General features: G+C 44.0%; 1 protein-coding gene across 1 annotated transcript; it reads left to right on the plus strand.

Annotated features, from left to right (window-relative positions):
• The first annotated feature begins 1,132 nt into the window (after positions 1–1,132).
• On the plus strand, positions 1,133–112,151 carry SPPL3 (signal peptide peptidase like 3). Its single transcript, XM_081339141.1, has 11 exons — positions 1,133–1,438; positions 59,974–60,051; positions 78,319–78,407; positions 80,402–80,521; positions 82,316–82,394; positions 84,417–84,529; positions 97,993–98,099; positions 99,375–99,538; positions 99,744–99,943; positions 100,840–100,949; positions 110,872–112,151. Exons 1-11 carry the CDS (start codon positions 1,416–1,418, stop codon positions 110,941–110,943), a joined length of 1,155 nt encoding a protein of 384 aa, XP_081195267.1. The 5' UTR covers positions 1,133–1,415; the 3' UTR covers positions 110,944–112,151.
• Positions 112,152–117,288: the final 5,137 nt, after the last annotated feature.

Below are 117,288 nucleotides of genomic sequence, written 5' to 3' on the forward strand. Positions count from 1 at the left end.
GATGACTTCAAAGGAAAATATTTGGTTAGATAAATCGTATTTCCTAACTCCTCCTCCAAGTCATTTATTAATATGTTACATTGCAGACCTACAACAGATCCGTGGCATGCCGCTTGACACTTCCTTCCAGCCTGATACAGAGCCATTGATGTTAGGCAAATAATTTATTAAATTTATATGCTGTCCAACTCTCAACGACTTTATAAATGGTTTACCAACGGTTAAAAACATTTAATCAAGAAAACATTTTTCAAAAATGCCATGAGCCATTGCCTACTTCCTGGGGCTAAGGGAGAGTGACTGGCCCAAGATCTCCCAGCTGGCTCTGTGCTTAAAGGAGTGCTAGAACTTGCTGTTTCCTAGTTCCTAGCCTGCTGCCTTAACCATTGCGCTCTCCACACTGGCTGCCCCTTAGGCGGAGTCGGAGCACTCCAGCAACGTTTTGCCACAGAGCAAATCCGGGGAGAGCCACCTTAGCGCAGCGGTGAAGGCATCGAACTAGAGACTGGGAGGCTGCGAGTTCTAGTGTTCCCTGAGGCGCAAAGCCAGCTGGGAGATCTTGGGCCAGTCACTCCCCCTTAGCCCCGGGAAGTAGGCAATGGCTCTTCCTCAGCTTCCCGGCCGGGCTCCAAGCGGCCAACAGCCATCTGGGCGGCCTCTGCAGGTCGGCGTTTCTCCACCTCCTCGGCCCCCTTCAGGTGAGTGGACTTCAACTCCCAGAATGCCCCGGCCAGCAGGGAGAGAAACGCGGCCTGGTTTCGTTTGGACACAGGAAGGACGATGCCAGAGGGATTCTGCTGTCCGGAAAGCGAGAGATATCGGCGTCCGCTGCTCCCGGCGCGGAAGCCCACGCTCCCCTCCGGCGCTCCCGGCAAAGAATCCTGGCCAGCGCTGGAAGTCGCCAAGCCGACTCCGCGAGGGGCGCAGGCGCGGCCGGGTGGGCGGGGCCTCCTCGCTCGTCCCTTTCTCCGCCGACGCGCTGCGCCGAGGCACGTGAGCCTGTTTGGGCCACGTGACGCGCCGCCGCCGGCTCGCGCAGGCTGCGTGCGTGCGTGCGTGCGTAGGCGACGCGCCTCCGGCCCGCCGAGCCCCGCCCCCTCGGCGCGAGAGCGAGCAAGCCAGCGGCCTCCCCTCCGCCGCTCTCCCGGCCCGCTCCGCTCCCGCCGCCGCCGCCGCCCGCCCGCTCGGTTATGAGGCGCGCCCGCCGGCGCTGGGGCGCGGCTGGGTCTGTGCGGCGCGGCCGCCGCTGAGGCATCGCCGCCTCCGCCTGGGCGGGGACCGTCTTCCCAGCCGCCGCCGCCGCCGCCATCGCCGCCAGGATGGGCCGGGAGCCGCAGCCGGGCCGCCGCTGAGCGCGAGAGGCGGAGGGAGCCGAGCGCGGGAGGACGAGAGCAGGAGGGAGCACGGCCGGCGCCATGGCGGAGCAGACCTACTCCTGGTGAGCCTCCCCTGCTCGGGCGCCGCGCTCCGGGTGCCGGGAGCTTTTGTCCCCCCCGGGGGAAGCGGGGCCGAGCGAGACCCCCCCCGGCGCTGGGCCGGGCCTCGAGCGGTCGCGGCGCGGGGCCGGTTCGTGGCCGAGTGGGGGGCGCGGAGTCGGGGCGGGGGGGGGGGCGGCGCGCGAATGTGTGAACGCGTGTGCGCGCGTCAGGTTGCCAGACAGGCTCGGGTCAAGCCGCCGATCTCTCCGGGCTCGGAGCAGCCCGGCATCCATCCCACCTGCAGGGCGCAGCGGCTGAGGCGGCGGCCGCCTCTTTGTGAGCTCATCCCTTTCGCCCCTTTCACGGCCGCCTCCCGGAGAAGAGAGGGGCGGAGAAGCCCCTTTCCGACGGGGGGAAGCGGGGCCGAGAGGAGAAGAGCAGGCGGGGTTGCCCCAGTGCAGGGGTCGGCAACCTTGGCTCTTTTATGACTCGCGGACTTCAACTCCCAGAATTCCCGAGCCAGCTATGCTGGCTCGGGAATTCTGGGAGTTGAAGTCCGCGAGTCATAAAAGAGCCAAGGTTGCCGACCCCTGCCCCAGTGGCTTCCTGACGGTCGGGCTGATGCGGGCTCCCAGCAAGTGGCCCGCTCGTGGGAATAAAAGGGGGCTCCAGCTTTGCGCGCGTCTCACAATGGCCGTTGGCCTGATATCTCCCTGACATGGCAATTCTGAGGAGAGGCAGCACCGTCCTTTCGGTTAATGCCTTCTGAGGCACGCGATTCATACCACATTAAGCCATAATGTAGCTTAATTTTATTCTTTATTTACTAAATGTACAGACTACTGTAGTCCAAGAAATTCCCAGCAGTTTAGAATATTCCTGTTAAAAGATCAAAACTGGATAAATGGTACAACTGGTGTAACAGTAGGTATGTATTTTGATCATTGGATGCTGCAAACCCAAGCATTGTACTTTGTAAATGAGTGCAATGTGTGAAAACAGCTAAGATCTAGTGGGTGTCACTTGTAAGTGAATGGACATAATATTACACCATGTTTTTAAGCGTGATTGGGAATTTAGTATTCATAAGATTCCCACATAAAGCAGTAAATGGACACTTGGATGGCTTTTGTGTTAAGTGGTGCTCTTTCATATTCCTTTGGTGATCTTTTTGTAAGGTTGGGACCAGTTGGTTAGAGCCATCCATTTTGGTCTAGTGGTTAAGGCTAGAAACATGGAGATTGGGAGTTGTAGTCCCGCCTTAGGCATGGAAGTCAATTGAGTGACTTGGGGCCAGTTACTCTTAGCCCAACTCGCATCACAGAGATGTTGTGGGGACAATAGGTGGAGGAAAGATTGTTAGGTATGTTTGCTGCTTTGAGTTACTTAGAAAAGCAATAAAGACAGGATAAAAATAAATAAATTTGGCTGATGTCACATGGCTGAAAATTAATGGAATGTAGATTTAATTCCAAAGCTGGATGCTTGTGAGGCAGTGATACATAAATTGAGGTGACTAAATACTTAGAATAGAGGAGGATATTTGTAGCTCAGGGTTGAAACGAGGGATCCTTAGGGCTGTCTGAGCTTAATTCTTGCAGGAGTTTCATTACCAACTAGCTAACATCATCATCATCAAACGATGCAAGAAAACAACCAAGCTCAGAGAGCACCAAGGTCCCCTTTATTTGTTCTTCTATTCAATTGTATCTGATTCTTGTCTCTGTGGTTTTCTTAGCATGTTTTTCAGAAGTGTTTTGCCATTGCCTCCTTCCTAGGGCTGAAAGAAGGTGACTGGTCAAAGGTCACCCAGGTGACTTTGTGTCCAAGGCAGGACTAGGAATTATGGTCTCCTGGTTTCTTGCCTGATGCTTTCACCAGTTCCCCAAACTGGCTGTCAATCGATAAATTAAAAAAAAATTTAGTCACAACAATATCCACTTGGAAGTTCTTAAAGAATTAGTCTGTCAGAAATATATCTGTTTAAAGTTGTCATCGATTCCTGAAAACTAGAAAATTATTAACTCCAGGTTTTAAAAGGATGTAGGGAGGAGGCAGGATTGACTGGCCTTTCTAAGTAAATGATAAAAAGCATTATTAAAGAGACAATAATTAAATATACATACAGAAGAACAAACTTGTTCTAAAGAACCAACATGGCTTCTGCAAAGAGATCAGCAAGCATCTGGGCTGGTTATATTCAACAAACTGTATATTTGATATTTCAAAAAACTTTTGTTGGACTCCCTCATCCAAAGCTCTTATAAAATCTGAAAACCCTACAATAAAAGAGCAGGTCCTGCCCTAGATGTTCAAAATGGACACAAATGAATGCTCAGACAGTTAATTTTAATTTATTTGGACTTAAAATTGAGTAGTGAATTGGCCAGTTTGCAAGTGGTATCAGTTGTAACATCACAAAAAGACTCTGGGAACTTCAAAAGGATCTCTCCAAAGTGGGTGAATAATTGAAAGTTGTGATTTGCAATTGCAAAAAATATCTGGCACATTTTTTCTTAAAAATTTCACATGTACGTTGATGAGATCCGAGCTGGTGACAGGGAAGAGATTCTTGGATAACTCAAGGTAATTATCAGCTAGAGTATGGATACTGTGAAAAAGTTAAGTTCCAACCAATAGATTCTTAAAGGAACCAAAAATGAACTAGCACTATAGTATAAGTGGACCACACTTGAAATATTATGTGCAGTCCTGGTTGCCATAATACCTGAAAAATGGGATATTGTGTCACGGGAAACGACACAACAAAGGCGTCCAAAATGATTAAGGGACTATAAAATTATTAAAATTATAGAAGATGTGAGCATACATTTTTTCTTCCCCTCGCAGTATTAAAGCCTAGGTTTTTTTATTAAAGTTAAATATAGGGAAATTCAACAATATTTAAAAGAAGGATTTGTTTACATAATCCATGGTAAAAGTATAGAAGCTGTTATATTCTGATGTAATGGCTTGTGGTCAGTTTAGGTGGTTGGACCTCTACATCACAGAGAATCGATTATTAATGACACTATTCTATGTTCTGTTTCCATAAACCATGGCTAGCTGGTCTTAAATACCAGATTGACCACTGTGTAATCCAGAATGCGGAATTAGATGATCGTCAGCCTGGTCTAGTGGTCGCTTTAATTTTTGTATCAGTGTGCTTAGGACTACAATCTGAATTTTATAATGATATGCTTGATCGAAGAGGTAAGAATTCCCAAGCATAATATAGAACTAATGTGGTAGTTTGGGTAGAGAAAATGGGGTTCAAATTGCTCTTTTAATTAGAAATTGCATTTGGAGGCTGTGGGCATATCGCAGTGTTCAGGTTCAGATTTTAAGTGTTCACAATGTTGTTTCTCTCATTTCCTTGTAGAATCTTGTTGCTTCTGGTTTGTTTTTTTATTGTATCCAAATTAGAAAAATGCTTGCTTCCAAATCAGAAAATGTGGACTTCGTCGTTTTGATTCTAGATTGCCAAAAAACCTGTAACTCTTGTAGAAAACATCTAAATAGACTTTTGTTTGTGCTTGCTTAGTGTGGACGTTTCATTGTTGAAACACTGCATTTTGGTACATTGTTTTACAATTGCGTTGTACTTCAAAATTATTATTTGACTGAAAATGACCACAAAAGCAGATTCAAACAGGAGCAGCTGAATGTCATCAACTTACTCTCAGTATTGAGCTGTAATACAGGTAATCCTTGTCTTGTGATGAAATTGGGCCCAAAATTTCTGTTTCTAAGCAAGACAGTTGTTAAGTGACTTTTGCCCCATTTTGCAACCTTTCTTGCCACACTTGTTTAGTGAATCACTGCAGTTGTTTAGTAACACAGTTATAAAATAAATCTGGCTTTCCCATTGGTTTTGATTGTCAGATCACCAAGGGATACTGCAACCGTCATAAATATGAGTTGTCAAACCTTTGAATTTTGATCACATGACCATGGGTTTCTGCAGTGGTCATGAATGTGAACAAATGGCCATAAGTCACTTTTCTCAGTGCTGTTGTAACTTCTAACAGTCACTAAATGAACCGTTGTAAGTCGAGGACTGTACTTCAGGCAAAACATTTATTTATTTACTTCCAGTCTGTATCTCCCAGTCGGGGATTCTGGGCAAATTATTGAGTACAGATATGAAAGAATACAAAACATTTTATAAAAACTAAACGCCTCCCCCAAATGTTTTTGTAAACGAATGTAAAAGGCTGAGTGGAATAGGACCAGTGTGGGAGGGGGCTGGGAGTTGAGATTTCCGAAGGGCGGGGGCCACAACAGGAAAGGCCTGCACTCTGGTACTTCTCCACCAAACTCCGTTGGGAGGGTGAGTCGTAGTGGGTCTTCTGAAGTTCACATCCGGCTAAGGAGGTGCTGAATCTATCCCGGTTCTTTATGATCTATAAGTAATAATGGCATTTTGACTTGGACCCCAAATTCTACTGATGGCCAGTACAGTGATTTTAGGAAAGAGCTTACCCTACAGTTAACTCGGCAGTGGGTCCCCTTTTGGATCAGCTGCCAGTCAGGGCTGCCTTATGTAGTGTACATTAAGCAATCAGCTGGATGGTGACAGAAGGTTCCTGTTGTTAAGGCCTCCTGGCCCAGTTGGGTCACAGCTGACACACCTGAGGAATCTGGGCAAAAGACCCCTTTAACAGGGCTCCCAAGAGCGCTCCCAAATTGCAAACCAGTTCTTTCGGAGGGAGCATGTCTCCATTCAGACAGACTAGTGGAGCCGATATTTCTGGACACTGATTGAGATACAGCAACTCAGCCTTGAGTTAATGCCTTACTTAAAACATCAAAGCTTTCCTCGAAACTTTTATTGGCACATTATTATAGATAAGGCTTATGTGTAACTACTGTTCAGTGCCCAGTTGGAATCATATTTCTTTTCTTCTTTTCTAAATTACTAAGGGTTATGTTCCAGGGAGCATCTTGTGTTCCAGGTATATTAAACAGGGAGGCAGCATTGACTAAAGTTGAAATGGACGTGTGAACATGCATTGTAGCACATTGGCTGAAAAAACTCATAGATTTTGATGAGTTCTTTCCCTAGTCCATCCTTGGTCACATCAATTCATCCCATTAGATCTGGCAGAGAAGACCTCTGCCTACATTTGGTGGGTCCCAGGGGCACCTGCCTCCTGGAACATGCTTCCCCTCAAAACTAGATTAGTTCCATCCCTTTTGCCATTTCAGAAATCCCTCAAGACCTGGTTATGTTCCCAGGGAACCAGAGACATACTTACATGGCTCCGTTGTTGAGAAGGCCGTTCGTATCTTCTCTCCGCCCAGGATTTGTCTATATTTTTTATAATGCAGATCTTTATATTTTTACATCTGTTGGTTTACTTCATTGTTCTATGCTGCTCAGAGTCAGTTTTGGTGAGATGAGTGGCTATACGTGTTTGATAAATAAATAAATGAATATTGAGGACAGTTGAGAATCAGGACAGAGTGAGACAGTTTTGCAGGTACTCCTCGAGTTATGATTGTAAAGAAGTGTGCCTATCATGGTCATACGTGTGAGGGTCATAATGACCTTTTTTGGTCATAACAATGATTGTGGCAGTCATTAAGCAAACACCAACCACCTCAGTTGTTAAGTGAATCCATGGTTCTCTATGGGCAGTTTCACCATAAACCAGAGGTAAATCCGGTTTTCAGCAAAATTGTCATAAAACGTGGTGGGTGACGTGACTGTGGGATACTCCAGACAGTCCTAATTTGTGGCCTGGATGTCAAGGCTTGAAGTGCAGAACATGACTTGAGGGAGAGCAACCTGAAAAATTCCCTGAGGGTGGGCTCCAGCATGATTCTGAAAGCTCGGAAGAGTAAATCTCTGGTCCCGGTGACAGGCCCAAATTCAATTTTGCCTCATTATTTGCCTTCATTCAGGAGAGCAACCATTGGAATCCAGATGGTAAGTATCCCCCAGGCAAGTCAGTCATAACTTTGAATGGTTGCTACGTGACTGGTCTTACATAACTCAAGGAGTACCTGTATAAAACTCAAAAATCTCAGTTTTTCTAGGAGGACAGCCTTTGTTGTTGTTAGCTGCGAAGTCATGTCCGACCCATTGCGACCCTATGGACAACGTTCCTCCAGGCCTTCCTGTCCTCCACCATCTTCTGGAGTTCATTTAGGCTCACGCCTCCTGCTTCAGGGACTCCATCCAGCCACCTCATTCTCTGTCGTCCCCTTCTTCTATTGCCCTCAATCTTTCCCACCATTAGGCTCTTCTCCAGTGAGTCCTTCCTTCTCATTAGGTGGCCAAAGTCTTTGAGTTTCAACTTCAGGATCTGGCCTTCTAAAGAGCAGTCAGAGTTGATCTCCTCTAGGACTGACCGGTTTGATCACCTTGCAGTCCAAGGGACTCGCAGGAGTCTTCTCCAGCACCATAGCTCAAAGGCCTCAATTCTTTGGCGCTCGGCCTTTCTTATGGTCCAACTTTCACTGCCATACATTGCAACTGGGAAGACCATAGCCTTGACTATACGCACTTTTGTTGACAGGGTGATGTCTCTGCTTTTTAGTGTGCTGTCTAGATTTGCCATGGCTTTCCTCCCCAGGAGCAAGCGTCTTTAAGCCAAGAAATTAAAAGGACAGCCTTATGACTATGCAGTTAGTGCAAATACAGGTTCCATTCAGTGACCGCCTTATTTATTTATTTATTTATTTATTTATTTATTTATTTATTTATTTATTTATTTAATAATATTTCTATACCGCCCTTCTCCCGAAGGACTCAGGGCGGTGAACAGGGCAAGAATAAAAATACAGAATTACAAAAATTAAAAAAGGATTAAATACATGCCCACTAAAAACAGTCAATACAATATTAAAATCCCGATAAAACAACAGTAAAAAACCCCACCAATCCCCCATCAGGCCAGGCCGGCTTGTTCGAATAAGAATGTTTTTAGATCGCGGCGAAAGGAGCGAAGATCGGGCGCCATCCGGAGCTCAACCAGTAACTGATTCCATAGCTCCGGGGCGCCCACAGAGAAGGATCTCCCCCTGGGGGCCACCAATCGACATTCTCTGATCGGTGGCACCCTGAGGAGGCCCTCTCTGTGGGAACGCACAGGGCGAAGGGAGGTTGATGCCGGCAGCAGGTGTTCCCTAAGGTACTCCGGACCCCTGCCATGTAGGGCTTTAAACACCATTACTAGTACCTTGAATCTCACCCGGAAGACAACTGGTAACCAATGCAGCTCACGGAGCAGAGGTGTAACATGGGAGTATTGGGAGACTCCCAACACAACTCTCGCGGCTGCATTCTGTACCAGTTGGAGCCTCCGGGTGGTCCTCAAGGGCAGCCCCATGTAGAGAGCGTTGCAGTAGTCCAGACGAGAGGTCACGAGCGCGTGAGTGACCGTGCATAAGTCATCCCGGCCTAGATAGGGCCGCAACTGGCGCACCAGGCGAACCTGGGCGAAAGCCCCCCTAGTCACAGCCACTATGTGATCTTCCAAGGTGAGCCGTGAATCTAGGAGGACTCCCAAGTTGCGAGCCCTATCTACGGGGGGTAATAGTTCACCCCCCATAGAGAGAGATGGAATATCCGAATTGACCCGGGATGAAGGTATGCAAAGCCACTCAGTCTTGTCGGGGTTGAGTTGAAGTCTGTTCCTCCCCATCCAGACCCGAACCGCCTCCAGGCAACGGGACATCACGTTGAGGGCATCACTGGGGTGGTTTGGGGTCGAAAGAAAAAGCTGGGTATCATCAGCGTATGATACCCAACGCTGATGATACCCAACTCCAAAACCACGAATGATCTCACCCAGCGGTTTCATATAGATGTTGAACGGGAGAGGCGAGAGGACCGACCCCTGACGAACTCCACAAACGAGAGACCTCGAGGTCGACCTCTGCCCTCCTGTCAACACCGACTGCGAACGTCCCTGGAGATAGGAGGAGAACCACTGTAAAACCGTGCCTTCCACTCCCAATCCCCTGAGACGCCGCAGCAAGATACCATGGTCGATGGTATCGAAAGCCGCTGAGAGGTCTAATAGGACTAGAACAGAGGAATGTCCCCTGTCCCGAGCCCTCCAGAGATCATTCACCAGCGCGACCAATGCCGTCTCCGTGCTGTACCCGGGCCTGAAACCCGATTGGTACGGGTCTAGATAATCCGCTTCATCCAGGACCAGAGGGAGCTGATGCGCCACCACACTCTCAACAACCTTCGCAAGAAAGCGAAGGTTGGAGACCGGATGAAAGTTGTTCAACACCGCTCGGTCCGAGGCAGGCTTCTTGAGGAGAGGCCTCACCACCGCCTCTTTCAAGATGGCGGGGAAGCTACCCTCACTCAAAGAAGCCGATATAACTGCCTGGAACCAGCTTCGTGTCCTCTCCCGGGCTGCATAGACCAGCCAGGAAGGGCACGGGTCCAATAAACATGTGGTGGAGCTCAGCCTCCCCATAATCCTGTCCACTTCCTCCGGAGTCACAGAATCAAGCTCCTCCCAGGTAATATCGACAAGGCCGCCCGTGTCCTGATCGTCAGACTCTGCCCAGTCAGAGTCCAGACCGGTCCAAATCTGAGCGATTTTGTCCGACAGATGTTGGTTAAACTCCTCGGCACGACCCTGCAAGGGTTCCTCTCTCACCTCTTGATTAAGGAGGGAGCGAGTCACCCTAAACAGGGCGGCCGGGCAATTATCTGCGGACGTGATAAGGGTAGCAAAGTGATTAGACCTCGCCACCCTTATCGCAGCGAGATAAGACCTAATATAGGCAATTAAGGTGGGGATGAAAAAGTAACTTGATCACCAATCTTCGCTTTTTCAGCCAGAGACGAGGAAGCTGAAATCCAAGCAGGGTTTTTAATCCCTGAGCTGAGAGGCAGTGTGATAAGGTAAGGGGCGCGGGGTCTCTTGGGGGTGGGGAGGCCCACAGGCTGCTTGCATCTCTCCACTTAGGGGCTAAAACCCTCAATTTAGCCCCTAAAACCCTTAGGGGCTAAATTTTGGCAGGGAGGATTTTCAGCTCCTGAATGGGGAGACACTCGTGTGAGGCTGTCTCCTCCATTCCCCTGAGGCACCTCGTGCTCCTTGCTTGGCACTCCATTCTCTTAACAACCGGTGAGATTTTTTTAACAACTGCAACTGGGAGTGCTGTCATTGAGAGAATCAGTTGTGTGACATCTCACTATAAGACCGCTTCACTCAACAACGGAGATTCCCGTCCCAATTATGGTCATGCCAAGGATCACCTATATGTCTCCAGCTTCCAAAGAGCACTAATTTCAGCCTGCTTTAACATGCCTCCCACAACAGTTTTGGAGGGCTATAAAAATATAACTCAAGTAAAATAAAAATATTAAAAAGTTACCAATGAATTAAGACTATGTCCACGTGGAAAAGGGATTATTGCAACTATAGCTGTGCTCCTGTTACGCTCTCAACCATGGCAACTTTAAGATATGTGGACTTCAAGTCCTGGAAATATTGTACTATGCCTGGGGTCTCCAAACTTGTCCACTTTTAAGACTTGTGGACCTCAACTCCCAGAATTCTTTAGCCAGCATGCAATTCTGGGAGTTGAAGTCCACAAGTCTTAAAACTGGACAAGTTTGGAGACCCCTGTACTATATCAGGGCTTTTCAACCTTTTCACCCATTGTACCACTTTTAGGATAAGGCAATATCTGAGTACCACCAGTCACCCAGCAAGGTGTAAAACACTTGACCCAAAAAAGGGGAAAAATGATAAAGTTCAGGTAATCCTCGACTTACAACAATTCGCTTAGTGACTGAAGCTGCAACGGCACTGAAAAAAGTGACTTATGACCATTTTTCGCACTTATGACTTGCAGCATCCCCAGGGTCATGTGATTTACATTCGGATGCTTGACAACTGATTCATACTTATGACGTTCATAGTGTCCCAGGGTCATGTGATCAATGGCCAGGGGAGTGTGGCCAGCTCATTACTCAGGTTGCGGGGTGCCTTTTGGGGGGAATCCATGCGTCTCTGGAGGAGGGGGATGGGATTGGGGTGGGTGCCTTCCTTCCTTCCCTTTCTCCCATTGTCCCTTCCTTCTTTCCTTCCCTGTACCTTCCTTCCCTCCCTCCCTCCCTTCCATTGTCCTGCACTACACCGCCCAGACACCAGCCTGGTTTTGGAAGGCAGTAGCGCATTCTCACTACACGGACTGGCCGGTGAGGTGAACCGGCGACATCTTGGCCCTGCCTGTGTGTGTGCAGAGGCAGAGGAGAGCACATGCACCTCAGCCTCTGCGCGCGCACAGGCAGGGCCAAGATGTCGCCAGTTCACCTCACTGGCTGCTCTGTGTGGTGAGGAGAATGCGCTGTTGCCTGCCAAAACCAGGCTCTGTGTGGGCAGCTACAGCTGGGCTGCCCTCAGAAGCCGCTCGGCGCTCAGAAGCTGCCCGCACTCAGAAGCTGCTTTGCGCTCAGAAGCCACCCGCGCTCAGAAGCCGCGCTCTGGGCGCAGAAGCATGGCTCAACTGTAGCTGCACATGCCGATCCTGGGCTCCTACCCAGCTCACTTGCTTGCAGAAAACATGCTGCTTCCTAAGTGAAGCCCCAGGATCAGCGGGCTACAGCTGATACAGCCGAAGCGTGGATCAGCCGTAGCTTGCTGATCCTGGGGCTTCACTTAGCAAGCAGCATGCTTTCTGCAAGTGAGCTGGGCAGGAGTCGTTCGCTTGCCAGCCCTTCTCCCCAAAACGTGCCACTTGCTCACTCGCTCTTCCTCGCTCGCTGTTCCTCCGAAAGCAGGCCGGTTTGCCCCTTTTATACCTTTTCTTCTCTCTGCCCTCTTCCTCCTCCTCTTCTCTTCGGGTGCACCGGAAGCTCCAATTAGTATGTCGCAACGTGGCAGATCCTGGGGATTCAGGCAAGCTCTGCGGCTCCAGCTGATCTCCTCCAGGTCTGTGCGGCTCCGTTTTAACTGGTTCCCTCCCCCACTCCAATTAGCTAGGGCTCGCGTACCACCAGCCAGGTGCTCACGTACCACTGGTGGTACGCGTACCACCGGTTGAAAAGCCCTGTACTATACCCTCTGTGAGTATTCTAAGGACAGCCTTATAACTCCTTTCCTGATAACACACCTCAGGAATTCTGATCATCTTTATGTGTGATTACTAGTAGGAGATGAGTATGATTTAGTTTCCTTGTATGTAATCAAATTGTGTTATATGGCCTGTAAAATTAGCACACTGTCCACCAATCAATCTGCTGTCAATTGTTTTGTATTTGTATTTTGTATTTTTCTTATTTTTAAAGTGTTTTGTTTTAAACTCTGCTTTGTAATAAATTCTATCTTATTGCAGAGATCGGGGAATGGAATGGGATGGAAATGGCCTTGAAGGGAATATTCAGAAGCCATTACAGAAACCACAAGGGCAGAATTGAGGAGTTAGCGTTAGGAAGCGGCTCTGATTGGTTCCTCCCTGACTCAGTTAAGTGTAAGAAGGACAGAAATTCTGTTACTGTAGCCTGTCTCAATATAGTATATTCTAGAACTGGGGTCCCCAACTCCTGGGCCGCAGCCCACTACTGGGCTGCGTGAGCAGCGGTCGCTTGCACACGAAGCTCAATTTGTGCGAGCAGTGCACATGCGCCACTGTGTGCGCAAATGGAGTTGTGCAAAAAAGTGAAGGCGCTTTAGTTTATAACATACCCCACAAGATGCACACAAAATACATGCTCCTGATTTTGTGCCTGTACTGCGAGCACCCCATGAGGGAGATTATGCTGAGCGGCTGAGTCCTAAGGTCCACCGGAGAGCTGCTGTGCGAGCTTGAATCTGGTTCTCGTAGTTGGGGTCCAACTTTGGAACATCTCACAGGCATGAATAGAATACTGTAAGTATTGTATTTCTCACATTTGACTTGTATCACATTCATTACATTGCTGCTTAATGCCTTTGCCTGCAAACGTCCCTGGTGATGCCATTGGGTGTTTGCCAAGCACTCTGCCTCACCTGAGTGTAAGATTCCTAGTGGAAAGTAGTACACTGCAAAGCAAAACCTAAGCTTAACGCATCATGTCAGGCTCCAAGAATTCCTCTGGGCCTGTAGCAGCTGCAAATAAAAAGGATAAGCTGCCTAGAGTTTTGTTTGGGAGTGTGCCCACCTGCCCAGAAAAACAGCGGCTGGAGAAGGAGAGAAGCTATAGACATTGGTGAGGAGCAACTTCAATAGCTTGCTCTTGATTAAATGGCAGTTTTGTGGCTGGCAGTGATTGATTACATCAGGGCTCTTCAAACTTGGCCCTTTTATGACTTGTGGACTTCAACTCCCAGAATTCCTCAGCCAGGCACGTTTAAAGACCCCTGGCTTACATCATCTGTGCAAGTTCTTATAAATTCTTGCCTCCCCGAACCATTTTTTATAATGGGCAAAATTAAATAAGATGCTTCGAAAATTCCAGATCTGCCCACTAGCCTGTAAAGGTTGGGGACTCCTGGAGTTGGTGATTAGATGCATTGTTGCTTCACTTTCCCTAAATGCACTTTAATTATACTTACTTTGCCATCAAAACAAATTTATAGTTGGCAGTCGCCATAGTAATCCCAATTTACATGTCATCAAGCTGTTAAAAGTCTGTTACTGCAAAAAAAAAAACCCGCACCTTAAAAGTTACTCATGTATTTAGATCTTAAGCATTTACTTCATCCGATGGGAAATTTGGGTTGATGAAGGAGGAAAAAACAAACAACCACAATAGGCAAAATAGTTTGTTAGGTTACTTTTCAATTTAACATACTTAGAGAGAGGACTTTGTGGATTATTGTATCTTTAGGTAAGCCAGTATATTAAACTGCAGAATGTCTCACAGCTTGAAACATTTGGCTTCCAGATTATTGTTTCAGGCATTTGTGGGCAGAGATGTTTCCTTCAGTCCTCCTCCTCCTCCTCCTCCTCCTCCTCCTCCTCCCTCTTATGGAAGGAACTCATTGGATTTGTCCTTGCAAAAAATCACCATCAGTTGAAGTAGATACTAAAAGTTTGACATGTATGGTATGTATGGGTGTATTTCATTTATTAAATAAATTTATATAGCCACCCAACTTGCACATAGTGACTGTTGAAATACGTAAGCAATTTTTTAAAGATCTTCTGGGAAACTAACTGGCTTATGTTTCATACTAGAATCTTCAGAGGTAGCATGCAGAGACTTGCCATCTTCTTTTTTGAGATTTAAATCACCATCAGTATTTGCAGAAGTGGGAACTTGTATGTAAATTTGCCATGTTCTAATCTAAGCCAATTTGGGATTTCACTTTTAATTTTTTATCCATAACAAGGTTTAGTAAGCCAGAATTGCTTGTTTTCCTACGTAATGCTGATCCATAGACTCTGTCTGCAAATCTCACTGAACTGAGTTTAAACATCATGCTAAGCTAAAACAAGACAATCCACGTTCCCACCTAGTATATGTATGAACTTATAAATCATTCGTTCTCAGGGTGGAAGTAGTCTTATGTCTTACATGGAGGAACATTTTCTGTGTGGCCAGTAATGAGCCATATTGTTGCAATCCATTGTTCCAGGACTGTATACCGTAGTTTGCTTTCTGTTCTGTCTCACATGAGATTAGCTATGTGCAAAAGCCTAATTGTAGCTTTAAATTAATCACAGTTCCTTGAGTTTGGAATGTTACTGAGATGTATTTAATTTTAAAATTAGAAGCAGATGCTTCCAGTTTACATGAGATATAAAAGAATGAGAGCATTTGGGATTGTTGCTATATATTGTTTTATTCCTTTATTATGAAAGACCAAGAGTTCAACACCTCAAAATATTCCAGCCTAATAAGGGCTTTTTTCTGTATTATGAGTTATAAATAGAACGTGGTTTCAAAGCCTAGCTGTTTTGAAGAGCGTTATTCCAACAGCCTTGATAATAGGAAATATCTTAAAAATTGAACTGTTTTGAGCTTGAAATAAATAGATAGTCCTTGATTTGTGACTGGACGTTAATGGCCGCTTGCAAGCATTTTATGGCTGGCTGTCATAAAACATCGTCCCCCCAGGTCACATGATCACATTTGGGTTGGCAACCTGTTAGCATTGACGACTGATTGTCAAGTGCCATTCAATCGTACCTTTGCCATTTGCAGTCTTCTCTGCTAGCTTCCCCAGAAAGTCAGTGGGGAAGTTTGCAAGCTGAGCTCTGTTCCCCCGGCAAGGGATATCCTCCCGCCTGCTGGAGGAATGGACCTAAAATCTGACAAAAACACTAGTGAACCCCAACATTCTGGAAGCCTGAGGATGTTGGTGCTTGCTATTGGTTCTCCCTTCAGAGAGGTGGAGACAATGGTATTCGCTAAAATGCTTAGCAAATGCTTGCGTTCTGAGCCATCCAGAGTGATGGTTTTCATGGCTGTTCTCCCCAACATGCTCACTCCAGCCCAGGAGGCCCGGGCCCTCTCTCTGGTACTTCGCTTAATCACCCACGTGATTGCTTAGGGGTGCAACTGAAAGAGCTGGGATTGTGGTCATTGAGCGCAGTGGTCACACGGTTTCTCACTTAGCACCCGCTTTGCTCAGTGACCGAGATTCTGGACCCAGGGGTGGTCATAAGTGGAAGACTGCCTGTACTCAAAAAAATATTTTTCACGAGACTTTGTTCCGATGGAGCATATTGAAGGAGCCTGCATTATTTCAGGCTTGAAATAAATCAGACTTGTTATTTTTATGTACCAGTAATGAATTCCTAATGTTTAAACCAAGTTTTATGTATGATACATACATACTTTATATAGACGTGTTGATAACTGACTTAAATGTTTAATTGTGATGGGTTTATATTTGGCTGTGCTGTTCAGCTTCTTTTCTTGAGAGTTTAAAAGCTGCCCAATAATCTGCTTACAGCATAGGCTGGCTTTGTGATGGTGTAGTTGCTAAAGTAAATGAAGAATGGATTAGCCTGACACAGTTGGATTCTGTCTCTGTGTGCTTGTATATATCTCCAGGCATATTAAACGTTTTATTATGTTTAAATGTGCCTGAGAAGAATTTGGATGTCGCTTTTACTTGTGTTTCCTGAATTGATCAGGAAATCAATGTTCCTCGAGTTCAATATTGATTTTTTTTAATATAGCTATTGTTTTGAAGTTTTTTTATTGCAATCATGTCCATTATATTTTTATTAAATTGTGCTGCATTTCAACATGCCATGAGGGAGATGTGCTCGGTGAGAAGGTGTTCTAAACATCCAATTAGTAGTAGTAATAATATTAGCTGCTGTTAGTGTTTGTATGTCACAAGGGGGGCAGTAGAGCTGGTCTCCATTTACAGCATATCCAGCAGAAGAGTGAGAAGCTTATGTAGGAACCATAACCGCTGCTATGTTTTTGTATGTTTCTGAGGAGCAAAGGAACGATTGGCAAGCTCTCCTTTCACCTAAAATGCAAAAAATGTCCTTCAGAAACCATATGAAACAATGGGATAAGTTCATTGTACACATGGATTATTCAGAACACTAGATGTAGCTGAAATTGCTGAAACAGCTCTTTAGTGTCTAAAATCAGATTATGGCAACATGGCTCCCAAATACAAATAAGATAGTTCTGTACTTGCTTCCTTTGCAGTTCCCCTTTTTGAAAATTTAACACGATCAACACTGCAGCTATAAGTAATGTGGCACCCTCTGAAATGAAAAACACAACTTTGTTTGCACAGTGATTTTTAACCCTTTTTGTAATGCTGGAACATAGGTAGCATAGGAGCTTTTTCATTATAGATATTTATCTTCTGTATCAAGAGAAACACAGGAGGAGAATAAAGGAAAACCATATCAGTACTCCCAAGGATATCTTTCCCAGTTTTACTGACAGAACTGCATTAATCTCCTGGAGAATTGCATATTTACACGTTGCTGTGGGACTTACTACACAGTAATGCAGAGCCTCATGTTTGCTTGCACAGTGTCTGTAGTTGTCGGTTCGTGAACTTCTGTATTCATAAGAGAGATTGAATATAAGACAATCAAAATAGAGCTGGAAGGGATCTTGGAGGTCTTCTAGTCGTCCAACCCTCTGCTTAAGCAGGAGATCCTATATCCTTTCAGACAGGTGGCAGTCCAGTCTTCTCTTAAAAACCTCCAGTGATGAAGCGCATACAACTTCTGAAGACAAACTGTGCCGCTGGTTAATTGTCCTCATTGTTAGGAAGTTTCTCTCCTTGATCAGTTTGCATCCCTTGCTCCTTATCCTGCCTTCTGGTGCTTTGGAGAATAACGTGACTGCCTCTTCTTTATGGCAGCCTCTCGTATACTGGAATACTGGTATCATGTCATTCCTAGTCCTTCTTTTCTCTAGACTGGTCAAACCCAATTCCTGCAACCGTTCTTCATATGTTTTTGTCTCCAGGCCTTTAATCATCTTAGTTGCTCTTTTTTGTACTTTTCCCCAAAGTCTCACCATATGTAACATGGTGACCAAAACTGGATGCAGTATTCCAGGTGTGGTCTTATTAAGAATTTATAAAGCAGTGTTAATACTTCATGCGGTTTTGATTCTATGCCTCTATTTATACAACCAAGGATTGTATTAGCTTTTTTGGCTGCTGCCACTCATTACTGGCTCATGTTTAAGTGATTGTCCACTAGGACTCCAAGGTCCCTCTCGTAGTTACTGTTTTTGAGCCAGGTTTCGCCTAATCTCTATTTGTACCTTTGGTTTTTCTTGCCTAAGTATAAAATCTTGCTTTTCTCCACATTAAATTTCATGTCGTTGGTTAGGGCCCGTTGTTCAAGTCTGTCAAGGTCTTTTTGGATCCTGACTTTGTCTTCTGGGGTGTTGGCTGTTCCTGCCAGCTTAGTGCCATCTGCAAATTTGATGAGTTCCCCTTCAATTCCCTCATCTAAGTCACTTATGAAGATATTGAAGAATACTGGGACTAAGATGGAGCCTTGTGGTACCCCACTGCTCCCTTTCTCCCTATAGATGTAGTACCATTAAGGACTACTCATTGAGTACAGTTTGTCAGCCAGTTACAAATCCATCTGGTGGTGATGCTGTCCATCTCACATTTTTCTAGCTTACCAAGAAGTAGGTTGTGGTCTACTTCGTTGAATGCTTTACTGAAATCTTAAGTATATTATGTCCACAGCATTTTGCTGGTCTACTAATTTAGTCACTTAGTCAAAGAATAAAGTAATATTGATTTGGCATGATTTGTTTTTAACAAATCCATGCTGACTTCTAGTTATAAATTTGTTTCTAGATGTTCACATATCTGTTTTTTATTATTTTTTCCAATATCTTCCCAGGTATTGATGTTAGGGTGATTGGTCTGTAGTTTACTGGGTCTGTTTTTTTCCCCTTTTTTGAGGGTGGGAACCACATCAGCTCTTTTCCAGTCCTCAGGTACTTCCCAGGTGCTCCAGGATTTATGAAAGATGTGGTGCAGTGGTCCTGAGATAACATCTGCCAGATCCTTCAGAACTCTGGGATGTAATCTGTTGGGTCCCGGTGAATTATATTCATCAAGGCCGGATAGGTGTTCTCTTACCATTTTCTTGCTTATTTTATTTTTTTATTTCTAGTCGTGTCTTTTGCAGTTATGTTTTTGGTCGGTTGGGTTATAGTATTTTTGTGTGTGATGCAAAGTTAAGCAGTTCTGCTTTCTCTCTACTGCCTGTTGTGGACCAACTGTTTCCTTGACTTTTTTCTTGTTATATGTTGAAAGAAGCTTTTTTAATATTCTCTTTTGACTTTTGTTGCAAGTCTTTGTTCATTCTGAGCCTATGCTTTCCTGACTTCATCTTTGCTATCCGCTTTAGTTATGTGTCCCTCTTTCCATTTTTTGTACTTGTCCTTTTTGTCTTTCAGTTCATCAGAGAGATCTTTGTGCAACCACGCTGGTTTCTTGGATTTCTTATTTTTATTTTTCAGTGGTATTGTGTTAGACTAGGCTTTTATGATCCTATTTTTCAGTGTTCCCCATGCTTCTTCCCCTTTAGGATTTTTATATATGAAATTTTGCTTAGGCTTTCTCTGAGTTTGTTAAAATCAGCTCTTTTAAAATTTAAGACACTGGTTGGATTATATTCTATTGCTTGTGTTTGCATTATATTGATTTCCAATATGGCATGGTCACTCTCGTCCAAAATTCCAGCAACCTCAACTCCCTCTATCATTTCTCTATTGATAGGAATTAGGTCCAGTATAGCTTTTCCTCTAGTTCCCTCCTCTACCTTTTGGATGACCAAGTTGTCAGCTAAGTTGGTTAAGAATCTGTTCGATCTCCCACTTGTTGCAGAGTTTGTCTCCTAGTTGATATCAGACTAGTTAAAGTCTCCCATTGTACTGTGGTGTATTTCCTACATACATTTGTTAACTGATTAGCAAAGAGTTCATCTATTTCTTCTGCTTGGTTGGCTGGCCTATTGTATACGCCTATAGCAATGTCATTTTCCCCTTTTTATATTGACCCATATGGATTCTAGGAGATTTTCATCCTTGGTTTTGTGTATTTCTGTAGAGATGTAGTGATCTTTTATATATAATGCAATGCCACCTCCTCTTTCGTTAGGTCTGTTTCTTTTGAATAGTTTGTATCCTCCCATCAGTATATTCCAGTCACGAGTTTCATCCCACCAAGTTTCAGTAATAGTAACTATATCATATCTGCCTTCATGTATTATTTATTTATTTATTTATTGATGGGATTTATATCCCGCCCTATCTCCCGAAGGACTCAGGGCGGCTAACAACAAAACATATAATAAGTACAGCAAATTAAGATAAAAATAAAATTAAAATAATCTGTGCAATAAATTAAAATTAAAAACTAAAAATAAATTAAAAATTGTAAATATAATTAATTAAAATGCCTGTCAGTCCAGGTCAGCCTGGTGGAAAAAGGAGTGTTTTGAGGCCGCGGCAAAAGGATTGGAGATTTTGGGCCATCTGAAGCTCAGGGGGGAGCTGATTCCATAGGGCTGGCGCTCCCACAGAGAAGGCCCTCCCCCTGGGGGTCACCAGCCGACATTGCCTAGCTGATGGTACCCTGAGGAGGCCTTCCCTGTGTGAGCGTACTGGGCGATGGGAATTTGTTCCCGGCAGCAGATGGTCCTGCAAGTATCCCGGGCCTAAGCCATGTAGGGCTTTAAAGGTAAGTACCAGCACCTTAAATCTCACCCGGAGGGCAACCGGTAGCCAATGCAGGAGGGGTGTAATATGGGAGTATCGGGGTGCTCCCATCACAACCCGTGCAGCTGCACTCTGCACCAGCTGAAGCCTCCGGGTGGTCTTCAAGGGCAGCCCCATGTAGAGAGCATTACAGTAGTCTATACGGGAGGTAACGAGTGCGTGGGTGACTGTACGTAGGGCATCTCGGTCCAGAAAGGGGCGCAATTGGTATATTAGGCGAATCTGGGCAAATGCCCCCCTAGCCACGACTCCAATATGATCTTCAAAATTGAGTCGTGAATCTAGGAGGACGCCCAGATTGCGTGCTCTATCAATGGGAGGTAACATCTCTCCTCCTATAGTCAGAGAAGGAACCTCTTGGACTAAACGAGATGACGGTATGTGGAGCCACTCAGTCTTGGCCGGGTTGAGTCGAAGCCTGTTTTTTCCCATCCAAATCTGTACCGCTTCCAGGCAATGGGACATCACATCGAGGGCATCACTGGGTTGGTTCGGGGTGGAGATGAATAGCTGGGTATCATCAGCATATTGATGATATTTCACCCTGAAGCCACGGATGATCTCTCCCATGTGTATAGGCATTTGAGTCCTTTATGGATCTCGGGTATGTTTCTTGTATCTCCCACTTTGTAACTGGGATTTCCATCCTTTCCATCACTCTGTTTCATTATGTTTTCCTTTTTTATTTGTTCTTTCTCTTTACTCCCCACCTCCTTATGTGGTTATCTAGTGGTTTTTGCTTGAAACCAGGCTCTAAAGGTCCCTCCCTTATTTTTAATTTAAAGCCCTTTTGATAAGATGAGCCAGTCATTTTTCCGAATATATTCTTTCCACTTCTTGTGAGGTGCAGTCCATCCCTTGCCAGTAGCCCTTCATGTAGGTAATGTAGACCATGGTTTAGGAAGCCGAAGTTCTGTTGACGACACCAGTTTTTAAGCCAGTGGTTTATTTCTAAATTCCTTTGCTCCCTCCTGTTGGCCTTTTGTTGGAAGTATAGATAAACTTGTGCTCCTACTTCTTTAACTTTCTTCCCTGGCTTGATTGTTAAAAGCTGGTTGCAGCCTCATTTAAGAAGCAGCTCTAACCCACGTTCCCTTTGCTGGAAACAACATCTTGTTTCTGGCTCTTGCATGGCATCCCTATTTGTGTAACAAACCCTGAACTGCTAGCTCAGGAGTTGCCTAGATTGAGAACCCCTGTTCTGACCCATAGATGACTGGCAGACAACTCTGACCCAGCTCTCGGAACATTCATTTGATTCTGGACTATTTTTTGTTGTGCTTCTGTTTGAAAGCAATTCATTCAGGCAAGCACCTAAGACTCTGAGTTGGTTTGCGTCCTATAAACTCTTGACTTTGAACAAGCAAAAATAGCATACCAACTGAGTCCATAATTGAAAGAAGCATTGGAACAATTCAATTCAAACAATTGAACTGAAGCAGGACTCCTTTAAAAGCCTCTGCAGTGGTTGTGAGCAAGATGGCTAATCCCGTTGTCTCCTGGCACTCAAGTCCACAGAAGACTGAGGCCCTGTGGTTTCCTCAGGAGGAGGAGCAGCTACCCAGAGCGGTTATCTACTGCTCGCTCGCTCTGACCTGGAGAGATTCCCCAAAACTGGCCTACTTACGGTACTGGGTCTTTGGACTTTGCCTCAGTTGTCGGCTCTGCTTTCCCAGAGACATCGAATCTAGTTCACCGGTGCCGTCTCTCTGGATGTCTGTAATATATTCATGATCATTGAGGTTTAAAATGAATACAATAAATAAAATTTTAACATCATAGAAATAGCATCAGATTATTATCCTCAGCCTATTTATTTTGTGAAAGAAAATAATACTATTTAGAGAATCTGTTGGGAGAACAAACTTGATGCTCTTCCATCAAAATGATTAACGTGTATATCTTTTGAGAGAAATACACATTTTTAAAGATATTTTAATATTCCAAAGCCATGTTCTTCTCTTATTATTTATGTCAAATTTCTTTCCTCGTTTTACTTGAAAATATGAACTTGTCAGTATCAAATCCAGATTATCCCAGAAAATTCTGATTTTTAAAGACGTGTTCCAAAATGAGGACAGGTACAGAATCTCTTCAATTGCTTATGAACAAATTATTGGAAAAAATGTGCCAAGTTTTAGGGCAAAAATTGTGGCTTGACTGAAATGATTCTTCTCATGTCTCTTACAATACTTTGCTTTCCTTTAAAAAAACAATTTGTTCTTTAATAAAAAGTACGTATTATAATGAAACACATTATGTGTGCAGAATGCAAGTCCATTCTGTGTTAGCATTTAGGAGAAAATGTATTTATCATGATTTGTATTACTGTTTGTGCAACATCCTTGGTTACCTCCAGTCTGGGGTATACAATTTGTCCTGGCCTTCCAGTTTTGCAACCATTGTAAATTGTGAGTGCTTTCTCACTTAATTTGCAAAAACTGGCTATTAACAATGAATCACGCACAGGATTCCTGGCAGCAAACTGGATCCAAAGGGGAAGCTGGTGAGTGAAGCAGAGATCCAGATTCCCAGAGATAGACTTTGCATTGTAGTCAAGTATTGTGTGACAACACAGAGATTGTGGCCAAAACCACGTACTGTACTATAAAGACGAACAATTTCAGTAGTCAGACTCACCATGAACCAAGGCGCATGAGAGCAAGCTCTAGATGGGAGGTTTTTCCAGCACCTAATTGCAGTTGGGCAAGGCCTTAAATCTTTGTCTAGCCACATCTGATGCCCTCCTCTTTTTCCTAATTATTACGCAGCCTGGCATTTTCACACACACTCCATTTCTTCTGACTAGTAATATTTCAGTGGATTACGTGATCTGATAGCTAATTTAAGGTCTGATCTAGTGGCAGGGCTCCCTTGCTCTCGAAAGCAAACTTTTGAGCTAGCAGTCTTCAACTTATGACCACAACTGAGCCCAAAATTTCTGTTGTTAAGTGAGCCCTTGGTTAAGTCAGATTTTCCCCATTTTGACCTTTCTTGCCACTGTTGTTAAGTGAGTCCCTGCAGTTGGTAAGTTTGTTAAGTGAATCTGGCTTCACCCTGGACTTTGCTTGTCAGAAGGTTGCAGAAGGGGATCGCGTGTCCTGGGGAAACAGCAACGGTCATAAGTAGGAGCCCGCTGCCAAAGAGACTGAATTTTGGTCACGTGACCACGCAAAGGCCGTAACGGTGAAAAGTGGTCATAAGTCACATTTTTCAGTGCTGTTGTAACTTTAAACGGTCACTGAACAAAAAGTCGAGGACTGCCTGTAATTCCTTTCTTTCCCTTGTTCAAAAAGGAACTATTAGCCGAGTCAGGGGTGAAGTGGGATCGTTGAATCTGCTGGCATTTGTATTTATGCCTTCATGAAACGCCCAGGTACTATTTCTGGGGAGACTAGCTACGCTAATTCTGTGGTTAATAGGTAGGGATCGCCTTCTTGGCAGCTGTTTTTTGAGCAGGCCGTGACATTTTCTCACGATTCCAAGTATTCATCTGCTGACAATGCCCTTTGTTGGGCAAATGCCATGGTTTCAAGCGAGTGGCCAAGTATTAAAATAAAATTTCATTGAAATACTTTGCTGTTTGTGCTAAAAGGTAGAAGATCTCCCACAGAAAGCCAATTAATTGGGAATGAGGCATATTTTGTGAAACTGACTGACTGGGGAGGAGCGGAACAGTCCTTTCACGCGACACGTGCATGTTATCAGTGCCACAACAGGGCTCAAGGGTTTTTAAACCACTGCTGCAGTTTGCATAAAAAAACGGGGAGGAAAGAGTTTATGTAAAACCCCAGTCTCCCAGTGCAGTAGACCTTGACTTACAACCATTCAGTTGACCGCTATGACAGTGCTGAGAAAAAAAGGCTTATGACCTGACCTCCCCGTTACGACTGTTGCCCCGTTTCTGCGGTCATGTGATCACCTTTCAGGCACTTGCGGAGTAACGTTTCTTTACACGATTGCAGCGTCCCGAGGTCAGATGATTATTTATTTATTTAATTGTTTGTTTATATTTATTTTTAAATTTATTGGCTGCCCACCTTACCACAGGGTAACTCTAGACGACTTACATTTACCGTTTGAGACTTTCCCAGTCATCTTCTGACAAGCAAGGTCAAGGGGGCAAGCTGGATTTGCTTAATGACCATGGTGATTCACTTAGTGACTATGTCATTAAGGTTGTAAAATTGGGCTCAGTCGCATGATGATTCATTTAATGACCAGATCACTTAATAATGGAAGTTCCAGCCCCAATTGTGGAGGGTGAATAGAGAGCTGCTGGTAAAGTGTATATTAAAAGAGATGAAGGATCTAAGGGAGAGGAAAGTCTTTGCATTTTACTGTGGGAAATAAGAATTTTAGGACAAGGTCAGATCCAATCAAAGAATTAAGCCAGGATTGAATGGCAGAATGGAACATTAAATCTTTAGAATATAAAATTTTAGTACTTGGAGAAGATAGCTGATAAAAAAAACAGTAAAAGAAACAGTGAATCAGAAGCCAGCAAGGCAGGTGTCCAGAGCTCATTGCTTTCCCTGCTCATGGAACGCATTCATACCTCTGCATATCTAAAAACTAATCATGATCTCTCAGGTTTACCTCTTCAGCTCTTTGTCCAGGCAGTAAGTAGCCTAGAGCAGGGCTCCCCAACCCCCGGTCCGTGGACTGGCACCAGTGCGCAGCATGCCAGCAAGCAGGCCGCGTAAACAAGCCAAGCTCCATCCTCGGGATGCAGGAACCACACCGTCTCTGGTCTGCGGGAAAACCTTTCCCCATGGCACCGGTCCCTGGTGCCCAAAAGGTTGGGGGCCTCTGGCCTAGAGAAGCGAAGCTTAGCTAATGCCAAAGCCAATTGGGGGAGGAAGAAGATGGGTTTTTAAAAGGAGGCAGGGAGAGCCGGTGGTGTGTAGCAGTCAACACACCCGGCTAGAAACAGGGGGATGGTGAGTCTCAGTCCTACCTTAGGCGTGAGGGCTAGCTGGGTGACCGTGGCCAGTCCTTCTCTCGGCCTCAGGAAGGAGGAAGGGTGAGTCCCTTTGGAGGCCTTGCCAAGAAAACTGCAGGGACTGGTCCAGGCTATGGTCAGGAGTCGAGACTTGGAGGGACCAAAAAAGGGGGGAGCCCCCCCTCTATTCTCTCCTTGTTTTTTCTCTTCCATGGGAGGAAAGGGTCCATCTTTTGCAAGCTGGCTTAGGGCCAGGTAAGCAGAAGCCCTAAAGCCAGGAATCTCTGGAGAGTCAGGAAAAATAATACAGCTGCTGTATTTAAGGACAAGTAGAAGCGCGGTGGCTCAGTGGGTTAAGACGCTGAGCTTGTCGATCAGAAGGTCGGCAGCTTGGCGGGTCGAATCCCGAGTGCCGCGTAACAGAGTGAGCGCCTGCTACTCGTCCCAATTTCTGCCAACCTAGCAGTTCAAAAGCACGTAAAAATGCAAGTAGAAAAATAGGGACCACTACGGTGGGAAGGGAACAGCGTTCCGTGCGGCTTTGGCGTCTAGTCATGCCGGCCACATGACCACGGAGACGTCCTCGAACAAGCGCTGGCTCTACGGCTTTGAAAGGGAGATGAGCACCGGCCCCTAGAGTTGAAAACAACTAGCACGCCTGTGCGGGGGAACCTTTACCTTTACCTTAGAAGCTGGGTGCAGGTCGGCATTTTGATTGTTGGGGGGGGGAATGGTTTCAGCTGTTGCCCTTTTGTTCTGCCTGGGGGGGGTTTGCAGGTGAGCAGGGCCTGCCTCTTCCTGGCCAAAGGAGAAAGAAAGAACAGAAAAAACCGCGTAGGTGTTTTTGTTATTTTCTTGGTATGTGTAATAAAGACTTGAATTGTACTGAGTCGGCACTTTCCTTCTGACTTTCTCGCATCTTCCTCTGCTCAGCTGAGTTACAAAGTAGGAGATAAAAAGGGGAGGAAGCAGCTGCTTCACTTCTTTCTGAATGATTTGGCTTCAGAGAAGACTCCTCCGGGGTTGTTGAAGATCAGGAAAGATGATGGGGGTGAGATCTAGAGTTAGGTGCCCCCTCATGGGACCCTAAGGTAAAAAGGTAAAGTTTCCCCCGCACATGCGTGCTAGTCGTTTCCGACTCTAGGGGCCGGTGCTCATCTCCGTTTCAAAGCCGAAGAGCCAGCGCTTGTCCGAGGACGTCTCCGTGGTCATGTGGCCGGCATGACTGGACGCCAAAGGCGCACGGAACGCTGTTACCTTCCCACCGTAGTGGTCCCTATTTTTCTACTTGCATTTTTACGTGCTTTCGAACTGCTAGGTTGGCAGAAGCTGGGACGAGTAACAGGCGCTCACTCTGTTACACGGCACTCGGGATTCGACCCACCAAACTGCCGACCTTCTGATCGACAGGCTCAGCGTCCTAACCCACTGAGCCACCGCGTCCCTCATGGGACCCTATTACATCCCAAATATTTGCATTTGCCCCGTTACAACTCCCACTCAAAACACTGGCATAGAATAATGTTGTTGGCAAGAAAAAGTTTATAACACCCAATTTTCCATGCTTTGAAATGGAGATCTCCGAACAGGCAACTTTAAGACTTGTGGACTTCAAGTCCCAAGATTCTCCAGCCAGTGCATGCTGGCTGGGGAATTCTGGGGATTGAAGTCCACAGGTCTTAAAAGTGGCCACGTTTGGAGAACCCTGCTTTAAAAAATGCAATGCGTAGAAGTACAAAACAATGTAAAGATATCGTGTTTACATGGAGTTTGTTTATTTAGTGTATGAGAACATGACAAGAGTTTATTTAATAGAACATTTCATTTAAAACTAAGGAAATCAATCATATGATAGGAGAATTGATAAAAGAAAGTTGGGAGATACTAAAGCAAATTACCAAACTAGGTAACCTCATCATTGCTATTAAGGGATGATCTCATTTTATATATTAGTGCCCTGTTAGGGTGGGAGGTTCCTTGATTCAGTATTGTTCCATCCATCCCAACATCCACAGTTACAGGATTGCAATCTAGATGAATGGCAACCTGTTCATGCTTATTTATTTATGTAATTTAGCAGATGGGAAAAATGTTAAAAAGCGCATCACAATTTCATTCTCAACGAGTAAACGTGAAACTATTCTATTTACAAATTCAAATAGTCAATACACAATGGAGTTGTGATCAAAAAATATCTCTGGAGTTTCCCTGATATGCACTCGGAGGGCACACTCTGTCTGCTTTGGACTTTTGACCAGTTGCCCAGCACACGCTAATCACCATTCTCCAACCTTCCCCACTGGCTTGCTCAGAAAGTCAACAGGGAAGCTGGCAGGGAAGGTCACAAGTCCCTGGGTAGGTCTCCCCAACTTGCACACCCTTCCCCAACAGGGCCTTCTGTGCTGGTGCCATTCTAGCCATCCATTCACACATCCTGATCCCCCATGCACCTGAGCCTCCTCTGAACACTCCCAACCTACCTGGTGCTTCTTGTTCACCCCCTTGTACCCTCCCCAACCTGTGCCTCTTGCGCACTTACCTGCACTGTCTGCAACCTATACGGTGCTCCTTGCACATGCTGGTAAACCCCTGTGCCTTCACCACCACCCTCTTGCTTCCTTCCCCAACTGATGTCAGCCATGCACCTGCCAGGGGGCCTGGGACTTGTGACTTCCTGCTGGCTTCCCCATGGCTTCCTGCTGGCTTCCCCATGGCTTGCCCAATGACTGGAATTCAGTTAATGACAGCCATTGGGATTGCAGTGATGCCTATCGTTAAGTGATGTGGTCAGTCTTTATGACCGCATCACTTAGCAATGGAAATTCTGGTCCCAGTTGCCATTGTAAGTCAAGGACTACCTATATTTATTTATGAGCCAGTTTGGTCTAGTGGTGAAGGCACCAGCTAGAAAGCGGAGACCATGAGTTCAAGTCCCACCTTAGCCATGAAAGCCAACTTGGGTGACTTTGGGCCAGTCACTCTCTCAGCCCAGCCAATCTCAGAGGGTGGTGGTTGTGAGGAAAATAACAGGAGAAACATATATTAGATACGTTTGCTGCCTTGAATTATTTGTAAAAATAATGACGGATACAAATAATAACAACTATAATAACAATAAATATTATATGGTGTTCTACTCCAAATCACTTATATAGGGTTGCTGAAGTGTGAAATTAAATCATAGGATTTTAAAGGTTGTCAAGTCCAGCCTCCTGTTTAAAGCAGGAATTTACTAAGATAATTAATTGTCTTCGGGCTGGCAGTAGGTGGGTTGTTTTTTTTTAAGGAAATGAAGCTTATGGTCACCAGTCATGAGTCATTTTGGTCTAGTGGTTAAAGGTCTCAGGCTAGAAAATGAGAGATTGTGACCCTAGTCCTGCACAAGCACAAAGCTAACTGGGTGACAATGGGCAGGTCCCCTTTCTCAGCCATTGGAAGCAACCAGGGGCAAAAGGCTTTGGAAAACCTTGCCCAGAAAACTCTGTGGACATGGAGGCAAGACTAAAGGTGCGGTTGGGTGCATGCACACAAACAAAACTACTTATTTGTAACTTAAAAGAACACAGTTTTCCTTGCTTCCTTGTTTGTAAAAATGTGCTATCATTTTATTAATATCTGGTGCATTGCATTTAGTGCTGTTTATATTTGATGATGGGTAAATAGATTATTGACATCACTAACTTCAGAGTTTATGAACCAAGCACATATTTTAATTTTGCTTTTCATTGATGTAGCAATCAGAATTAAGTTTACTTAATTTTTGTGCATTTATTCATTTGCTGTGATTATTATAAAGTGTTTTTTAAATCACAACTGTCCCTGATTATGAAACTATGCCTCCATGTTGTGATTCCTCAAACTACCAGGAGCTTGGACTCAAGTCCTTTACTTACTGATAAGAATCAGTTAAACAGACTTTTTCAAATAAAGCTATGAAACCATTTCATGTTTCTCATCTCCTCAAAAAGAGAAAGGCTTGGCATATTTGAAACATTTTTATGGATTATTTAATTGTAGAGGAATACAGTGATGAACTTAGCCTGGAAATGACAAATAGGAGGCAAGTCGTTCCACTGATTAATTGTTCTCACCATTAGGAAAGTTCTCCTTAATGGCAGGTTGCTCTTCTCCTTAGTTAGTTTCCATCTGTTGCTTCTTGTCCTGCCTTCAGGTGCTTTGGAGAATAGGTGGGACTCCCCTCTTCTTTGTGGCAGCCCCTCAAATACTGCTACCATGTCAACCCTGGTCCTCCTTTTCACTAGACTAACAGGAAGCTTTGAGAAACCCAGGACCACCTTGATTTTCTTTGGCATAAGAGGGAGGGAAGGAGAGACACTGCCAGCTATTCTATTATAGCCTATATCAGGGGTCTTCAAACGTGGCCCTTTTGTGACTTCAACTTCAACTCCCAGAATTCCTCAGCCAGGCATGCTGGCTGTGGAATTCTGGGAGTTGAAGTCCACAAGTCCTAAAAGGGCCACATTTGAAGACTGCTGGCCTATATCAATAAAATACAACTTCAGTTCTCTTTGTGGTGTTATGTTTCCTGATATGGTTTACCTTGAAAAGCTAATCAACATCTAGCAGCACTATTTACAAAGATACTGAAAGGGCCATGAATGAATGCGTTGCATCTTACTGTATTTCAGGAATGGTTGGCAAATGTGGTAAACTACACAGTAGAGGGTATTTTAAGCCTTGCTGGAATATTTCATAGTAATGCATTAAGATCAAACAGACATTTTGAAATGCCAGCCAATTAATGGTACAGAGATAAATTGATAAAAAGAGTAATTGATATCCAGGAACAGCTTCTTTAAACACCGCAAACCAATCTTTCTGCAGTTGAACAAATCCATGATGATGAATGCTGCATACCTACCTCTGCAAGAAGACTTGTTAATTGATTAAATGCCATCCAATCTGGGTCAGTTCTTAGTGACCGCATGATAGACTCTCTCCAGGGTGATCTGTCTGCAGTTTGGTCTTCAAGGTTTCTCAGCTGGATGTCCATTGACAACACAATTTAATCTGTCCAACTTGATCATTCTTTTCTTCATATTTTCCTAGCAACTTAACAAGGAAGCTGCGCCTTCATGTAATAGGTCTAAAATATAATGATTTAAATCTGGTCATTTCTGCCTCCAATGAAAGTTCTGTGTCGATTCATTCTGTGATGGACATGTTAATTTTCCTGGCTGCTTTAAATGTCTTTTCCAGCATCGGAGTCTGAATGCATCAATTCTCTCTCTCTCTCTCATGCCCAGCTTCCCCATAGTGTGGCATGGGAAAGATCGTTGTTTAAACCACCGTTCTCCAAACCTGAGAGAAGTATCTAAGTAGCTTAATAACATTAATTTCATATTTTGTTTCCCTTGACAGAAGTATCTAAGTAGCTTAATAACATTAATTTCATATTTAGTTACACCTGTTGATTTTTTATCTCGTATTTATTGACTATTCAGGCAAAAAAACCTTTATCAACTCTTCTCAAGCAGCTTAAAACTGTTGACGTAGAGAAATTTAGAAACCACTTAATGTGCTCTGAGAATTGACAGGATGACGGAGTTCAGTGGCTAAAACATTTGAAGGGTGATGGTAAATGTGGAAAATGTGTCAAGAGATAACTTTGCAACTGTGCCACAATGACAAATGAAAACCTATTGTGTTCAAGGTGGAAATGTACACTTTCAGCAGAAGCTGATGCTCTTTATCCACAATTGTGGAGCAAACTTTCATTAAAGGTACCGGTTTTACAACTTTGTATCTAGTTGAATCAGGTTCCAGAGCAATCAGTAGTTTTTTTAACAAAAGAAACTATTTTGGACGTATATTTTTTTTAAATAAACAATATATTTATGGGAATAATGAAAAAATGTTAATGTGAAAATCTATTGGATAGCCTCTAAAGAGGACCTCTTTAAATTAAATCACACTTAAAATGATTTACAAAACTGAAATGTAACAGGTGAATGACATTAACAATTTATAAAGAGGTATAAAAACCAGAAATGTTATATGGGTGGGTGATAAAATCTATTGCAAGAATATTGAAAAACTGGCTGCTGACTGAAAAAGGTTGAATATTAGTGCGCTAAAGCATCCAGGCAGGCATCGCCTGTTGATGGGAGTCGGGTGGCATATAAATTTAATACATTGCAGGTAGTCCCCGACTTACGACCACAGCTGAGCCCAAAATGTCCGTTGCAAAGCAAGGCATCTGTTTTCCCCATTTTACCATCTTTTTTGCCACATTTGTTTAGCGAATCACTGCAGTTCTTAAGTGAATCTGGCTTCCCCATTGACTTTGCTCATGGGGAGTTGGCTGGGAAGGTTAAAGATGGTGGTCACATGACCCCAGGACAGCGCAACTGCCGTAAATACAATAAATGCCAATTGCCAGGGCCCAGATTTTGATCACACGATCAAGGGGATGCTTCAGTGATTGTTAAGTGTGAGAAACAGCTACAAGTAATTTTTTCCAGTGCTGTTTATAACTTTGAATGGTCACTAAATGAATGGTTGTAAGTCCAGGAATACCTGCATAATTTTATTACAGCCTCTCTTGTATTCAGCTGGGATTCCGTTAATTTTAATACCGTTCCTGTTTTGCTCTTCCTTTGGTAAGGTGGCATATGGTAGCCTTTTAGATAACTGTACTGTAGACCAGGGCTTTGTACCACTTTTAGGATATGGCAATATTCGAGTACCACCTAGCAAGGTGTCAAAAACTTGATGACACCCCCTCCCAAAAAAACCTGTTCAAGGTTGCAATTGCACCGAAATGACTTAATGACTATTTTTCACACTTACGACCATTTCAGCATGCCCAGGGTCATGTGATTTATATTTGTATGCTTGGCAACTCATTCATATTTACGATGGTCCAAGGGTCATGTGACCCCCTTTTGCAACCTTTTGACAAGCAAAGTCAATGGCAGGGCTGATGGTGGCTAAGGTGGGACTTCCCTTCCTCCTTCCCTGCCTCCCTCTTTCTCATTCCCATCTCCTTCTAAAGCAGACATGTCAAACTCGTGACATCATGTGATGTCGGGAGAGTTTTGCCATTGCCGGCAATGGGATGGGTGTGGCTTCCGGATGACATGTCCGGCCCGTGGGCCGGCAGTTTGACACCCCTGTTCTAAAGGAAGAATTTGAAACCCCCCCCATATTTTCTCTCTTCCATATATTTATCAAACAAGGAAAAGCCTCTAGAGACAGGAAGACAAGCCGCTGAGGGAACTAGCTTAAAAAGGCGCATTCCCCTTTAAGAATTAGCTACTGGCTAGAAAGGAAAGTTAAGGAGCTGGCAGCTGGCACTTAAGAAAGAAAAAAAATGTAGTAAGTACTGGCTGCTGGCTAAGGCAGGCTCCCCAAATGGCTCCATTCATAACTAAAGGAATGCTACGGGCAAAATCCATTCAGGAGAAAAATACTTCAAAATCCCTTGCAGCAAAACGTACAGCTAACAATATTTATTTATTTATTTATTTAATTAAATTTTTATACCGCCCTATTCCCGAAGGACTCAGGGCGGTTTACAGGGCAACATAAAATATGATATAAAAATAGTATAAATTAAAATAGATTAAATTACATAAGCCCAACAATTAAAACAATATTAAAAGCTAAAACCCCTTCAGTCCAGGCCTGATAGATCAAAAAACCAAGTTTTCAGATCCCGGCGAAATGTACGCAGATCGGGGGCGGTCCGAAGCTCCACCGGTAAATCATTCCAAAGGGCAGGCACGCCCACAGAGAATGCCCTCCCCCTGGGGATCACCCGCCGGCACTCCTTAACCGTCGGCACCCTGAGAAGGCCCTCCCTGTGGGAGCGCACAGGACGATGGGAAGTTGATGCCGGCAGCAGGTGTTCCCTTAGATAACAGAGCAATAGAAGCTAACACGAGCCATCAGCCAAATAGAAATTGCCAAACACTCCTTAAGAACACAAAGCCCACATTGCACAAATCCCAGAACTTCAAAGTCACAAAAGCACATAAGAATCCTTCCACTCTCCATCTCCCTCTCTCCCTGCAGTTAAATTTTGCATTGTGTTCAAGCGTGTGGGATATGATCCAGTTCCCCTAGCTTGGCCATTGATAAGCAACACTTCCATTGCATTGTCTGTTACTTGTAAATGCGTTTTATTAGGGGACCCTCGGAACTACCTTACAGCATGCTGAAGAAGCATTTATAAACCGGCTTTGGGTGCAGTGATACAAACCGGTCGCAAATCCATGTGACCGTGATTCTCCATAGGAGACTTTGGTCTGGCATTGCGTCTGTACCAATCCCTTGCACGTTTGTTATAGAAAGATACAGATTTAGGCTCGCATGTTTTTTTGTTGAAAAACACGGGCTGGTTCCCGGCTCACGGACGTATCACTGATAGTGTGTTCTGGTATTCCATCTGGCGCAGCTGCTACCGGTCAGTAGTTTCTCAGGCCGCCACTGTTCATTTTGAATCGTGTGTTTGCTCTTCTCCAGTCTTCTGGCACCTCACCAAATCTCCAAGACTTTTCAGAAATGGTTCTTCCATCATTTCTGGTAGCTTCTTCAACGTCCTGGGATGTATAGTTTGTCTGGTCCAGGATACCAACCTGTTGAGGGTAAAAATTCACCTTGCTACTTGAATCAGTTCTGAGTTGGATTCCCTTCCTTTGTACGAGGAAGTTGGAAAGAGCTCTCCTTTTCCGAGAGAAGAGAAATGCAAGGAAAGTACTGTGCCTTGTCCACTCCCAATTGCCACTTCCTCACCTTTTCTGCCGACAGATCAGCAGCTTCCTTGGCTCTTACGCCCCTTGCTTCTTATGTTTATATTTCTATTGTAATTGTTGTTATCTTCAGCTCATTTTAAATTTTAGCTTCCCAACTTCATCCCTACAGCATCAACTCTCAGTTTGGCTTCTTGGGCCTGTCACTTGCTGCTTGTTGTGCCTGAAAACGCCAATGTGGGCCTGCTGCTTGGTGGCCCTTGTCTCTGGCAGCTAAAATGTTTGTCTTTCAGGGCGTCTCTAATAGTATATTATCGACTGAACCGCTCCAGATATTAATTAATGCTGTAATGCTTGTAAGAAGTGATTATACTTTAAAAGAGGCACTTGAGTGATTGCGTGAAGAGCTCTGTGATCTGGAATGAGATCAGTTCATCTGTGTTTTGCTACTTGCACTTGAAATATCCTGGGTTGATTTGGGAAATGATTATACTACCCCTTAAAAGTGCAAACTTGTTTTTTAGAAGTTGCTCCAAGGGATTGCTACTTGATCGGTTTGACTTTTTATGCAGCTTTGTTATCTTCTAACATTTGATGTTATGTTTTTCAGTTGAATTGTACAATTTATACGCTATGTTAAAAGTGGAAAAAATTTCTGAAGTGCGTTCTGTTTTATACTCAAAAAAACTGGCCTTTTAAAAGGGGTTTGTAGACTTTTCATATCCACTGTATTATGTTGCTTTTTGACAATCCTAAAACTATACTTAATAAAAATATGATTGTGGAATTAAACAGAAATTATTGTTCATTGGAGCAACCATGTTATGTTTAGGTTTCTTCACTGGCTGCCTGTCCCTATTCCTGCCGGGTTCTGGGAGCCAATGCTGACAAGACGTAGTGAAGGCCTTGTCATCTGCCAAATAGTAAACTTGTTGACTGAGTTAAAGTCACTTAGTAGATGATGCTTTTGCTTCTGGTGCTCCTGCTCCTTAAGATGAAACTAATGGAGCCAAAAAAGGAATGTTTTTGGCTGCTAAATTATTTCACTAAAATCTTGAGTTTCTGCTTTGTTATCTTTCAGGTAATGAGTAGATGTGTGTGTTTTTTCCAATCGTTTAAGTGCAATAATGTTTCTGTGCTTTGTTGTGTGCTGTCTGTTGTTTTGGTATAAACCAGCTTAGAGTTAATTGATGGGCAATATACACATTTCTAAAGTAATAGCTTTTCTGAGATACAGTTGACTGAGATTTCTCCTTACCCAGAGAAGTAGATTGAGCATCTTTTTTACACCTTCATTTTTTCTAGTAGAAAGAAAGCTTTTAGCAGGATTTTAATCTGTTCGTGGTTTTAAAAATTGTTTCAAATTGCCACCTCATTATTTTAACTGTTTTTCAGCTTCTCTACTTTCATTGTTTTTATTTGTTTGTTAGTATCACACCTCAGTAGTGTCAGAAATAAATCAAGTGATTTTTACAGAACAATACAAAAAGACGCTTCTTGTCTATAGGTTTATAATCTGAAAAGACACAAGATGGGAGGAATAGGAAAAAGACAAAAAAACGATACCAGTTCTTGGCCTGCCGCACCTGAGCGGAGAGCTCATTGAGGCCCACTGAGAAGGAGGCAAGTGAGTTAGGAAGTTTGGAATTGGACAACTTAACAAAAGCTCATCGGATGAAATATTTATATAGATTGTGCTTGTAAATCACAGTATAGCTGTAACGCACAGATATGCATGTTCTTATGCTTGTGGAATCCTAGAATTGAAAGTGTCTCCATTTAAACCATTGAGATCAAACTTTGGCTCAGTTTAAGAATTAAAAATAAATTATCTCAAACAAGAAGTCACCTCAGCTTGGTTTGAACACGTCTGGTGAAATGAAGCCCTCACCTTTCTGGCATTCAGAGAGTAGAGTAGAGTAGAGTAGAATCTGGAAAGTCTTCTGGTCCAGCCCCCTGCTCAAGCAAGATGGAGCCTGCCTTTCTATAACTTAAATCCATTATTCCATAATGGAATATTCTGGAACAAAAGAGGAGCTTCCCTGTCCTGAATTAATCCACCGTCTTGCTTGGATTTGCCCCATCTAGATCCTGACAGCCTCATGGCTTGTCTTGTAGCCCTCATTGAGGTCAGGGTGAGATGCACAACCAGGTTTTCATTAGTGTATGAATGATGCCTCACGCTTAACCAGCAGGCAGCTTCATGGAGATGCTAACGGACCAAGCATGGTTCGGGCCTCTCCATGGGAATGACCAGCGCAGTTTCCCTCCAAATGTAGCTGAAGCCATAGATCAGTTTCTTCTACCTCTTCTCTGTAATTGCAGTGACCCTACTTTTTTTTATGATCTTCTCTAAGAAGAGACTATTGGGGAGGGGAGGGGAGGCTGCACGCAGGCCTGGTTCCTGCAAAGTGGGGCAGAGTTGCTAGGACCTGACCTTTTCTCAAAGAAGCATTTTGTTACAGCTCCAATCCAGGTCTCGGTCCCTTTCCCTACTTGCTTTCAGTAGCCAAGTGAGACAGGTATCCGATTCACAAGTCTCAGAGCTGGGATCCCAGAACCCTGTCTATTTCCTCAAGATTCCCAGTCCCCAACACCTTCCACAGGGTATCACCTCCATCATCTCGCTAGATTCTGTCCATTTGGTTTTGCTCAGAGCCAGAATGGAAACTATTTTATTCAGAAAGTGCCTGAGCAGATTATGGCAATTTAACCTAATAGGTTTTTCCAGCCTATCTATTCTTACTAGGGATTAGCACACTCTAAATAGTAGTGCAGCCGGCCCACATTCCACAGATGCAGCGATGGCAGAGAATTAATTCATTCCGTTTGGCCACCATTATTGCCACGGCACAGGCCCAGCTCAGATTTGAGCTCAAAGGTGTGTCTACCTACACTTCTTTCTTGTTCATGCCAGTGGTCTTTGCCTGTTTTATTTTTCCAGAGCTTCTCAGAAAACCAAGGAAATTTAAAACCGTTGGCTGTGGAAGAGTTCGACTCCTTTTTCATTCATTCTCCTGTGACACCCATTTCAATTCCCCCCCTCCCCAGCTTGTTGCTCTATAATTGCACCTTCAGCTTTTATTTCTGGATCAGTTTTCATGGAATTCTCTGACTCATGACCTTATGCATTATTTTGTGTTTCTGCCTCCAGATTCTTCAAACCAGCAGCCTTGCAGTGCTGATAGCCTTGTTCTTCCTATCCACGTAGCCTACCCTTATCTTGGGCATGGTTTAATGTTTTACGATGTGCCAATAGAACTTAGAATGCCCTCGCTTTCTATTTGTATCAGTCTAAAGCAAGGTTCTCCAAAAGTTGGCAGTGTTAAGACATGTGGACTTCAACTCCCAGAATTCCCCAGGCAGCATGCGGCTGGCTGGGGAATTCTGGGAGTTGAAATCCACAAGTCTTAAAAGTTGCCAGCTTTGGAGATTGTGGTCTAAAGGTTTGCATGCTACAAATACTTTGCTGAAGTCAAGGCTTCTTACATCCACAACCTTCCCTCTATGTGTTAAGAAAATTAGCTGAATGGATGTGCATAAAATTCAGAGATTCCTTAGATGATTCCATGTTATGCAGACTTATGCAGACTCCATGCAAGCTTGGTAGGACATTGTTGAAGGTGTATTATCTGTTACAAACCATATTCACAAAGTGGATGGAGAGATTTGCAAGATTATTCGAATTTACTCTTTATCCTTTCCTCTTAATCCATTTGGGATAAATGATAGAGCCAGAAGAGATCTTAAAAGAATCTCTGGAGACTACAAGGTGTAGGAATGTGAAGGGACTAGGAGTACAGATAGGGTGGTTTCACCCCCACCCCCAAATCAGGTTTTTTTTAAAAGAAAACAAAAGCCTAGAAGTCAGCAAATGGCTATGCAAATAAGGTCATTGAGAAGGGCTTAGAGGGTTTATTTCCTTGGAAGAGGTGAGAAACATCTTGTAAAAACAGGAAAGAAAGCGTTTGGCAGCATTTTATCAGTTTCATCACGAGAGATTTAAACTAGAAACAAAGAGGGGGAGTGGCGGGACCCAGGACCAACTATGCAGCCAAGTACTGGGAGCACAAAAGTGCATCATAAATGGAGAAACGGGAAGCCAGGACATCCCTTAATAACTAAAAACACAGATTTATTTGTAAATCCAGTGAAAGTAAATCTTTTTCCATATCACTCTTGTAACTTGCTATTTTTAATCCAAACCCCAGACAGATTAATTCTCAGTTGTATCCTCTTTTATCTACTCTTCTACACTCATTTTTATGGTATCAGAAAATCTTAAGAGAAGTTTATTAGAGTGTTCCCAAATGTCTGTCGATTTTTCCGCAGTTAAAATACTTTTCTCTGTTCTGTATTAGTAGGTCTTTCTTTAATTATATTCTTTAGTTCTTTCTGCTTGCCTCTAGTGTCCAGCCTTCAATGTTTGCTCTTAATCATGTTTTTCTCTAATCCACAAAATTTTCCCACAGGAAGATTTCTTATACTTAGATTCAAAATCTTCATGTATTTTAATGGGATTTTAAACAACCCCCAGGAAGGATTTTTATAATTAATTTCAAAATCTTATTTCTAAGCCATCTGCCCTTTACTCCAAAATCAATGTTCTAATCATCCATTTGCTGTTTATTTCACAATATTATTTTAAGTTTTAAAGTTATATAAAACTTTTTTTTGCTGAGGATAGAAGAAATATCACCCAGTGATGGAATGCGCAGCTGGAGAAGGAATTTGGGGAGGGGGAAGCATCTCAGCAATCCCACCCTGTTTTCTGAGGGAGGAAGCAGCACATTCCAGAGACCCAAAGTAAGGGATTGTGCCATCCTGAAATGGATGGGAAAGGGAAGCCACGCCTAAATCTCCTAGATCAGGGCTTTTCGACCTTTTCACCCATTGTATCACTTTTAGGATATGGCAACATCCGAGTACCACCAGTCGCCTAGCAAGGTGGCAAAAACTTGATGACCAAAAAAAAAAGTGATGGAGTACAGGTAGTCCTCGACTTACAACAGTTCGCTTAGTGACTGTTCGAAGTTACAATGGTACCGAAAAAGTGTCCCTTCCTCCTGTCCCGAGGTTTTCATTGTTGTGAGCATTTCTGTTGAGGATTGGCAGTGGGGGTGGGATGGGGGTGTGTTTGGTTTTTATTCCCACCCCCCCCCCTCTGCTGGGTGGTTGCAGCAGGTTTTGGTCAGTTCACATGACCCTGGGACACTGACTATCATAAATATGAATCAGTTGCCAAGCATCTGAATGAAAATCACACGACCCAGGAGATGCTGCAACATTCCAGCTGATCGGCGCTTCTTCTGGGCTCAGCAGATGCACCAGGATCAGCGCCGAGCTCCAGCTGGAGCCTGGCGCTGATCCTGGCGCTTCCGCTGAGCCCTGCCAGCCTTGCAACTCCAGCCGTCTTTCGCTCAGGCTTGTGTGGTGCTGCCACCATTCCCCTCCCCTGCTACTACTATTCTAGGATGGTCGTTTACCACCTGCCAGGTGCCAGTGTACCACAGGTGGTACCCGTACCACTGGTTGAAAAGCCCTGTCCTAGAATATATCCATTAGATTAGAATGTGATAGCTTTAGTCTGGTCAGATTCTGTCTATTAGGTATAAGCAAAGAAAGAACTGGACTCGATTGGATTTCTCTGTGTCACCTTTGGGTGTGGTCTAACATCTGGTGTGATGGAGCCTGTTCTTCTGAAGGTTCTTAATATCCAAGAGTCAGTTAACAAGCCATTTCCTGAAGTGATAAAGAAAGAAAGTGGGGGAACACAGTATCCCTTTGAAGTCTCTGAATCAAGACTTGGGCAAAGCTGCCTTTTTCCCTTGGCTTCCAAAGCTCTAAAACACAGCTGTAAAACACAGCTGTTTTACAGTCTCCTCACAGGGAGCCTGTGTATGGAGCGCTTATGGGTGATCCCAAGCCTCTCTCTGTCCAGAGAGGAATCTCAAGGTGCCTATCCATTTGCCCGGTCCTAGTTCTGCTGTGGTCATTGGCTCCACTGAAAATGGAGTGGTCTTCAGTGCACCATTGCTTCCTGGAAAGTCCAATCGGGGAGTCTTTTCTATGACTGTAAGACCTAAGGCCAGAAATAACAGATGTGAATTATAGCGATCTAGATCTGATTTTCTAACTGCAGTCCCTTCCTTTTACCTGATGGTCCTGCCAGAAGGACCTCTCAGATATGTCTGCCCAACTGGGTGCGTCTCCATTTGGAAAAGCAGTCTTTAGAAGTCCCCTCGTTCAGATGCCTTGCACATTTTTTTTCTCCTGATAATATTTAAGGTAAAAACAAAGACAGATCAGATTCTGGAGAAAGTTTTCTAAGGCATGATGATAATTAGGGCAAAGGGCAGTAAGCAGGTATAGCGTGAGTTGAATGAATGAACCTTTATTGTCAAAGTACAACCATGTATACATTGAGATTGGCTGAGCCTCCCTTCGTGCCCCCACCCCCAACTTACAGTGACACAAACCCTCCATCTTATTACACCATCTGAACTAATTGCACAACACACCGGCCTCGCAAGTCAAATATGAATAAAGTTTATAAAAATTATTTCCCGTTCAAAAGCCTAGCAGCCCGTGGATAAAAGCTGTTTTTCAGCCTGTTGGTGCGGCTGGCTATACTCCTATATCTCCTACCCGATGGTAGGAGAGTAAAGAGATACGTCCAGGGTGTGAGTCGCCCCTGAGGATTTTCCTCACTCTTCCAAGGCAGCGGGCCCTGGCGAGGTCATCCAGTGGTGTCAGGGAACAGACCACAATGACTTGTGCTGTGCTCACCAGCCTCTGTAATATCTTCCTATCCGTGGTTGTCAGCCCAGCATACCAAACCACGATACAGCGCAAGAGGACGCTCTCCATAGTGGACTGGTAAAAGAGGGTCATTAGCCGTTGTTCTACCCTGTTCTTCCGCAAGACCCTGGGAAAGTGAAGCCTCTGTTGGGCCTTTCTGGCTACCTGGGTTGTGTTAACTTTCCAGGTCAGATCTTCGCAGAGGTAGTTAGAAGTGACAAGAAAACAGTACCTGCCTCTCATGACATTTCGGTAGAGCTGGAAGGCTGCCAATTAGGTCGGTGGTTTTATTTCTTTTTTTGAGAAGAGAAGGGGGATCCTGAACCTGAATCCTGCAGCTAAAATTCAAGGAACCCTAACCCTCCTGTGCATCTTCTGGCCATCTGTCCCCCCCCCCCCCGGGATGTCTTATAGAGCAGGGGTCCCCAACCCCCAGGAACCGGTCCGCACAAACAAACAAAGCCCCCTCTGTGGGATACAGGCAGCACACAAAACCACACACTCTCCGGTCCACGGAAAAGCCTCTCTCCACGGAACCGGTCCCTGGTGCCCAAAAGGTTGGGGACCTCTGTTCGAGAGCAATAGAACAGGTGAAGAGGAAGACTGACAGTCCCCTCATGGTTCCATTTCTGGAGCGCTTTCGAGCTGTCTGGAATTGTTCCTCCGTCTGAGCATTTGTCCTTTCGACATGTCTTGGGATATTGCTTTCTGAATCTGCTTCTTCTCCCTGTATCGTTCATAGATAAAAAGGAGAAGCACGTTTTTTGTCCATCGCTGTCTTGAAGTGGCAAATGGCTTAATTATTCATGGGGACACCTGTTTGAGATCCCCCTGTATAAGGCAGAACCAAGTTGCAGTACATGGTGACCTTGGCGATTTGAAAAAAATATCTAGGAAACAAGACCCACATTTCCTAGATGCCCGCTGCTTGATGAAACTGGTGGGGGCTGGATCTCAGGAAAGCTAGGAGTTGAGGGATCGCCAGCAAGTGCCAGGTCCACAGAGTAGACTGGGAAGTGGAAAAAAACTCCCCGAAGAAGAAGACAATGGCAGCCACTTCATTGCTGTTGCCAAGAAACAACACAGCCGCAGCCGCCTAGTCACCAGGAGTTAAGGGGCTCTTTATGTTTGGAAACAGAGCCACAGAATCTGCAATTCTCACAGTTCCCGCACCCTCCTCCGTGGTTCTGCAGTTAACTTGCTAGGCGAGCTTTACTTACAGTTTCACCTGTGGTTTACTTGGGGGGGGGGTTTCCTTTGTCCTAGTGGTCTTTGTGCATTGATTGTGCTTGTGTGTAGTTAGATTCCCTTGTGCTTTTGTCTCTTCCAGTGTGTTTCCCATGCTCACAATCTGCCCAGGCAATCCGTGGTTTTGCTTAAGAGAGCCGGTGTGATCTAGTAATGAAGGCTACAGGCTAGAAACCAGGAGACTGAGAGTTCTAGTTCAGCAACAGGCACAAAAGCTAGCTGGGTGGTTTTGAGCGAACCCTCAACTCAATTATCCGCCTCAAGTGTCAATTCCTATCACAACCAGTGGATTATTACTCAGTTCATCTGAAAAAAAGGAGGGGTGTTCCTGCACTTGTGGGGGAAAAATGCCAAGCTTAAAACAATCAGTGGCTTTTCTCAGCTGCCATGTGACGACAAGAAGGTGCCATAGAATACTCTCCTTACGTCTCAGTTTGACCTATTTCAGGAGAAACAAGAGTGGAGGTGGGATTGGAAAATACGCAGATCATGATTTGCAAGTTGCTGTCAGAAAATAGGAGGATCTTAAAGCTGATGAAGAGTCTTGTTGCCGTGCAGGCTGAGCAGGCATGTCGGTCTTCATGACCAATGATGAACCACGGGGAACGTGTGGATGGAAAGGAGCCTGACAGACAGAGATGTTTTAGGTCTTAATGAGTATATTTGACTAATTATAATAAATAAATAATAATGGTGAGTTCTTATTCAGATTATGCAACCTCTTGCAGCTGCACATATGTATTCCTTTGCCATGTGAATGTGAGTTTCTTCCATTTTAAAATTCCATTTTGTATAGTTTATTTTCTTTCTTGTTTAGAAAGCTAGATTTCCTAGGTTTCTAAACAAAAAAAGCCTTAAAAAACTCTGAAGAAAGAGTTTTATACTGTTCATTCTTACACTGTTCATTCTTTCTATTTTTAACAGTATTTTCCTAATAGGTAATAACTAAGACATGCTAATTTTATTTTAATTTTGAATACAGGTAGTCCTCAACTTAGGACCTCAATTGAGCCCAAAATTTCTGTTGATAAGTGAAACATTTGTTAAGTGAGTTTTGCTCCATTTTACGGCCTTTCTTGCCTCAGTTGTTAAGTGAATCATTGCAGTTGTTAAGTTAGTAATACATTTGCTAAAGTGAATCTGGTTTTCCCATTGACTTTGCTTGATCCAGGACTCTGCAGCTGTCACTGCTATGAGTTAGCTGCCTAGTGTCACGTAACCATGGGGATGCTGCAGTGGTTGTACAGTAAGTGTGAAAAATGGCCATAAGTCCCATTTTTCAGTGCTGTTATCACTTCAAACAGTCACTAAATGAACTGTTGTAAGTCGAGGACTACCAGCACCAATTTCCTTGTAATTATTATTACAAGAGCCTTGGTGGAGCAGTGGGCTAATGCCTCCTTAAGTAACACCAGCTGCCTGCAATTAGTGCAGGTTCGAGTCCCACCAGGCTCAAGGTTGACTCAGCCTTCCATCCTTCCGAGGTAGGTAAAATGAGGACCCAGATTGTTGGGGGCAATAAGCTGACTTTGTAATAATGCCGGTTTGGGGTGTGTGTGAAAGCCCTAATAAGCAGGCAGATACATAGAATGAAGGCTACTGCTAAGTTTGTAAGCCGCCCTGAGTCTTCAGAGAAGGGCGGGATATAAATGGAATTAAAATAAAAAAAAAATAAAATATGTACTTTATTTTCAGTTTATATCATGCGTACTATTTGGGTAAATCATTTCAATATTTTCGCCCAAACCAGAGCTGTGTAAACCACCATCCGCCATCACGACTGTGATCCCTCTTTGAAAAGCATAAATAAGAAAAATTATTGTTTGTGAATTGGGAGCATTTTCCTAGGATTGTGTAGCAATTGGTATTCAAAAAGCAACTGGTTTGGAATGAATATGAGGCTCCACGTCACACTTATGCACTGCCTTAAATCAGATGAGCCTTTTCTTGAAATCCCGTGACTGCTGCAGTGTAAATCCAGGACAATGAGCAGCATGTTGCAGTGGATGCGACATACATGTTCATATGCACACTAAATATCCCTTTTAAATCGGGGTTAAAAAGGTAAAGGTAGAGGTTCCCCCACACATGCGTGCTAGTCGTTTCCGACTCTAGGGGCCAGTGTTCATCTCCGTTTCAAAGCCGAAGAGCCGGCGCTTGTCCAAGGACGTCTCCATGGTCAGAAGGTTTGGCGGGTCAAATCCCGAGTGCCATGTAACAGAGTGAGCGCCTGTTACTCGTCCCAGCTTCTGCCAACCTAGCAGTTCGAAAGCACGTAAAAATGCAAGTAGAAAAATAGGCACCACTCCGGTGGGAAGGTAAATCGGGGTTACTGCAGCCCAATTTCCCATTTTTGGTCAGACAGTCAGATTGCCTTCATAATACTTAAGCGGTATGCAACAGGGAAAACTTATTTAGGGCATATTTTGTTTCTCATTATGCATTTTCCCAGAAGGAAGAATCGTATTTTCCCAATCAGTAGCTTATCCCCTTGGCATGATGTACTGAGCTTTCTCTGTATTGCTCTGAGGCTATGGATGCCTTTAGGGCTGCATTTGGCCTCACTGTTTTGTAAAGACGTATTCTGTTTCCCAAGTTTATTTTATTTGTTTGAGTGAGAAAGCTTGTAAAAACGTTTTGTTGACTATGGACAGAAACTGAATAAATATTTTTTCTTCCTATGCAATCAAATATCTGACATTTTGCCAAGTTAAAACTAGTTGTTGTTAGTTGCGAAGTTGTGTCCGACCCATCGCGACCCCATGGACAACGTTCCTCCAGGCCTCCCTATCCTCTACCATCTTCTGGAGTCCAAAAATAAAAATCAGAAAACTATTGGGAAGGGCAGTGCCAGGCTGAGGGGAGTGTAAACCAGGCTGTATGAAGATAAAAAAAAAGTTTATGAGATGTTTGCGTATTTGAAGAAAAGTGTGCTAAAGTCGGGTCAGAGTCAGGCTGCCAGACTGGCGCAGATGGTGCCTGCACGGTGCCTGCAGACTGAACCACGGCAGAGCCTTCCTCTGCCAACCCCAGGGCCTCTTCAGGTCCCTCCTTGGCTGACCGTAGCGCCAATTGTGGGGAGGTCCCCTGGACCAGGAGTCCTGCATCCTGTCAGAGGGAGCACCTTGTGAGTAAGCAGCAAGTTGCTGACCCTGCAAGCCAGCCGAGCACTTAATTATGGCAAGGGAAGCTTCAGCGGGGAGACGACCGCCTCCCGTTGCTGGAAGCAGCTTTGGGATCTGGCTTTGTACCAGAGGTTTTCTTGCTCCTGGCTCTTACATTTTTTTGGCCAAGTCTCGGGCTCTTCCACTGGCGCTTTCCGGGACATGGTGCGTCGACCTGGTTTATATCTCTTCTTCAGCCTCCATTAAGGTGAGGTGTGCACACATGCTCCTTCTCAACTCCACTCCTGTTGTCTCATCTGCTGCTACACTCCTCGTGCCTCGTCTTTGCTCCCCTTTGTGGTTCCACCAGCCAGGTTCTCCTGACACCCTCCAAAACCTCACCTGAAATGCACTGTTCCCATCGTGCGCATAAGGACTCTCCGCTGGCTTCTCTGTCTCTGCCTCTGCTGGCAAGTTTCCTCTTTGGAGTCTCTTCCCTCCGTAGCCCCTTTACAAGGCTCACACATGGCTACTTGCCCTGTGCCTGTATCGTGCCTGCCCATCCTGTGGGTGTTTGCGCCTGCTGAAACTAGGATATGAAAAAGTTCTGCGTAAATAGGGGATTGGGGTACTTTATTGAACGTAGTAAGAGCAGTATATGGTGGAAGTAGAGCATGCAGCGGATGCTTATTTCAGTACTAAATGGGGAATGAGTCGTGAGAAGGTAGGTGAAAGTGGGTCCCCCCCCCCCGTTCCTAAGACTTGTTCTTCACCACCCAGGAGGATTAAGTCGGCTGAAGAAGTAAAGGTAATTAGAACATTGGGTAAAAGCGATCAGGCTGTCTGTGAATTTGTGATGTCCAGAGGAGGAGTAATTAAATTTGCATACTGAACTTGAAGCACAGTTTTTGATGAACTCTGTGTAGTTTGGATCCAGTAGCTTGAAATCCTGTTTTCAAGGAGAAATGTCCAGGAAAGATAGAATATCCTATGGAAAGAAATCCTACAACCCCATGGAAAAGCATTATTGCAAACATTCTCTTCAAGAAGGAAAATGGGAGAGCTCAGCATGAAAATAGGCAGAGCGTGCAGGAACGATGAAGAGAATAAGGAACAAGAAGAGAAAACGGAAGAACAGCGTAGCCAAAAACACCCAAAGGTTGTCCCTAGAAACCATAGGAGCTGTGTCTAGGTGTCCGGTGGCGGGACACAGCTGCTAAAAAGCAACTGGCAATCTTGGGGTTCGTTCCCAGGAGCGCAGGTCTTGACCAGAAGAAGTCATTGTTCCCTTCTACTCCGTCCTGCTCAGATCCACAAGCGGTATGTCAGTTCAAAAAGCATCACGGGAAGAGGTTTTCTCAATAAATTGGTGCATTGCTGAAGCCAGGGGGGTGTAACTTGTGCTTGGTGTGGCATCCAGACCTGAATATGTGTGATGTATTTATTACTACGAGATCTTAAAATTAATGTCTCATTATCTGAAGCTAAGATGGCCTGTGGACTGACTCCCAGCATTCCTTAGCCAGCTGGAATTTATACCAATTTCCCCTTAAATTATGTTGTTGTTAGTTGCGAAGTCGTGTCCGACCCATCGCGACCCTATGGACAATGTTCCTCCAGGCCTTCCTGTCCTCTACCATCTTCTGGAGTCCATTTAAGCTCACGCCTACTGCTTCAGTGACTCCATCCAGCCACCTCATTCTCTGTCGTCCCCTTCTTCTATTGCCCTCAATCTTTCCCAGCATTAGGCTCTTCTCCAGTGAGTCCTTCCTTCTCATTAGATGGCCAAAGTATTTGAGTTTTAGCTTCAGGATCTGGCCTTCTAAAGAGCAGTCAGGGTTGATCTCCTCTAGGACTGACCGGTTTGATCGCCTTGCAGTCCAAGGGACTCGCAGGAGTCTTCTCCAGCACCATAGTTCAAAGGCTTCAATTCTTTGGCGCTCAGCCTTTCTTATGGTCCAGCTTTCACTGCCATACATTGCAACTGGGAAGACCATAGCCTTGACTATACGCACTTTTGTTGACAGGGTGATGTCTCTGCTATTTAGTGTGCTGTCTAGATTTGCCATGGCTTTCCTCCCCAGGAGCAAGCGTCTTTTAATTTCTTGGCTACAGTCCCCATCTGCAGTGATCTTGGAGCCCAGGAAAATAAAATCTGTCACTACCTCCATTTCTTCCCCATCTATTTGCCAGGAATTGAGAGGGCCAGATGCCATGATCTTGGTTTTCTTAATGTTTAGTTTCAACCCACATTTTGCACTCTCCTTCTTCACTCGCAACAAGAGGCTCTTTAGTTCCTCTTCACTTTCTGCCATTAGAGTGGTATCATCTGCATATCTTAGGTTGTTGATGTTTCTTCCGGCAATCTTAATTCCAACTTTTGATTCATCTAGCCCTGCCTTTCTCATGATGTGCTCTGCATATAAGTTAAATAGGCAAGGCGACAGTATGCAGCCTTGCCGGACTCCTTTCCCAATTTTGAACCAATCAGTGGTTCCGTGTCCAGTTCTCACTGTTGCTTCTTGGCCTACATATAGGTTTCTCAAGAGACAAATAAGATGGTCTGGTATGCCCATCTCTTTAAGAACTTGCCAGAGTTTGTTATGATCCACACAATCAAAGGCTTTAGCATAGTCAATGAAGCAGAAGTAGATGTTTTTCTGGAACTCTCTAGCTTTCTCCATGATCCAGTGTATGTTAGCAATTTGATCTCTAGTTCCTCTGCCTCTTCGAAATCCTGCCTGTACTTCTGGTAGTTCTCGATCCACATACTGCTGGAGTCTAGCTTGTAGAATTTTAAGCATAACTTTACTAGCATGAGAAATGAGTGCAATGGTGCGATAGTTTGAACATTCTTTGGCACTGCCTTTCTTTGGAATTGGAATGTAAACTGATCTTTTCCAATCCTGTGGCCACTGTTGAGTTTTCCAAATTTGCTGGCAAATTGAGTGTAGCACTTTTACTGCATCGTCTTTTAAGATTTTGAATAGCTCAGCTGGAATACTGTCACCTCCACTAGCTTTGTTGTTGCTCAGCTTTTCTAAGGCCCACTTCACTTCACATTCTAGGATGTCTGGCTCGAGGTCAGTGACCACCTCATTGTGATTATCAGGGACATTAAGCTCATTCTTGTATAGTTCTTCTGTGTAATTTTGCCACCTCTTCTTAATCTCTTCTGCCTCTGTTAGGTCCCTGCCATTTTGGTCCTTTATCATGCCCATTTTTGCATGGAACGTTCCCTTCATCTCTCCAATTTTCTTGAAAAGCTCTCTGGTCCTCCCTATTCTATTGTTTTTTTCTATTTCTTTGCATTGTTCATTTAAGAAGGCATTCTTATCTCTTCTAGCTATTCTTTGGAATTCTGCATTTAATTGGGCATATCTTTCTTTTTCTCCCTTGCCTTTCGCTTCCCTCCTTTCCTTAGCTATTTGCAAAGCTTCCTCAGACAGCCATTTTGCTTTCTTGCATTTCTTTTTCTTTGGGATGGTTTTGGTTGCTACCTGTTGTACAATGTTGCGAACCTCTGTCCATAGTTCTTCAGGCACTCTGTCTATCAGATCTAATTCCTTAAATCTATTTGTCACCTCTACTGTATATTCAACAGGGATATGATTTAATTCATACCTGACTGGCCTAGCGCTTTTCCCTACTTTCTTTAATTTAAGCCTAAACTTTGCAACAAGAAGCTCATGGTCTGAGCCACAGTCAGCTCCTGGTCTTGTTTTTACTGACTGTATAGAGCTTCTCCATCTTTGGCTGCAGAGCATATAGTCAATCTGATTTCTGTGTTGACCGTCTGGTGATGTGTAAAGCCGTCTCTTGGGTTGTTGGAAAAGAGTGTTTGCTATGACCATCGTATTCTCTTGACAAAATTCTATCAGCCTGTGCCCTGCTTCATTTTGTACTCCAAGGCCAAACTTGCCTGTTATTCCAGTTATCTTTTGGCTTCCTACTTTAGCATTCCAATCTCCCATGATGATAAGGACATCATTTTTGGGTGTTAGTTCTATAAGGTGCTGTAAGGCTTCATAGAACCGGTCAATTTCATCCTCTTCAGCACTGGTGGTTGGGGCATAGACCTGGACTACTGTGATATTGAATGGTTTGCCTTGGATTCGAACTGAGATCATTCTGTCATTTTGAGGGTTGTATCCCAGTATTGCTTTTCCTACTTTTTTATTGACTATGAAGGCTACTCCATTTCTTCTGAGGGATTCTTGCCCGCAGTAGTATACCTGATGGTCATCTGAATTAAATTCACCCATTCCTGTCCATTTTAGTTCGCTGATACCTAAGATGTCGATGTTTAGTCTTGTCATCTCTTGTTTGACCACGTCCAGCTTTCCATGATTCATGGATCTTACATTCCAGGTTCCTATGGAGAAAGAATCTTTACAGCATCGGACTTTCCTTTCACCACCAGACATATCCACAGCTGAGCGTCCTTTCGGCTTTGGCCCAGTCGCTTCATTCTTTCTGGCGCTACTAGTACTAGCCCTCTGCTCTTCCCCAGTAGCATATTGGACGCCTTCCGACCTGAGGGGCTCATCTTCCAGCGTCATATCGTTTTGCCTTTTGGTACTGTCCATAGGGTTTTCATGGCAAGATACTGGAGTGGGTTGCCATTTCCTTCTCCAGTGGATCACGTTTTGTCAGAACTCTCTGCTATGACCTTTCCGTCTTGGGTGGCCCTGCACGGCATAGCTCATAGCTTCATTGAATTACGCAAGCCCCTTCGCCACGACAAGGCAGTAATCCATGAAGGGGCCTTAAATTATATAAATACATATAAATTATAATTTGGAATAAATTTGATTGATACCTTTTCACATAATTTTTCCCATTAATTCACTGCTTTGAAATTTTGCACCTGTTTTATCATGCAATTTTTAGTCCTGTCTCCATATCATATTTCAGTAACAGTTTGTGAATACAACATAATGAATGATCTTAGTTTTATGTGAATGCTCCGAATTTTGTCATTCTTCTCAAATTCTGATTATTGTTATTGTGCCTCCAAGCATCCATCAAAGTCTATGCGTCCATGTGTTAGAAGACTCTTTTTTTTTTTTGAAATCTCTCTTCCCTCCCTCTGCCCCCAAATGGTGTTAGGCAGAGTCCTGCATGGTTAATTAAGTCCATAAGCAAGGCGAAGAAAAGGCTCTGTAAGTGTCCCAGCCTGGATTAACAGCTGAAAAATAAGACACTGATGTCATCTTAGAGATGTAATGGCTTCCTTGGCAATTGCAAACTAAAATAATGTAAAATATGTTAATAATAGTAATATAATAATAATAATAATAATAATAATAATAATAATAATAATAATAATAATAATAATAATAATAATAATAATAATGTTGGATGGGACCTTGGAGGTCATCTAGTCCAGGGCTTTTCAACCAGTGGTAAGGGTACCACCTGTGGTACATTGGCACCTAGCAGGTGGTATGTGACCAAGTGGTAGCGGGGGAGAGGAATGTGGTAGCACCGCACAAGCCTGAGCGAGAGATGGCTGGAGCTGCAGGGCTGTCAGGGCTCAGGGGAAGCGCCAGGATCAGCGCTTCTTCGGGGCTGTCAGGACTCAGCAGAAGCACCAGGATCAGCGCCAGGCTCCAACTGGAGCTTGGCGCTGATCCTGGCGCTGCTTCTGAGCCAAGAAGAAGCGCCGATCAGCTGGAATGTTGCAGCATCTCCAGGGTATTGTGATTTACATCCAGATGCTTGGCTCCTGATTCACATTTATGACAGTCACAGTGTCCCAGGGTCATGTGAAGTAACCAAAACCTGCTGCAACCACCTAGCAGAGGGTGGGGAATAAAAACCAAACACCCCCCACCCCAGCCCCGCTGCCAATCCTCAACAGAAATGCTCACAACAATGAAAACCTTGGGACAGGAGGAAGAGCGCTGCCGGGTTGCCAGGTGTCTTGCTCAGCTGTGGCTTGGGGGGCACTTTTTCAGTGGCATTGTAACTTCGAACAGTCACTAAGCGAACTGTTGTAAGTCAAGGACTACCTGTATTTCATCACTTTTTTTTCCTTTTGGGGGGGGGGGTCATCAGGTTTTTGCCACCTTGCTAGGCGACTGGTGGTACTCAGATGTTGCCATATCCTAAAAGTGGTGCAATGGGTGAAAAGGTTGAAAAGCCCTGATCTAGTCCAACCCCCTGCTAAGGCAGGAAACCCTATACCATTTCAGACAAATAGCTGTCCAGTATCTTCTTAAAAATGTCCAGTGTTGGTGCATTCATGGCTTCTGGAGGCAAGGAGTTCCACTGGCTAATTGTTCCAACTGTCAGGAAATTTCTCCTTAGTTCTAGGTTGCTTCTCTCCTTGGTTAGTTTCCATCTGTTGCTTCTTGTCCTGCCTTCAGGGGCTTTGGAGAAGAGCTTGACTCCGTCTTTTTTGTGGTAACCCCTCAGATATCAGAACACTGCTATCATGTCCCCCCTTCTCCTTCTCTTGAGTTTTCGGAGAAGGGCAGGATATAAATGTAATAAAAATAAAATAAAATAAAATAAAATAAGTTAAACTAGACATACCCAATTCCAGCAACCGTTCCCTATATGTTTTAGCCTCCAGTCCCCCAATCATCTTTGTTGCTCTTCTCTGTACCCTTTCTAGAGTCTCAACATCTTTTTTACATCATAGTGACCAAAACTGGATGCAGTATTCCAGGTGTGGCCTTACCAAGGCATCGTAAAGTGGTATTACTACTTCTTGATTCTATCCCTCTGTTAATGCAGCCTAGCACTGTGTTGGCTTTTTTGGCAGCTGCAGCACACTGCTGGCTCCTATTTAAGTGATTGTCCACTAGGACTCTGACTCCAATCCCTCTCACAGTTGCTACTATTAACCAAGGTACCACCTTTTTCTTGCCTAAATGTAAAACCTTACTTTTTTCACCATTGAATTTCATTTTGTTAGATAGTGCCCAGTGTTCAAGTCTGTCCAGATCCTCCTCTATCTTAAGCCTGTCTTCTGGAGTGTTGGCTATTCCTGCCAGCTTGGTGTCGTCTGCAAATTTGATGAGTTCCCCATCTATCCCCTCATCCAAATCGTTGATGAAGACGTTGAAGAGCACTGGGCCCAGAACAGAGCCCTGGGGCACCCCACTACACACTTCCTTCCATGTAGATGCGGTTCATCTCTTAAAGTCCAAGACTCTAGTTTGACTGTGTTTTATTGCTTGTGCTTGCATAATGTTGAATTCCAATATTGCGTGGTCACTTCCCCCCAAGGTTCCTGTGGTTTTATCATTTATCACCTTTTATCATTTCATCTCTGTTAGTGAGAATTAGGTCCAATATGGCTGATCCCCTAGCTCCCTTCTCTACTTTTTGGCAGACAAAGTTGTCTGCTAGGTTTGTCAGGAATCTGTTTGATCTTCCACTTGGTGCAGAGTTTGTCTCCCAGTTAATAGTAATGGGGTAATTAAAATCCCCCATTACTATTGTGATGTGCTTCCTACATACCTTAGTTAGCTGACTAGCAAAAAGTTCATCTATTTCCTCTGTTTGGTTGGGTGGCCTATAGTATACACCTATGGCAATGTCATTCCCCCCCCCGCCCCTGTTAATTGACCCAAATGCATTCAAGAGAGTTTTCATCATTGTTGTGCTCTATTTCTATAGAGATGTAGTTATTTCTTATAGAGAGAGCAACTCCACCTCCTCTTTTATTTGGTCTGTTTCTTTTAAATAATTTAAATCCCTCTAGCTGTGTGTTCCATTTGTGGGTTTCACCCCACCAAGTTTCCGTAACGGCAACAATATCATATCTGCCCTCATTAACCTGAATTTGTAATTCACCCTGTTTGTTGCTCATGCTCTGTGCGTTGGTGTATAGACATTTGAGTGCTTTATGACTAACCCTCTGTTTACTTTACATAACCTGTGTGGTGCCTGAGTTTCTCTATTTTCATACCACCTGTTTGATTAGTGCACTTTGTGTGGCACTCGCTATTAAAAGCTTGATTTTGCTTGACATCTGGGTTGATATTCTTGTCCACGCACACATCTATGTTACATGCACTAATGACCCTATAATTTTTAGATTGCCGGGGACAGGAATGTTCCGTATCAATTAGCTCACTGTCCCCTCACTGTGAATCAAAGTTTTCTAGAGGCAGAATTTTGAGAATCGCCTGTTTCATACTTACTGCTAAGTTATGGTGAGGTTTGCTTGTTTTCATCTAGCACTGTGAGAAATGTTCTTCCCTTCCCACACCCGAGCTGTGGTTTAATATGAAGTGTGAATCAGGTTAGAAGTCAACCCATGGCTTAAATGATTCTGATTTAGCATGACATGTGAATTAGTCTGGTTTTCTCACGCTTGTTTTGATTGCAGCCTTAGAAGCCTTTCCCTCTGGCCTCTTTCCTGCAGTGTGCAGTTGCTTTGTCATCTTCGTAGTACCTACTTCTTCATGCACAGCCCTGTGTTTCTCAATCTTAGCGACTTTTAACTGAAGTGTGGACTTCAACCCTGGGAGTTACGAAGTCCACACTTTGTAGAATTGACTAGGTTGAGAGACACCGACTTAGCCAGCCTTTAATTGATACTCTCTCCTGACAGTATTCTAATAGATGGCGGCGCCTGGAATGGCTGCGGCTGCATTGGCTCTTGAAGGCAAATAGTTTTGGGAGGGATAGTAAAGGCTATAGGCCACATGATCAGGAAGATTTTAATGTGTTTGAGCAACATGGTGGAACTAAGGTAACATACGACATACGACCGACAATCTTTGCTGGCCTGGCGAGTTTCTAGTTGTTTTGGAACTGTTGGTGAGACCGTTAAAAGTCGTTGGCGCTGTTTGAATTTGTTCTACCAGCAGCAAGATCTGACTGCTGGCCCAGTGATGGATTGTATTGCAAATCAGGGCTGTTTCCAGAGGAGGCAGAGGAGGAGAGGACCTGGAGCTTATGGAGCGAAGGAACTGGATGAGGCTGTCGGCAGGTCCAGAGGAAGAGAGAGAGGCTTTTGGAGGAGTTGGTGGCAGCAGCAGCGTGCTCCAGGGGCGAAAAGAAGCAAGGCCTCTTTAAGGAAAAGGTGGAAGAGTCAGGATCAGAAAAAGGAAAGAAGGCGAGGTTGTTGGAATACAAGCGAATATGAGGGCTAATCCACATGGAGCCCCATTTCCATCTGTCCTGTTTGCCATCGTTCACTCCCTAGAGACTAAAATGGACAATGTGAAATTTGAGCGGGCCACGAACAAGGAGTATATATCGGAGGTGGTGACCCTTTGAGAGCTGTATGCAACGAAATTTCATTTTGATGTATGCCGATTGGTGTACATTCAAAGTGACAATAAAGTTATCATCATATGCAGCCCAGGATCAGGGCAATCGCTTTGCTGCCTGTTTCCAGGAATTTGGCCGTTTCTTAATGCCTCCGGGCTGCAGACAGATAAAAATGAGTTATGCCACCTTTTCATCTGCTCTAGGCCCTCCCAGGTAAACCAGCAGGAAACAAGGCTAGATGAGCCAATTTTATGTTATTGTAAGAGTACATTAACAGAATCTTGCTAGTCTGAAGTCCCACTGTCCCTTTCAACTGTCTGATCCATTAGGGCAGGCCCTAAAGTACAAAAATAAACTTCGGACTTCTGATCTGTGTTACACTTTTCACGGTGCAGAAGAATGCAGGCTGCTTCAGAAGGAAGGATCGCTAGAATTCAGTTTGAGCAGTTCCACTTGAAACTAGATTGAGAAATCAGTACTGCACAGAGAGCAAATTATGATACCGGCTGAAAATAATTACAATATTTTAAACACATCTTTCTTTGGGTTAAGAAACAAATTTATTTTGAAACATAAAGTGCAGATTTACTTAACGTTTAACAAATGGTTTGACATTATTCTAGAATTCCAAGCACCATTAATTTTTTACATTGTATTGTAAGAATGGGTGGTGTGAACAAAACCTGCAGCAGTAATAAACATTAATTGAGGCAAATAAACTTTTTCACACAAGGGAAACCGAGCAAAAGACAGTACTAAGCTGCATGACACTTGTAATAAAAAATGCTCACCTCATAAAAGTCAAACTCTGCAACAAAAGTTTGCAAGTCTGACTCATTCCAGGATCACTTCACTGCTTTGAAACTGGTTACCTCCTCCAACTGAGTGTTCATTTCACAGCAAACAAACCATTAATTTCCCCAAATCATTTGGAAATTAATTTATCTCAAATGAATTGTTCTTCAAATTAATTTCCCACAGATTTATTACCCAGATAACTTACTATTTAGCTATCTCTCAATACAAACATTTTCTTTGTGGCTTCCAGCTCATCCTCCCTCCCCCCCTCTTTTTCTCTGTCTCTTTTTCTGTGTGTGTCTCTCTCTCTTCTCTCTCCCCGTCCTTTCCACCCCCCCTTTCTCTCTCTGTGTGTATGTAAAGATATGCAAGTGTATTTCATCCTAATTCATTTCACCCTCCTCACCAAAAAACATTTAAGTAACCCCCCCAAAAATCAGCCCTCTGCTGGATCAGCAGAGTGGGCTGCATATACCATTTTAAACTTCTCCCATAAAATGATCTGTGTACATTTCCTCTGTTATTGAGCAGATACTTTAAAAGAATTATGCCCTTTTGATGTGAGACTTTTATGGTCTGTTTTTATTCTTGGCATGGAATCCATCAGTTTTCTGCAGGCCCAACTAAGCATTCAAATATGCTCTGCAATGCGAAACAACCTTGCCCAACGGGCGCTCATTAAATACATTGAAATGCAACTTTATCCGTAGTTGGAACAGTGGATGAGTTTGATGGGAATTAAGTTCCCACCCAGCTGGATGTTGTGAGCTTGGGAAAATCTGATTAAACCAGCACAAACTCTTCTACTGCCTCATCTGCACAGCAACATCTTGTCTAGTTGGTGAGACCCTTCTAAGCAAGAGCTTCACAGGGCTGGAAGGCTGAAAATGTAAATAAGCAACTGCCACGAGCACGTAGTGTGAGAAGTGGAAAGCGGGATTCCTATTAAGTGATGGGAAGGACAACACGCTTGGAATTTATAAAGAGATTTAGCTGTGGGTTTTTCAGGAATAGAACTGGCAAAAAGGCTTTGTGTGCAATACAGGAAAGAATAGTTGATCTGCAGAAACAGGTTGGGGATATCTTGATGAAGATTGTCAGTCAGCCAGGTAAAGTTGTCTGAAGGTTGAGCCTGGACTTATTTTTCTTCTTAGTTTGAGACGTTGCTAATCCAAGCAGGAGCCTCATCAGTCAGAGCTACTTAGGCAGAGAGTCCTTAGATGTACTAACAACTCACGCACCAACCAACCTCAGGGGTTTCTTCCCCAAAGTGCATTGAAACATGATGATTGGGGAGGAAACCTGAAGCTGACTAGCCAAAGTCTCAAGCTAAGAAGAAAAATAAGTTCAGTTGCCATGACTCAACCTTCACACTGGTATGTGTCAGTGTTTGATCAGCCTTTTCTGGGCGGGGGGGGGGGGGGAGGCAGAGAGGGTGGCTTGTATCTGATCAAAGTTTTGGGACTTGTCTGTATAACATATTTTTCCCCTTTTTTCTTTCCTTGCTGCTAATTTTATGACTCTTGATTGATGCATGCATTTGTACTTTATTAGTTTGCATTGTATTTGTAACCATAGTGGTGATGCCACTATGATGCCACTTAGCTAATTCATCTTATTCTGGATCAGAGCTCATATCATTAAAAAAAAAATCCCTGCTGAAACTAAAATCTGGGCTCTCCCACGAAGAGAGGGGTTGAAAGATATATTTTCCACATTATTACTTTAGCTTAAAAGTTTTATAACAATTATGTTTTAATATTGATTTCATGAATATTCATTATATGAGTCAGCAAGCATTGTCGAGGGTTAGGATTAGGGTTAGAATGAAAGCGAAAACACTCGAGTCCTCTCGAAAGCTGTGGTTGTTCCATGTGTGCGGGCCTGGTTTTGATCGTGTGACAGCAGTGGTGCTGTAACAGCCCTAATTTCGAGCTTGAGTTGCAAGCCCCTTCGGGCAGCGCTGTCGTAACTTCCTGCAGTCACTGAATCGGTGGTCCTGAGCTGAGGACTCCGTGCCTTTCTCCCTCTGTTGCTCCCATCCCTGCGTGCGTGTCCCGCCTGTGTTTCCCCCATCCCCTTGTTCTTTCCATCCCCTTGCTTCAATATGCCAGAAAGCATTCTAGGAAAATGAAAACAATGCAGCACATCATCATTGTTAACACAGCATACACAAAACTTTGCCGCTCTCCGAAGAGCCTATAATGAAGAAGGCAGCGGCAGCCGCAAGGGAATCTGGCGACATCGTGGAATCTGCTGGGGATAGGAGACTTACTCTAGTCACACAGGCCATTAATGGATGGCGTGTATTCTCTCTGAGGGAGAGGTGGGCGGCTAAGGAGTGCAAAATATTAAATTCTAGTGACGATCTTCATTTATATAGCGTGTGGCACCTGCAGAGTTCATGGTCTTCATGATACGATCATTCAGCGGCCATTCAAAGTTAATAACAGCACTGAGTGAATGGTACTTACACCCATTCCTTGACCTGCCTAGCAATTGACAACATCGCATAGAGCAGTGGTGGCGAACCTTTTGGAGACCGAGTGCCCAAACTGCAACCCAAAACCCACTTATGTATCGTCAGGTGCCGGGTGGGTGTGGCCTATTGGCTGGGCATGTCCCATTGGGTGGGTGTGGCCCATTGGGTAGGCATGGCTTCGGTGGTAACAGCAGACTGGGTGGGACTAAAAAGTTCAATCAGTCAATTCCAACTTTGCGAGATCTTTTTTTTCCCAGCGAGAAGTTGAAATTGATTGATTGATTGAATCTTTTTTTTCCTGCACACGGCAGCGAAGGCCTAAAGCAAAAAGGTTTTATAAAACCCAGCTGAAGGCCTAGGGCTGGGGTGACGGCGCGCGTGCCCACAGAGAGGGCTCTGCGTGCCACCTGTGGTATAGGTTCGCCACCACGGGCATAGAGCTTAAAATAGGTTTTATTTTTATTTTTTATTTTTATTCCATTTATATCCCGCCCTTCTCCGAAGACTCAGGGCGGCTTACAAGCTTAGCAGTAGCCTTCATTCTATGTATATGCCTGCTTATTAGGGCTTTCACACACACCCCCAAGCGGCATTATTACAAAGTCAGCTTATTGCCCCCAACAATCTGGGTCCTCAGGTTGGACTAGCTGGCTGGGGAATTCTGGGAGCTGAAGTCTGCCCCTGTTAAAGTTACAAGTTTGAGAAACACTGGCTTGGAGCATTTCTGTAGAAAGAAGAGACTTTGGGTTGCGTCCCATTGCATAGGTCAGGCAGGGGTAGGCAACCTTGGCTCTTTTATGACTCGTGGACTTCAACTCCCAGAATTTTGGGAGTTGAAGTCCACGAAAAACAGCCAAGGTTGCTTACCCTTGGCATAGGTCGACCAGCTACTAAAGGGTGGGGGTCTTGTCATTCTTGTCGTTCTACATTTTCTTAGCAAATATTGTGCTTTAATGAGTTAATGAGAATCACCCTGGTGATATTAAGTTGAAGAGCCAAACAAAAATATTATCTGGCACAAGGAGGAGTTAAATTTTTCAGCACTATTTCTGTCAAGCTACAAAGATTTATTGTTATTAGGACTGCCATATTGCTTTAGCTTGCCTACAGTTGCAAGGGGGGGAGGGAAGCATTTGGGATCCACAGGTGCTCCCTATCAGTGTGAGAGCCGAAGCCGCTGAGGAGATGTTTTGGCGAACCGAAGTTTTCTTCTCATAACAATTGCTGGGAGATTAATTGGACTTTTAATTATCTCTTTCCCGCCATATTGCCAGAGCTAGTTTTTCTTCTATCTTGCCGGTATGCTATGCCTAATAAAGTTTACATTAGAGATCACCCTTGTCTCTGGTGTTTTACTTCCTTGGGCTTTTCAGCCGGAAATGGACAATTTCCTTTTATGATTGAAGAGGCTGTGCTGTGAAGTTCAACCTGAAGCCGATTGCACAAATCCTCTGTATTGTGACCCAATTTATATTCTGAATCATGAAGCTGGAAAAAGGCCATTTAGGTCACTTTTGTAGCTTTGTATTTGGTGTAGGATTTCAAATGATGGCATCTGCAGTGTTGAGCCTCTGCTTCAACAGACAAAAAAAAGAGGGAGTCCAAGTGTGGGCCAGTTCTTATGGTAGAATTATTTTTCCCCAACACTTAATGAATCTCTCCTTTCTTTGTCTCTGTATCTGGAAAGGTAGCAAATAGATCTTGACTTTCTTCTCCACGGCAGCCTTTAAGGTATTTGAGACATCTCTCCTATCCCCTCCACTCCTCCAGTCTCCTCAAGGTGAAGCCTTTGGACCCCCCCCCCCCGCCGTTTTCCTGGAATGTGATCATCCTTGTAGCCCGTCTGTTCCAGCAATCGTGTGCTTGGTTCTCCTTTGGGGTCATGGGGTCCTGTAAACGGGTGAATGTTGAGTGGGTGAGCAAATAGACAAGTTAGACATTGCAACAGGTGCTTTTAGGCTTATCCTGAATTTTAGATAAACCTTGTGCCCAATTTTGGAATGATCAAATTTTAAATTGGACTGGTTCGTTGTTGTAATACGCTGTGTCTCTCTTGCCTTCCAGGGCTTACTCCCTTGTGGACTCTAGTCAAGTATCTACGTTCCTAATTTCCATTCTTCTCATTGTTTACGGCAGCTTCAGGTAAGGCCATTGGCTTTCGTGTAACGCCACTCCTCCTCCCCCTACTCCCAGCAAGTCCCGTCTGCTGAATGTATATTGAGGCTATTTCCCTGAAATGTAGAATTGCAAAGCTGGCCAGAACTGAAGAGCTGGTCCTTTAGCATGTTACTTGTTCCTGGAAGCTTTCATGGAAGCTTTTTTTTTTTAAGAAAAGATTGTGAAGAAGCAATTACTTTTTATTGTGACTTATTTAAAGGTGAAAATTGAAGCATTTGTCAATTTATTCTTAAAGCTCATTTTAATCCAACTTGTAATAAAAATTGCAATCTGGCTCTTTTATCTGAAACGCACCAGATAAATTCAGGGAAAGAGTGACACATTCCTTCAATTTCTAAGAAAAAAATAAGCAAAGACTCCAGAGCTGCTAAAGAAGCCTGGGAAATCTAAAAATAACACAGTATTGTGCAGTTGCTGCTCTTCTTCAGTGTTGTTTTTGTTAAATTCACAGAGATTAGATACTTTGGGGAAGAACTGAAATGTTCTAAAATTGCTATTCTTGATGTACTGAAGAGGACGTTTTACAGGGAAGATAGGCAGGTAGCTAGGCAGACAATTTATTGATTGATTAGTTTTATGACCAGTTAAAATAAAAATTAAAATTAAAATTAAATTCAAGTTAGGCTACCAAGTTAAAATAGGTAAAAGAAAAAGTTAAAATAGGTAAAACAAAATACAATGATAAAATATGTGCTAAACACAAAGAATCATCATTCCCTTGCAGGGACGAGCCGAGGAGTTTAGTCATCATCTGACGGACAAAATCGCTCAGATCCGGACCGGCTTGGACTCTGACTGGGCAGAGTCTGATGTGGAGGAATCAGGCGGTCTTGAGCACGTTATCTGGACTGAGTTCGACCCTGTTTCCCCTGATGATGTGGACAGGATCATGGGGAGACTGAGCTCCACCACCTGTTTGTTGGATCCGTGCCCCTCCTGGCTAGCTTATGCGGCTCGGGAGGGAACACGAGGCTGGTTCCATGCAGTGATAACTGCTTCTTTGAAGGAGGGTGTCTTCCCTGCCGCCTTGAAGGAGGCGGTGGTGAGACCCCTCCTCAAGAAGCCTGCTTTGGACCCGGCTGTTTTAAACAACTATCGTCCAGTCTCCAACCTTCGCTTCCTGGCGAAGGTTGTTGAGAGTGTGGTGGCGCATCAGCTCCCTCTGTTCCTGGAGGAAACTGATTATCTGGACCCGTACCAATCGGGCTTCAGGCCCGGACACAGCACGGAGACGGCATTGGTCGCGCTGGTGAATGATCTCTGGAGGGCTAGGGACAGGGGTTGCTCCTCTGTCCTGGTCCTATTAGATCTCTCAGCGGCTTTCGATACCATCGACCATGGTATCCTGCTGCGGCGTCTCAGGGGGTTGGGAGTGGGAGGCACCGTCTTACGGTGGTTCTCCTCCTACCTCCAGGGCCGCTCGCAGTCGGTGTTGACAGGAGGGCAGAGATCCGCCCCGAGGTCTCTCATTTGTGGAGTCCCTCAGGGGTCGGTTCTCTCGCCCCTCCTGTTCAACATCTACATGAAGCCGCTGGGCGAGATCATTCGTGGTTTTGGGGTGGGGTATCACCAGTATGCTGATGATACCCAACTTTTTCTTTCCACCCCGAACCAACCCAGTGATGCCCTCTCCGTGATGTCCCGGTGCCTGGAGGCGGTCCAGGTCTGGATGGGGAGAAACAGGCTTCGTCTCAATCCCGCCAAGACTGAGTGGCTGTGCATATCGGCGTCTCGGGTTAACCAAGTTATTCCACCTCTAATGATGGGGGGTGAGGTGTTACCCCCCGTTGATAGGGCTCGCAACTTGGGCGTCCTCCTGGATTCACGGCTCAATTTTGAAGATCACATAGGAGCCGTGACCAGGGGGGCTTTTGCACAGGTTCGCCTGGTGCGCCAGTTGCGTCCCTATCTGGACCGAGACGCCCTACGCACAGTCACTCATGCGCTTGTGACCTCCCGTTTGGACTACTGTAACGCTCTCTACATGGGGCTGCCCTTGAAGACCACTCGGAGGCTTCAACTGGTGCAGAATGCGGCCGCGCGAGTTGTAATGGGGGTTTCCCGATACTCCCATGTAACACCTCTACTCCGCGAGCTGCATTGGCTTCCGGTTGCCCTCCGGGTGAAATTCAAGGTGCTGGTTATCACCTATAAAGCCCTATATGGCCTGGGTCCGGGTTATTTGAGGGAACACCTGCTGCCGGCATCAAACGCCCTTCGCCCAGTGCGCTCCCACAGGGAGGGTCTGCTCAGGGTTCCGCCGGTGAGAGATTGCCGGCGGGTGACACCCAGGGATAGGGCCTTCTCAGTGGGAGCGCCTGCCCTCTGGAACCAGCTGCCAGTAGAGCTGAGGACTGCTCCCGACCTCCGATCATTCCGCCGGGGCCTGAAGACCTGGCTCTTTGAGCTCTCGGGCCCAGGCTGAGGGGAAAATTTTAACTGGGGTTTTAATGTACAGGGTGAATTTAATGCTTTTTAAATTGGTTTTAACTTTTGTATGTTTTGATTTTAATTCCCTGTAAACCGCCCTGAGTCCTCAGGGAAAGGGCGGTATACAAATGCAAATATTAAATTATTAAATTAAATCATTCAAGCATAGTAGTTTGATTTAATATAATTTAAATGCTGTCCATCTCACTCTACAAAGCAACTTATCACTTTTACATGATACCCCGATCAGTTTTATTTTTATTTTATTTATCACATTTAATAACCGCCCATCTCTCTCACAGAGGCCTCCGGGCAATGTATGAGTAAAATATTAAGACCTAAAAAAAAGTATATACTCTGGTCTGTTCATTATAAGAGTTCTTGGCTGAACTGCCTTGTCTGTAAACTTAGCAGATCTGCTCACGATGTCTACATTAGAGCCCAGGAGGAAATGGGGCTGTCTACAATTCAGGTCCCAGTGGGCCGTCGTTTCAAGTAGGAATTTTAAAACAACTAAGCCTAAAAAGGCATATAGTTGATGAATAAATGTGGGGCAACAGATATACTTATCTTCTCATGATATCACAAGGAATGGAAATGCTCGTATTTGGCCATGGAATCCAACAACTCAAATCTTGCTCTTCTTAGGTCTTGTGTCAAACTTAATGACTGGTGTTTTTTTGGTTTGGAAAGTGGTTTTGTTTTTAGCCAACCAATTTAAAGAACATTTTTCTTGCCAATAACTCCATGTCTGTTTAGAAATTGATAACTAGGATTCTGCATGGGAGGGTTGAGATAGCATTGGATGGAAACCCCATGCTGTAAAATAAGTTTAGTACAGGTAACCCCTGAGTAACGAGCATTCACTTAATACTCGTTCAAAGTTACATGACTTTTCACTCGGACGGAATGGAGGATTTGTATTTTTTGCAGTCATTTACCCAACACAGAGGCATGGACAAATCATTTGTTAAAAAAAACTCAGTGAGGGCTGACACAGGTAGCAAAAGAAATATCTATGGAGATTCTCAGTCATCCATCCAAGGACATGGTTGTCCCAAAGGTGCCTTATCTGTATTGGGTAAAGACTATTCCTAAATAGGTGAAAGAATTTACTTATCCAAGATGTTTCTCATCCAGCAGCCAGTTATATGTCACACTTTTATTTTTGCTGAATACCACCACTTTTCTTTTAGTGATGTTTAAAGAGTACACAGTAGGTTTTTTAGCTTTTGCAGCATTCTTCTCGGGACTACTTGGGAATCTGCCATCAGAACCGTACTGTCAGCATATAAGAGTATATTAATAAATTTATCATGCATCTTTGACATTTGAGTGTCTAGAGCATATAGGGATGTTGGGATGTTGGGATGTTGTTGTCAGAGAGATTTAAAAGCATTGAGGCTAGAACACTACCCTGTCTAATATCTTTATTAGAGTAGTGTACTTTGAGCTAGAGAACCATTTACACCAATGCACACTGGGTGTTTGAATACAGAGCCTTAAACAGGAGCAAGAGTAAACTCCAACGTTTATGACTTCATTGATTGGCTGATTGATTATGGGCCATTGTGTCAGTTCTTACCACATTCAGAGCTTCTCTCCAAGAGGATCTGTCCACCACCCGATCCTTTAGGTCTTCCTATGATGTACACATGGTGGTTGTCCTCTTCTCTATATTCCTTCCACCTTTCCAAGCATTATAGACTACTCCAGAGATCTAGGTCTTCACACAATGTGTCCAAAGTGTAATAATTTGAACTTGGTCATTTGTGCCTCGTAAAAAACTTTGGGTTGATTTGCTTGAAAATTAATTTGTTTTCTAGGCCAGAATGTAGGGCTCAAACTTGTCATCCAGAGGAGACTAACCCCTCCTTTTCAGCCTTCCTCTTACTTCTGCAGAAAAGGAAGAACTTTTTCTCATTATAGGTCATGTGTTTTTTTAAAAAATGACAGGAAAAAAGGGGGTACCTTTAGGCAAAGAGGAGGAGAAGAAGCCCCCAAACTGTGCAGATATGCAGGGGTGCCATGTAGGGACAGACAGATCATCTCCTTTGTTCCTGGTCAGCTGGCCAGACAGATTAGTAGAAAGCAGCTTTTCACCGTGCTGGGAGGGTCTGGGTGGGTGCAACTCCCCACTTCTGCCCTCAGGTGAGTAAAGGGTGAATGAGGTCAGCAGACAGTTCTCTCTACTGAACTCAGTGAACTTCAAGCATCCCTACTAGGAGACCCAGGGAAGGCCAGGCTTCTTATTCAGACGAAGTGCACTGTCCCTACCTCCAGGTCAAAAGGAACAGCCAGGTAAAACGGACAGTTATATGATGAGGGTGGAGTCAGCATTCAGGCACATCACTTCCATAAACTGTTCAAATGAGGACCCAGATTGTTGGGGGCAATTAAGCTGACTTTGTAATAATGCCGCTTGGGGTGTGTGTGAAAGCCCTAATAAGCAGGCATATACATAGAATGAAGGCTACTGCTAAGCTTGTAAGCCGCCCTGAGTCTTTGGAGAAGGGCGGGATATAAATGGAATTAAAATAAAAAAATAAAATAAAAAACTTGGATTCCTCCAACGTGGAAATCAAAAACCCAACAAGAACCTTAAACATGGATTCCGCAAACACTTACTAGTAGCACCTGTTGTCTAAACTGGATCTGAAATTTCTTGATGATGATGATGATGATGAACCCATTTCTATTTGGGAATAAGTGGATAGCTATCCTAGGACTTCCGGTGGCTCCGCGGCGACGGAGACAGCCTTCCCGGGCTGCCCGCGGCTCAGCTGTTGTTTTTTCGCCCGAAACAGCGCCGATCAGCTGTTCGGGCGAATTTGAAGCCCCCTCCTCGGGAGAAGAGGAGGGGGTGAGGCCCCAGGTAGGGGTAGAGTTCTCCGGGGCCGCCTGAGCTTGGAGCTTGGGCGGCTGAAGGATTGAACTCCCCCGAAGCCTGGGTTGCTCCCAGCTGGCTGGCGTCTCTGCTCCGGACTTCTTGGAGCAGAGCCAGGCGTCTGCGACCACCCCTGCCTGAAGAAAGGACTATGGATTAAAGGAGCAGGCAGAGCGGTACAAGAGGAAAAGGTGAAGAGGATTATTTTATTATACTCTCGAGCTTGATGGACTTTTTAAACTTTTAGTGAAAGTGCGTCACAATTGAAAAGTAAAAGATGGCGGCTAAACCTCCCCCTAAAACTCTTCGGAGTGGTGGATCTTCTCCGGTGCAACAATCATCATTACAGGCGTTGCATCCTCCTGATGTATTGACACCGAAGGACTTACGAGATGCTCTGGATAAACTTTTGGAATCAATTAATCAATCAATGGCTGATAAATTTGCACAGATGGAGGAGAAATTGGAGAAACTGGAGGAGAGAATGGAAGAGAGGATGGAACAGAAGCTCAGCGTTATGAAGGTAGACATTTTGTCTTCAGTGCATAAAGTGGCGGAATGTGTGGAAGATTTAGATGAAAAATTGGATGATTTGACTCAAAAGAATGAAATATTAGAAGTTAAAGTACGGGAGAATGAAAATTTAAGAGACAAAATGGAAAGGGAGTTAAGCCTTGCCCAATATTACCAGATGCAGTTTGCTGTTAGAATCAGAGGCTTAAAAGAGAACATTAAGGAAGATTTAAAGCAGCTGGTTTCTGAGGCTTTTGAAGTGGTATTGAATCAGCCAGCATCTGAAATAAGAGCAGCTATGGATAAAGTGTTCCGTGTAAACTCATGGATTGCCAGACAGAGAAAGTTGCCTAGAGATGTGGTGGTTTACTTCACAAAAAGAGAAATCAGAGATGAAGTTATACAAGCTGCCTATGATGCTAAAGTTGTGATTGCTGATCAAGAAGTTTTGGTTTTAAAAGAGATCCCTCCAAAGATTTTGAGGAGAAGGAAGGATTTTACATTTCTTGTGCAAGAGCTTAAGCAACGAGATATAAGGTTCAGATGGGAGATTCCAGACGGGCTGATGGTGATGTATGAAGGCAAAAGGTACCGGTTGATTACTGTGAAGCAAGCGCGTGATTTCTACAATACTGTTTTAAAAGCAACCCCATTAACACTTCTGGAAGCTGCAAAGGGATCGGGAGAAGGAGAAGGAGAACATCAAGAGGATGAAACTGAGGAAAATGGTGCTGGAGGAGGTCAAGCTACAACCTCTTTGGATGATCCTAGAGAGCAAAGGGTAACGCGTGCTGCTTTAAAAAGAGCAAAGAAAATAAAAGAACAAGATCAGCAAAAGTCTTCAGAATCTTCACAATGTACTCATAGCCAAGCAGTGGGAGGAGCACGGCCTAAAGAAGATAGTCCTATCAAAGCAGTGCTTCAAGAGCTTTGGGAGGATATGCATGGCAACTAAATTTTTGACTTGGAACGTTAATGGACTAAATTCACCACAGAAGAGAAAGAAGGTTTTTCAATATTTAAAACAATTTAAGATAGATGTTATATGTTTGCAAGAAACGCATATTAGGGCTATGGACCAAAAGTTTTTATTGAACTCAAGACTGGGTACGCATTTTATTGCCTCTGCAATGAATAAGAAAAATGGAGTGGTTGTTTATATTAAAAGTGCCATAACAGCGGATTTAATTGAAGCAGATAAGCATGGAAGATACGTATTGATAGACTTGTTGTTAGAAGGCAAAAAGACGCTTCTAGTTGGACTGTATGCCCCTAATCAACAACAACAACAGGCTGACTTTTTTAGTTTACTTTATACAAAGCTTACCCAGTTGGATTATAAATCTTTTATTTTTATGGGGGACTGGAATGGTGTTATGGATGTACAGATGGATAAGGCTGGAGCTTTTAAGCGCATTCCAAGTCATGCTAGACTGCCTAAATCTTTTTTTGAAATGAAGGATGACTTGGAATTGCGAGATATCTGGCGCGAGAGACACCTGCAGGAAAAGGATTATACTTTTTATTCTGATAGACATAAATCTTTTTCGAGGATTGATTTTATTTTGGTGACTAATGACTTTTTTTTGAGGACTAAAAAGGTGAAGATTTGTGCAAGAACTATCTCTGATCATAGTCCAGTGTGGTTAGAGATTGATAAGGAGAAAAGAGACAGGCGCTCGTGGCGCGTAAATGAGAATTTGTTTAGAAATCAGAGAAATGTGGAAGAATGCAAACAGCGGATGAAGGATTTTTTTGAAACTAATATGAACAAAGGTACTTCTATGGACATGGTGTGGGATGCTAGCAAGGCATACATGAGAGGGGTGTTGATATATATGAACAACAAACATAGACGTGCTGTGGAAGCTAGGAGGAAAGAACTGGAGAATGAAATAAAGGAAAAAGAAAAGGCATTGATTTTGAATTCAGAGGATGTGAAGACTAAGGAGGCTATTAAATTGTTAAGAGGACAATTTGATAAATTAATGGCTGACCAAGTGGCAACCAATCTGCGGTTTGCCAGGCATAACACTTTTTGTAACGCTAACAAACCAGGCAGATGGTTAGCTTATAGATTGAGGAAAAAACAAAGGGCTTCTAATATAGACAAGATTGAGCATAAAGGAAGGGTTGTGTTTCAACAGGACCTTATCAAGGACGCTTTTGTGGATTTTTATTCTAAATTATATGCTAAGGAGAAAATTAATGAAAAGGACATTGATATATATTTGGAAAATGCTAGCATCCCGGTTCTTACGCAAGTACAAAAAGAAGGGATTAATCAATTGATCACAGAAGAAGAAATTTTTATAGCAATTAAGGAATTGAAGGTGGATAAAGCACCAGGTACGGATGGCTTGACTGCGGCCTATTATAAAAATTTACAATTAGAAATGATAAAACCGTTAAAGGAACTGTTCCAGACAATCCAGAGGGGGGGAAAGGTGCCACCGTCTTGGAGAACAGCTTTTATCTCTTTGATTCCGAAGGAAGACCAAGATGTTACTCAAGTTAAAAATTATAGACCGATATCGCTTTTAAACACAGATTACAAGATATTTGCTAAGGTTTTGGCTAATAGACTGATGAGGGTTCTGCAACAGGTGATTCATGGGGATCAAACAGGGTTTATTAGTGGTAGGCAAATGAAAAATAATGTGAGGCATATAGTTGATGTGTTAGAGTTTTTGGAAAGGAACAACCAGATTGCTGCGGTGCTAATTTTTTTAGATTCTGAAAAAGCTTTTGATCAATTGAATTGGAAATTTTTGTTGAAAGTTTTAGATAAAATGGATTTTGGGGAAAATTTTTTACAACCGATTAGGGCATTATATCAAAAACAAACTGCCCGAATTATAGTTAATAATAGCTTGACAGAAGCATGTATTATTGAGAAGGGCACAAGGCAAGGGTGTCCGTTATCGCCCTTGTTATTTGTGTTAACATTAGAGATATTATTGGTTAAAATTCGGAATTCGGAAAAAATTTGTTGTTGTTAGTTGCGAAGTCGTGTCCGACCCATCGCGACCCTATGGACAATGTTCCTCCAGGCCTTCCTGTCCTCTACCATCTTCTGGAGTCCATTTAAGCTCACGCCTACTGCTTCAGTGACTCCATCCAGCCACCTCATTCTCTGTCGTCCCCTTCTTCTATTGCCCTCAATCTTTCCCAGCATTAGGCTCTTCTCCAGTGAGTCCTTCCTTCTCATTAGATGGCCAAAGTATTTGAGTTTTAGCTTCAGGATCTGGCCTTCTAAAGAGCAGTCAGGGTTGATCTCCTCTAGGACTGACCGGTTTGATCGCCTTGCAGTCCAAGGGACTCGCAGGAGTCTTCTCCAGCACCATAGTTCAAAGGCTTCAATTCTTTGGCGCTCAGCCTTTCTTATGGTCCAGCTTTCACTGCCATACATTGCAACTGGGAAGACCATAGCCTTGACTATACGCACTTTTGTTGACAGGGTGATGTCTCTGCTTTTTAGTGTGCTGTCTAGATTTGCCATGGCTTTCCTCCCCAGGAGCAAGCGTCTTTTTATTTCTTGGCTACAGTCCCCATCTGCAGTGATCTTGGAGCCCAGGAAAATAAAATCTGTCACTACCTCCATTTCTTCCCCATCTATTTGCCAGGAATTGAGAGGGCCAGATGCCATGATCTTGGTTTTCTTAATGTTTAGTTTCAACCCAAGTTTTGCACTCTCCTTCTTCACTCGCAACAAGAGGCTCTTTAGTTCCTCTTCACTTTCTGCCATTAGAGTGGTATCATCTGCATATCTTAGGTTGTTGATGTTTCTTCCGGCAATCTTAATTCCAACTTTTGATTCATCTAGCCCTGCCTTTCTCATGATGTGCTCTGCATATAAGTTAAATAGGCAAGGCGACAGTATACAGCCTTGCCGGACTCCTTTCCCAATTTTGAACCAATCAGTGGTTCCGTGTCCAGTTCTCACTGTTGCTTCTTGGCCTGCATATAGGTTTCTCAAGAGACAAATAAGATGGTCTGGTATGCCCATCTCTTTAAGGACTTGCCAGAGTTTGTTATGATCCACACAATCAAAGGCTTTAGCATAGTCAATGAAGCAGAAGTAGATGTTTTTCTGGAACTCTCTAGCTTTCTCCATGATCCAGCGTATGTTAGCAATTTGATCTCTAGTTCCTCTGCCTCTTCGAAATCCTGCCTGTACTTCTGGTAGTTCTCGATCCACATACTGCTGGAGTCTAGCTTGTAGAATTTTAAGCATAACTTTACTAGCATGAGAAATGAGTGCAATGGTGCGATAGTTTGAACATTCTTTGGCACTGCCTTTCTTTGGAATTGGAATGTAAACTGATCTTTTCCAATCCTGTGGCCACTGTTGAGTTTTCCAAATTTGCTGGCAAATTGAGTGAAGCACTTTTACTGCATCGTCTTTTAAGATTTTGAATAGCTCAGCTGGAATACTGTCACCTCCACTAGCTTTGTTGTTGCTCAGCTTTTCTAAGGCCCACTTCACTTCACATTCTAGGATGTCTGGCTCGAGCTCAGTGACCACCTCATTGTGATTATCAGGGACATTAAGCTCATTCTTGTATAGTTCTTCTGTGTAATTTTGCCACCTCTTCTTAATCTCTTCTGCCTCTGTTAGGTCCCTGCCATTTTGGTCCTTTATCATGCCCATTTTTGCATGAAACGTTCCCTTCATCTCTCCAATTTTCTTGAAAAGATCTCTGGTCCTCCCTATTCTATTGTTTTTTTCTATTTCTTTGCATTGTTCATTTAAGAAGGCATTCTTATCTCTTCTAGCTATTCTTTGGAATTCTGCATTTAATTGGGCGTATCTTTCTTTTTCTCCCTTGCCTTTCGCTTCCCTCCTTTCCTCAGCTATTTGCAAAGCTTCCTCAGACAGCCATTTTGCTTTCTTGCATTTCTTTTTCTTTGGGATGGTTTTGGTTGCTACCTGTTGTACAATGTTGCGAACCTCTGTCCATAGTTCTTCAGGCACTCTGTCTATCAGATCTAATTCCTTAAATCTATTTGTCACCTCTACTGTATATTCAACAGGGATATGATTTAATTCATACCTGACTGGCCTAGCGCTTTTCCCTACTTTCTTTAATTTAAGCCTAAACTTTGCAACAAGAAGCTCATGGTCTGAGCCACAGTCAGCTCCTGGTCTTGTTTTTACTGACTGTATAGAGCTTCTCCATCTTTGGCTGCAGAGCATATAGTCAATCTGATTTCTGTGTTGACCGTCTGGTGATGTCCATGTGTAAAGCCGTCTCTTGGGTTGTTGGAAAAGAGTGTTTGCTATGACCATCGTATTCTCTTGACAAAATTCTATCAGCCTGTGCCCTGCTTCATTTTGTACTCCAAGGCCAAACTTGCCTGTTATTCCAGTTATCTTTTGGCTTCCTACTTTAGCATTCCAATCTCCCATGATGATAAGGACATCATTTTTGGGTGTTAGTTCTATAAGGTGCTGTAGGGCTTCATAGAACCGGTCAATTTCATCCTCTTCAGCACTGGTGGTTGGGGCATAGACTTGGACTACTGTGATATTGAATGGTTTGCCTTGGATTCGAACTGAGATCATTCTGTCATTTTGAGGGTTGTATCCCAGTATTGCTTTTCCTACTTTTTTATTGACTATGAAGGCTACTCCATTTCTTCTGAGGGATTCTTGCCCGCAGTAGTATACCTGATGGTCGTCTGAATTAAATTCACCCATTCCTGTCCATTTTAGTTCGCTGATACCTAAGATGTCGATGTTTAGTCTTGTCATCTCTTGTTTGACCACGTCCAGCTTTCCTTGATTCATGGATCTTACATTCCAGGTTCCTATGGAGAAAGAATCTTTACAGCATCGGACTTTCCTTTCACCACCAGACATATCCACAGCTGAGCATCCTTTCGGCTTTGGCCCAGTCGCTTCATTCTTTCTGGCGCTACTAGTACTAGCCCTCTGCTCTTCCCCAGTAGCATATTGGACGCCTTCCGACCTGAGGGGCTCATCTTCCAGCGTCATATCGTTTTGCCTTTTGGTACTGTCCATAGGGTTTTCATGGCAAAGATACTGGAGTGGGTTGCCATTTCCTTCTCCAGTGGATCACGTTTTGTCAGAACTCTCTGCTATGACCTTTCCGTCTTGGGTGGCCCTTCACGGCATAGCTCATAGCTTCACTGAATTACGCAAGCCCCTTCGCCACGACAAGGCAGTAATCCATGAAGGGGCGGAAAAAATTAAGGGGATTCAAATTGGAGATCAGGACTACAGATTGAGAGCATTCGCAGACGATCTGGTTGTTACAGTGACCCAGCCAGAGAACTCGGTTGTGGACCTGATGGAGATAATAACACAATATGGGAAGGTTTCTGGATTTAAGGTTAATGTACAAAAAACAAAAATTTTGGCCAAAAATATGACAACATCGCAAAAGGCCCTTTTAGAAGGATTAACTGGATTTGAGATTGTTAAAAGGGTTAAATATTTGGGGGTGATTTTGTCGCCCTCTAATACAAAGCTATATAAAAATAATTATGAAAAATTATGGGGGAAAATTCAAAAAGAATTGGAGAGTTGGAAAAAATTGCAATTGTCTTTGTTGGGACGGATTGCAGCAGTAAAAATGAATGTCCTGCCTAAATTTTTATTTTTATTTCAAATGATACCGATTCTTAAGAAAGATTCCAATCTGGAGGAATGGCAGCGAGGTATCAATAAATTTGTGTGGGCAGGGAAAAAACCACGAGTTAAACTTAAGATTATGCAGGATACTCGTGAGAGAGGTGGCCTTAAATTGCCTAATTTTAAATTATATTATGAAGCTGCTGCATTGGTAGAAATAAGTGACTGGATTAATTTGACGCAAGGGAGGTTATTAAATCTTGAGGGCCACGATTTGTTGTTTGGCTGGCATGCATATTTGTTGTATGATAAGAAGGTAGACAACGTGTTTAGGGTGCATATTTTAAGACAGGCATTGCTGAGAGTTTGGAAGAAGTACAGACATAAGTTAAGTTGCAAGATACCATTGTGGGCAATTCCAAAACACGCAATAGAAAATATACATGCTGGCTTCAAACATGATTTGACTACGTACAAGGAGATTCTCAGTTTGGAAAGAAATGTTTGGTGTTTGAAATCATATAGCCTCTTGCGAGAAGAGAAGGTTGTTCAAAATTGGTTTCAATATACTCAGTTACGGGCCAGGTGGAAAGAAGACCAGAAAAATGGATTTACAATGACTGATGAAAATTTGATAAAGCAAATCAGGAATCAGGGACCAGCACATATCAAACGGATATATCTTGCATTGATAGAGATTGACTCAGAAACAGAGCTTGTTAAGGATTGTATGATAAAATGGGCCCAAAATATTCAGGAAGTTATCACAATGGACACGTGGGAAAAGATTTGGGTGAGGAACGTAAAATTTACACAAGCTCAAAATTTAAGAGAGAATTTTTACAAAATGTTTTATAGATGGCATTTAGATCCCAAAAAGCTTGCAAGTATGTATCCGAGTTATCAGCCTAAATGTTGGAGGTGCGGTGATGAAGATGCAACATATTTTCACATATGGTGGACTTGTAAAAAGGTTAAGGCTTTTTGGATAAAAGTCTGGTGGAACATGCAGAAGATTTTTAAACAGAGGATAAAGTTTTGTCCGCAATTTTTTTTGTTGGGAATAATTACAGATGCCACAGTTGTGGACACCAAGTTGATGTTGAATTTAATTACGGCGGCAAGACTTTTGATAGGCCAATATTGGAAGAAAGAGGAATTGCCGACCATAGAGGAGTGGACTTTAAAGGTTTCCGACCTGGCAGAGATGACGAAGATTTCGGCCTATTTGAAAGATCATTCGCAAGAACGCTATATTATGGAATGGAGAAAATGGATTGATTTTATCCAGAACAAGTATAGGGTTAAGAAGTTTTATGTAGCATTTGAATAAGTCTTCCTTCGTTGTTTTTTTCTTTATTATCTTAGTTTTTTTTTTTACATATTCAATATTATTATTATTTGTTTTATCTTATATAAGCTAGAGAGTGATGGATTTTAGAGTTTATAATTGTTAGTATATGATTGTTTATGATTGCTTTTTATATATATACCTTGTATTTAGCTCTGGGAAGTCGGGGGGGGGGGGAGGGGGGGAGGGGGGGAGGTAGGGAGGGGGGAGGAGGGAGGGGGAAGGGGGGATTCTTAAAGGAAAACTGTATTTTAAAACTTTTCAATAAAAAAAAAAGTGGATAGCTATCCTAGCATTGACAATCCCATTAGAACCCTGTCTGGTCTCCAAGTCAGTCAGTCATCCAAGGATGGTCTCGCCCTCCCAACAGAGTGCAAAGCTTACTTAGTTGGATACATGAGGCACTATCACTATCTATTAGGGCAGTGACTATGTGGGATTTAAAAAACCACTTAAAATGGCTCCAAGCAAACCAAAACACTTAACCCTCAGGTCAGTGGAAATGGTAGCAGATTTGGCTTTGACTCCCCAGCAGTATACAGCCAGAGCCGTGACCACCAGAATAGCAGTGCAACATGGGTTATGGCTCAGTCAAGTGGGAGATAGATCACCATCCTACTTGTGGACAAGCCCTATACGTTAAAAAAGCTGTGGACCATATCCATTTTGAAAACAAAGGCAAGAAGGTGCCTTGCCTCAGAAGCTGTGGGTGCTTCATCACTGGGGGTTTTTAAGGAGAGACTGGACAGCCACTTGTCTGAATTGACATAGGGTCTCCTGCTTGAGCAGGGGGTTGGACTAGAAGACCTCCAAGGTCCCTTCCAACTCTGTTATTCCATGTTCTATGTTTTAAGAGCAGATGCTGCTTCCTGTAGTTCTAGGCATTATGTTTCTTTCCTCCTTTGAAGAGAGTGAAGTAATATTTGAAGTTCCAAATTGATATCATCACCACTCAAGTTGGATAGTTGCCCACAGCATTGGGATACAAGTAAGACCTTACTTGCAAAGAAAGACGGGTGCTGGATTGGGCTACGTCCTAGAATTCAAAGCAAGACCAGGAAATAAGTTCTTACCATCTCCCTTCTTTCAACTGAAAGAAATGAAAAAATGTAAGGAGGAAATACAGGTAGTCCTCAACTTAACCACAATTGAACTTCTGTCACTAAATAATGCAGTCATTCAATGAGTTACACCTGATTTTATAGCAGTTTTACTGTAATTGTTAAGTGAAACATGCAGTCAATGTCAGATGCAAGCAACCAGAGCTAAATAGCTAAAGTAAGCAACTTTATTGTTCCTAAGTTACAAGAATCTCCCCAGGATGCTTGTCTTTCCCTGGGAACAACCAGATAAAAAGCTTCGTGGATTCATCCATCTATTCAATCAATCAATTTATATGTTACCCATCTTGCAGTTTGAGGCAATTTTGGGTGGCTAATCTACAAGCTAGACTCCAGCAGTATGTGGATCGAGAACTACCAGAAGTACAGGCAGGATTTCAAAGAGGCAGAGGAACTAGAGATCAAATTGCCAACATACACTGGATCACGGAGAAAGCTAGGGAGTTCCAGAAAAACATCTACTTCTGCTTCATTGACTATGCTAAAGCATTTGATTGTGTGGATCACAACAAACTGGGGCAAGTTCTGAAAGAGATGGGAGTACCAGACCATCTTATTTGTCTCTTGAGAAACATATGCGGGTCAAGAAGCAACAGTGAGAACTGGACACAGAGCCACTGATTGGTTCAAAATTGGGAAGGAGTCCGGCAAGGCTGTATACTGTCGCCCTGCCTATTTAACTTATATGCAGAGCACATCATGAGAAAGGCAGGGCAAGATGAATCAAAAGTTGGAATTAAGATTGCCGGGAGAAATATCAACGACCTAAGATATGCAGATGATACCACTCTAATGGCAGAAAGTGAAGAACTAAAGAGCCTTTTGTTGTGGGTGAAGAAGGAGAGTGAGAAAGTTGGGTTCAAACTTAACATTAAGAAAACCAAGATCATGGCATCCGGCCCTCTCAATTCCTGGCAAATAGATGGGGAAGAAATGGAGGTAGTGACAAATTTTATTTTCCTGGGCTCCAAGATCACCGCAGACGGGGACTGCAGCCAAGAAATTAAAAGACGCTTGCTCCTGGGGAGGAAAGCCATGGCAAATCTAGACAGCACACTAAAAAGCAGAGACATCACCCTGCCAACAAAAGTGCATATATTCAAGGCTATGGTCTTCCCAGTTGCAATGTATGGCTGTGAAAGCTGGACCATAAGAAAGGCTGAGTGCCAAAGAATTGAAGCCTTTGAACTATGGTGCTGGAGAAGACTCCTGCGAGTCCCTTGGACTGCAAGGCGATCAAACGGGTCAGTCCTAGAGGAAATCAACCCTGACTGCTCTTTAGAAGGCCAGATCCTGAAGCTGAAACTCAAATACTTTGGCCACCTAATGAGAAGGAAGGACTCACTGGAGAAGAGCCTAATGCTGGGAAAGATTGAGGGCAATAGAAGAAGGGGATGACAGAGAATGAGGTGGCTGGATGGAGTCACTGAAGCAGTAGGCGTGAGCTTAAATGGACTCCAGAAGATGGTAGAAGACAGGAAGGCCTGGAGGAACGTTGTCCATAGGGTCGCGATGGGTTGGACATGACTTTGCAGCTAACAACAATCTTGGGAGAGGACAGGCTTATGCCTTTGCCAGCTGCATAAGGACTCTAAGCTAAGTCCATTCTTGACTCTCCTCTTCTAGCCTAGCTGGCAGTTTCCGGACAGTCAATAAGCTAACCTGGCTTCCCCAATGACTTTGCTTGTCGCAAGCTATCTGGGAAGGTCTCAAATGGTGATCACATAACCCCAGAACGCTGCAAAGGTCATAAATACATGCTCATTGCCAAGTGCCCCAATTTTCATCATGTTATGGGATGGCTGTGATGGTCATAAGTGCATGTACTGCTTGTAAGTCAATTTTGGTGCCGTTTCAGCATTTCTAAGTCACTAAATGAATGGTTGTAAGTCAAGGGCTCCCTGTAATAGATCTCCCAAGTACTGGGAAACCATTGCAATGGAACAGGTAGTGACCAGGGAAAGGAACTCTGCCCCTGTTCCTTGCATGGGGCTGAAGAAGAATAGGGCTGGGGGAGCTGCTTGAAATTCAAGTCTGTGAACCACTTCAGAGACATTGATAAGGCATCAACTCTGTCAGCATCTTTTATCTTCATGATACTTTAGAGCAGGGGTCTCCAGCCTTGCCAGCTTTAAGACTTGTGACTTTAACTCTCAGAATTCCTCAGCCAGCAAAGCTTTAGAGAAGATCAAATACAATGGCTGTCTAATTTAGATTTTAGATTTAGATTTAGATTTTATTAGATTTATATACCGCCCTTTCCCGAAGGACTCAGGGCGGTTTACAGGGCATTTTAAAATCACATCAATATAAAATACAAAGTTAAAAGAGAATTAAAAGATTAAATTATCCCTGAAAATAAAACCCCAGTTAAAATTTGATTTTATACTAAATCTTAATTATAAACTCCAGTTTAGTAGTAAAATTCAACTGTGTGCATATAAGGGCATTGACTTGGCCAAATATTTAAGACTAACTTCAGATGTCTCTTCAGATACTAGAGTCCGGTGAGTCTAGATAGGTGGGCACTAGATCTGTTGAAAATCTTCTGGAATTCCATTATCTGTGAAGAGGTTGTGTCTCACCATCTGAGATGAGATTGTCTTGCAAGTGTCCTGAGAAGAAGTATATTTTTTATTAGTGTTGCTCAGCTGCAGAATGATCTCCCTCGGAATGTACAGCTGATCCTAACTAAATCTGAAAATCGAAATTGATTCTGTGATTGCTAGCATTTACATTGCTAGAATTTTGTAATTTTCTGCATAATTGATTTTTGTTAATACGTTTACAATTGGTGTAAGGTGCTTGGAAAATGTGCAGAAGCAGACACATTGACCAAGAAGTTGAAGGGTAAAGAAGAGACACCAGCATTTCTATCATGGAATAAATGGTATATTTGGATGGATAAAAGATTAAAGAAATGAGGGTGGCTTGGAGGTTGGTCAAAAATGAAGTGATATAGTCTTTGTTAATGAATAAGCTTTGGAGTTGAATGGTTATAAGAGACTTAATGAGTGGAATATAATTGTTAGTTTAGAAGTAGATATGTGAAATTTTTGAAATGGTTTTCAATTTTTTGATTTCTTCGTTTTTTGTATATTGTAAATGGTTTTTTTGTCTTTGTTGGTGCATGGTGTGTTTTTAACACGAAATGTAAATAAAGATTCATTTATTTAAAAAAAAAAAGGAAAATTCTACCAAAAAGTAGGTACAAATAAAAAAACCCCCCATGTTTTGATCGCACTGATATTCCATTTAAGGACACCGAAGTTATGGCCCTTCCAGATAGACGTAAAACAGATATTTTGCATGTGCTCCTCCTCTGCAGGTCCCTGAACATGGACTTTGAGAATCAAGACAAGGAAAAGGACAGCAACAGCTCGGCTGGGCCCTTCAATGGCAGCAGCACCAATAACAGTAAGATGCTTCCTCAAAGGCCAGCTTTCAGCAGAGATAACTACGCTACTTTTTTTTGGGGGGGGGGTAGACTGCGACTAGCACTGGCCACTTCCCACAGTCGGCCAATCCAGCTTTCAGGGTAGCCCTGCTGAAAGAAATGGGACTGAGGCCCTTTCTGCAGAACTGGGATGTTTAAAAATCTTCTGTTAATGGAAAGGGGTGGGGCTTTCCCGATAGGAATTAAGGTTAGGCTCCCCCCAGGTATTTTCAGCTGGGTTAGGAGGGCCCCGGCCCGTCTTCAAGGAGCTTTCCGTGTCGCCCAGTTCTACAAAAAGTGCATAAAAAGGAAAGGACTCCAGATTATATTTTTTTTGCCCAAAGTGAGAAACACAGAACACAGTTGAATGTTTCTTTGCTGGCATATGCAAGGTACAAAAATGAGCTGCTTTGTGAAAAGGGGAAGGCAATAAAAGGGAGGCAACAATGACACACACCAAATAAAAGTCAGAGAGGTGATCACACGATGTGTAAGCTTCAGCATCGGCAGAAACAACCAGAATGCCGGTGAGTCCCAGAAGCGCCTGATGAGATGTTTTTAGGAGGACCCAGACTGAGTTAAGCCATCCGGCAGAGTGAAGTCAGTGAAAGCTTATTGCTTAGTCCTGTGGGGAGAGTAACTGGTTTGTCCAGTTTTGTCCTCTGTTTCCCCTCGTTGGTGGTCTAGACCAGGGGTAGGCAACCTTGGCTCTTTTATGACTCGTGGACTTCAACTCCCAGAATTCCTGAGCCAGCTGGCTTAGGAATTCTGGGAGTTGAAGTCCACGAGTCATAAAAGAGCCAAGGTTGCCTACCCCTGGTCTAGACAGTAAAAATGACTGCATGGTTGGGCCCACCTATAATAAATAACACATTTTAGGAGCAGGTGGAGGAATTAAAATGAAATTTAGCCCATTCGGGTTACCTTGCATGAACTAGACATGTAGAACAATATCAAGGTTTTATAAATCTTTTGCTACCTTTCCTGCTAACAATTACATTCGCCTAGCACTAATACAGTCAGTCTAAAATTATGCATTTCTAATGTATGTTAATAACGGTTATTTCATTTTGACGTAGCAGTTCAATTGTCTATAAAATATAGGTGAAATGTTTTCAAGAACATTACCCTGATCTGGGAAGCTACAAGTAATACAATACAATGCATTGTTACTTCGAAGAAAGGCCTATGAAATGTACTGGGGTTCATTCCAGTTTTAATAATTTTAGTTTAAGGCAGTGGCCCCCAACCTTTTGGGCACCAGGAACTGGTTCAGTGGAGAAAGGTTTTTCCGTGGACTGGAGAGTGCATGTTTTTGGGTGCTGCCTGCATCCTGCTTCTTTGCACAGCCCGTTTCTGGCATTCCGTGGCCCAGTGCCGGTCCACAGACTGGGGATTGGGGACTCCTGGTTTAAGAGATGGTGGTGGTATATAAATAGGTTAGTGCAAAGTATTGAACTGTCTCCTATTGGACTGTGAGCGTTTTTAGTGATTAGAATTTTAAATAAAATTGAAACTACAGTATTAACAATTAACAGATTTAGAATAAAAATAATCAGGAACTTCAAAATGAATAAAACCTTCTCAGGCTGGATTAATTGACAATTGTCAATTGACAAAGCCGGATTTGCTTAATGATCCCAGCGATTCACTTCATCGTGAAAATGGTCACCATAAATGAAATTTAGGAAAACAGCCATAAAATTGGGTCCGGTCACGTGAGGTGTCCCCTAACAACCACATTGAATTTCTGCTCTTGATGGTGGCCATAAGTCAAGGACTATCTGTATTATATTTCTTATTTCCATCCTTTTCTGAATGTTTCCTATTTGCCTTTTAACAATATGCATATCGAGTTTGTCACTTTAGCTTTATTTGTTTGTGTGGCATCAAGAGGATCTAGGCTGATGCCCTTGTAGTTGTGCCTCTTGTGGGACTTCAAATAATGGTTGCCTTTCCTCCTGTTACCCTGCAGGTATCCAGACCATTGATTCAACCCAGGCACTTTTCCTGCCCATTGGGGCATCCGTGTCTCTCCTGGTCATGTTCTTCTTCTTTGACTCGGTACAGGTGGTTTTTACAATATGCACAGCAGGTGAGGCTGGTTGTCTGAAGGAGCAGTTTCCCAGCTTTTCATGATCCAGAAGCTGTGAGCTGTAAACTGGAAGCCCTCATCAAGAAATGCAGTGCTAGTGATAGAAATTGGCTGCATTTGAGGAAACGTATTTGGTTGATTTGATAAAATTTTATTTTATTTTATTTTATTATTTTATTATTTTATTTTATTTTATTTTATTTTATTTTATTTTATTTATTTTATTTATTTATTTTATTTTATTTTATTTTATTTTATTTTATTTTATTTTATTATTTTTTATTTTATTTTATTTTATTTTATTTTATTATTTTTTATTTTATTTTATTTTATTATTTTATTTTATTTTATTTTATTTTATTGGTTTACAAGCTTAGCGGCTTACAATCTAAAGCACAAATCAATGTGCTTAGCAATAGCCTTCATTCTATGTATATGCCTGCTTATTAGGGCTTCCCCCCCCCAAGCGGCATTATTACAAAGTCAGCTTAATTGCCCCCAACAATCTGGGTCCTCATTTTACCTACCTCGGAAGGATGGAAGGCTGAGTCAACCTTGAGCCTGGTGGGACTCGAACCTGCACTAATTGCAGGCAGCTGGTGTTACTTCAGGAGGCATTAGCCCACTGCTCCACCAAGGCTCTTTTATTTTATTTATTTTATTTTATTTTTATTTTTCCCCCACATACATGGCTTCCCAACTCACGATGACTTTAGACAGCTTACAGAAATAAAATCCCAATACCAAACCCAATAAGCCTCCACCCACCCACCCACCCACCCCTCGGCAACAACCGTCAAACCAACCACTTGATGGATTCTGAGTCCCCAGGTTTGTTGGCAAAACTACGCTTTTTTCACCCTGAACCTCTCACAGAAACTTGGGGTTCCAAGGAACAGTCTGAAAAACCTGGTCTAATAGTTGCCAAAAGTCTAGTCAGCCTTGTGTGTGTATCCAAGAGGGCTGAACAAACATATTTACTTTGTCAGCCCCAGCCAGCATGACCAGAAGTGAGTTGCAGCATAAATGATTTGGGCACAATGAGTCTATCAAGCCTTGATTTTTGCTTGATTTTTGGAAATACTTAACAAAGCTGTGATGCTGCCATGCACCCCCCTCCTCACCCCCTTGGCAGATGCCTGGTCTCACCTATTTCTGCTATTTTTAAGATCATTTTGTGTTTATTATAAATCTGATGTTTTTTATGCTGCTTCTTATACATTGCTCTGATTCTGTTTTACCTTTTTACTGTAGTAATTTTTTTTGTAAACCACCATGAAATTGAAGGGTGGGCATAAACCTGTAGACTAAAGCAGCTATAATGAAACACATAGCAGTACAACTTAATGCACTGGAGATTCCTTTTCCAAAACTATATTTAAGCAGTTAGAAACTCCGCAAGAGCCCCAGGTGCCTATTTCTTTCAGTGGAGCTGTGCAGAAGAACTTGGAAGATTAGAATCAAAATGTGCTGATGATGTTGCTAAACTTTCCCGGTTGCGTCTTAGTCACCCCGGGTCTGTGGGCTGAAACTTGGGGCCAGTCACAAAAAGACAGACTCTGATATACTGCACAAGGCTTTTTGTCTTCTGCCAAACGTGACGTATGCTGCTCCATTTCAGAAAGTATTTGTTTCATGGGTCTGAAGCCCCGAGGGTACCGATATTGTTCCTCAAAAAAAAAACCCAGGACTCTAAAAACAAAATTGTCTTGAGTTAATTATGGATGTCTGCTTTTCATGGATTTTTTCCCCCCAGTAATGGCATTTCCCCCCCCTCTTTCTCTTTCTCTGCAGTCCTTGCAACAATAGCCTTTGCTTTCCTCCTGCTCCCAATGTGCCAGTATTTAACACGACCTTGTTCACCTCAAAACAAGTAAGAAGGACGTTTGCTCGTCTTCTGTGTCATTAAGAGATCCTGTTGCACTGGTAGTGAAATATCTTAGCGATGAATTCTGCAGGGGCTTTTCGTGCATGCAGAGCAGGGACCACGGGCGGTCTTTTTGGGCGTCAGACAAGAAAACCCAAACCTCCTTTCCCCTGGCAATGTGGGACGCTGCTGGTGCGCAGATAATCCTGAAACAAGGGGCCCTTGTTGCTCTCTGAGCTGGGTTGTTTTCTTCCAGACGTTTCATTACCCAAAGTAGGCAACATCATCAGTGCTAGAAGGAAGTGGAATTTATGGAGAGTAGGGAGGGAGGGAGGAAGGAAGGAAAATAAAGAAAGAAGGAAAGAAAGAAGGAAAGAAGGAAGGACCATGGGGTCCTTGTTGCTCTCCGAGCTGGGTTGTTTTCTTCCAGACGTTTCATTACCCAAAGTAGGCAACGTCAACTTGACGTTAACCGTGACCATCCTAGACAAAAAGACCTGAACCCCTCCCCACCAGCAATCAGTGCCCAGATGAGCATCGATTGACCCCCAGATTAATGTCAGACCAACAATCAAGAAGTAAACAATACCCCAACCAAGAAACTGCCAAAAGAGCCAACAGTGAACAACCCACCCAAAGACTTTCTAAGACCACCCTCACCCACACCGACATGGGAAGAAGCCACTAGAACGTCAGCTGAGAGCAGACCCCCTCCTTGCTAGCACTGATGAGGTTGCATGGTTTGGGTAATAAAATGGCTGCGAGGAAAGAACTGAGCTCAGACCACAAGACCCCTCCTTCCAACCCTGAGCTACAAATACTCTCCTTTATCAGTACTGAAACAAACATCTGTCTGTCAGTCGTGCTGCCCCAATCCCACAACACTGTCTTGTAAAAACATTTTTATAAAACAATTACAATATAACAGCATCAGTAAAAATTGTTAACTACTCGAATAAAAATGGCCAGACACCAAAGGCCTCGCTTGAAGGAGAAGGAACTTCCTGGAGTCCAGGGGGAAAAGATGAACAAGGCCCGGGAGGCATACTCAGCTGTGTCGGGCCACGATCCAAAAGCCCATCTTCTGCCCACCCCCACCGCCATTTCACAAGCAGACCCTTCCCTTGCGATGGGCCGTCTTCGGTTGGCTGCCTTGCCTTTAGGGGGAGAAGAACTGCTGAAGTTCTACACCATCCTTTAGCATTGGCTTTTCAGTTTGGGCAGGGCCGTGGGAAAGTTGCTCGGTTTGATCCACGCTCTCCTCTGAAATGGTGCTCTTCGTGAATAGAAATAGAAAGAATAAATAATCATTTTAAAAGTAGAAAAAGCCAGCTGGGTGATCTTTGGCCGTTCACATTCTCAGCCTAACCCACAACCCGCCGTGGAGAAAATAGGAGGAGGACGGAGTCTTAGACCTGTTTGCTTTGAGTTGTTTAATAAAGATAACAAAGCCGAGATAAAAATCTTAATAAATAGCAGACAGAAGATCATCCTGCAGTGGGGGATGCATGACAGATTCTCCGGCCCTGCTTCTAAAACGACAAGCATTCCCCCAAGAGAAAAGGGCTCAAGGCTGGCATCTTTGAGAGGCCCTTTCCTTTGGCAGCACACGGAGCCAGCCCCCTTTCACAGGAATGCCCGCTAGCAGCCGTTGAGCATCCTCTCCTCATCTGCACAGCTAATGGGGACCGTCCTTATTTGCCTCGGACAGCAACAGCACTTCGACATAGATACCGCCCCATCGTCCCCAACCTCCCGGCCGTGGCCCTGTTGCCGGGCTTTTGCTTTAGAACGTAGGAACGGTGCCCTTTTGCTGTCGTATTTATTACACGCCTTCTGTTACACGGACACCTCCTGAAAGGCAGAAGTCTAATGGCTGATCTGAAGAGAGCTTTTGGGGTTCCCTTTAGTGCTTTTCGGAGGACTGACTTTTCTCGTGCTCTGGTGCCCTTGGAGTGCACTGCAGTGGGAGTTGGGGGGTGTTTTCTTTCGTTGAGAGGACCTTAAACCTGTGGCCGTATTTTCCAGGATTTCCTTTGGATGCTGTGGACGCTTCACTGCTGCCGAGCTGCTCTCCTTCTCGCTCTCTGTGATGCTGGTCCTTATCTGGGTCTTAACTGGGCATTGGCTCCTCATGGATGGTAAGTGCAGAAGATGCAGACTGGGTCGCTTGAGAAGAGCCAGGCCTTCTTCCCGAATTCTCCCCCAGAGGCCTCGCCCCTCTTGGGGAAGGGAGCATTTTTACACAGCTTTCCTTCCTGAATTGGAATTTATTTATTTATTTTATTTTTATTACATTTATATCCCGCCCTTCTCCGAAGACTCAGGGCGGCTTACAAGCTTAGCAGTAGCCTTCATTCTATGTATATGCCTGCTTGTTAGGGCTTTCACACACTCCCCAAGCGGCATTATTACAAAGTCAGCTTATTGCCCCCAACAATCTGGGTCCTCATTTTACCTACCTCGGAAGGATGGAAGGCTGAGTCAACCTTGAGCCTGGTGGGATGCGAACCTGCACTAATTGCAGGCAGCTGGTGTTACTTAAGGAGGCATTAGCCCACCTCCTTGGGCTCAAAGAACTTCAGAATCGTTGCACAGAGGTGCCTTCACTTCTTTGGCTTGTTTGTTCTACCTTAGGTTTGATGGGTCACCTAGATCAGTATTTCTCAACCTCAACAACTTTTAAGATATGTGGACTTTAATTCCCAGTGCAGGCCGGGGAATTCTGGGCGAGTGTTGAAGTCCACACACCTTAAAGTTGCCGAGGTTGAGAAACTCCAATCTAGAGATAGGCAGGTGCTTTGAATGCAACCTATTTCAAACCTGAAATGCCCCAATTCAGCTCTTTCAAGCAGGAAACGGTTGCCTGTCTCATTCTGAGAGTATTTCAGAGACAGACCTGTTTCACGTCTGAGACGTGCTGCTCTGAACTCAAACACTTGCAGACTTCAAGAAAAGGGTATTTTTAATCTGAAACACTTCTAATATTGACTAAGGGCAGAACCCCTGGATGACTAGATGCAGAGGGACAGCCAGCGTCGCCTCCGCTCCAGTCACCTTTCAGAGTGCAGAAAGTTCCCTTCCGGCCCCTACAGGCAAAGGTCGCTGTGTTTGCATTCTTCATTTTCAGAATAGAAAGATGAAGCAGGCCTGCATTTTCAGGGCAGGAAAAGCCACAGCTGAGCTTGCAGAAATTTGGGAAACGTGGCATCTTATCCTCTATACTTCTGCACTACCCCAAGCGTTTGGTGACTTTGTGTTCCAAACAGGGTTAATTCTGACTTGAACCTGGGTGCAAGTTGTATCCTGGTGATGTCCAGTGATCAGAATCACCTCCAGAGAGTCTCCTCTCTCTCCTCTGGGCCCAGCATAAGGAACAAGCGGGCACCGTGGAAAGACAGTTCTTCATCCCTCGTCTGCCATATCTCAGCTAACTAGTAAAATTGTCTTTATAGCAAATAGTTTGGTAGTTCTTGTGGTATAGCGTCCTGATCAAATAATCAGTGGCCTTTTGCATAGCATACTTCAGTGTTCCTTTGGGGGTTGGTTCTTTGCCAGTTCTTCAGTTGGTTCTTCCATCAGAGAATTAACAATTTCAGGCACTGAGAGCTACCCACTGTTTCCCTCTGCAAATACTGCTGTTTTATTGTACACTTGTACCTCATCTAATACCTGCATGGTGTGATGAAGCCTGTAGGGCCTGTACATACTTGGTACCACAAGCATTGGGTGTGGACAGGATTATGGGGAGGTTGAGCTCCTCCACATGTTTATTGGACCCGTGCCCTTCCTGGCTGGCTTATGCAGCTAGGGAGAGGACATGAGGCTGGTTCCAGGCAGTTATATCTGCTTCTTTGAGTGAGGGTAATTTCCCCGCCGTCTTGAAGGAGGCGGTGGTGAGACCTCTCCTCAAGAAGCCTGCCTTGGACCCAGCTGTTTTAAACAACTTTCGTCCAGTCTCCAACCTTCGCTTTCTTGCGAAGGTTGTTGAGAGTGTGGTGGCGCATCAACTTCCTCTGGTTCTGGATGAAGCGGATTATCTCGACCCGTCCCAATCGGGCTTCAGGCCCGGGTACAGCACGGAGACGGCATTGGTCGCACTGGTGAATGATCTCTGGAGGGCCCGGGACAGAGGACATTCCTCTGTCCTAGTCCTATTAGACCTCTCAGCGGCTTTCGATACCATCGACCATGGTATCCTGCTGCGGCGTCTCAGGGGATTGGGAGTGGGAGGCACAGTTTTTCAGTGGTTCTCCTCCTATCTCCTGGGACGCTCGCAGTCAGTGTTGGCAGGGGGGCAGAGGTTGACCCCAAGGGCTCTCGTTTGTGGAGTTCCTCAGGGATCGGTCCTCTCGCCTCTCCTGTGTAACATCTACATGAAACCGCTGGGTGAGATCATTCGTGGTTTTGGAGTTGGGTATCATCAATATGCTGATGATACCCAACTTTTCATTTCTACCCCAAACCACCCCAGTGATGCCCTCGCTGTGATGTCCCGTTGCCTGGAGGCGGTTCGGGTCTGGATGGGGAGGAACAGACTTCAGCTCAACCCCGACAAGACTGAGTGGCTGTGCATCCCGGCATCCCGGGACATTCGAAATATTCCACTTCTTTCTATGGGGGGTGAGTTTTTACCCCCCGTGGATAGGGCTCGCAACCTGGGAGTCCTCCTAGACTCACGGCTTACTTTAGAAGATCATATAGTGGCCGTGACTAGGGGGGCTTTCGCCCAGGTTTGCCTGGTGCGTCAGTTGCGGCCCTATCTGGACCGGGATGCCCTGTGCACGGTCACTCATGCGCTCGTGACCTCTCGTCTGGACTACTGCAATGCTCTCTACATGGGGCTTCCCTTGAAGACCACTCGGAGGCTCCAACTGGTACAGAATGTGGCCGCGAGAGTTGTCTTGGGAGTTTCCCGGTACTCCCATGTTATACCTTTGCTCCGCGAGCTGCATTGGTTACCAGTTGTCTTCCGGGTGAGGTTCAAGGTTTTGGTGATGGTTTTCAAGTCCTTACATGGCATGGGTCCAGAATACCTCGGAGACCACCTGCTGCCGGCGTCAACTCCCCTCCGCCCTGTGCGTTCCCACAGAGAGGGCCTCCTCAGGGTGCCTCCGGTCAGAGAATGTCGGCTGGTGGCCCCCAGGGGGAGGGCCTTCTCTGTGGGCGCCCCGGCTTTATGGAATCAACTGCCGGTGGAGCTCTGGATGGCGCCGGATCTCCGCTCCTTCCGTCGCGGGTTAAAGACCCATCTGTTCGAACAAGCTGGCCTGGCCTGATGGGGGAATGTCAGGGTTTTTATGGGTTTTTACATTGATTGTTTTAACTGGGCAATTTATTTAATCTTTTTTTAACTTTTGTAATCCTATTTATATGCCCTGTTCACCGCCCTGAGTCCTCCAGGAGAAGGGCGGTATAAAAATCCAATAAATGAAATGAAAATGAAAAATGAGTAGAAAGCTGCTCTCAGCACTTTGATTGAAGCATCACCTTTTAATAAACATACTATTGTAGAATGATAGAGCATCAGGGCTGGTGGGGCCTTCGAGATCATTTACTTCAACCGGCTGTCCAAGCGGTAACCTGCTCTTACAGCATTGTCAGGAGATGGCCTGCTGGCCTATGTTGAAACAGCTCCAGCAAAAGAAAGTCCACCAGCTCTCAAGGCAGCCCATTCCATTGTTAAACAACTCTTAAGGTTAGGATGGTCGTCTTGAGGTTCATATTAAAATCTACTCCCTTGCAGTTGAAACACCTTGTTTCTTGTCTTGTATTCTGGGCAACTCTGAATATTACTTCTGCACCTTGTCTGTGGCAGATTTTCAGAGACTTGAAGACAGTGATTGTATTTCTCTTTAGTCTTTTCTTCTCCAGACACTGCCTGGTGTCTCCAAACATTCCCCATCCATTTGGTTTTGTATGCCTCTTGTAGACTTGTTTTCCAAAATAATTCGAGTGCCCTTCTCAAAAAAAATGCCCAGAATAGAATTTAATGTTCTAGAGCAGTCTAGTCAATGGATAACAGAAAGAAAAACTGACTTAAAATTGTAGCCTTTTAATAGGAGATTGGATGGCCATTTGGTACCGGTTCTCTTGCTTGAGCAGGGGGTTGGACTAGAAAACCTCCAAGGTTCCTTCCAACTCTGCTTTTCTGTACTCTGATGTTGACACTGTATTTCTGTTGATGCAGCCTAAGAAGATACCAAGATCCTTTTGCATGAACAACTATTAATTGGGGTTCCCTCCTTCGTTATATATTTAGTTTTTCATACAAGAATTTGAGGCTCTTCATTTGTCCTATAATAATAATAATAAGGGACGCGGTGGCTCAGTGGGTTAGGATGCTCAGCTTGTCGATCAGAAGGTCGGCAGTTTGGCGGGTCGAATCCCGAGTGCCGCGTAACAGAGTGAGCGCCTGTTACTCGTCCCAGCTTCTGCCCACCTAGCAGTTCGAAAGCACGTAAAAATGCAAGTAGAAAAATAGGGACCACTCCGGTGGGAAGGTAACAGCGTTCCATGCGCCTTTGGCGTCTAGTCATGCCAGCCACATGACCACGGAGACGTCCTCGGACAAGCGCTGGCTCTTCGGCTTTGAAACAGAGATGAACACCGGCTCCTAGAGTTGGAAACGACTAGCACGAATGTGCGGGGGAACCTTTACCATACTAATACTAATACTAATACTAATAATATAAAGCAGCTACTTTATAAAGATTGCACAGACTGACTACAAGCAGCGGCATGACAAAGTAGCAACAATAGTGCGTTGGAAGATCTGCAAGAAATATCATTTGCCTGCAAGCAAGAACTGGTGGGATCATAAAATAGAGAAAGTCATAGAAAATGATAAAGTTAAACTGCTGTGGGACTTCAGAATTCAAACAGACAAGCACCTGCCACATAACACCCCGGACTTAACAATTGTCGATAAGAAAGACAAAAAAGTCTGGATGGTGGACGTGGCAGTGCCTGGAGACAGCAGAATAGACGAGAAAGAACTGGAGAAGATAACAAAATACAAAGACCTACAAATAGACATAGAAAGACTGTGGCAAAGGCAAGCAAGGGGAGCACCAATAGTGACAGGCGCCTTGGGTGCAATCTCAAAACAACTGGAGCACCACTTGAACACCATTATCGGCATTGACAAATTCGCCATTAGTCAATTGCAAAAGGCGGCCTTACTAGGAACTGCTTCCATCCTGTGGTGATATCTGTAATACCATCAAACATCCACATCTGCCTATCCCAGGTCCTTGGTAAGGACTCGATAGGTAGACAAAAATGCAAAATCCAGTCTGAACATCGGGCTGACTGTGCGATGATCAATAATAATATTGATTAGCCCCTGGGCCATATGAAGGTGCAGAGTTCCAAACACACATTATACTAAAATGCAGTAAAAACAATTTAAAATGGAATTAGTTAAAATATAATTTAGGATAAAATAGAAATAAAATACAATTTAAAATGAAATTGGGATAAAATACATTTTAAAAATGAAATTAGAATCAAATATGGCAATTTAATATGTAGATAGATAAAATATGATAATATTATAAAATATGATAATATTATACTTCACTATCCCCCTTACAATCTACCCCAATCAGTCTCACCTATGCCGATCTGAGCCGAACCATTTTGCTTAGGTACTGTGCTGTGTTAAATGTAATTTTCAAGTTCTGGCCGCACGTAAGGTAAGTTATTTTGATATGGGGGTCCCAATGGGTCATCCGTTTAGGGCATAGGCCCAGGTACCTGTCTCTCACCCTCTTATACAGGCAGCAGTCAAACAGGACGTGAGCCAGGTCCTCGACCTCTGCCGCTGTGCAGATGCAGAGACGTCCCTTATAGGGTGTAGAGTGGAATCTCCCATATCTGACCATTGTGTCAAACTGTTCAAATCTCGTTCGCGTGAATATTTTCCTAAGATGTTTGGGCAGTTGTAACTTCAAATAGCCGTCTGCTTGAAAAGTGCGTTTGTATCTGCTCAGCCATTTCAAGTTACCCACCTTACTAAGGATGGCTATGCCGTTTTGTGCTTCAGTATCCTTAATTTTTTGGGCAGCTCTTTTTTTAGATCGTTCCCCCGTTACGCAAGAGACAGGAAGGCCACAGCTTTTTACAAGATTTGTCAATTTAGCGAACCAGGAAGTTTGTGATTGTAATTTTATCTGCTCTAGTAGGCATAACTTGGGGCGTCTGTCACTCTCCATTTCATTAGTTTTATGCCAGTAATTTTATGTTCTGATTTTGGATAGAGCATGAATTGTATGAATTTCCAGTTCAGCTCTAACTGCTGCAGCAGAAGTGCTCGGATCTACTCCCAAAATATAGTTCAGGTGCTGGGACTGCGTTTGTTCTAGCGTTGTAATGTACCCCCGACCTCTGCTCCATGTAAAAGCATAGGAGTAACCTTGGCTTTATATCATTTGTCCTTGTTGAAATTCATCTGGCTTCTGTTCGCCCAGCATTCCAACTTATTGTTCTCTAAGATATGTTCTATCTTTCTATTGCTGCAAATCTAAATACAGGCAGCCCTCAACTTACAACAATTCCTTTAGTGACCAAAGTTGCAGTGGCTCTGAAAACAGTGACTTATAACCTTTTTTCACACTTAACGCCCGTTGCAGCATCCCCCGTGGGTCACGTGATCAAAATCCAAACACTTGGCAACTGACTCGTACTTGTGACAGTCCCAGCGTCCTGGGGTCACGTGATCCCCTTTCACGAACTTATGAGAGTCAAGTAGGGAAGCCGGATTCTCTAATCTCTTGTCTGGGTCATTTATGAATAAGCCCATTCAGTAGACCAGGCCGGGAGATCAACTCCATGGGAAGACTAAAACTACTTTTACTGAGAATGGCTATGAAAGTATATAATGAAAACTTTGCAAGTCTGCGCCGTGAACCTTCTCCATCCTGTTCTCGTTCAGCGAAGTAGGGAAGTGTCCCTGAGCTGCTTCCGAATGTTGCCCCATCGCTTCAGGCTTTAGGCCGGAGTTACCGGGGCTCCCCCACTCTTTCCAGCTTGACCTGGACCCACTGACTTGCACGAGGTGGTGTGGTCCTGCTCCACCTTCTGATAGGCTAGTTCAGCCTACATTTGCTGTCGTCTCTGCTGGAGTCCCACGGGTTGAATGCTTTCCAAAAATTAAAACAGGTTGAGTGTGCTGCATTCCTGGGTCAGCTCAAGTGGCCACTATCAGAAAAGGAGATCAGGTTGGTTTGGCAGGATTTCCTCTTTGTAAAACCTTCACTGATTTCCGCAAATGGTACATTCTTTTCTCAGTGCTTAGTCATCGGTTCCAGAGTTTGGGCCAGGAATCACGTGGAGCTGGATGGTGCTTTGCTTTCTGTTCTCCCCCCCCCTTTTGAAAGTGGGGCAGCTTTCGCCTTCTCTGAACCTCTGAGGCTCCCATGCTTCCTCAGAGGCCACCAAAAAGTCCTCCAAGACACAGACACACACACACACACACACACAAACACACACACACACACACACACACACACACAACCCGGTCCCTTTGTGCCTCCTGAATGGTCTGATTTTGCAGCCCTAAGGCCATTTGCAAAAGACGCGGTGGCTCAGTGGGTTAGGACGCTGAGCCTGTCGATCAGAAGGTCGGCAGTTTGGTGGGTCGAATCCCGAGTGCCATGTAACAGAGTGAGCGCCTGTTACTCATCCCAGCTTCTGCCAACCTAGCAGTTCGAAAGCACGTAAAAATGCAAGTAGAAAAATAGGGACCACTACGGTGGGAAGGTAACAGCGTTCCGTGCACCTTTGGCGTCTAGTCATGCCGGCCACATGACCACGGAGACGTCCTCGGACAAGCGCTGGCTCTTCGGCTTTGAAAGGGAGATGAGCACCGGCCCCTAGAGTCGGAAACGACTAGCACGTATGTGCGGGGGAACCTTTACCTTTACCTTTAAGGCCATTTGCAGCAGTGGGGCAGCCCTGCCTTTTCTTTACCACTCCCTCCTTTTGTCCGCCATCCTACTTTGAGCCCTTTGAATGCAATTCCCCCCCCCCAGAAGCCGGAAGCCACATAGGAATTGTGCCCCCTGCCCCCCTTGCCCTCCCCCCTTAGCAGCTGCCCACCCCTCCCTCCTCCGGGTTTCACCACCTTCGAGCCCAAAGGCGCTTTTGTGGCTTTCCCTTCTGAGCTCTGCTCCGACTTCCTGCATCAGCTGCTGCCTGACAGGCCTCCTTGGGATTTACACCCGTCTCCTTGTCCCTTTGGCCCTTCGGCACCTTGGCTGGTTCCTGAGCTGCCTGCTAGTTCCTCCCTGGCTGGTCGGCATCTTGGTTTTGAGAGCTTCTCTTGCGCTCCCTTTATCTGAGAAATTTTCTCCATGGGATTCTGCCTGCTATTTCTCTAAAGTTGTTGCTCTCCTGCAATCTAATGTGCATGTATATATGGCTGTGCTCCATTTTCTCACTCTATAATATCTTGAACCCCAAGATGATGCCATTGTTTTTTCCTCTTCTGCCAACTCTTCCTTTTGATTAGGATCAGACTGAGGAGAAGCTATGCCCTTGTCTTCTCTCTGGCCTTCTGGAAAACAAAAGTCCATTTTTGGACTTTGCAATCACGCATGAGCTAGTTTTTGAGCAGATGTGCAAATAATTGAAATCTCCTTTAATTCCCCTCCCCCTCCCCCCCCTCCCCCGTCTCTGAAAGTGCTGTCTTTTGTCCATTATGCAGGTCTTCTGCTAGGCGCACATCATCACAATTGTTTTGTCTCCCCTTCCTTAGATTTCTACCCACATCCCTTTGAGTAAGTTCTTATCTTTAAGTTACTAGAACTTTGAAAAAGTGCATTTCCTTCACGGTTAATGTTAATTTCTTCTCTGCACGTTGAAGGCATTGTACAGTTTTATAAACAAAGATACATTTCTCATAATTCTGGTGCCCAAATGTAAATAAACACAGAGGATAAAGTGTCAGCAGTGTGGAAAGCAAGTTTTATGAGAAGAGGTAAAGTAACTGTCTGGCTTAGTCCAGTGAACAGAAGGTCAGCACATTGTGGGACAAATTCTTGTAGCATGCCATGAAGACCAAGGATTTGCTAATTGGTTCTGAAAGTTGTCGAGGAGTTTTGGCAGTGGGGCCATTTAGCCACCGCTGTCAATCTTCAAGCAGAGACTGAGCACCAGGTACTTCCTTAAGATGCAATAGCCACCTGGTTTGGGGCATATAGCTAAGGCGGACTTCAGCATCCTGCCATGCTGCACTCTGGTTTTTCTACTTGAAAGTGCGAAAATACAGTGGGGAATGGCCTGGGTGCAAAGATTATAGATTTAAATGTTGGGCTTGCAGAGTAGCAGAACACAGAAGATTTGTGTGCAAGAACTGCTAACACTGACGGTGGGATTTAAAGTTCATTTTGAAAGTGTTGAACCAGCAGCTTCTCTTATTCTTTGGGGGTTCCAGAAGGCTGGTTCTTAATTGAAATATTTAAGGGCGTTTAAAACATCATCCAGAGCAGCACTCTTGACTGATTTGAGGAAATCCTCCGTGACTTAATAAGTAATGAAAAAGTGTGTTTTCCACAAGCCGTTTACACAAGGGGAAAGCTTCCAGAATTGACAGATTATTAAAATAAGATTGCACGAAGGCACGTGGGATGATCTCATTTCTTGCCTTTCTGAGGCAAGAGCTTCGGTGCCCAGGGAGGAAGACTGCAGACTGCCTGGGCCTCAGGAATACACTTGTCTTGTCTTGACTAAACTATGTTTGATACAAGTCACGACAAGTCTCTCTCTCCTCTCCCCCCCCCAATATTAATGGCACCACCAAAGGAAGGACAGAACTCAAGCCTCTAGAAAATAAGCAGGGGAATAGCCTGGTACCCAAAGCGTTTCAAAGTAGCTGCCAGGCAAGATGGATATCAGAGCACCAAAAAGGTTCTCCTGTCCTCTCCAGCTGCTTCCTCTTGCAGAGTTGGGCTACTGGGAAGGAGATGACGCTTTTAAGAAGAGGTTGGATTGTTTCAGACAATTCAAAGGGGAGGAGGGGTGCCTCCGTCCTGGAAAACTGCTTTCATTTCTCTGATCCCGAAGGAAGATCAGGATGTTACTCAAGCAAAAAACTATAGACCAATATCACTTTTGAATACGGACTACAAGATATTTGCTAAGGTCTTAGCTAATAGATTAATGAGGGTACTGCAACAGGTAATTCATGGTGACCAAACTGGGTTCATAAGTGGTAGACAAATGAAAAATAATGTGAGGCATATAGTTGATTTGTTAGAATTTTTGGAAAGAAACAACCAGATCCCTGCAGCGCTGATTTTTTTGGACGCTGAGAAAGCTTTTGATCAATTGGATTGGCAATTTTTCATGAAAGTATTAGATAAAATGAATTTTGGGGATAAATTTTTACAACCAATTAGGGCATTATATCAAAAGCAAACAGCCCGCATAATAGTAAATAATAGTCTGACCGAAGTATGTAATATTGAAAAGGGCACAAGGCAGGGGTGTCCGTTATCACCTTTATTATTTGTTTTAACATTGGAGATATTATTGATTAAAATACGGAATTCGGAAAAAATTAAGGGAATTCAAATAAGAGATCAGGATTATAGATTGAGGGCGTTTGCAGACGATCTGGTTGTTACGGTGACCCAGCCAGAAAATTCTGTTGTAGAATTGATGGAAATAATAATGCAATATGGGAAAGTTTCTGGATTTAAGGTTAATATATAAAAAACTAAAATGCTGTCTAAAAACATGACAGTATTACAAAAGGCTGTTTTAGAAGGGTTAACTGGATTTGAAATTGTTAAAAGGGTTAAATATTTGGGGGTATATTTATCACCCTCAAATGCAAAGTTATATAAAAATAATTATGAAAAGCTATGGGGTAAAGTTCAAAAAGAATTGGATAGTTGGAAAAAACTACAATTGTCCTTATTGGGAAGAATTGCAGCAGTGAAAATGAATGTTTTGCCAAAATTTCTATTTTTATTTCAAATGATACCTATTCTTAAAAAGGACTCAAACTTGGAGGAATGGCAAAAGGGTATTAATAAATTTGTTTGGGCAGGGAAAAGGCCACGAGTTAAATTTAAGATTATGCAGGATACGCGTGAAAGAGGTGGTCTTAAAATGCCCAACCTTAAATTATACTATAAAGCTGCTGCATTGTCAGCGATAAGTGATTGGATTAACTTAACACAAGGGAGATTATTAAATCTTGAAGGTCATGACTTGTTATTTGGTTGGCATGCATATTTATTGTATGACAAGAAGGTAGATAATGTGTTTAAGGTGCATATTTTAAGACATGCTTTGTTGCGAGTTTGGAAAAAGTATAGATATAAGTTAAATTATAAGATACCTTTATGGGCAATACCGAAACACGCAATAGAAAATATAAATGTTGGGTTTAAACATGATGTGACTACATATAAGGAAATTTTAAGCTTGGAGAGGAATATATGGCGTTTGAAGCCGTATAACTTTTTGCGAGGAGAAAAGATTGTTCAAACTTGGTTTCAGTATGGGCAATTACAGGCCAGGTGGAAAGAAGACCAGAAAACTGGTTTTTCAATGACTGATGAAAATTTGGTAAAGCAAATTAGAAATCAGGGTCAAGCACATATTAAACGGATATATCTTGCATTGATAGAAATTGATTCAGAAACAGAACTTGTTAAAGATTGTATGATAAAGTGGGCTCAGAATATTCAAGAAGTTATTACAATGGACACTTGGGAAAGGATCTGGGTGAGAAATGTAAAATTTACGCAAGCCCAAAATTTAAGAGAGAATTTTTATAAAATGTTTTATAGGTGGCATTTAGATCCCAAAAAGCTAGCAAGTATGTATCCGAACTACCAGCCTAAATGTTGGAGGTGTGGTGGCGAAGACGCAACGTATTTTCACATATGGTGGACCTGTAAAAAGGTTAAAGCATTTTGGATTAAAATCTGGTGGAATATGCAGAAGATATTTAAGAAAAGGATAAAGTTTTGTCCGCAATTGTTTTTATTGGGTATTATTACTAACACTACTGTTGTGGACATTAAGTTGATGTTGAACTTAATTACGGCAGCAAGACTTTTAGTAGGGCAATATTGGAAGAAGGAGGAACTGCCGACTATAGAGGAATGGACTTTAAAAGTTTCCAACCTGGCGGAAATGGCAAAGATCTCGGCTTATTTGAAAGACCATTCGCAACAACGATATATCCTGGAGTGGAAAAAATGGATTGATTACATCCAGAATAAATATGGGACTAAAAAGTTTCATTTAGCATTTGAATAAGTACCGATGTGATATTTATATTGCTTGTAGTCATTTTATAAGAGCTAAAGTGCGATAGACTTAATAGTTTATTGCTATTAGCATATGGTAGTTTATATTTGTTTTTTACTTTTATACCTTGTATTTAGCTCTGGGAAGTCGAGGAGGGGGGAAGGGGAGGGGGGAGGGTTGGGTTGGGCTGGGAAGGGGGGGTGGGGGTGGGGAGGGGTTTTGTTAAAGATAAAATGTATTGAAAAACTTTTCAATAAAAAAAAGGTTGGACAGCCATATGTTTCAAATGGTATAGAACAGGGGTGTCCAACCTTGGGAATTTTAAAACCTGTGGACCTCAGCTCCCAGAATTCTCCAGCCAACCAGAGGAATTCTGGGAGTTGAAGTCCATAGGTTTTAAAGTTCCCTAGGTTGGACACCCCTGGTATTGGGCCTCCTGCCCGAGCAGGGGATTGGACTAGAAGACCTCCAAGGTCCCTTCCAACTCTGCAATTCTGGGCTCTCATAGCTGCCCTTTCCTGTCCGAGTGGAGAGCAACGATGCTCCCTGATGAGAACTGGAGTGACATGAAGAGGGGGCCTGGGCTGGGCCCAGTGGAGGCTGGGGGGGGGGGCTTTCAGTTGAATCTCCTTTTGGCAGCACCGATTGGGAAGATACACTCTTGCCTAATGTTTGGCGTTGAAATTTGGAAGGGTCAAACAGCCGCAGCACTAAACGAGATGTCTGCTGGGAAGGGAGGCATTGAGTAGACCCTGGTAAATTTCCCCAGTTCTGAGCTGGATGTCTCTTAGTTGTTGCTTTAATTTGAAGTTTGTTTCCCATACTGTATGCAGGTAGTTCTCAACGACTGGTCACCAAATGACCATTCAAAACCAGAGGGGACTTACGATCCAGATTCAAAGTTCCAACGTCACGTAACTGCACTTATGTAATTGTGGTTTGTGATGGCGGTGTTTTTTTTCCAAAGAAACTTGCTTTTACTTTTCGTTGTACCTCTGAACGATGAGCTGAGTCAACAAACGCAATCATGCGTTTGCTTAATGACCGTTCAAGTAAAAGTTCACTTATGGACATAAGTTGCATCTCATGTTTCATACAGGAGCTGGGCCCCCTGGCAGGTGGGTTGATCTGGGAGAAGCTGCCTGCTCAAAGCCCCCCCCCCCGAATCTTCTGGGCTTCCCTGCACCTGGCCCAGCAAGCAGACCACATGTGCCCCCCCCCCCGGCTTTCTTGGCCTGTTTCTGCCCTCCGCAGCTGGCTCCTTTGCCCACTGAAGTGCCTGTTGTTCTGCCTGATAATGCAGATCTGATGTCACTCTTTCTTTTCGTAGCTCTGGCCATGGGCCTCTGCGTTGCAATGATCGCCTTCGTCCGGCTGCCCAGCCTGAAGGTCTCCTGCCTGCTGCTCTCCGGGCTGTTAATTTATGATGTCTTTTGGGTGAGTTTTTGAATACCTCTCCCTCCCTCCCTCCCTCCCTCCCTCCCTCCCTCCCTCCCCCCCCCTCTCTCTCTCTCTCTCTCTCTCTCTCTCTCCCTCCCTCTCTCTCTCTCTCTCTCCCTCCCTCCCTCCCTCCCCCCTCTCTCTCTAACACACACACACACACACACACACGTATACATATGCATGCACACACACACACACAAACAAACAAACAAACATAAGAGCTACTTTTATTGAGTGTTATGCAATGCCTCTACAAGCATTATATTTCAGGATGTTTTGCATTTATCAACTGTCAAAAGGCCTTTTCTTTTATATAAAATGTATGTTCACTTTTCCCTGTACATATTACTCTGAGGCTCTCGTGTTTACTTCAACTGAGAAAAGCTGTGGGAGGACCTGCAATTTTCATTAGGGGAGCTAAATGTATACATCTTAATGTATATATTTAATACACTCCAGAGTTTGGAAATAAAAAGTTGCTAAAACTAGGCTATCATAAAAATCTAAAATATTTTAATTTTAAACATTTGCTCATTCATTCATTCATTCATTCCCTCCTTTGAACTTGAAAGACCTTTTTAGGCATACAATATCAACAATTGTGACTTCATGGAAAGCGAAGCTGCTGGAGTTTCTGGGGTGGGAGCACAGTCAGACACTTAAAAAAATCCCTTGGCCATCTCTTTGGTAGCTGCTACTTTTTTGTGCTTGCAGGCACTAAAGAGACATTCCCAGCAAGTCGTTTTCTTAGACCTGAGGGGCAGAGGAGGTGGGCAGGCCTCATCTTCCCGGAACCAAACCTCCAAGCTGAAGCAACCTCGGCGGTGAATGCCCAAAGAGGGCGGGTGCCACTTATTCCCTGGGCAGATCTTCAACAGGGAACTGTTATCTGGGGGTGAAACCTCTGGCAGAGTTGGCGGGTTGAGCTTTGCAGAGTTGCCTCGCTGTGGAGACCTGCCTTCTCGAAAGCTGGGCTGTTCTTCAGAGTTCCTCAGAGAAGAAGAGTAGTTAAGCTGGACAAGGCTCCGGCTTCCTTGTTCGTGGCAGTTAAGTTCTTTTCTTTAAGGAAGGGCTGCCAAGTCATAGATAGAGCTGAACGATGCAAGAGGACAGAGGTTTAATTTCTGTACATCTTTCACACCAGCAACAGGGCTGCCAAGTCTGCTCACTGAGAGCGGGTAGATGCATCTGCCAACCCATTTTTGCTCCCCTGCTGCGGGTCCCAATCTGGGTTGTGGGCAGTTCAAACCCGCTCTTTCCCCTCTCCAGGTCTTCTTCTCTGCCTACATCTTCAACAGCAACGTGATGGTGAAAGTGGCCACACAGCCGGCAGATAACCCCCTGGATGTTTTATCTCGGAAGCTCCACCTGGGGCCCAGCGTTGGCCGGGACGTCCCACGCCTGTCGCTGCCTGGCAAACTGGTCTTTCCAAGGTAGGATTGGGCTTGTTGGTCTCCTGTCCTTGACTTCTGAACTTGGGAAGCTGTTTTCAGGAGGGACCCAAACAGGGTGGGTGGGTGGAGGGGGAGGCATCGCCTTCCATTCACCAAGCCAGATTACCTGGCCGGTTTGTGGCTGATGTTGGCCAAGAAGGAAGGGCTGGTGCTGGGGGCGCTAACGTGGCTTGCTCTTTCGCAGTTCTACAGGCAGCCATTTTTCCATGCTGGGGATCGGAGATATTGTGATGCCAGGCCTGCTGCTTTGCTTTGTTCTGCGTTACGACAACTACAAAAAACAAGCAAACGGAGATTCCTGTGGCACAGCAGGGCCCGGAAACATTTCTGGCCGTATGCAAAAAGTCTCCTATTTCCATTGCACTCTCATCGGATACTTTGTAGGTAAGAGGCTGTGACAACTGTGAAACGTTTCCCTTACAAAACGCTTGAACAGTCTTTGTAGTATTATCCTGAAAATCTCTCTCTCTCTCTCTCTCTCTCTCTCTCTCTCTCTCTCTCTCTCTCTCTCTCTCTGCAAATTGTTAAAACTCTTATATGTTGATCAAAACTTAACTTACACGCATATAGGTTGTTGTTGACTAACATCCACAATTGGGTATGGGATATCGGTTGTTGAGAGAATAGTCGTTAAGTGAGGCATCACATGACTGCTTCGCTTAACAACCACGATCCTGGCTCTCTCAGTTGCTGTTGTTAAGTGATCTTATGGGTCATTAAGTGGATGGAGTTCCAGGTAAGGAACGTGGGATGCCTCCAGGCGTGAGAGACTCTGGGCGACACACACATGTTGGAAGTATTCCCTGCTGAAATCCAAGCAGGATTTCATTAAAATGGCACCATTGGTGTAGAAGTATGGAGAAATAGGGAAATAGATGTATAAACTAGTTGTGTGTGTAAGAGAGAGAGAGACAGAGAGAGACAGAGAGAGACAGAGAGAGAGACAGAGAGAGAGACAGAGAGAGAGAGAGAGAGAGAGAGAGAGAGAGAGAGAGAGAGGGAGGTCTTCAGATCACCGTGTCATTGGCAGACAACAACTTTGTAATTGGAAAAGCCCCAGTGATCTGATGGTAGGAAGGCAGCAGGAAATTGCCTGGTCTAATGGCATTCACTCAACAGTGGCACACAGACGGCCGCATAGCCAGCAAAGGTCAGGGCAAAGACAAATCTCCTCTTCTGTCCCAGGCCTTCTAGGGACGGTTGCTTTCTCCAGGGGTTGAATCTGCTGAGTAAAAATGAGCACCTTTTTCTAGCAGTGACTTTTCTTGCCTCCTTCGCAGGGCTCTTAACAGCCACCGTGGCGTCTCGCATCCACCGGGCAGCCCAGCCGGCTCTGCTGTACCTGGTGCCCTTCACCTTGCTGCCACTCCTCACTATGGCCTACTTAAAGGTAAGTGGGCCAGGAGGGAGACCAGCTCCTGGTTGTACCCTTTGGAGAGTCTGGCCTGTCGGCACAGAGGCAGCTAATTCCTAGAAGGGCCAGCAGCCCGGCCCCTCTAGATTCCTGACTAACACTATAGTTCCTGCTCAAAAGAAGGAAAAATGAACGCGTGCCTTGAAAGGGCTGTGATCTTAAATCGGCTTTTGCTTTTATTTTACGTTTTAAATATCTGCATGCATTTCCTTGATACTGCCCTCTGCCTGAAAACTCCTCAACTAATGCATGCACGTTAAATATCTTTACTCCCTTCTTGAATCGTCAGGAAGACTTGCGGCAACACTACAGTGAGCAGGTAGTCCTCAAGTTACATCTGCTTGTTTAATGTCCATTCAGTTGGCTTTAGCCTAGCAGTTAAGAGTACCGTGTGACGGAGTGAGCTCCTGTTCTCGCCCCAGCTCCTGCCCACCTAGCGGTTTGAAAGAATGCAAATGGGAGTAGATAAGTAGGTACCACTTCGGTGGGAAGGTAACTGCGTTCCGTGTGCCTCAGTGTTTAGTCATGCTGGCCACATGACCACGGAAGCGTCTTCGGACAATGCCAGCTCCCTCGGCTAGGAAACAGAGATGAGCACCGTGCTCTAGAGTCGGACACGACTGGACAGGGGAAACCCTTTACCTTTAAAAAAAAACCTTTGGAAAAGGGGGGCTTCCGGTGGCGTCGCGGCGCCGAAGACAGCCTTCCCGGGCTGCCCGCGGCTCAGCTGTTTGTTTTTTCGCCCGAAACAGCGCCGATCAGCTGTTCGGGCGAAATTGAAGCCCCCTCCTCGGGAGAAGAGGAGGGGGTGAGGTCCCAGGTAGGGGTAGAGTTCTCCGGGGCCGCCTGAGCTTGGAGCTTGGGCGGCTGAAGGATTGAACTCCCCCGAAGCCTGGGTTGCTCCCAGCTGGCCGGCGTCTCTGCTCCGAACTTCTTGGAGCAGAGCCAGGCGTCTGCGAACCATCCCTGCCTGAAGAAAGAACTATGATTTAAAGGAGCAGGCAGAGCGGTACAAGAGGGAAAGGTGAAGAGGATTATTTTACTATACTCTCTAGCTTGTTGGACTTTTTAAACTTTAAGTGAAAGTGCGTCATAATTGAGGACTAAAAGATGGCGGCGAAACCTCCCCCTAAAACTCTTCGGAGCGGTGGATCCTCGCCGGTGCAACAATCATCACTACAGGCGTTGCACCCTCCTGAAGTGCTGACACCGAAGGACTTACGAGATGCTCTGGATAAACTTTTGGAATCAATCAATCAATCAATGGGTGATAAATTTGCACAGATGGAGGAGAAATTGGAGAAATTGGAGGAGAGAATGGAAGAGAGGATGGAACAGAAGTTCAGCGTGATGAAGGTAGACATTTTGTCTTCAGTGCATAAAGTGGCGGGATGTGTGGAAGAATTAGATGAAAAAATGGATGATCTGGCTCAAAGGAACGCTATATTAGAAGTAAAAGCACGGGAGAATGAAAATGCAAGAGACAAAATGGAAAGGGAGTTAAGCCTAGCCCAATATTACCAGATGCAGTTTGCTGTTAGAATCAGAGGTTTAAAAGAGAATATTAAAGAAGATTTAAAGCAGCTGATCTCTGAGGCTCTTGAAGTGGTATTAAACCAGCCAGCATCTGAAATAAGAGCAGCTATGGATAAAGTGTTTCGGGTGAACTCATGGATTGCCAGACAGAGAAAGTTGCCTAGAGATGTGGTGGTTTATTTTGCAAAAAGAGAGATTAGAGATCAAGTTATACAAGCTGCCTATGATGCTAAAGTGGTGATTGCTGAACAAGAAGTTTTGGTTTTAAAAGAAATTCCTCCAAGGATTTTAAGGGGAAGGAAGGACTATACATTTCTCGTGCATGAGCTTAAGCAAAGAGATATAAGGTTCAGATGGGAGATTCCGGATGGGCTGATGGTGATGCATGAAGGCAAAAGGTATCGGCTGATTACTGTGAAGCAAGCGCGTGATTTCTACAATAATGTCTTAAAAGCAACCCCATCAACACTTCTGGAAGCTGGAAAGGGATCTGGAGAAGGAGAACATCAAGAGGATGAAACAGAGGAAAGTGGTCCTGGAGCAGATCAAGATACAACTTCTTTGGATGATCCTAGAGAGCAAAGAGTAACGCGTGCTGCTTTAAAACGAGCAAAGAAAATAAAAGAACAAGATCAGCAAAAGTCTTCAGATTCTTCACAACGTACGCAAGCTGTGGGAGGAGCACGGCCTAAAGAAATTAGCCCTATCAAAGCTGTGCTCCAAGAGCTTTGGGAGGATATGCATGGCAACTAAATTTCTAACCTGGAATGTTAATGGACTAAATTCACCGCAGAAGAGGAAGAAAGTTTTTCAATATTTAAAACAATTTAAGATAGATGTTATATGTTTGCAAGAAACGCATATTAGAGTTTTGGATCAAAAGCATTTATTGAACTCGAGACTGGGTACGCAATTTGTTGCCTCTGCAGAGAATAAGAAAAATGGAGTGGTTGTTTATGTTAAAAGTGCCTTAACAGCAGACTTAATTGAAGCAGATAAGCATGGAAGATATGTTATGATTGAGCTGTTGTTAGAAGGTAAAAAGACGCTTCTAGTTGGATTATATGCACCTAACCAACAACAAGCTGATTTTTTTAGCTTACTCCACACAAAGCTTACCCAGTTGGATTATAAATCTTTTATTTTTATGGGAGACTGGAATGGTGTTTTGGATGTACAGTTGGACAAGGCTGGAGCTTTTAAGCGCATTCCAAGTCATGCTAGACTGCCTAAATCTTTTTTTGAAATGAAGGATGACCTGGAATTGCGAGATATTTGGCGTGAGAGACATTTGCAGGAGAAGGATTATACTTTTTATTCTGATAGACACCAATCTTTTTCGAGGATTGATTTTATTTTGTTGACTAATGATTTTTTTTTGAGAACTAAAAAGGTGAAGATTTGTGCAAGAACTATTTCTGACCACAGTCCAGTTTGGTTGGAGATTGATAAGGAGAAAAGAGACAGGCGCTCATGGCGTGTAAATGAGAATTTGTTTAGAAATCAGAGAAATGTGGAAGAATGCAAACAGCGGATGAAGGACTTTTTTGAGACTAATATGAATAAGGGTACCTCTATGGACATGGTTTGGGATGCTAGCAAGGCCTATATGAGAGGGGTGTTGATATATATGAATAATAGACATAGACGTGCAGTGGAAACTAGAAGGAAAGAACTGGAGAATGAAATAAAGGAAAAAGAAAAGGCTTTGATTTTGAATCCAGAGGATGTGAAGGTCAAGGAGGCTATTAGACTGCTAAGAGGACAATTTGATAAATTAATGGCAGATCAAGTGGCAACCAATCTGCGGTTTGCTAAGCACAATACTTTTTGCAACGCTAATAAACCAGGCAGATGGTTAGCTTATAGACTGAGGAAAAAACAAAGGGCCTCTAATATAGATAAGATTGAGTATAAAGGAAGGGTTGTGTTTCAACAGAATCTTATTAAGGATGCTTTTGTGGATTTTTATTCGAAATTATATACTAAAGAGGAAATTAATGTAAAAGATATTGATATATACTTGGAGAATGCTAGCATCCCAGTTCTTACGCAAGTACAAAAAGAGGGGATTAATCAACTGATTACAGAAGAAGAAATTCTTACAGCAATTAAGGAACTGAAGTTGGATAAAGCGCCAGGCACGGATGGCTTGACTGCAGCCTATTATAAAAATTTACAATTTGAGATGATAAAGCCGTTAAAGGAACTGTTTCAGACAATTCAGAGGGGGGGAAAGGTGCCACCGTCTTGGAGAACAGCTTTTATCTCTTTGATTCCGAAGGAAGACCAGGATGCTACTCAAGTTAAAAATTACAGACCGATATCGCTTTTAAACACAGATTATAAGATATTTGCTAAGGTTTTGGCTAATAGACTGATGAGGGTTCTGCAACAGGTGATTCATGGGGATCAAACGGGGTTTATTAGTGGTAGGCAAATGAAAAATAATGTGAGACATATAGTTGATGTTTTAGAGTTTTTGGAAAGGCACAACCAGATCTCTGCAGCGCTAATCTTTTTAGATGCTGAAAAGGCCTTTGATCAATTGAATTGGCAATTTTTGTTGAAAGTTTTAGATAAAATGGATTTTGGGGAAAAATTTTTACAGCCGATTAGGGCATTATATCAAAAACAAACTGCCCGAATCATAGTTAACAATAGCCTGACAGCAGCATGTAACATTGAGAAGGGCACAAGGCAGGGGTGTCCGTTATCGCCCTTGTTATTTGTGTTAACATTAGAGATACTATTGGTTAAGATTCGGAGCTCGGAAAAAATTAAGGGGATACAAGTTGGAGATCAGGACTATAGATTGAGAGCATTTGCAGATTATCTGGTTGTTACAGTGACCCAGCCAGAGAACTCTGTTGTGGACCTGATGGAGATAATAACACAATATGGGAAGGTTTCTGGATTTAAAGTAAATACACAGAAAACTAAAATTTTGGCTAGAAATATGACAGTTTCACAGAAGGCTCTCTTAGAAGGATTAACTGGATTTGAGATTGTTAAGAGGGTTAAATATCTGGGGGTGATTTTGTCGCCCTCTAATACAAAGCTATATAAAAATAATTATGAAAAACTATGGGGGAAAATTCAAAAAGAATTGGAGAGTTGGCAAAAATTGCAATTGTCTTTGTTGGGACGGATTGCAGCAGTGAAAATGAATGTCCTGCCCAAATTTTTATTTTTGTTTCAAATGATACCGATTCTTAAGAAAGATTCTAATTTGGAGGAATGGCAGCGTGGTATCAATAAATTTGTGTGGGCAGGGAAAAAACCACGAGTTAAACTTAAGATTATGCAGGATACTCGTGAGAGAGGTGGCCTTAAATTGCCTAATTTTAAATTATATTATGAAGCTGCTGCATTAGTAGGAATAAGTGACTGGATTAATTTGACGCAAGGGAGGTTATTAAATCTTGAGGGCCATGATTTGTTGTTTGGCTGGCATGCATATTTGTTGTATGATAAGAAGGTAGACAATGTGTTTAGGGTGCATATTTTAAGACAGGCATTGCTGAGAGTTTGGAAGAAGTATAGACATAAGTTGAGTTGCAAGATACCATTGTGGGCAATTCCAAAACACGCAATAGAAAATATACATGCTGGCTTCAAACATGATGTGACTACGTACAAGGAGATCCTAAGTTTGGAAAGAAATGTCTGGTGTTTGAAGTCATATAGCCTCTTGCGAGAAGAGAAGGTTGTTCAAAACTGGTTTCAATATACTCAGCTACGGGCCAGGTGGAAAGAAGACCAGAAAAATGGTTTTACAATGACTGATGAAAATTTGATAAAGCAAGTTAGAAATCAGGGACCAGCACATATCAAACGGATATATCTTGCATTGATGGAGATTGACTCAGAGACAGAGCTTGTTAAGGACTGTATGATAAAATGGGCCCAAAACATCCAGGAAGTTATCACAATGGACATGTGGGAAAAGATTTGGGTGAGGAACGTAAAATTTACTCAAGCTCAAAATCTAAGAGAGAACTTTTACAAAATGTTTTATAGATGGCATTTAGATCCTAAAAAGCTTGCAAGTATGTATCCGAATTACCAGCCTAAATGTTGGAGGTGTGGTGATGAAGATGCAACATATTTTCACATATGGTGGACATGTAAGAAGGTTAAGGCTTTTTGGATAAAAGTCTGGTGGAATATGCAGAAGATTTTTAAACAGAGGATAAAGTTTTGTCCGCAACTTTTTTTGTTGGGAATAATTGCAGACGCTACAGTTGTGGACACTAAGTTGATGTTGAACCTAATTACGGCAGCAAGACTTTTGATAGGCCAATATTGGAAGAAAGAGGAATTGCCGACCATAGAAGAGTGGACTTTAAAGGTTTCCGACCTGGCAGAGATGGCGAAGATTTCGGCCTATTTGAAAGATCATTCGCAAGAACGCTATATTATGGAATGGAGAAAATGGATTGAGTTTATCCAGAACAAGTATAGGGTTAAGAAGTTTTATGTAGCATTCGAATAAGTCTTCTTTCGTTTTTTTTTCTTTTTTATTCTAGTTTTTTATATATAGTTAATATTGTTAAGGTGTGTCTTATCCTATATAAGCTAGAGAGTAATGGATTTTAGATTTTATAGTGGTTAGTATATGGTTGTTTATGATTGCCTTTTTATATATATATATACCTTGTATTTAGCTCTGGGAAGTCGGGGGGGGGAGGGGGGGATGGAGGGAGGGGAGGAGGGAGGGAGGTTGGGGGGAGGTAGGGGGGGGAGCAGGGAGGGGGAAGGGGGGTTTTTTAAAGGAAAACTGTATTTTAAAACTTTTCAATAAAAAAAAAACCCTTTGGAAAAGGTGCTGTTGTAAAATGTCACACACCCACAGTCACACTACCACCTATTGGATGCTTGGCAATTGGCTTATGTTTACAACTAATTACAGCATCCTATGATCATAGGGCTGCAATTTAGGATGTTTTTTGCCTGTTTCTGACAAAAAAAGGGAGAATGTTTCTCCTAACAACTGCCATAAAAACACATAAAATTGAGTCCGGCCATCTGGATGCCTAAGGGTACAACCATCATAACTCACGATTAAATTCTGTAAAGACCACCTATATAATACTAAAAGCCAATACAAGAAAATGTAATTAATTCAGAATAATTAAAAGCTGCCTTTAGGGCCAGGCCATTCCAGCCAAAAGATTAAATAGGCAAAACATGATACAGCAAAGCCTTATTTTAACAGAGGGATGTCCACTAAATTTAAACTGGTGTAATTGAAATCATTTGGTGATTACAGGATTGATGTTTTTATCTCATTTGTGTCAGTGTATACAAATATATGATAGATGCAAACTATATAAAATGTAACAGAGATAATTATGCACATTGGACAAATCACATGGACGGACTGGCTTTGAAAATGATGGATTTGACACTAAAATGTTGTCCTGTTTTTTCCGTGTTGTCCTGTGGCTAAATAAAGTCACTGCAGGTAGTCCTGGCTTAGCTACCCACCTGCTCAGCAAATATTTGGAGTTACAACAGTGCTGAACGAGGAGACTTAACAACTTATCCGTGAACAGCGTCCCCATGGTCTCATAATCATGATTTCGGTGCTTCAGACAAGCCAAGTCAATGGGGAAGCCGGCAGGAGGTTGCAAGTCAGAGGCATCACCGTGCATGATTTGCTTAATAACCAGAACTGACGTCTTACGTTTAACGTAGTCATGCAGCTTTTCAATTTACAACCATATCAATTAGCAGTGGGGTTGCTGTTTCCAATTGCAGTCATTAACCGAGGACTGCCTGTGTTTCTTGCAACAAGAGGCATCACTTTGCACCCTGCAACTGTAAATGAAGCCGTAGGTTTTCATTATAGAGCAACGTGAACTGCAGGGCCCAAAATATAAAGAAAGGCATTGAAAGGCAAAATATACTAAAGGTTGTTGTGAGGCCTCTGGGGCCATTTCCTTAGAATAAACCTAGTCTTTTTGGGATGGCGGTTGAGAGTAAGCCGTTCCTGATGCCTCCCAGGGCTTTCGTCTCCTCTGTCTGGGGCTAATGAGATGTTCTGCTGTGGGCTTGTTGGCTAAAAGGGCCCTTGAGATAATTGGTGCCCAGCCCTTGAAATGTATTGATTCCCTCTGCAGTGAGTGCCGACTTCTGCCCCTGCCAGCCTTTCTTCAGGGGAATTCTGTGAAAATACTTTGTAGCAATCCAGGAATTATAATTACACCCATCCGTATATATGAACTATTGGCAGAAATCGAATGACTTACAAAGAGATCAGGATTGGGGGAACTCAGCCCTCCTACTCCTCCTTGACTAGGCTTCACCGTCTCTGGGGGGCTGGAGGGAAAGTCACTATTTAACGGCGATATTCTCCTTTCTGCTCCAGTCACGGTGCAGTTCTCTTTCCCTTCCTTGCTAACCTCCCGCTCTTGGGGGAAGCCACCCGTGGCTTGGGGCCTGCTACTCTGTGTGCAGGATACCCGGCTGTGCTTCTTAGTCCTGGGCCATGGAAACCGCCATTCCTGGGAAGGGAAAGAGCGGGCTCCTACTGAATCCCCTCAAGATGGAGCAGCTTTGGGTCTGTGTGTGCCGAGCAAATCTGAACTCCTCCTTGATTCTGAGTAGAATAGCACACCCCAGTTGAGAAGCACTTTGCCCTTTGCAGCTGCCCCTGGACTCACACGCGGGTGGCAAGTCTGACCAGGTTTCACACCGTGATATTTTGTGTGCTCGCAGTTGCTCAGCCAACTCACTTCCCTTCCCGTGGGATGCCTGTGGGGTGCTCCAGGCGGGGCTGTTCTCGAACATTCAGAGGTTGCAGCTTTACACAACGCTGGGAGTTGGAGTCCACACTTCTTAAAGCTGCAGAAGTTGAAAAACTCACCCCTACGTGATTCTGTCCTCACAAGTGATCACCACGGGAGGCCTTTGAGTAGTGGGGGGGGCACCATTCAGGGAGGCCCTGAGTCCGAGTGGCCGAGGGCTTCCAATGGGGACAGTTAGCAGGGGGGGGGGACTGGCTTCAGCAGAAAACACCTTCAGTGACGACAGCCTTCCAGTGCTGGTACAGGCAGCCCACAATTACAGCCATAAGTTGTGATCACGACCAATCTTTACAACCTTTTTTGCAGCAGCTGTTAAGTGAACCCATATTTATGGGGTTTTTGTTTGTTTTTTGGCTGAAAACTGGAAATAAATGTCAATTTTTGGCCAAAAAAAGTCATAAATCGTGGCCATGCGGCTGCAGGATCCTGCAAACAGCCATAAATACGGGCTGATTGCTCAGCACACAAAACAGGGTCACAGTTTGCAGTTGGGGGGGCAGGGTTTCCGGCTGTTGGAACATTAAATCTGGATTGTAAGCTTTTGGGGGGGGGAGTCCATTAATGGTCACTAAGCAAATGGTCATAAGTTGAGGACTAGCTGCAGCTGGCTTTTGGTTTTGACAAGGAAATGCAGGTCATTGTTTTTCCTCTCTGAAGCCAAATTTTCCTCAGGAAATCCTTCTAATGAAAGGAACCGTTTGGATGGCATTTATATAATGCAAGCACGGAATCCAGAGGTCCCTTGTCCAGCTGAAGATTGGGGTCCTCCGCAACATCTTCCCCTGCCTGTAATGGGGCAAAGACCGTTCCCCCAAATCCCCCAACCTCCAGCGCTGGGCCCCCTCCCTTTTTTGACTCAAACCCAGGAAGCCCCCAGGGGCCCTTGCACAACATCTGTCCAGCAACTTTAACATTGATTCCCAATGGAAAGCCAAATGGACGCCCAGTTTAGGAAGACATATAAGTGGCCCCACAAAAAAAGGCACCAGGCTTTGAACTACCTAGTCAGCAACGGACACATCCTGAACAGGATTCGCACCTTGTACGGCTGGAGTCTCTGTATAAATGGGGCATAGCATCCTCCCCTCCCTGACTGTGGGCCCCCAAATCAAGCACAGTCGACCAGCTGTAAGCCTGAGGGCATATACTGCTCCAGTATCTGATTTTTTTTAAAAAAAAATAAACGATGCTGTGTGCTTCCATGGTTAGATAGCCTAGTCCAGAGGTTCCCCAACCTTTTGGGCACCAGGGATCACCGGTTCCGTGGAGAGAGGTTTTTCCGCGGACCGGAGGGGGGCTGGTTTTGTGTGCTGCCTGCATCCTGTGGATGGGGCTTTGCTTGTTTGTGTGGACTGGTTGTTGGCATGCCGTGACCTGGTACCGGTCCACGGACTGGGGATTGGGGACCCCTGGCCCAGAGACTGGTATTTGAACATAGTTCTTTTTAATGTGTATTTTATTAACCTAGGGGAAATATTAATATATATTGCTGGTCCCTGCATGAAATGCCCCACGCTAAACAACCGACCCGCTCTTCTCTCTCCCAGGGCGACCTGCGCCGCATGTGGTCGGAGCCGTTCCATTCGAAGGCCAGCAGCTCACGGTTCTTGGAGGTATGATGGAGCCGACGGACAGCGGCCAAACCTCTGCCTGGATCACTTTTCACTCACAGCTTGCTTGCCGGTGCCTGAGGCTGGGCTGGTACTTAGGGGCATTGCCAGTTTGTGGAACTTGTACAGACGGACTTGCTGTATTTCCAGGAGGAAAGGGCAAAGTCGCCGGGCTTCCTCTACCAGCCTCCCTTCTTCCTTGTGACTGGAGACCCCCTGCCCAGCCCCCTTCTCCTCCCGGCCCCCCTCCTGTTTACAAATCAGTGCAGACCATCCGCTGTTCCTGGGGGGGGGGAGGAGGAGGCAGCAGCCTAGGTCAGAAAACGGCACCACTGAGGTGTCGAGGAACTTGTGAACACTACAAGGAAAAATGGCCACAGCACTTGGAGTTTCCTGGAAAACCCCACCCGTACTTTGGACCCTCTTTTTCCGTTGGACTCCAGTTTTGGAACGAACTGAATTTCTTCGCTCATTGTACTCTTCCCCCCCCACCTTCTGTTCATTTTCTCCTGTGGTGTGAGGTGACCTATGAAATCCACAGACATTGATTGACTTATCGCAGTATACCAGATTAAAAAACTTTGTTGTAACAAGTTACATTTCCACCCTGATATCATAATGCAGTGAATAAGGGCAACACACACACACACACACACACACACACGTTCCCACACTCCTTTTATACATCCCTTCAGGCATGCACATATAGCATTGTGTGTGTGTGTGAACCAACACACAAAACACAGACCCCCCCCCCCCACACTGCAAGGGTAAACTTTGCTTTGTAGCTGAGAGGAGCTTGCTGTAATTTTGAGCATGTAGAGCAGTTGACAATGGCTTTCTTGTATATGGATCTGCAAATAGACCGATGCCACCCCACCCCCCCGCCCCGTTCCTCCCCCCCCACCAGTGAAGCTTCCAGTTTGGTTTTCTTTTAAAGGTGTAGTATGTTGTACTGAATGTCCTCCTGGATTTTAGGGGATTTTTTTTGTTGTTTTTTTTATTTGCAATCAATGTAGCAAACTTAGGGGAGGAAGAAAGCCGAAGCCGTTTCCTTCCTGCCCCGTTTTGTTTGTGGGTTTGTTTTTTACAACTTGTCCATGACAGTTTTTAGTAGCTCTCTTCTCGACCTAATGCATGTATTATAGCAGCTGTTGTCTTCGTGTGTTCTGATCATAGTAATGTATGACTTGTAAATACATTTTTTCTATTTTCTATTTTTTGGTAATTTCTTTTGCATTGTTTCATTAGTGTGTTGTATTTCTCCCCATTACCCAATGTTTAAAAGTGGGGACTCCGCCCTCTACTGTTGTGATGGTCAACGTTTATGATGACTACTTTGTACCTGGGAGTCTCTTAAAAACAAGGACTTTTCTAAACAAATTGTCCAGGTTCTGTTGTGTTAACTGTGACAGATCAACTGTTTTAAAGTTTCCCGGCATAATGATCTCTTTTTGATGGAAAGAAGTGTTTCTGGCTTTCTATTGAAAGGTCTGTGCTTGTAAAATCTCAAACCGCAGCACATTGCAGGCCTTTCCTAGGCTTGCTTTAAAGTCAGAGCCGAGATGGTTTATTGCCCTTCAGTCATACACGGACAGTCATCTCCTGACATGCAGTTATCCCTCATTGTTTCTTTTTTGTGTTCCTTGGCAAATTTCATGTTGCCTTTATGTCCAGTTTGAGAGTTTCCTAGAAGCATCTAGTTAGGTGGTTTGCAGGAGATGGTGTGGACACCCCTCACCTGATCCAAGGGAGACCTCCTTGTGCATACACCTTGAGAAAATGGCACAGGAACACAATTCTTAAATTAAGGGAACCCCACAGCTTGCCTTCAGAAGTTGTGGGTGCTCCGTCGCTGGAGGTTTTTAAAGAAGAGATTAATCAGCCATTTGTCTGGAATGCAGAGGGTAAAGTTGTCCAACCTTGAGAACTTCAAGACTTATGGACTTCAACTCCCAGAGTTCCCCAGCCAGCGTAGTCTTAAAGTTCCAAGGTTGGACACCCCAGTATAGGGTCTCCTGCTTGAGCAGGGGTTGAACTGGAAGACCTCCAAAGTCTCTCCCAACTCTGTTATTCTGTATGTATATTTCATCTTTTCTCATCATGAAATTACAGGTCACCCTACTTCCATCCAGGCCCTGACCACACGAAGAGCTGCTTGGCTTCTAAAGATGGCTGGTTTTGTTGTCTTTACAGACGGTCCTGGTCACACAGTCTGAAGCATGTTGAAATTTTTGTTGTATTTTGTTTCCAAACAAATTCAGGACTTTGGTAATTTCCAAACAAATCTACCCTGTATTGAAGTCTCTCAGTTTAGCTTGGTTTAGTTGACTAATCGGGGCTGATCCTAAGGATCACACTCGACTCATCAGACCCACGTCTGCTATATCTTGATGTTTGGTTGCTCTAAACTTGTTCTTCAGAGCACAGATCTTTGGGAAAGGAGTCACCTTGGAATGGAAGTTTATTTTGCATTTCTTCGAGTCATAGGGCAGGAATTCACTTCCAAAAGCTTTCATTAGCAGCCTGTGTGCATTTGCATATGTGATAACAATGAAGATGCTTGCAGAGAGACAAGATTTTTTTATTAAGGGAACGTTTTTTTTATTAAGGGAACCCTTTCCAGTCCACTAATTTTGCATACTGGGTGTTTGCAACCCTTCCCCCCCTACCCCTCCCACAAAACAGTGGAGAATCCAACTCCTGGGGGCGGGTGGTGGTGGTCTGGGCTTGAATTTTGAAAATCCTAACTGAAATCGCCAGCTTTTGCAGTTGAAAGTTGTTGTCATTTTCAAATTTCAATTCTCAGAGAGCATTTTGTTGTTCTCAATTAAACGAGTGATGTAATCATTCGTTCTGAAATAATTTTTGTTGCTGCTAGGAGAATTTACCCATTTGCATGGAGAATTGATGTACGATGTGGGTTATGGGAGAACGTGAGGAACGTTTTGAAGCGTTGATAACCATTTGTTGTCTCCGGCTCCAGTGGGCAGGGAATTGGCAGGCAGGAAGCACATCTGGCTGGCCACGTGAGGCGGGACCTTGTCGAAGGGCCTGGAAGCAGCTGGGAAGCCTGCACGCTACTGGGGTCCCGTGGTGTCCATCCTCCCGGAGGGTCTTTCAATGTGCTAATAGTGACTGGGATTTTCAGCTGCGCAAGAAGCGCCTACGTGGTGTTTATTTTGCTCTGCTCAGACCATGCCTTTCTATAAAATATTCCCAATGTATGCATATTTTTAAACCATACTTTTTAGAAGTCATATTTTTACAAGTCCGTTAAAAAGCAGCTCCAAAGTGGATGCTATACTTGTACTATAATTAACATCCCGGCATCTTATAAAGTATATATTAATTTGTGCTTGTGGTTTTAATTTATTTAATGAGCTGTGTTGAAATTATATGTAATTCAGGCACTGATTATCAGTGTCTGGTTTCTTCAAATCCATTTAAAAAACGTTTTACAGTTGGTAAAATTATTATACGGGCAGCTGATGCTGGGTTGTGTTATATGAAATTGCACATTTTACTTTCTATTTAAAACTTCACTTTTTCTCTCTTGAATTGGCTCCATGGAAGGAAACAATGGCTCCCTTCATGTTCTCCCACCGTTGCTGTAAAATGACTAGAAACTGGTGGAGTTCTTGTATAAATCCCCCAATCCTCTAGGCAGGATTCATGTCTTTTTCGACCATAATTTTAGCAGGCACTTCAGTTTGTACGGAGGCCCCGAGGTGCAGCGTGGATGGCCTTTTCCTAAGAAAAGCTGACCAAGGGCACGTGCAGATGCCAGCTGGGGTGAGATGGCCCTGCTAAGCCCCGCCAGTCGGAGACATCTTAGTAGCCAGAAACCTCGGTCTGGATTGAGTGAGTCTCCGTTTGTTGGCTCGTCCCCAACCCAGTCGGATGCTCCGGCAGCCTACGCGGAAGGATTCCATGGCGGCTGGACCGATGGCCACCGAGAGGCTCACACGGTCTAATAAGATCCCAGTCCCCATTTTTCCCCCAGCACGAGTTGTCCCCCAAGGCACCCAGGTTTTGTTGCATAGCTGGGCCTCCCAAAACCAGGGAGTTTCAGTTGAGCAGCTCTCCCAACTCCTGGCAATCCCACCCTTGTGTGTTTTAAGACTTGCTGCACAAGGTAAGGTGTTGTCCAGGCGCTGATATAGCAGGAACCCAGGAACAGAGTCCAAAGAGGATCCAGGCAGCCACACTTGAGAAGCTTCTGAGCAGCAGCAGAAGCACAATCTGCTGACTTGCTTAAGCATTTTGTTTCTTGTTAAATAGTTTTGATTCAGAAGCACAAACGCTTTTTTCCCCTGTGGTGTAACTACAGGTGGCCCTCAACTGAATTTGGGTTGCTAAGTCATGCAGTCATTGAGCAATCATCATGTGACCAGACCCAGTTTTATGACCATTTTTACCACAGTTAAGTGAATCACCGTAGCCATTAAGCAAATCAGGTGGCCATTAAGTGAATCACATGGTTGTTAAGCGAATCCAGCCTCCCCAATTGACTGCTTCCCAGAAGCTGGCTGGGAAGGTTGCAAACTGAAGTCATCTGACTGCAAGATGCTGCAACCGTCGTAATGTGAGCTGACTACCCAAGCTGTGATCACGAGACTGCGAAGTTGATGTAACAGTTGTAACTTCAAAGTAAAGTCACTTTTTCTGAGGCCATCTTAACTGAATCATTGTTAAGTGAAAAGTCATAAGTTAAGGACTAGCTGTAGCTGTGTAGTGATGTTCTTGGTGTGAAAGGGCAGACACAGATATGCCAGGACCGACGGAGAGGTGATCCTCAACTGCCTGAGAGACCCTGTAGGATCACCTCCACCTGGCGATATCTTCAACTCACGGTGGGCAAAAAGTAGATCACACACTTGTTCTCTATTTATTAATCCTGGAACGGTGCATTTTTAACTTTCTTTTTATCCCTATCTTAAAGACTTAATTTTATACCTGGACTATCTTCATATTCACAATTGTTATGTGAGTTGAATACTGCTTCAGTGGCCACCCTTTCCAAGAAATATATAGTTTATATCTCTAACAAAAGTTAAAGACTAACAAAACTTAAATCTTACTGCACCGAGGAAACACTCTTAAAACATCCAGAGCTATTTAAGCCATTTGCATTCAGAACCACCTTTAACTTCTGGGTGGCCTTCCAGGGCAGCCCCATATAGAGTGCATTGCAGTAATCCAACCAAGGGAGAATTAAGGCATGATGGCAGAGCACCAGGTCTCCCGGTGCAGAAACAGGATGGTGTTGTGCAAGAGCCCTCTTAGCTGCCGTTGGCACCTCTCCTTCAGGCAAAAGCCGCGAGTCCAAGGAGATTCTTGTTCACCATGAAGGCATGCAGCCCTTCCATGATCAAGGATGGACTCTCCCTGGACTCAATCTTGGGATCCAAAGCAATTCCATCTTACTGGATTCTGACTTCCAGTCACTCCTTTGTGGCTTGATGCCAAGCTGAATATTGGCATACTGATAGCTAATCCTGTGTCAAGAAATAACCTGCCATGCTTCATATGGATATTAAACAGTAGTGGAGAAGAAATGAAACATTGCAGCCACCCACAACTGAAGGCCTTGTGACCCCACTTCTCCCACTACCATTTGCTGGATTCAGCTTAGAGGAAGGACAAGCGCGCTAAAAATGTACCACCAATTCCCAAACGTGGCAGACGGCCCAGACAGAGCCTGTGATTTGATCAATGGCTGCTGAAAACTCAAGGAGGGACAAAGGCCATCAAAAAAGATGGAGATTGTTTCACAAAGCAATTGAAAATCTATTTCCTCCAGGGCCCTGCAGAGATACAGACCTACTTGAGAACTTTCACCATGAACGCAGCATTAGAGACTGGTTGGCAATTCTCCAAGACAGACTGAGTGATGTCTAATTGAATAAGGAGAGCAGTTCCACTAATCAGAAAAGGCAGGGATCCAACCCACAAGAGGTGGGGGAGCTGGTGTCCTAGAGGATGGAGATCCACTTCCTCAGGCCAACAGTTGCAGTTCCCCAAATTCAAACCACGCTGCTTCTGCTGCAAGACCACGTGCGGCCAGGCTCCTGAGTTGGGTGCCTGTGACAAGCCCATGATTATCCTGGTGACTATAAAATCTCGGAAGTGACTGAATCCAATCCTGGAAAAGGCAAACTGAAGTTGCCCGAGTCACCAGCCTGGGAAGGTCCTGTGCTAACTTGGAGATGAGATGAGGTAGAGCACACTTGTCAACCTTGGCAACTACCCTGTTGACTTCAACTTCCAGAACGTGGTGGGGAAGCAAAATTAAAAAAAATAAAAGCACTCCAAGCTGGAGACTAGGAGACTCTCGGTTCTCGTCCTGCC

The sequence above is a fragment of the Vipera berus genome (assembly GCF_964194415.1).
Source record: "Vipera berus genome assembly, chromosome: 14".
Lineage (NCBI taxonomy): Eukaryota > Metazoa > Chordata > Lepidosauria > Squamata > Viperidae > Vipera > Vipera berus.

Excerpts from the sequence above, each read along its gene's own strand:
- SPPL3 (XM_081339141.1), top strand. The coding sequence starts at position 1,416 with ATGGCGGAGCAGACCTACTCCTG. Across the intron at positions 84,530-97,992 it reads GCATTGGCTCCTCATGGATG|CTCTGGCCATGGGCCTCTGC; the intron begins GTAAGTGCAGAA and ends TTCTTTTCGTAG. Across the intron at positions 100,950-110,871 it reads TCACTATGGCCTACTTAAAG|GGCGACCTGCGCCGCATGTG; the intron begins GTAAGTGGGCCA and ends TCTCTCTCCCAG.